We start from the raw sequence: 121896 nt of genomic DNA, 5'->3' as shown, positions 1-121896 counted from the left end.
AACGTCTGGACATCATCGAAGAGTCACGGATCGCAGCGTTCGTCGAGGCAGAGCCTGGAGACGACAACGAAGATTTTCATCGAGCATCGAACGCTTTGAAAATCATTTGATCGGTTCTCGTAACGAACGAGGAGATTAGGAGACCCAACGAACAAAGAAGAACACACGCAACCCTTTAGCAAACGTCGAGAGTTTAAGAAACACACAATTTTGCTGCTCCTTTTGTTCCTTTCCTCTTCGTATAGAATTTAATAAATGATTATTTACAGCCCGTGATCATTGTCGATTTATTTTTTACACGATGTGCGTTGGTAATTTGTGTCACAGTTTGTCTGTTCTTTGTAAGAGTCCACGAATATGTTGTCTGTATCTAGTTAATGCGCACATATCGTAGAAAAGCATTGCTAGGGGAGAATACGTTTTATTATAAATCCGAGTCACCACGGAAGAACACGAAAAACTTGCCACATTGCGAAAGTAAGTCACCGCTTTTTGATTTGTCCATGTAGGGATTACGATTACAGAAACGTACACGTTCGATCGATGAAAATTATTGTTAGTTTCGCGATACTTGTTCCCAATTGATCCGACACTGGCAATTAATTTGGGAAACCACGCGATCGAAAGTTTCCACCCGAGGACGGGGCACACTCGTGACAGACACGTTCAAAAGAATCATCGGTTAGAAAAGCATCACAAATCAGAAAAGAAAAGAAATGAAATATTGCCTCGATATATCGATACATCGTCTCTTTCATTCCGTTCGATTGACCTGTTATCTGACAATGGGGTTTTGTTTTCGTTCGACAGGTTTCGCGAGGTCCCGGTTCACGTGTCAGAAGTGCGGCCGTGGGTACACGATGCTGTGCAATCTGAGGAGGCACATGAAATGGGAATGCGGAGGAAAACGTCAGTTTCCTTGTTACTACTGCAGCTACAGTTTTACTCAGAAGACAAGTCTGCAACGTCATCTGACTGCGATCCATAAAATCGACTTTGCCAACGGAATGGAGTCTAGTCTCATGTTATAGACTCGTTCGAGTCCCCTCCGATTCCTAACCCTTAGACGAGAGTTTTCGATCCAAACGACCACGCGTCGACGAATTCGAGACCAATCCTCTCCGCTAACGTCAGGTCATCTCTATTCCGTGCAAGGTCACTTGTCTCGCTTAGCTTCTCCTGGTAACGTCCCGTAATCGTGTATTGCTTTTGTAAATCCACCCCCTTGTCCCCCAGAATCCCCGACGATCTTGTACGTTCTCGATCTCCACGCAGTCTAACTTCCAGAATTACGTTTGTAGCAGGTTTATCGACGCCGATGGAGTGGAAAAGGTTGTGGTAACCTTGTAAAACAGGGGGGTCCGAAGAGCCCCGTCGAGAATCGATTCAAATTAATCTGCGAACCGATTGGGGGGAGGGGCGGGAGATATGAGGGAGTCAATCGGTCAGATATCGTTCGAATTCGTGATTAACGCGACTGTGGTGTTGATGTTCTTTTAGGTCTCGACGAGCTGGCCATTCGTCGATCCGTGCATCGCAAATCGAGACACGCGAATTACTTGAGGGACGAAGACCTAGCGCTGAGATGCCCGCAGTGCGGACGAAGGTACAAGGTCCAGCATAGTCTCAACAAGCATCTCAAGTTCGAGTGCGGTGGCCGTAGGAACTTCGCCTGCAACTTCTGCGGGAACAGTTACACCCAAAACGTCAACCTCCGCCGTCACTTGATGCGGATCCACAATGTTTATTGCCCCCCGAGGAAGCAGTGCGTCCGGAAGATTCTCTGATCGGGTCTTCACGGAAGACAACGTCCACGTTTTTCCCCGAAGATCGCGTCCACGAAGATGCAAACTCTCTTCCCACCACCCGAAGATCGTCCATCGGACAGGCGTCGCGACGCTGCATCGCGAAGAACGTCCAGCAAGATTCTGCGTCCGAAGAATTAGTTTGAACGCGCAATGGACATAGGAAAACAAAAAAAAAAAAAAACAAAAGTGCATGAACTTTTATTAATTCGAGTTCCTCGGTCTTATACGGAGATTATTGTAGATAGCTATTTAACTTTCACACGTTGTAAAGTCTTTGTCCCGGCGGAATGCGTAAAACGTAGCCGCTTCCGATCATTAATAGTAATGTTATCGAAGTCTATCCTAAACTTGCCTCTTAGAACATCGACACGTAGTTAGATGTTTAAACTTCGACTGTGCCACTTAGCGTCTAGCGAGAGTAATAAATATAATAATAAAGTTTTAAACTATTGACATCTAACGATACGGCGAAACCTGACAATCATCGCGTACCTTTCATACAAAACGATCGCTCGTCTTCCGTTGAGATGATCAATTATATATATATATATATATAAATACGCACAAACACGTACAAGCACAGAACTCTTATACGATATATTTTTTTTCTTTTTTTTATAAATCGCTCATTTTCGAACTTGAGTCCGGATAAATATATTTTCATTTTCGTTATACGGATTATCGGATACTCTTATTGCGACGCATTACTACGACGTCAGCTCATGTCGAAGATACTCATCCTGCGTATTGTTCCTATGTACACGTACGTATACAATAATTATTACTGACCGGATCCCCTTCCCCGCGAAAATAATCATTTCTCAACCTTCGCGACGAGAATTAAACGAAACCATCGAGCTTCTGTTCTGCTCTATTTTTTTTTCTCTCGTTTCTTTCGAAATCATTTCGAGTATTTCCAACTGCTCGGTGATAACGTGTTCAAACGAAATATTTCTCTTTATTTTTCTTTACCTTTGATTTCCGCAAGTATACTATATCGCCTCTCTGTCTATCACGTCTCTTTCTCTATTCGATCGATCTCCAACGCGGTTTTCTCTAGCCGTAGACTCTCGAGCCTCGAACACTCTTTTCTCTTCCGCTCCCCCACCCCCCTCTGGACTCACGGTCCCTCCCTCCCTCCCCCCTAACATATGAAATTTGTCTGCTTTATTTTGCAGACAACAAATCAGATTATCGGGCCATGTTTCTGAAGCCGTGCCTGCCGCCCACCGGTGTCCCCAACAACGCCACCGCCACGTTCGATCCTGGCTTGGGCTGTTCCGCCGACCCGAGGCTGCTGTTTCAAGGCTCATCTGCCTGGGTACCGGAAACCGACAAGCCCTACATGTGCTCTAGCTGTGGCAAAGGTTACACCCACATATTCACCCTGAACCGTCACCGTCGCACCGTATGCGGTAAAATCAGGAACACCAACGGCAAGTGGAAGTGTCCCCGTTGCACCAGGTCCTACGTCACCGAGGGTAATCTCGTGCGTCACGTAAGGTTCGAATGCGGCGTCAGGCGAAAGTTCTGCTGCATTTTCTGCAACCGAAAGTTCACCCAACGTTGCAGCCTGATACGACACTTGAGGAACTTCCACAACGAGAGCTTCGACAGCACCAACGGCGCCGGCGTTCCCCCGGAGTTCCAACCGATGGACACCTGTCACGTGGAAGGAAAGAGCTCGGACGACTCCAGAGTATAAGCATTGAAAACTCGTCTCGAGTGAGAATAGGACGCAGAGACGCTTGTTTCAAAGATATCGTACATCGTTCCTCCGAGACGCGATTTTTTTGGTATTTCTCGCGCGACGGTAACAAACGTTCGCCGGGAGATCGTAGAACGGGTTCCTCAAACAAACAAACAAAAACAAACAAAAACAAACAAACAAAAAGAAAAAAAAAAGAGAGAGAAATTCTTTCGGACGTAAAAGATTCAAGTTTCAAGTGTCACTTATGCGTATAAGAATTCACGTTGTATTAAGTAGCGTTAGTTAAGGGAAATGATCGAAGGAATCGGTGGCCCCCGAGACCCGTACTGTAATTGATCCTAGAACGATATATACGGGATGGACGCCTGCCTCGCGAAAAGATTCGTCAATTGTCTCTTGTTCGCGACCGTGCAGATGGCTCGATAACGACTGGAATTACGTATGGCCTTTTAAATCGATAAGTTTTTTTGGCTGTCAGAAAATTCATACATATGTATATAGGTTACATTTGGTACGTGTAAGATAAGAATTATAAACGGCACCGAGAAGCACGTGGAAGCATTTGATCGCGGCTTCGCCGAACGAACGATCCGTCGAGAATCAATTAGATAAGCGATTAAACGAAATTTCGCGACGATTATGTGCCCTTTTCTTGAAAAAGTGTCTTATAGTTGGAATCTTTGTACGTACATCGTCGTCGGTGTATTCGAGTACACGAAGGATATATACGCTTTGTTGTTCGTTTTTCAAAATGGTTTTTAAACCGAGGCTGATTATTCGATAGCGTATTGAATTTTTGATACAAGTTTTTCCTTGTCGGATTTGTTATTAATTGCGCGCACGCTGCGCAAAAAAACAGCGCCTTAAGTGCTTTTAGACTGCTCGTACGTTCCGTGAAACGAAACGCGAATGATCGAGTCCCTTTAAACAGAGTGTATCATCGAGCTTGATACACTTCGATGGGTGCTGCATATTTCTCAGCTATTCTCTATTTTTTTTTTTTTTTTTTTTTTTTATTTTATTATCGTTTCCTTCTCTTTCTTTTTAATCGTTTTAATTTTTTAAGACTGTGTTTATTAAAGGGATTAGGATTAAATATCTGCAATGGTGTACTTACGGATTTTTACGACGACCCTTGTAGTATCGTTTCGATGAAGTCAGGATAAGAGTTGTATCGCTGTAGTCAAAATCTAACGACGACCGATTTTTCTCGTTAACTTGCGACTGATACTGTTGTTTGAACTGTGAGAATCATTCGTCTCTCGTTCGTGTTCTTTCCTTTCTCGTTGGTGATGGCGTAAGGTTAGCGTCCTAAATCGAATTGTTGTTGACAAGTTGGAAAAGAAAGAGAAACAATTTTACTAAACCGCGTCGCGCGGCGCGAATCTCCATCGATGTCCATTCTATATTTTTTTTTTCGTTCTCTCTTTTTTCTTTTTCGCTCATCTTGACTCGCGATACCGAACAGATACCGCCTAAGTGAAAAACTTTGTTGTTGTGCAAGGTGTTACATAAAAAAAAAGGAAAAAAAAAACAATAAATGCATACGGTTTACGTATGTCGTGTGATGCTTTTCCTCGAAACTTCGAGCCGCGGAGTTTCGTGCGAACTCTTCCTTTTCATTTGTCCTTTTCGTACCGCACTCCAACGTCGATTTCTGTTTCTTTCGTTCCCGGAAGATCTTCTTTTGCCGTTTCAGCGACGCCGGATCGACAATTACACGTCCAAGAAAACACACGCTGTTTAGAACGTCCCCGATATCAGGCCTCCCCTGTTTGTTTGTACGTTCGTTTCTTCGTTACACGCGTCGAAATGCCCTGCCACTCACGCAACATTCCGCTCCTGTTTCAGTCAAAGGTCAACTATTTTGCGACCAACTGCCGCGCGACATTTGGAGACGTTGCAAGGACGAGCTTCTCTGTTTGAAGTGCGCCAAGAGGTACAGCGACTGGAGGAGCTTGCGCAAGCACATGAATTTTTTCTGTCAGATGGAGCCGCTCTATCCATGCCCGTATTGCACGCACAGAGCCAGGATACCAACGTTGCTCAAGTATCACGTCGTACGCGAACACACGGCCTTCACGTCCACCGAGGAGATCTATTGATCGCGCGCCAAAATGTACGGATATCGCTTTTTTTGTTAATCCTTGGTTGCGTCGGCGGACGAAATCCTTTCGTTTGTTCCGTCGGGACGACGCGCGCCGTTGTTCCCAGTGGACCAAATTTCTGTGCGTTTTGTCAGTAAGTTGTAGTCGGTAATATGAGTTGCAATAAATATCGTTCGCAAAAAAACTCTTCCTCTGATTACGATGTCCTTGTGAATGGTATCCTCGATAAATGTTCCTGTCATTGTTCTTCTAGTTAACATAGATCGATAACTATAAGGAAGGAACAAAAACTGACAGAGTGAGCAGTCGCGAACGGATACACGACTTCAATTTTTTAGTCGTTCGAAGTCGTAACTATTTTCTCTCTTTGCTTATTCCGAATAGATTTTGTTTCCCATTTTTTTTTATATATCGTTATCGATCGGTATGCGTTTCTACCAAACTAATATTTCGAATATTGTCGATGAGTAGGTACGACGAACATGTTTGCTTTTCTTTTTCAGAGGTATTTTGAACCCGTTCCGATGCACCGACTGGATTCGAGTTTGGATCGTCGAGGACTCTTTTTTTCTAACGCGTGCGCTTCTGATTTTTAGGGATCAGCTTGTCAGGCCACCAATTGGACGACACGATCTCGCCGGACCAATTCGGGAAACCGATCTTTGTCTGCCCGAAATGCGGCAAGGGTTACACATGGAAGGCGAGCCTTCAGCGTCACCTGAGCACGGGCTGCGGACTTCCACCCATGTTCTGCTGCAACCTGTGCGACTACAGGACCAGCAGAAAGGACATTCTGTTCAGGCACATGAGACACGTGCACTCGCGACACCCAGCTTAGCATAACCTTTATTCCGTCGGTGACGTTCTTTTAAAGTTGGCCGACCGACGACGCGTTTCCCGTCGAAAGGACGCCGTACAAGCTTCAAAGAGACCTCGACGGAAAAGGATTTTCAAAACACGACGACGCTAGATCCCGGTGCGTCGGACCACGACCACGCTTTCGTTTCGTTGGATCGTTGTACGTGAAGAGAAATTTTCGATGTAACTTTTCTAAAATAGATAAACCGCGAGACGCATAGTTCCTTTTGCTTTCGAGGATCCGAAGGCGATAGAGAAATCGTGTAGAAACGAGATAAACATAGATAGAAGTAAGGTTTAAGAATAATACATGTTTCTGGTTTCAGGAGACTCGAATTTCCAGACAAAATTCAAATATTCGAACGCACGAATCGGGACGATTTATTCGAAATTTCTTCCATTTTCGCTTCGTCGTTGTATTAACACATACTTCTATGCCTATTTAATTTTAAGGCTTCTAGCACTTCTCGCGCATAGTCATTGTTTTCGAGACCAGACAATATCCACGTTATTTCTTCATTTTTCGTCGAAATAATCGTCTTTCCGTGCCCCTCCCTCGAAAATGGCGCTCGAGCTCGAGTACCCTCGTTAAGAATGCTCGTCTACGAAAATTTATATGTGCTTCCTGCGAGTTCTCGATTGTTCCCGAACAATAAAATGTACGTTACGTAAACCATATACGATTGCATTTGATATTGCGACGGCATACGTGTGTTTCGACTCCCTCCGAGTATCGTCGCGTAGGTTTTCGTTCGACCCGAAGGCGAACGAAGTGTCATGTCTTGTTTCGTATCCGCGAACTCCGCTTCATCGGTGTCTGTTTCGATTTGTTTCAGGTGTGTGGAACGTACAGGGTTACGTGGACGGCTACAGCCCCGTCGACGGTCTTCTGCACCCGGAACTCGACAAGTTCAAGATCCCCGACGCGGCTACCACGGCGGATCAGTCCATTCCCAACTATCAGATCGTGCACAAACGTCACATGTGCGGCTTCTGCAAGAAAGTCTTCCCTTTGAAGAACCTGCTCAGGCGGCACGTGCAGTTCGGCTGCAAGATGAACCCTAGAAACTCTCAGTTCGCGTGCTCGTTTTGCCCTTACAAGAGCACCTACAAGGCGAACATGGAGAGGCACGTTCGAAACGTTCACGAAACCGGCACGCTAAAGTTCCGGTGCGACCTTTGCAACTTCCGCAGCAATTATTCCTTTTGCGTACGGAGGCACATGAAGACTTTCCATCGCGCTCCGGACGCGAGCGAAGCGAAACAGTAGGCCAACGTCTTCTCAAAGGGGTTGCGTTAGGACGACAGACCGGAAAATAAGATAGACTTTGGACGTTTTCCCATTTCTCCAGCAGTATAATACGGATGCATCCGTCTCAAGACAATAACATCGACGAAATATAATCATTGTTTTCCTCTTCCAATGCCTGCAGCTTCGAACGCGCGACGTGAAACGTTCGAGGTGGTCGCTAATGTACATAGTTATAAAAGATAAGTCCAAAATCTATTTTATTTTTCGTCCAAATTTCCCTGGCGCAACTTCGACGTTCTGCTGTGATCTAATAACGAGTGTTTCTGTACAATAAAACGGCCGCAGTGTTACTCGCGACGAGAAGTGTAATCCCAACGGCGAGAACTGAACAAAAAAACCCATCAGAGATTATATACGTGTAGCGTAGAATTTATTCGTAAAATATCGAAGAAGACGGAAAGGTATAGGTGTCCTTACAATGTATGTACGTGTATCTTCCGCAGAGTTTTGTGATTCCGTGACGAATTCAGTATTATATTCGGAACACGCTTTTATCCACGCAGGCATTATTTTTCTAGCTTCTTATTCAGTTTACACCGTGATCGAAAGCCCCCGAAATTAACGAATCGTTACCGTTTGTTCGTTACTATTTTTTTTTTTTTATAACGGTTGCGATCGATGATTGAATGTGCTTCGTCTCGCGACGAAGGAATAAAACGACGAGAAAAAGTGGAATATTAGAATTAGGTACCCCGATAGAGCGAACATTTAATTAACCGCGAGACAATTTGTATGTATTTTATAACAATTACTTCGCAGTGTATACTCGTTGGTAGTAAACGAATATTGTAGACACCATTTTATCGAAATGAATTAAAGCACTCAGGTTGTTTGTAAATTGTTCGTGAATGTAATAAAACATTCGATACGTTTGACTAGGACACTACGAGCGTGTGTGTTTGACCGATAACGTCGATCAAAGCGCGGGTCCATCCGATTCGTCCCTTTTCCCACGACACGCAAAAATCGAACAGTTTTCTTTCCAGGTAACGTCCGTCACGGGAGCGTCCACGTCGAAAAGAAAGGTAATTTCTCGAAAAACGTCCTCTCCCCACCACAAGCTCCGCCAAAACGAATATGTTACTTGTGCCCATGTGTGTGTTCATCGAAGATACCGTTACCCGTATAATATCTCGCAGCGTTTGTTGTTTGATCGTCGCTCGCATTAATCAGCCTCCCGTTATTGTTTCAGAATTGTTATGGCCCTCCAAAATCTTCTATGCGTTCGAGTCGACGAACAGAATCGCTCGAAGAAACGATCAGCGACTACAGATTCGCCAAGAACGCGGCATTGTGGACACGCGCGAAAGGAGATTCGTTTGCGTCCACTGCGGCAAGGCGTACACGGTTCACAGGTCGCTATGGCGGCACCGGAAGTTCGAGTGTATCAACGCCAAGCCCAAATTCACGTGCGACCTATGCCCCTATAAAAGCCCACACAAATGGTGCATGGAGAACCACAAGAAGAGACACCACGCCAATTGATCTCGTTCGTCGAAGCGTCCTCGACGATAAAATCTTATTCAAGGACGATGAGGCACCGGGGGTGACTCGCCAGGATAACGGACTGAAACGCAAAGTAGTCTTTGGAATTGTTGCTATTCTTTTTTAGGAAGGTTGCGTAATCGTATCGAACGTTTATCTGTTAAAAGGTTCTCTGTTTGGCCCTGTTTCTGAATTACTACCCTAAAAATATTTCTCTGTACGACACCCCGACCTGCTCAGGCAGAAAAGGTAGGTGAAATTTGATCGCTCGAATTTCTAAGAGTGACTTAGAAACTTTGAGAAACTGTTTATTTCAGAGTTACGAAGTTCTGATTTTTAATAAATGACAATAATAATAGCGAACGAAGGATTTGTACTTGCAGGTAACAGATAAACGTTTGATAAAATGATATACCCACCTAAAAGAAAAAGTGCCCACAGTCTACCTGATTTTGCAGTCCATCGTCCTGGCACGACTGCTTAGACGTTAGGGAAAGTATTACGAAAACTACCTATTGTCTTATAATCCATAAATTAAATGTATCTCCTCTACGGTTATGGACGTCGTTTTACACGACGATTAATGAAACGTGCGTCGCGAGCAGCGAAGCATTCGATGTAAAGAAACGATGGACGATGGTCGAACGGAGAAGATCCTCCTCCCATATTACTAGCAATGTTTTTATTCGCGATACGTAGAAAAGGATCAAGATATATGAGGTATGTGTAATAGAATAACTTTGATGTGACATCGTATTGGATCCACGTTTCAAGCTGCCGCGAAAGCCCGTGACAAAACCAACCAGTTAACTTCTCTGCATTAAAAATTTTTATACACGTTTATTTTTATCAATGTACTTTTACCGTTTCCCACGCGTTTCGTACCTTCTAACAACGGTCTACAGATACAGTTACATAAGCGAACGAAAACATTCCCTCGGGAGTATTTATGGTTTCCTTATTAAAAGTATTGAGTTTACGCGCAGACTGACTGTTAGTATTAACGATAAATGTATAATATTCCAGTCGAAATAAAGGATATTTATAGTGATAGTTTTGTCTCTCGCCCGTTGCTCGACGTTCAAAGCCTGGCAACGTGTAAATAGAGAAAATCGAGACTCTGCATCGAAGGGATCTGATTCGTATTTTTAATTGTTTATACGCAATCGACACGTCTGGTTATCAGAACTGTCCGATATCGAATGTTTTATTATCTGGTATCAGTTTCAACCCGCTCAAACTTCAACGACTATTATTATTTTATTTAATAAACGAATTTCGCAGGACTGCGTTCTAAGTTCACGTATCACCGAACCTCTCGTCCTCCCCCAGTGTTCCCAATGTGAACTCGCCGCATTCAAAATGCTTTCTTTTTCTCTCTCGAACGCGTTCACTGTCGCAAACGAACACCGATGCTTGCAGACTTCCGAGCAATCGTTAATACCGTAAGATGAGAAGCGGATCGTCCAGTGTACGTAGATTTTCCGTGACAAATAGTATCGATAACGCTGTAATGTCTCTTCTGTGTTCATGGAATCAGCGCTCGATCGGCACTTAACGCGCTCGATCGAGATCCCGAAACGCGAAAGCGCCTTTCTCCTCTCGATCGTTCGCAGCACGCGCTTCGTTTCTAACTTGGTCCCTCTGTTTTCAGCTTACCGGAAGATGTACATGGGCGACCAGGTTCTGGGCTACACGTGCACTATGTGCAGCAAATTCTACAAGATGTGGAGCAACTATTTGAAGCACAAATGCGAACCGCCGCAGTTCAAATGCCCGCTCTGCCCTTTCGCGGCGTTCAAGGCCTTCATACTTCACGCCCACCAGGCGGAGCAACACTTCAAGGTCACCTCGCCGAACACGTGAACCGATCGCTTCGAAAAACTATAGGAGAATCCCGCGGTGGACGCGCCAATCGAGTTGCCTTAAATCCGCGTCCCAGCTTCTTCGTGCCTATTCTACCCGGTCGCGGTACGTTACTCGCTAAGTAAACGAAGAAAGGGAGAGGAAAGCGATGCTCGCGGAACCTAAACCTTTTGTGTATGTACTTGTTCCCTCGCGCGAGAAACTGGCGACGGCGATAACCGTAACCTTATCACGCGGTGGCCATTGTCTGCAGGATGGATATCAAACGTTATTTGCTTGCGACCAAAGTCCCGAAAAAATTAAATTTCCTGGTATTGGAATTTGATTTATATTTTGAATTATTAAATCATTCTGATACGTCCATCCCTGCAGCGGGCAGAACGTTTTTTTAAACTACCGACGAATCGTAAGGTGTATGTAAACTACGGACTGACATCGCGTAACGTTTAAGAATCATTTCCTAACTGCCGTAATCGTCCGAGCAACGATTTTTCGTTTAGCGGAATTGTCGACGATGCGCTCGACAACATAGTTCGCCCCAACTATGCAGGGTGCTCAGCTACCTCTGGGAAAAATTTTAATGGGTGATTCTAGAGGCCAAAATAAGATGAAAATCAAGAGTATCAATTTGTTGATTGAGGCTTCGTTAAAAAGTTAAATTAAAAAATTTCAAATTGTTCTAAAAAAATTATTTCTAGTTTTTGGGGTCAATTACAATCATTTTTGGTCATTAGACATACCCTCGAAATCCTACCCACTTTCGAGAAAAAAATTCGAGTAGGTGGACAAATTTTTCGGCGAAATTAAAATTTTTCAAATCGTTCTAAAAAAATTATTTTCAGTTGCAGGGGTCGATTACAATCATTTTTGGTCATTACACATACCCCCGAAATCCTATGCATTTTAGAGAAAAAAATTCCTTACCGAAAATTTAATGTCTGACCATACCGTCGATATGTTTCACTGAATTTTCATGCGAATCTTTAAAACGTCATAACTTCTGAACGGATTGGACGATTTTAATGTTTAAAAAAGCAAACTACGCGTATCTTCATGGAGAATATGTAGAAATTCTAAGAATACTGGAAAAGTTGTTCCTTGACCCCATAAAATTAGAAAAACCCCATGAATATGCCCCAATCTTCAAACGTCCATAACTTCTACAATAGTGAACGTATCTCAATGAAATTTAGTATGGAAGTAGAACTCATTTATACCTACAAAAAAGTACTAAACAAAATTTCCGTAGGACATCAAACAAGTTTATTAAAAATGAAAAGAAATTTTTAAGAAAAATCGACAGGAGGTAAGTGCTGAAATTTTTCACTCTGTGGCCGGAAATGTTTCTATAACTTTTTAACTGAGCCGCAATCAACAAATTAGTATCCTTGATTTTCGTCTTATTTTGGTCTCTAGAATCTCCCATTAAAATTTTTCCCGTGGGTGGCCAAACATCCTGTATAGATCACATAGAACGCAAAGTTTCTCGACTGATTAATTAGCTGTAAACATTATCCATTAGCAGATCTTTATCGCGCCGTTGGTCTCGAAACACGTACGTCTCGCCCCCGATGCTTTGTCCTTTCGTTCCTTCGTTCGTTCGTCGCGAAATGATTGTAATCGCGTAACGGAGTCTCGATCGTTTTCGACCCGATTCCAAGGACGGATGAGGACGATGGAGGAGAGCGCCGCCTATCGCTTAAGCGCGCGAACATAACACGTAATCTCTAGTAATCTCGTAAATGCATGTATTTTCGTAAAGCCAAAAATAAAGAATCACTGCAAGAGTTATTTGCAAACGAAACGAAGGTGCTGTAAATTTTCCTTCCGGCGAGAAGGAAGCTTTCGTTTCAGCGACCACCTTCTTCTCCTATCAGAGACAGAATCGTCTCTGTTTCAGGATGGAACCGGAAACGCCCTACGAATAGCGGAAGGAAAACGGAGAACACGGTTTGCTCGTTGGGAATTCCTAATAACGAACGATTAATTTTCTGTGTTTCAGCCATGGTCTATCCTTGCAGTTCCTGCGGCAAGGCGTTCAAGTGGAGGAAGAGCCTGGTCCGTCACGAGCGCGAGGAGTGTGGCAAAAAACCGTATCATTGTCCTCACTGTCCCCGCGAGATGAGCCTGAAAAACAGCCTGATCCGCCATTTGCTGGTCAAGCACGGCCAGGATTGCCGCGCCAGGACGCGTGTCGTTCGTCGACCGAGTTCGCGAAGGGTCGAGAATTGTCTGGGCGTCGCCATGGACGGCGAGATCATTCGACTGCCGAGAAAACGCGTGAAAAATCTGCCATTTCGATATTAACCGGTCTTTCCAATTCGCGTTCGCGGAACAATGATATTTGTAAGATCCCATCGACCGTAGCTTTGCGCGTTGCTCGAGCTTTTTGTACATTTTCGCACGAATAAAGAACGAATTTCCATCGAATCTTGTACATACCCCGAGTGAACACTGAGCGACGATTTATTATCGAAGGTACGAATTGTCTGTGTGTGTATTGTTTCAGAGGATCTCGCGAATTTTAGTCGAAAGAAGGACGAAGCCCCGAAAACGTAAAGGGGAAGGAAATAGTATGCTTTTGCTGATGCTTTTTCTAGGGCGAAAGCTTCTTGTTCCCGAACCGTAACATTCGACGTGTCGTCGTGCTTAATGGTACCTTTTTTCTTTCCTTTCAGGTTTCCACGAGTGCTGCGAGTGCAAGAGAATGTACAGGTCGAGAATGGCCCTGAATCGACACGTGCGAGAGGAATGCGGCAGGGTGTTGTACACGTGTCCCTTCTGTCACAGTATCATGCCTATGAAGTTCAACCTGTTGAAACACCTGAAGAAGGAACACGGTTGCACCGCCAAGATGTAACTCCTCGTCGAGAGATTTATCGAGATCGGAACATTGTGTTCAAGTTTTTTGTAACGGTTGTTCGATCGCGCACGAATCGCTGTCTTCTGGATAACTGGTCGCGAAATGGAGAAATAGACTTTATTTTTATAAGCTACGGTTGTGTAATTGGGATCTATCGTAAAACGAGTCGAGCTACGATTGTCTTTGGTGCATTGACGTGTTTCGCTGTTTCTATTAAATCTAGCTCTAAAGTAACGACAAGGAAAGTATATCGTAATTGTGTATCGTGTATCATAGACGCGTCGTTTTAAGTCAACGGCATCAATAAAGTGACATCGAAGCAACGTTACTAGTCGAAGACGTGTCTGTCTTGTCCTCTGTTTTTCTTTTTCGTTCAAGCAAGATGTAAAGTAGAATACGACGTACTAACGTGTGCATGGGAATCCGAATTTAATTAATAACAAATTTGTACCTTGCTTTATTTTTTTACGGGCTTGAACTGTCGTCCTTCGATATTTCTAGCTGATGTCGCAACGACAGGAAATAGACGACGAAGACACAGAAGAGGTTACGGGTGGGGCTGGCAGACCGACGAATATGTATAGGCGGAAGCTTGAAAGATCTGTCTTCATCATAAAAATATTTTTAAAGTTCTATCAAAGACAGACTCCTTTTAGGACAGAACACTTGTGCTCCCACCTATACACGACAATGCTTTTCGTACTCTTTTCTCTCCGTTGCCAGCTCGATTAATAAACACGGATTCGCGTTGCTTCACTGATCGTTGATATTCCGCTTTGTTGTACGAATTTCCGTCTATGATCCTTGAAATTTTGTACCACCGGGCCTGCTACATGTTCTATTCTATTCTCATAATAACAACGTCGTAATCTAGGAAAAGAGTTCTCCAAGCAAGTCGGGACGAGAATCGAGGACACGTTGACGAGCAGTCGACGAACAGGTATCAGTGATCAGCGAAGCAAACGATCGGCCCCAGTGGTTCGCGTCTCACTAACCGAGAATTGTGATTTCTTTTTGCAGGTTGTCCGATCGGGAATCAGATGCAGCAGTTGCACCACTGCAGGGCCTGCGGGAACGAGTACATGTGTTTCAGTTCGTTAAAGAGGCACGTTAGGGAGGAGTGCGGCCAGCCACCCAAGTATCAGTGCCCGTATTGTCCGAAGAGGACCAAGTTACGGTGCAATTTGTTGAAACACATGCGCAAAAAGCACGCTTGATTCGAAGATTTCGCAAAATACTGGCGAGGAGTACCATTTTCCCGAGGGATGCGGAATTAGGCAACGATTATACCTCAACCAAGCGAGAACCTACTCCCTGGCTCCACAAAATTGCCAGGGACGATTGCAAGGAATTATTAACCCCCCCAATGACATCGCTTCATTGGGGTGGCGTACCTGCCGAGTCTTCTAGACTCTAAGCCGTCGTTGCAATATAAAAAATTTGCTCTAGAGTCACATTAAGATGTCAAGTGTGATTTGCAACAACGACTCACATAGCCAGAGCCCCGTTTGCCGGCATCGCCGTTGCCCAGCGTCCACCGCGAGGAGGAGGGGTTGGCACTTGCTGTGGGTTGGACCTAGGATGTAGTGTCTCATCCCACAGCTTTGAACGCCGTCTACTGGTACCATGGAATGATTAAGAGGACGCGAAGAAACGTAGAAAACGATGAAATTAATTACACACGCGATGCACAACATTTTGCATCGACACGGATTTCTTCAGCGTCGCAGAAGGGCAAAATTTGTTGTACAGCCGAGGAAACAGCGATTGGTTGTACCAAAACGAATCGAAAATGTATGATAGAATTTTTTCCTGGGAGGCTTCGTTCACGAGAAAATCGATTCCAAAGTTGGCTGGTATGTCTGACCAGTATTGGGCATTTCTACTTGCAGCGATGTTAGGGAATATTAATCGTGGAATCTACTGTATAGATCTCTATATTCGGGCATGAACTATCTAAATATTTTACTGTGTGACCTCTCTACGAATATTCGGATAATTTCTATCGTACTATATCTTCTAAAAAGAATCAACTCAAACGAATAATAACAGACCACCATAAACGTTTGCAAACATCAGTGCAAGTAGTAATGTCGATACATAGTCAGACGCGTATACCTTGAACGAAGCTCCGTACGAAAAATTGTTATTCCACATTTTCTACTCGCTTTTACACAAACAATCGCTCTCTGTCGCGTTCGTGTCACGAATTTCGCCGTACTCTGTGTCATTTCTCTCGAAGAGAATCATTTGTAAAATAGTGTACATTCCTTTCGAAAGCATGCCCTTCTCATCTTTGTAAATAAATCACTAAGAAGCTACCGATCTGTCTTGAGCAACGATCATCAATCTAATAAGAGGAGTTGGATACTGTAGATAACCAAGTATTTTTTTCAGCTGTTTTCGACGAAACACCCGGAGAAGCGTAGGGACATTTAGACCATAACGTAATACCTTCGTCGTGTTCCAAGAAGACAAAATCGCACTTCGAATGATCGACGAAGGACGTTGACCACGATTTGAAACGGGCGATCAGTTCTATCGATGACGGACGATTTTGCATAAAAATATTTGCACTGTTACCGTTCAGTCTCGATGGAAGTCCAAGAATGCTTCGATATTTCCCGTTCCTGATCGAAATCGACATCCTTCGCGATCTCTCGAAACGTCACCTCTATATCCACGACCACCTTTTGCACTCGAAACATACACAAACAACGCAGTCGCGCGAATAGTGATAAGGTACAGGTTGAAGAGCGACAGTAACATTACTTACGTCCACGTGTTTCCCGGTGGTCGAGCAAGCTATTGACGATACGAACGCGTTACTTTTTCAGAGTGGAACACCTGCTTGGCCTGTTCGAAGTCGTACAAATGGAGGAAGTCCTTGCATCGGCACGTGCGGGAGAACCCGGAATGTTGGCCCGTTCTCCTAACGTCCGGGAACGACGAATTCATCCGACAGATTCACTACAAAATGCTCTACAACGTTAACAATTGATTCGTTTTCGCTAACCGTGCGATACGAGAAAATCCAAGAGGCAGCGCGCGCGCCGTTATTGCGTAATCTTTGTTGTTATTTCAGATACTTTTTTATAGAAATAAATGTTATTCTATTCTGATACAAGAGACTAATATATGTATATATATGTGAGCATCGAAACATGTTCCTTGGAAGAGGAACGTGGGAGGGCGTAGATAGAACCATCGAAGATGTTTCATTGTTTTCTTTTCAGGCTGCATTTTTTATGCTTGAAGTATCTGTTCCAAAGTCTCACTGTACGATTCGTTGAAACGATTACCCAGGGCGCTTCTTTTACGGCCACGGTTTAATTTGCAGCGTCCCGTCCGAACGATCTCGATTCGATTTATTTGCATCTCGTCGTTTTTATTTTTTTTTTCTTCCCGAACCAGCTCCCCGCCTAAGATTAAGTCGAAACGTTGCTCTCTTGAATGTCGCGCTCCGCAGCATTTTTACGCCCTTAAGCTGTGCCGCTTTTAGCTGACGCTACGATTTTTCGCAGATTTCGGGCTGCTCCATTGGGTCAGGACACCGAGTATGCCACGGAGAGTGTACCCCTGCGGCAAGTGTCAGAAGATCTACGCGAACGCATCCTCCCTCTACCGCCATTTGAAGCTCGAGTGCGGCATTCTCCCGCAGTTTCACTGTCCCTACTGTCGCTTCAGCTCAAAGAGGAAATTCAATTTGGACTCTCACGTGGCGCACAAGCATCGAAAATTGTTACAGTGTTACGTAAACGAATAGACTTGGACTGTCGACGCACCGTCGCGGTATCGGTTTCCAAAACAAAAAATCCTCGAAGCCCTTCGCGAGTTCGCTGACGAGACAATGGTGCACGGAGACGTACCAGAATATTGTAATCGATGCGAATAAAGATTCGCGTCCCGCCCTCGCTATAACCTTATAATTCTGAAATTATAAGAATAAATTGTTCCGGCAATTACGCACGCCTTGTCTTATGGTCCTCGAGTCGTTCGAACTAGAGATCTTATGTTATTTTAATTCGTTTGTTGTCGTAATATCGAAACGTCGACATTAATTTATCGAGACTGTGGTTTTATGAATTTCAAGTTACCCCTTATTCTAACGAAATCACAGTCGCGATCTATAAGGCGATGTCGATGTTTTAAAAAATACACGAATTGAAATGGGAAACCTTCAAAGTTGACAATCTCTAGTTCAAGCGTTTACTAATTCCTGGTTTATTCCGCAGGGGAATCGCGCTGATTTTCAAAGTAAGGGAACTTTAACGTTGAAAGTCCTTTTGTCCGTCGCATTAACGATTGTTTTCGTCCTTTCCTAGAATACCTGTGCCCGTCGTTTCACCGAACACGCATTGAACTTGATCCCGTGCATTTTTGTTTCAGGGAATCGTATGTCGCGAGTCCAGGCCTCCCCGAAGAAACCGTACCCCTGTAAGCACTGCGATCGTAGTTATATGTACAAAAGCACCCTGAAGCGTCACATCCAGTACGAGTGTGGCAAGGAGAAGCAATTCGTTTGTCCCGTTTGCCATAAAAAGCTCACCTTGAGCGGGCTGCAGAAACACAGGATCGGCGTTCACTGAAACAGGAACCCGGTACAAATTGTTCTTGCGAGAACGTTCGCCTGTTTTTTATTTACGCAATGCCCCAGACACGCGATCCCCGAAACAAAAATGAGACTCGTCGTCTCGAAACTGTACAGAACGTCGGTCGAATCGTGCGACGATTGCACGATTACTCGAGCAAAAAAGAGAATATTTCTTGTACATTCGTTCATTTCTCTGAATGTTCACGAAGCGAGATCATCCGACGATCATCGACGGAAGCATCCTATATTTGGTTACTTTGTTTGGAGGGTTGGAATTTGGCATCTTTTCATCTAAGACAGGGCTCGGTGGAGAATGGAGAGACGAGGATCGCGCATGGATAATTAAACAAATACGCGAAGAAATATGGTTTGGACGCATGCACGCTCGGCGTCTCTCCATCTCGTCTCGCAACCTTAAGAACCTCACGCCTCTTCACGTAAAACACGGCAAAATTTTACCCTGGGCGCACCTATCTCTCGGGGCTATTGGCTGATACGTTATGTGTTGGGTTGGTTACGGTTTTAATCTCACTGATCTCTCTTGCCAGTCGCATAACAACCATCATCCGTGCATCGGTCAAGAAACACCGCCTTTCTGTTCTCGATCCCGATCCCGATCCCGATTTCCGGGTTTCCCTCACACTTATCTCCGTCAGATTTTCTTTTCATTCGATGAAAATAACCTCTTACCTCGCTCTCGCGTCTCGCTTGGCGCCGGGACCTGTTGCAGGAATGGTTGCGTTGCTGTCGTTGTTGCGGTCCGATTACAAGCAGGAGCAGCAACAGCAGCCGCCGTCAAGCAAGAAGAGTCGCACGTCGACGTCCGCCACGTCGACGGCGGCCGCCACTAGAAGCAACGTCGTTCTGGCGAGCAGACGCGTAAGCAGCAACGCAGGTGACAGCAACAGTTACGACAGCGGGACGTTCAACAGCAACGCGCGAACCTCGTCGACTCGCGAGGTGGTGTTCCCCGACTCGTTCGAGGTGCTGCCGCAACCGCGCGACCTCAGCGTCGTCTACATGGGCGTGCCCCACGAGCAGCAACGGAAGTTCAGGTGTCGTTTCTGCGGCAAGGGATACCGATGGAAAAGCACGATGCGTCGCCACGAGACGGTCGAATGCGGTGGCAAACCGCCTGCCTTTCAATGCCCCGAGTGCCCGTACAAAGCCAGGCAACGCGGCAACCTGACCGTGCACTACAAACGACATCATCAGAAAATCGGTTACGACGAAGGTGCCTAAAACGCACTGTACGCGAAGAGGTTCGCGGGATCGTTCGTCGATTTCGTATTGGGGTACTTCTCGCGAGCCTTTTTCGAGAGGAGCATCCCCAACGATACGCGAATGAACCTCGAGGGGGTACTCGGTTTTTTCTTTTTTTTAAGATCAATTGGTTCGATGGTATTTAACAAAATTCACTAATATTCAGTATATAGACTGCCAAGGTATGTATATTATCTTAATTCCAGTTATAGACACTCTTCCAAAGACAAAGTTAGAGGTATTCTTTTTTGAGCTGGCTCAAAAATAAATTTCTTTTGTAACCACCGAATACGGCACTTGTGAATCGATATTCACTGTATAAGTTGCTGATATGTATAGTATCTTAATTCCAGTTGTAGACACCCTTCGAACCAGCGATTGCATCGGTTCACAAATTTTTGTTTACCGATTGCCCCCTCGAACCTCGACCGTGTACGTGCCGTTTCAGAGACTTCGAGTCTCTCCGATTGGCACGATCGTCCTGGAAATGTCTTTGTCCGGCTTTCTTTCCCTTTCTTCCACGGAAATCGAGCAATTAGTGGACCGCGGGAGTGTAATATAAATCAGGAATAATTGTAAATAACAAAACGTGAGAGTCGCGCGAGAGTTATTTTTCGAAGTCTTTGAGTGATTACGTCAGGGGGTTGAGCTGACAAGTAAAGTAGTATCCGGAATTTTCTTACAAAGATCGTCTTAGTTTTCTAAAAACTCAAAGTATAAATTGATTTAAATTTCACGAGAAAAATATTATTTCTGTAAAAGATACGGCCAAAAGGTATCTTCGCTGATCTTCGTAAAAGATTTCCGGAATCTGCCCCCGCTTTTCAAGCTCTCGCGCTGACGTAGACGCTTAAAAATCTTTAGTTGTATCTGTTCCCCGGACTTAGAAGCATAAGCGTTCGTATTAGGGGTCGTGAATCACGAGCTATCGTAGGAAAGTTATAAGATTTATTTTTCTGTTTTCTCAAGTTATTACCTCAACGTAAGAATTTATCGTGGTATTTCGGTTCTATTTGTACATAATCTCAGTCTCTTTACTTTTATTTAAAGGGTATTTTCTTTGCATTCTATAGGAGTTGTTTATCGATTGATCTATTCTTTTAGTTTCTAGACGAACCGGAATTCGGTGTTTGCATTTATCGTTTAAAACGATCGCGACTCGTTTCGATTCCGGGCCGTTCGACGACATTTGATTTCTATGGCGATCGTACCACGAATAAACGCAGTTTATTTCTCAGAACTTTTACAAAACATTCCAACGATGCGCGATATCTATTATATTTTTTGAGTCTCAGGATTTTTATCGACTTAAAGCAGCGGTGTAATGAAAGAATTTATTGTACGTACTTGTTCTTATTGTATTAACGTCGAGACAAAATTGACGATCGTGTTACCACTATCTGAAACTTCTTACTAAAGAATTTCATATATCTTCTAGTAGTTTCGTACCGTAGGTATTTTCATCGCTAGACGTTACTCTGCTTCGATATCGAAACGTTGCAAATTTATATAAGGTAAATTGAACTGAAGGGGCAGTAGTAGGTACGAAATTATATCGATCATTCCGAGCGTGATAAAGATAAGGGTAATAAAAGTGCCTTGTTTTGATAGAAACGAAACGTTTAAGTAAATCTAAGATGCGAATCGATCGTGCGCCTTGCACGATTGTCGTGTATCACTGGTGATTTTTGTCAAATAATCTCCAGAAAATCGGTTACCTGAGAGCACCTTATAGACTTACGATAGACAATAATAATTATACGATCTTCCATTTTCGCCTTACAATCGAGAAACAAACGCGAGGAACTTATAATTCCTCGGTCCGTTGTTCCTCGTACGTTCACGAACAATGAAAAATCTGTACTTCAGCGATGTGCATTTATCGGGTAGGAAAATGGCGACGAAAAGACGAAAAGAAAAAAAAATATTCGAAATGTTCGACTCTTCTTGCATTTTAAATAAGAGGCGACCGACAATAACGGATTAGAGGTTTCTAAATATGTAGTATTCTATTTTTTTAAAGGCCACTAAGCGCCTCTATTAATCGCGATCGTATTTGTGGCACACGGTTCTCGATCGTCGCGGTTGCCCAGTATCGTCGAAATACCAACTTTTATACTCGATAACGGTATAGCTCGATGACTTTGTAATCTTATTGTTAGATATTCGACTTGGTACTGAGCAAGTCCGATACGATCGACAAAACCACGCTCGACAATCGACGTTAGACGTTAGAATTTTTAAGGACCACTGTACCTTTAAGCGAATTTATCGTTGCGGAGAAACTTACCCCTATTTTATTCCAACAGAAGGATCTAACAAATCCGTTCGAGCGGACAAAGGAGCCGATCTTCGATTCGATACTTTTTTTCCAGATGCGAGACAAGTTCGCGAACATTCCCACGATTTTATCGAGATCGACTCGTTTGTCGTTGCACGCGGAACTCATTCTTAGTGTATTAAGGAAGCAACGTGTATTTTTCCATTTTTTATATGAGCATTTATACGCGCGCGCGCGAAGAGAAATAGCGTGTATATGCGAGAGAAAAAAAAAGAGAAGAGAACGGACCACGTCGAGAGACTTTTGTCTCTGGATCGTGGTCCAGTATTTTTGATATCAGTATTTGCGGATACTCGCGTCGACCTGCCTGCAAACTAACGTAGGATATACTCGTTACACCGTCTCCCTGATACCTCAACGTTGTCAATCTTGCGCGATAAGTTCGTGACAACATTGCGTCCAGCGTTTTACAGACGCTACGAACGAATCGATCAAGCGTAATTAATTCCGTATTGCCGACCTTTGTTACCGAAACCTTTATCGTTTAATATTTAAGCAACACACTTTTTCAGTTTTCTTTCCATTTTTTTTTTTACTTTTTGTTTGTTTTCCAAACGCCTTTCGTCTCTCTTGATTCATCTTCGTTAAAACGATCGGCGTATCGGCGAGGAGAGAATGGAAATTGCCCCTCCATAAATACTCGTTCCGGTATTTAGCACTTTGAACTATTTTTTCTTCTTTTTTTTTTTTTTTTTTTTTGGAAAGGTTTACCAAGCGACCTATGGAATATCTATCACGATTATTATCAGCAATTAATATTATTATTAACATTATTATCATTACTATTATTATTATTATTAATATTATTATTATTATTAATAAAAAGACAATCTTTGTTGCGGGTTATTTTCTAAAGATCGTACGTGTCATTCTATTTTTCCCACACATCCACGTCTCGATCGCTCGCAAATACTATCGAAAATCAACCGTATGGACCGATGTTACGAGGCAGAGTTGTCTGATGGTATCGATGCCTCGGTGATAGAGTTTTTGAAAACACGGACCTACTCGCTAATCGAATCTTTCTGTTTTCAGTGCGTTTGCGCCAGCTACCCGTCAATTTCAAGATGTATCCGTGCGACGCCTGCGACAGACAATACCGGAGGATAATATCGTTGCAACGTCACAAGAGGCTCGAGTGCGGGAAACCGGCTAAATTCGAATGCGTCATGTGCCATGCCAAGTTTAAGCACAAGCACAGTTTACAGAGGCACCACAACATTCACGTGGCCAATATAAAGAAAATGAACTCGCTCGAGTGGGACGAGAGACAGGCTTGACAGGCGAGACTGGTGACTTCAATGCCAACACAGAGAAGTTCGAGGCACTACGATACTCGGAACGGTCGCCATGCTCGAATCTTGCGAACTTTGATACAATTGATTCCGTTTCAGGTCATCGTGAAACATTTGCATACCTACTGGTTCCCCCAAAATCATGTTTCCAAATTTTACCTTATTTATTACTTCGTTATAGTGGTTATAGTTAACCTTGTTGCGCTAATAAAACACATTACACGTTATTGTGAGAATTGTAATTCGGCGTAATATAAGGGAGTATCGAATATCGACAGTATTGGGAGACTTTCTTTAAGCTCGAACAATGTTGTAAAGCGTGTTTCGTACCTACGATGAATTTTAGTGAATGATTGACAAATAAAAATTACATTTTTCGATGTACCTTTTATTTATTACACGCCATTCGATTTATATGATTCGAACTGTTGCAACTGCGTGTACTCCACAAGAATCTAAGAACACATCCCTCCATTTATGTTTAATTAAATTAAAACACCGATCATTATCGTTCCCATAGTATTTCTGTCAGCGAAGAAAGGTCACAATCTATTATTATAGAACTAAATGTTGACGAGAATATTTTATCCGCCCCGTGTGTTGTCAATGTTCGGACGGAACATCCTCTTGAACGTTTCTTCTCGTTTCAGATTACTGGCCGCCGCATCCGCCGCCTCCTCCGCATACTCCGCCGGAAGTTATGAGACCGACGTACGCGCCACAACCGGAACCGGCGCCTGCTCCATGGACGAATCGTTTTCACGGCGAATCGGGACGAAATCCACGCGGAGAAGCGACCTACAAGTGCCCGGATTGCGGCCGTTTCTACATGCGGCATTCCTGTTTGACGTTCCATTTGCGCACTGAGTGCGGCAAACCGCCGATGTTCCAATGCAAAATTTGCCTGGGCTACTTCACCTACAAACACAACTTGGTGTCGCACATGAGGATCCACACGGGATCCACGCAGTACAAATGCGATCTCTGTCAGAAGAAGTTCTTCAGACAGGACAAACTGGTGGAGCACAAGAAGAAGTTGCACAACGTCTTCCCGTGACGCGATCCATAATGATTTTGCCTAAAACGTTCCTGCCGTGTCGTTTACTAATTTCCGACGAACGTTTCAAGGGATTAGGAAGGGATAATCGGCCGAGAATGAGGGCTTTTTGTTGGGTTAATTTCACCTCGAATCGATCACCTTTTAGTGGCACTGTTCAAGTCACCATATTGTTTGAATTTGTTTGATATAGGATTCAGGATACGACGTAGAATTGACCCTTTTTCTTCTAAAATGAATATATCGTTATATCAAATATTTGTCTATTAATCATAAGTATTAAAAGATGTAGAAGTTAAGGCTAACCACGTAGATTCTCGAATCGAGAAATCATTCGAAGTCGGTGAACAAGTTCTATGATTTAAATGCATTTTTCTTTTTAAACGTTCTATTGATGCAAAGAATTCAACATTTTAATTGTGTTAATTTTTATTATAAACCATCCTTGTCTTACGATTTCGGATGATTCGATCGTTAGATATATAGAATTGGTTTCGGGTGATCCGGTATATAAGTTTGAAATAAAAAGAAGAAAATATGAGATACAACTCCATCGTGTACATACTGTTGCGCAACGCCTCCGAGCCTTTTCAACTTCCGAAAAGCGTCCCGGCCGCCATCGATCGCTAATCGGTCGATTTTCTTGTATAATTTCAGACCACTTTTGTCAAGTAAAGCAACGTTCCTACTACTTAATCAACGCGCGGCAGAAATTCGCCTGCAACAATTGTCCACGTACGTACACTACGTTTCCCGCTCTTCAATTCCATCAGAAGAACGAGTGCAACCGGGAGCCAATGTGGAACTGCAACTATTGCGCTTACAGATCTCTCAGGCAGACGAACCTGAGGAGGCATATGCTGCGACACAAACATGTTCCGCTGAAACGATAAACGAATCGATCTGTCGAGTTTCTAGTACGTTTACAGCGAGCCTGGTGGCCGGAAGTTCGCGTTGTTGTTCAGTTTGTGTTCGAGCGCGACTTCCAATTAACGTTTACTCGCCTTCGAATGTTATCTTAGGGCGTATCGTTGTCGAGAAAAATATAGACGATTGTTAAAACGCGCGTTTGATACGAAAAGTTATGCCACGTTCACCCTGCTGTTACAAACAGCTTGCAAACTGTTTTCTCCGACGTGGACGCGGCATTAAGTCTCACCTTCTGCGACAGTATATTGTACTATATTCTATTTTGAATAAATAACGGAGCATATATCGAAATTCTCCCATTTCAACGGACCCAGATACAAATTGTCGAATATATTGTTTTTGAACGGTGTAATTTCATGGCTTCACAATTTTCCAGGTTGCTGGGCATTGTTCGAGAAGAGGGCGCGAACGAATAGCATTCCTAGCTAATATTCGAGTACGAGAAGATCTCGAATGAACAGTAGTTCATCAGTGTCTGACTTTTTCAGGTGGTTCGTTTCGCTGGGACTGCGCCATGGCCTCTGTGCTGCCGTATCAGTGTCCGAAATGCTTCAGATTTTTAAAATCCTCGAAAACCTGGTGGAGCCATCGGAGAACATGCGGCACGGACAAGAAATATCGTTGCACTGACTGCGATTATCGTTCTCATCGGAGGGGAGACCTGCTCAGGCACTTTGCTACCCAGCACTCCGAAGCGGACACGAAGAAACGAATCGACCTGATTCCGAGCAAAACGCGAACGAAACGATGTGAACAGTAAACTTAAAAACTGATGAAAGAACAGCAACAAAAAAGGAGTGTTACGTTTATTGAACCCGAAACGATCTTTGCATTTCTTTCTATCTACTACTCTAATCGTTAGCCACGTGTTTTCTCAGCCGCTAATTACAGATACGGATGACAGGTACGTGCACTGATTTCTCAGGAACTCAGACTCGACCCTAACTTTAACTAAATAAAAAGTTGGTCCGATATAACCGACTCTAGAAGCGATTTCTGTGCCCCTCTTGTTTGATAAAATAAGAGTGAGAGAGATTAACAACGAGCGAGTTTCGACCCCTAAGAAAATTAATTATAGTAATCGGGATTATTTATAATTACACTTCGGGTGTGAGTCGCGTTCTGTAGGAAAGACATTCCAACAAGCTAGTTTCACAGCGATACTAATGCGTGGTCTATAATTTTTATCTATGTTTCCACCGATGTTTACATCACGGATCATCGATCTCAGATCTTCTCGATCGTTCACCCGACCGATTAGAAAGCTTCGTGACTAATGATCCGTCCGCGAACATTGTTCATTGGCCTCCGATCAACTTGTAACTATGGTCTTCCGATCCATTTATTCGTTTTTCGGGAGGACAGCGATCGTTTCGAATAGACAAGAACTACACGCCACGCATTTGTATCGAACCGTCGGAACGTCTTTTCTCTGGACACCGCTCGAAATGCCTGGAGCAACGTGTCAAGGGTCGCGATAGCCTAAAGAATCAGTCGCGGCGATTTATGGCGTCGCCTCGACTGTACAAGTGTGTAAAACCAAAGTGTGTGCTCAGTCACGGTGCTACAGAGGCGTGACGCGAACGCGGGACAAGCCTAAAGCTGTTGTTTTTTCCGGATTGCAGATGACGCGATGGAGAACAACGCGGTGGCCGAGGAGAACGCCGATCTGCCGGTTCAAGCGTGGAAGATTCAGGAACAGGGTCTGCCTTTCGCCGAGCTGAAGATACCGAAGGCGTACAACTACGTTGGGAAGAAACCACCGGGACAGTTTGGTTGCAGCAGATGCGGAAGATCGTACATGAGGAAGGACTCGTTGCAGCGGCACATGCACTGGGAGTGCGGCAAGGAGCCACAGTTTCAATGCCCGTTCTGTCCCCAGCGCTGCAAACGGAAAGCCCACTGGTTGAGACACATCCGCCGCCAGCACTTCGACAAGATTGGAGACATGGAGGCCTATTTGCTGGCTTACACGCCGAAACACGAGATCGACTGAGCGGAACGGTCGCTCGTGCGAGTGCCTTTTTCTCGATTCGACGCTATCGGGAGGGCTTCCGCCCGCGAAGTCGAACGAACAACTTTTCGCTTCAAAGTTAATGGATTTCAGATATTTACGACCCGACTGTCGGCGACCGATTTCCGATACGTCGTTCGTCCCGGTCAATTTGTAACGTTTGTGATTACAGAGTACAGGGAGGTGAGGTAACCACCAGCTTCCAGAGCGTGCGAGTGCTCGCTACTCGCGTACTTTGACTTTACACGCGCGTACGGAGCGTTCCGCCCAACGTTTTTCACGATTTTTCGAGCAAAGTTTCACGGGAAATGTTTTTCGAACGAATGCTTTCATTTCCGTTGGAATAAAACAAATTTTACCAAGCGGGCAACTTCGTTTCCTTAAACGACGCTTTATATTATTGACGTAATAGCATTGCAAATTTTATTTATAGCCAACGGAAAGCTGATCAACGTTTGTTTAAAACATTCTGTCTCATCGAACATACTCGAATTATCGCGAAAAGTCTCGCGTGGAACGCCTTGTATATTTTTGCTATATTTTGAGAGTTTAGATTAAACGAAAGAAAAGTAATACGGAGACGCGTACGTATTGCGAAGGAAATCTATTTTCATCGAGATCATCGAATAATCGATAATCCTGAGGTACCGAAAGGATCGATATCATTTTTCTTCTTTTTTTTCTATACGTGCGTGTATTTTTTTAATTTTTTTTCTCTTGATTGTATATATATATTTATCGAACACGATTTTGCGAAGTACTCATTCCAAGTTAGCACGACACGAGGTTAACGTACAAAAAAGAAAAAAAAAAAAGGAGGAACGACGAACGTTTTTTTTTTTTAATTGTTTTTTTTAGAATCGTGTATCGAGTAATTGTAATCTTGAGTTTTGTTTTTCGAAATCAAGAACCACCGACTGATATTTATTACTGTACATCGAACTTACGATTAGTTTTGCTGTAATATTGTTTGCGTATTTCCTTACCGAATAAGTTTCTTTTCTATTAATTTTTTTTTTCTTTTGTTTCTTTGTAACACTCGGAGATCTTGAGATTCCTTTCGGAAGTTTTACTTTTGTCGACGCTTGTTTCCTTCGATCGCATCGTGTGCCCGACCAAGTGCCTTAACGAATGCGCGTAGGTGTAACCGATCGCTGAGACAATAAAGCGCAAATACTCCGAAAGCCACGAGGAAAACAAAGTACACAAAAAAGACTAGCCTTAAATCTTAGACTATAGAGACAACTCGAGTAAGAATATTTTCTATAAAACCTAGGAACATAGGTTCGCGAGCGAATTCTCGTTAAGACTGATCATGTTCGAGCGCGACAATTACGATTCGCAGTGCTGCATCACGATCTTGCGATTACTATTAACGTTATATGCGACTTCTATCGTATTTCGTACGTTTGATTGAATAAATGTGTCAGAAGACGAAAAGTACCAGAATGACACCCAAACATATATCCACCTTACCGTTGATCTCGCGTCGATGATGACAAATATTTTTTTTTTTTTCTCTCTCTCGCTGTTCTCACGATCGTGTGTCGCAACGGAACTCTTTCCTCTGTCCGTCGATTACAGTCATTCGTGTCTATTTTTCAGCTACGTCGACGAAACAACGATTTCACACAATACCACACTGTCACGACGATTTTTTTCTCCCCCCCGCCAAATGACAATTTTCTATCTTTGTTTCTTACTCTCTGTATCTTTCACTCTCTTACCTTTGAAACAAGATATACTGTACATTGAAACCGGCGATCGCATCGGTGTTTTCGCGTTTCATCGAATTGTGGGAGATAGAGTCGGAAACCGTGGACAAAAAGAAAATGAAAAGCACAGCGATGGGAAAAAAGAAACTCGTTGCTCGCGCCACGGGGACGATCGACGACGACGTTTCCACTGTATTTGCCACAGCTCGACGAACGACGATCGCGCATCGGTCGCGATCCTCGTCGATCGGATCGATTGCATTTTCACTCTTGAATTTTTGACCTCTCTATCTTCTCGTCGACATTAGGGGAAGTAGCATGCGCACTAACTCTTCTCGAAACTTGTACATAGAAACACAGACTTTTATCGCTTGTGCGTCGAAAGGAACAGACCGCTCGAACCGGAAGGGGGAGGGGGACGATGGAAACCTGGTCGAAACAGGAAGCGAGAGTAAAACGAGAACGTTCTGTTTCTTTCGTCACGCACAGATACCGCTCCTTCTTTGTATGCGAAATTCATAGCTAGCTGCTTGGGGCTCAAAAGTAGGGATTACGAAGAACGTGCATTATTCTTTTCTTTCTTGACAAATAATCTACGCATTTTGATCGCGTCGGTGCCGAGCTCGAGAACGAATCGGCGACGATTCCTTCTCGACATCCGAGCAAGGCGCGGCCATTTTTCAGGACACTCGCGAAAGTTACCCTCTGCTTTAAAATCGTAGATAAATAAAATCTTTTTTTAAAAATGTTCGATATGGTTTGTAGGGGACGGCAGCGGGTAGCTTTCGCTCGATTCAGGCGACTTCTCGAGGAAGTGGCGACAAAAAGCAACAGGAATCGTTCGCGGTCTGATTCGCCGCGTAGCATCTAAGTCTGTAAATCCGTATAAGTTTCGCCTGCGTAGATTGACAAAGAGAGATCGGGGGATCGGTACCGTCGAACCGCGTCCTCCAGAAAATAGACGAACGAACGAACGAACGAACGAACGAACAGACGAGATCACGTCCCAAGGATCTAACGACCGTCCGATCCTCACCCGGTGACGTGAACAGCATACTAATAAAGCCGTGAATCCTGTGTTCCAGCCGAGGACCTGAGCATCACCGGGCTGAAATGGGCAGCGGCCTGGCAGAGATGGAGCGTGCCGTCGATCATGTGGCGGTCAGGCGGCGGATTGGGCAAGGGTATCGGTTCCGGGTCCTCGAATCCCGAGGGCTTCAACTGTCCCGCCTGCGGCAGGGTCTACAAGCTGAAGAGCAGCCTGAGGAACCATCAGAAGTGGGAGTGCGGCAAGGAGCCACAGTTCCAGTGCCCACACTGCGTCTACAGGGCGAAGCAGAAGATGCACATCGCGCGGCATATGGAACGAATGCACAAAGAAAAGATCTACAAGCAGGAGCTCGTCTAAGATGGCTGCGGTGAGACTCGAGAGGACCGTCGGCGTCGTCGTCCGGGCGCGAAAGGGCCTAGTCGCGCCGTGCGCGACACAACGGAAGAGGATCCAACGTTCGTCGGCTGATACTTTCGCGCTCGGTTGACGTCCATCAACGATCACCAAGATACAGAGGGGGTGGGAGCGAGAAATTTCGGGTGGGAGTACGGAAAGAGAAACGCGTAAGCGAGATTAGAACACGGAGAGAGAGAGAGAGAGAGAGAGAGGAGGGGAGGGGGAAAGGGGGAGATGAAGAAGATATCGAGAAGGGCGAACAACGACGTTGACGATCGAAACCGATCCGGGGTAAGACGCGAAGACGACGCGGCTAGGTGGAACAGAACAACTGCCAATCCTCCTTACTCGATTTTGGATTCTATTTTTTTAACGTTTTTTAAGGTTTATTATTATTAATATTATTATTATTATTATTATTAAGTAACTATTAATTATTATTATTATTATTTTTATTATTTGCGTAACGAGATGTACCGCGTATGAACGAGGGAACGCGTCGATCTCCCGCTCGGGGCGATGTCTTCGTAATCAAACGCGTTCGCTCGAGTTCATGGACGCTTCGCGAAGCGAATCGCGTCTTTTCGTTCCTTTTTTTTTCACGACGATCGTGTGTATGGAGCCCGTTTGCGAAACAGCGTCCACGGCGCTCGGTTCCGCTCTGGAGATTCTGGGTAGAAGCGGTCACGGACGAAACGATTTAAAATACGATGTTGGATCCAACGCTTGCAATCGCAGAGCGGAGATACGAAACATTTTATTCGAGTCGATATCACCGAAGGAACAAATATTCACCAAGATTACAGGAACCTTGTCACAGAAAAATTCGAATCTACTTAAAATTTTGACGTTCAGATTCCTCGATACCTCAGCTCTGCTACGATCGTAGGATAATTCGTCGCGTCCGTGGCTAGTACTGGGCCGGTCTACGTTTAATCGTGATGGCGGCCGAGCGTCGGGACGCTGTGGAACACGGTCGCCGCGCGGATGGTCGTGCAACAAACATTTCCAATGTGTTCGATGAATCCTAGAGAAGCTAGCCAAGCGATTTGAAAGCAGCGCATAAGAGGCCCGAACCCAATACGTATCCCTGGATAGAGTCGTTTTTTTAAAAACGCGGCCCGCCCCGAGTCGGATTAAGACCGTCCGGTAAACCGGAGCTCTTCCATAGCAACCATTCTGGTCACACTGGTTCCATATTTTTAAACGGGCCTAGCCGTGCGCGTGTGGCTCACTGGGGACACCAAAATCGCGAGAGGAAAGCAATTGTCATATTCCAGAGAACACTGCTCTATCGTAGCCCGGGGCGTTCCTCGGATCCGGTCCCCGTGCTTCCCGTCGCTGAACATACACGTACACACACGCGCATACACGAGTACACCGAATTCGTTTCCGATTCGCAAAGTCGAACACCCCCCTCCCCCCTCCCCCCGGAAACTCTGTCTCATCTCCCTTTGTTTTTTTTTTGTTTTTTTTTTCAGCCTTTATCGAGAAAGGCAGCCATTTATTATATTCCTTGTCGCTGCGTGATCAGCAGCGAACCAGAGAGGGTACAGTATTAAACACACCCGATTCGGTCGTTCACTCTCTGATCGAATCGCGCGTCTTTTGCTTCTCGCTAATGCTTCCTTCCACTCGCGAAACGACTAAGTAACACGCGCGCGTAACAGTCAGTTATACGTACATATTTATACATGTACATACATATATACGTACACGAATACACATACTTTAAATACTGCGGGGTATTCCTATAGCATTGTGATCGTCAGACTGCCAGATACACGAACCTAGTAGATTCCTATATGATGCATTTAAGTATATATATTTATATTATATGATACGTACGATTAATGCTTTTTAATTAAGCGCCCTCGAGTTAAGAACCCTCGCGTTTTCTTTATACGGTACTTTCCTCACTGCCGATGATCCTACGAAGCACGACGACCGGTCTCCGGGGGGAAAACGTTCGCGGCCTAGCATCCTGTGCCGAGCGCGGGTCGCGTCGCCACTTTTTCTTTTTTTTTTTTTTGCCGTGCACACGTATTTCCCAAAACAAAATAGTCTTCTATACAAAGCTCTTCCACTTTGGGGAAACTGCCGCGCGCAGTCTTTCGATCGCAACAAATTTTTCTACTCACATCGCTCATATCGAATCTCCGTTTTTTTCTTTCCGTTTTCAAACAAAAGAAGTACACCGACGAACAAAGAGACGCCCGTGCTCGGCAAAGTACCTGGCATCAGGTCCCGTATTCCTACGCCAAATACGCGCGCCACGGCTGCCCGACTTTCCATACTGTAGACAATATTTATGAGACAAGCTAAACTAAACTAAACTAAACTACTCGTAACTCATATTATACAGTGTAAGTGTGCGCAACGTCTGACGCAAGAAGAAGAAAAAAAACGAACAGCGGCGTAGATTTAATTTACATTCGCGCGTGCATCGAGCGTCTCCTCGATCGGCCTACCTCGCGAATCTCTCGATCCCCGGGCGAAACGATCGAGATCGTTCCCCCATGAACGATTCCCGACGCTTCGTTAAAAATAGTCTCGACGTCGCGACGCCGGTCGCGAATACCTCGGCGATGGGACGTGGCCTCGCCAAAGAGAACAAAGTATTACGATCGACGCGAGAGAAACGCTTTCGAGCGAAGCAGGCCAGGATCGATGTCTCCTCCGTACGAGTGCAATAATAACCCACACACCCACACACACACCTGTTTTACACTTTGCTCCCACGAGCCGTTCTTTTCTTTCGAATACCGTTTTCACGTTCGTCGCGAGGCGCCCCCTTTATTTTTGCAGGCCGATCGAGGATCCGTTCGTCGACGCGCGTCTCGTGTGTCGTGTTAACGAGCGAACGAATGTGGCTACTGTTCGCGGTGTGGGTGTAAACGAGAGCGCAAGATCTCGTAGTATTTGATACTACGAGGATGATAGCAAGATGGACACGCTATCGGTAACGATATCGACTCGAGAGTAGGCAAGAGAGACGGCACGAAGAAGACAGTTGGGCGATAGCGTTTACGATAAAAATACGTTTATGGATCGACTTGATACATAGTTACTGAATAATATTATTTGATAAATACTACTGCCTCACGAGGCCTTGATGCGTGGCGGCGGTCCGTAACGAACTTTGGGGGGGGGGGGGCGGTTGAGAATTGGTTTTCGAAACGTTCGCGATTAGAGTCGGGATACACGCAGGGGGTGATTTACGGACGCCGACGAACCGACCGACCGCCGCCATCGACGGAGATTATTAGATTATTAGGTACGTAAGAAGTACTATTAGGTAGGTCGTAGGTTTTAATGACTCCTTTTTTTCCCTTGTAATGTAAGTGGAACAGAAAAAGAAACGAAGCGTCTTGTTGGTCGGCCAAGCCGGACGGATATTAAAAGAGACGTTTGGAGCGAAATTTCGGAAAGCTGTCTATAGAAACGAATACGACGAGAGAAAGAGGGTGGAGCGAAAGACAGGGGGCACGTGCGTGTCCGCGTTAAAAAAAAAGGAAATTTATCGAGATTCCATGGTGGGAAAGGACCGTGTCGTGATAGACAAAAGTGATATAATAACAGTCGTGATAAAACGTTAGGCCGTTCGGCGAGGGTTAACAGAGGCGGGGAGGGGATAGGGGATGAAGGATGAAACTCATTTAAGCATTTTTCCGATGGAGGCTCGCTCGTCAGATCCCGACGATTCTCTCGCGAACATTGTCCCGGAATCGAGTCCGCCGAGAGGCACTTAGGGGAATTGAAACCTTTGCAGTTTTCGTGTCTCTTTCTCTGATTTGTTTGATCGGTTTGCATCGGCCGTTGCTCGTATCGCTGTGCCAAGTTCTAACGATCGGTTCCTCTTTGCGAGCCTCGTCCTTTCATCGACGATCGAGGAACCGGCGGCCAGGCTCGATCGCTAAAAGTCACGCGATCCGTTCGCTTCCGGCGTCCGCGGCGCGAACCGTATTTTATAGCAAGAGATAATATAGAGAGCAATATTTTTTTCCAACGGATCGAAAAAAATTATTTTTCACACGTTGACCGACGGCTGGACGCCGTTCTTCGATCGCCGCGGAGAGGATCTCTAATGATCGCGGTGCAGGATCGTCAATATATATGTATATGTATATTTCTGCTCGCGGATTCAGTTTTATCGAACCGAGAGTTTGCACGTATCGCGGTCGATCGATCTTACGTTTGTTTGTTTTTTTTTTTAAATTTTTTTGTTACCATTCTTTTACTGTTTTTCTTTTCCGGTGACTCGTTTCCTTTACGATCGGTAGTTTCAGGACACGTATCGACGGCTTGCACGCTCTCGCTTTACTCTTTTTCGAAAATCGATCAACGACGACGACGACGGCGAATAGAATTCGATAGAAAACGCTGGTGGACGAGCGTGAGACGTATGTAAATTCGTTCTTAATACATGTGCCTTCGAAAAACGTTCGAGAAAGAACACAAGGAACACGATCCTTACCGATTATGTCGGATTGATTCGCGCGGCGATACATAATTTCGTGGCTGGAATTTGCGGGAATCGAAGGGAAAGTAAACTATAGCGCGTGGGCGTAAATGTCGCGTGCACCGCAAGAATTTCCGCTCGCCGTCAGTTTCAAAATCTCTTTCTTTTTATTCGAAAAAAGTACACGTACATATATAAATATATATATACACACGTATGTATAAGATCGCGTGCCGGCGAAGGGAGGGAAAACAAATGAGTAAAATTTTTGAGATAGGCGAGCAAAAATATTGCATGTATACATATACATATATATATACATACATATATATATATTTATTCATATATATATATGCATGTATATATGTACATATAGAGATATATACATATATTATATACACACGCGAGTACACAAGGAATCACCGTAATGAGGGTAGCTTTTTTACGGGTTCGTTTACGTACTAATTGTTACGGCTTTTAATCAGGTCTAACTCGAGTCTTGCGCGTTATGATTGGGCTTATTAATCATTTTCTTATATTTTTCTTTTCGTTTTTCTAATTAGGTTTTTATTACGTTTACGATTTATGGGCCGTCGCGACGAGTCTGCGACGCGTCGCGGCGAGCGAACGTTGGAATTCCACGAATTTTCTTTATATTGGGTGTCGGTTTGGGATTGGGAACACTCTAACCGAAAGCAAACGAAAAAAAAAAAAGGACAAACCGTTGCAAAAAATCGATGCATTCGAAATATTCGGGGCAGCTCGAGGGGCGGCGAGGCGAAACGCGACGACGACAATTTCAATCCTGTTATTTTTTTTTGTTCCGTTTTACTTTGCTCTTTTTTCCACGCACGAACATTACGTTTTTTACCTTTCGGGGAAGAGAAACTGCTGCTCGATCGCGATAGAATCGTGCGGGGGAGCATCGACTCGATTTGTCGCGGCTGTTGGAATTGAAAAATATTTTTATACGGTCGATTAAACGCGAATCGGTATTTTCCAAGCATTTTAGAGAACAGTTTTTTGCCAATTTTTGTTTCACGTTTTCACCATTTTTCCTTTTGGCACGGCGTGTCCAGGGCAGAGTAATCGATATTATTGGATCGTCGTGTCATCGTCTGGACAGTTTGTCGTTCGACTCGTGCAGGGAACCTCGTCCGTAATTACGTAGCTCGCGAACGATTAGAGAATGCGCGCATAGTGTGATATTTAGACGCTAAATTTAAAATGTTAAGGGTCCCACGAGAAACTTCACGTGCTCGCGTTGAACGTTTTTTTTTTTTTTTTATTAAAATTTAATGAGATTTCGGTACGATCGATACCGCGAAATTTATAAATGATTTTGTTTGCCGAGAGAGAGAGAATTCTATTTATTAGGCCATTGTTTGCGGCTTCGATGCAGAGATATCTTTTTTAATTAAACGTATATCTATATAGGAGAGGATTATTCGAAATGTATGTTATTAACAAAACGAGAAAAAAAAAACCGAAAAAAGGGGAAAAGTGAAAAAATATTATGTTGCTTCGCAGTTTAGATCGAAATTTATTGCGATATTATATATCGTTCTTTTTTTTTAATATTATTCGTTAAGGGTGTTAAGATTTAGGCTCGTGTGGTTTCTCAGATGGCCGATTTTTCTTTGTTTCGCGGCACCTATCGAGAAGTGGTCTATGGAAATGAACGTTTCTGGCACGCCTAGATCGGGAAGGATACACGTATTGTAGCGTAGGATATTTAGAGCAATTTGCGGACAGCGCGACAGACATGCCATCCAAGAATTTAGAAAGTACAGTGCTTTATTTTTTGTATGACATAGTATATTTCCACGATCGTGTTGGAAAAATTTCGGAAAGGGAAGATTTTCTCGCAGATATAGGCGGACTTTCCGCGTGCTGGGCCGTGAAAATGAAAGAAAAATAAAGCGTTGGTGAAAATTCGCGCTCTTAGGTACGTCAGAACCTCGATGCTTGCAGGAAAACCGATTTTTTTTGGCTAATGAAAAAACTTCAGCGTATGGGGTACAGTAATCTTCGGATAACTGAAACGAAATTTTCCCTAGTACGATTTATATTATCCATGGATTGGTGAAGTTCCTCCAAAATTGATAATCTTAAAAAGATGATAATTCTTCTTCTGAAAATCTGGTCGATGCATCGATTATTTTGTTACGAAAATACTAAACATATTGCATCGAACAAAACGTCATGCAGTTATCGAGGTTCTACCGTAATCGTAGAAACAGGGAGGGTCTAACACTTTGCCTTTTCTCAACTTTCGTTTCCACTTGATCGAATCTGTCCGTCGAAATTCGATGTGCTATGACATTTTAGGCGAATCTATTGCGTTTGTTAATGCTCGACTTGTACGAATGCGATGAAGAACAGTCGACGTAGAACAGTCGACTGAAGGGAAAAGAAAGAGGAACACTTTTCAACAGAGAAAGCGAGAAAACGGTTAGGGAACGAAGATCAAGGAGAGGCGTTCGAAGTATTCAATGTCCCATTGGCGAACCGTGTCAGAAAACATCGCACGATGGATGTTTAGCTATTAAGGATATAGAAAAGAAATTATACGAAAGAAAAAATACTTATAGACAGGCAACGTCGAAAACTTGCATCGACTCGAAACACGAGTTGGAAAATTATCTTTAAATTTAAGATTTACTCGCATCGCAATGATGATTCGTACTTTTATCGTTAATCGCCCGGTGTTTTCTGAGTCCAATGGGACGCGTCGATCGACACTCGCGGCGAAAAGAACTATGGCCCGTACTATCGGAGGGAAACCAAGAAGAGAGCATATGATATTCTTATTATTTTTTTTTTTTATATAGAAACGTCGTACTATATACCGTACTATAATCGTCGTACTATGAACGAAATTTCTAAACGCGCGAGAGAAGCCGCAGTCAGGCACTGCGATACGTTTATCGAAATTCGTTGACGTTGTTGAAAACACTTATCGTTCGCGAAAACGTTCCATTTCCAAACATTTTTCCGCGAATGCGAGGCACAGATGATTTCTTGTTGGACCACGTTCTCGCGACAAAGGCGACCATCGATGAGAGAGGGGGAAACATAAATTCCGATTCGAAATTACGGTAGTTTAAAAGGGAATCGAAGAAAGGCGTGGGTACGAGAAAAAGTCGCGAATCAATCGTGAAACCGAGCAACGACAAAACCCGTGGACAGTTTTCTTAGCTCTTCGCGGCGAACATTGGGGAATAAACGTCTAAAAGTAAAAAAAAAAGAAAAAAAAGAAGGGGAGGAAGTAGCTTTTGAACCGAGAGAGCCTTGTGTTAAGTGCCTTCAAGTACGACTTAGATTTTAGGATAGATGAAAAGAAAAAAGAAATAACAAGAGGCGCTGGGCGCATCCAGCTGTGAACGAATTTTTACGGTATTATTGGCCGAGTGTCATACACAGGAAAGACAAACCTCCGCGAGCGTTTCCGGCGAGCGTTCTTCCCGTCGTATTCCAGAATTCAAAAACGCAAACGAGAAAGAAAGAGAAAAAAAGAAAACGATGAAAATTTGAAACGAACGAATTAAAAAACGACACGGAAAGAGAATCTTTTTCAACGATGGCGGGTGGACGCGTCCGCCGGAAACGCATCGCGCGAAACCATACCGCTTTATACGTGACACTCGGCGAACATCTTGAGACCAGTGATATTTTTTTAGAAATTATTTATTTACGCCGAAAGAAGCAGAATTTAATCTCGATCACTCGCCTTTATACTGCCAATATATCCGCTAAGACGTACTCATCTTCGTTGTCGATCCATAATTACATACGTAGTGACACCACCATATCCCTTACGCGTTACATTTGTTCCTTATATATTTTTTTTTTTTGTCCTTTTTTTCCCCTCGACTCCTGACAACCGCAATGTGATTCCCGCGCGTATAATTTTACTTCAGTTTCTATTTATTCCCGCGCGTCATTTATCCTTGTACTTTTGTATTTTTCCTCTTCTTCTTCGTTTTGTTTTTTTTTTTTTCTACCAACCGGGTATGGCGGTACTCGCGGTACTCCTTTACATTTCTTTCGTTCGTTCGTCTCTATTGATTAAACAGTACAATTATCTGTAATAAATAATAGTGAATTTACCGCGCCGCGAGGCCGCGTGTGTCGCGCCGCGTCTCTTGGCGCGCGAAAACGATCGGACGAGTGGCCGATCTTACAAGATCGTCGCGCGTCTGGGGACGCGCCGTAGATCATCGGGAGCGAGATTGCCCTTCGAGATCCTTGCTGGACGCTTCCGGTGACACGCGCGATTCGAACCTTCCCAAGGCACAAACGTCCATCGAGCTGAGCCCGTGTATACGCGGGACCAGCGACTAAAAGTATTAGTGCCGACAACCGAAAATTCACCACGCTCGAAGGGAGAATCTCGCGGCCGAGCTTTAAGTACGATATTCTTACAATTAGTACAAGCACAGTACTCGACTGTACAGAGAGACAGGCAGAGAGTGAGAGTGAGTGAGTGAAAAATCAAGAACGAGTGGGAGAGAGAGAAAGTTTAAGAGTGCCAGAGAGAATACAGGAGCGCGACGAGAAGGGGAAAACTGGGGAGGGAAGGAGAGGAGATAAAAAAAAGAGACAGTGTTGCGTGCGTGAGTGTGTGCGTGAACGAGATGAGAGCAAGAGAATGTGTGTGAGCGCGTGAGCGAACGATAGAGAACAGAGAGCACGTAAAAATAACGCGACTACAACTTCCGCTCAGCGCCTCGAACGCAAAACATAACTTGTAATCGTAATTTCTTTGTCGCCATGTATTTGCCAACGAACGATGATTTATTATTACTTTTTTTTTCTCTCCATTTTATATTAATATTATTTAGAGAGCAATAATTATTAACGATGATACGCTACGATGGTAACGATATTCTTTCTAGATAATTTTTTTTGCTTGTTCTCTTGCGACGAATTCGCATGCATGTAAACCCACGTATATACAGAACCACGTATGTAGCACACGAACAATCGAGCGTGCCGTTCGTGCAACGACGGCCGCGTCGCGCATCCTATTGCTCGCAGCGGCAAGACGGGGATTAAAATGAATAAAACAAAAAAAAAAAAATATGAAAAAAAAAACAGAAAAAAATACACAAGACGACGAATAATAGTGACGCGTCGCCGTTTATTGGCTTCGTTGTATCGCGCGTGAAAAGTCGCTTGTTTGTGAAATTCGTGGAACGATCGGCCGGTGGGACGAGCGCGGATACGACGCCTCCTTGCCTTCGAGTCACTCGCTAGCGCGATTTTCCGCTCGAGTCTATCGACTGGTCGGTCGTTCGCTTTCTATTTTCTACCACTGTGCTTCCTTTTCATTTTCTTTGTACACGTATCGTTTCGACTTTTCGAACATTCCAAAATGCTTGTTTCCCTCCTTTTTTGTCAATTTGTAGAGAGCCTTGTATTCGATTTAGAGCAAAATAAAGTCTAGAAAGGCAAGTAATCCGTGTCTCCTGTTCTTCTTGGGTCGCACCCAGAGTATCCCGTCGGATTTCCAGCGTACCCACGAGACATCCAAAAAGAGGACCAGCCCCTGGCACGGAAGAAGCATCGATCCGGTACGGGAAACCATTCTTCTTCCGCATACTGACCGATTTTATTTTCCACAGGTGTTCCGGCCGGTGGATCGTCGAAGGCAACCACGAAGAGGATCTCGACGGTGGAATTCTCGGGTATCGTCGACATCGTGACGGGAATTTGATCACTAATCGACGGTGTGTGTTGAGTTCTAGGTCCTCAAGCTCCCCGGAGAAGGTAATCGACCGTCGTTGCAGCGGAAACGCAAGAAGAGAACGCTAGGTACATACGAAAGAAACTTCGTCGAACGCGTTCACCCGAAAACGCGCCATTACCGATCCGCGTTCTGAGGATCTCCTCGGCGATAGAGCAGCCTGCGAGGGGATCCTCCGCGAGTAGAATCACCAAATAACGTAATCGTCCCACTGCCCCGTTGATCCTCCTCCCCTTTTGACATGCTCGTTGTTGCTAAGCTTGAGAACATGAATGTTTTTCTTTTTATCGCATGGCCCGCGCCGTTGTAAAGAGCAGTCGTGTAACCAACGAACCGCCTAGAGTATCAAGAGTGAGCGCAGCAACTAATCGACTCGTCGAAACCTCTGTTTCGATTGTTCGCAGGTTTCTTCGCGAGCCTCGGATGGAACTCGGACGGCACGAGGCGCGTCTCGCGGGCGTCCGCGAACGAGATGGTGCCGGCGCCGTTGACGCCCCAGCGTCGCGCCAGACTCCATTGTCCCTCGCGTCATGCCGCCAGAAGCAGCAGCAGCGGCAGCAACAACAACAATAACAACAACAGCAACAACAACAATAACCGGCCGATAGGCAGTATCTCCGCGTCCGGGCTCGATCGTCGACACAACTGCTCCCGCTGCGGCAAGAGCTACAAGAACGCGTACATCCTCAAGAGACACTTGCTTTACGAGTGCGGGAAGGCGCCCTCCTTCAACTGTCCCCATTGCGCGTTCAGCTCCAAGTACGAGAGGAACCTCAAGGCGCACATTAACCACCGCCACGTGGTCGCGCAACCCTCCCAGTCAGGCACCGCCGTGAACCAGAGGGCCTGAAGGAGAGCTCTGTCGAGCCCCGGGCGAAAGAGACGCACCACCGCCCGGAAGAACCGGGAATCGGAGAAACGGACGCTTCGTTAGGTCGCGGATACTTTAGGGATCTACAGAACCATGCAACCCGGTGCACGTTACGGCCAGAACTTGAATATTTCAATCCACCGATGATTTGATTGTTCGCAGTTCATATTTGCAACGCTAGAGTACTTGCAAAATATTTGGATACGCCTTTGTTCGATCGGGCCCATGTTCTCCGTGTACTGTGCAGAGATGAGAAAATAATCAGCGGGTCTGATTGGTTGTGGTACTGTGCTTACGCGAGAAGAAGGCTGTGTTGATATTCCCACTCTAGTCTTCATAATCTACTCTCCATAAACCCTGAAAGATGAGTTTAAGGGAAGTAGATTATACTATAAATGATCAGACCCGCAAATTTTTCATTCCTGAACAGTACACAAGTCAGCCGTGATGCAGCCGGTTAAATCGGTTAAATTTTTGTTTCTTTTGTCCGAGTTCGCGAGAATTTAGCGTCTCGGATACCATTGCACGCGTCTTGCAGCAATAAGTGTAATTATTCGAACGGCGCACGATGCGTGTTCCTGACTGATGCGATTCGAAACAGCCCGCATACATGTGACAATACATTTCCGTCATGCAACTCGAGTAAATTCGCTTTGCTTTAGCCTCGCGTCGAAAGCGCGCCAACCGGAAGTGAACGACAAGAGAGGTTGCTCCGGTTACCGATGCATTATCGAGCCTAACGCGTTCGAGAAGCAAGCGATTCGTCGTCGCCGTGGCACGAAGCCGTTGTTGGAACCCATGTAACCATGTATAAAGGGGGATATATAATGTAAAATGTATTGTTGAATATTTTAGGAGGCTCGAAGAGAGCGCCGGAAAAGCCTTCAAAGATCCCACGCGAAAATACCAAGGTGACGTTGTGCATATTCTACTCGCCAAAGTTGAAGAGACGCAAAAAACAGTCCAGAGTTTATTTCTCTGTTTTACAGAATTTTCAGTGTTTGATATCAGAACCCAATAATTTCCAAACTGTTAAATCATCCAGTATTCAGCAGAATCTCCGTTGTTTTGGACCAACGACGCGTTCGACACCTTTGATTCACCGTTTGTCCGAGCGTCGCGAGCAACGAGCTTTTCCGGGGCTTCCTCGAGCGTTTGGCAGATTACTAAATTGCCCAATTATTTTTGTACTAATTATAAAGGAAGCAGGAGTTTCCCTGCGAACTATCACGGATATGGAAATTTCGCGACGGTGAATTCCGTAGTCCGTTGATCGGATCGATCGAAGACCGGTCGAAGATCGATGGCTGTGGCCGCTGGACAGCATGAACGATTTGACAGCCACGGCGATCGATCAGCCGCGGATATCCTGCGACGATCGAGAGAAGGAAATCTCGATTCTTATCGTTAGTCGGGAGAGTCGAAGTTCTCGGTGCAACGAAAAATCTCCGACAATAGCGAATAGTGTGTCCCGGTCCTAGCTCTCTAGTTTAACCTAGCTTAAATAACGTTCAGAAAATCTAGTCAGGCAAACGTTAGTCCTTGTTCGTAGATGACGATTTCTCTTGCGTGGCATCGACGGGACCGATCGAACGCAAGATCGTACGGACGTGGTTGCCTTTTTACTGTTTCAGCGCGATTTAACGAACAGGCTCTCGTCGTCGTTCACGCAGGAGCGACGTTAGATTATTTTTGTCGGAGATTATACGTAGTTTGCGAACCGACCAAGTGGCCGAACGAATCAGGGAATCGAAACTGTACAGATAATTATGAGAAGGAGAAGATTCCTCGGCGATTCGTTCGACGACCAAGCTCCGGGTTCGTTGTGTCTGAATTAGAGTCGACTAGTTTAGAGAAAGGTCTAAACAGGCCGCTACCTACCATAGAATATCCCAAATAGAGAGTATATTTAAATCAAAAAAATAAAAAAAAAATATATATTATACATTATACATAGACATATACATATTGGATAGTAAGTTTACAGTGATGATGTAAATTGTAATTGTAAATCGTGTACGTTGCGATTGAAACAGAAACATGTCTTTCCACGTGGCTTGGCTGGCACACGGGATCCCATCCAATTCGAATTTTTATCGCGCGGGGATCTCTGTGATAACGTTAGTAATCGATATCGATAAACGAACCGTTGATGATCGAGATCGCGACGCCGGTCTCGAAACGCAGAGGAAACATTATTTTGAGAACGAACAACGACTTTATGATTATTTCCGTCACTATCGGGGACAATACGAAATATTTCGAATACGATCCTCGCGATTATTTCGCGCGATACCACGAGCTTCCTTCGAGACCCAACGAATTCGAGACTAATTCCTCGATCAAGGACCAAAGACTCGACAAAGAATTATACCGTGACAGGATTCTAGTCAAATCGAAGCCCGATGACGATCCGTGCGCCGGCCAAGCACGCAAATCAGCGAAGAGGCGTATCGATAATACTATAGAGGCGTTGAATCTCGTATTTATCCTCGTAGGATTAGAGAATTTTACCAAACTTTCCAATTTCACTATCTCTTCCTCTCTTTTCGCGGTCTCAGCTATATCCTCGGACGCGTCACGTGTCCATTTCGAAATACTCTAGCGAGCTTTTTGAGCGTCTCGCTTAACTCTTACCTTTTAAGCGTCTTCTATCTTAAATCTTTGAGAATTGTTCGATCGAACCTAAGCTAGATCTAGAAATGTTGGACGATCGACCGCTTCTTTCTTCGGTCATCGTCAACGGTATCTCTCGACTGTTCTCTCGCTCGATTTTACCCGTCTTTCGTGTCAGAAGATCACGATCGTCTCGACGATGAGTTTTAAACGACCCAAGGTGTCTCGAGGTTTCGAGAAGCAAAGCGTCGACGAGACCATCGCGACGAAACTGTGAACCTCTCAGCTTCTACGCGCTTTCACGAACATGTCGTGTTCGAGAGCTGCTCGTGACGAACACGGCCAGCCTCTTTCGTTTTAGTTTTTCTTCGCGAGCTTCTTTGTGCCAAAGAATTCGAAGCGGTTTTTTAAAAAGACGACTCCCGCGCGTCGTTCGAGTCGACTACCATGTGCCTAAAATGTGATCAGAATGCTACTGTTATCAGTGTGAACTGAATGTTATTGTTATCGATGTCGTGTTTTCATATACGTTTTCGTACAGAACTGCGAAACCCTTCCGAATCGTAACAGAAGTATTCCTGTGTTGTCGAACCAGCAAAATTATTTTTAGAGATGCAAACTTTAGCGACCGATCGTTGCCGAACGGTGGCCAACGTTGTTTTAACGATCCGGCGAAAACGATTTGGAGCTGAATCGTTGTTTTTACCAAGCGCTACGGGAACAGAACGTGTCTTCCAACGATGAGCAGAATGGAAAACGAAGGATAATCGTTAACGGTGAGCCAAGAGGAGCTAAATCATCAGTCGCGAGCTTGTGAGAAAGGTCCCGATTTTCTCACGCGGACGAATAAAAAGTGTAACGTAAACGGAAGCGCAAAGACTGATAAAAAAAAATCGTAAGAAGTGAGAGGTATACATTTATTAAAAGTGAAATTAGCTGTAAACGCGAGTCAGAAATTGTTGCTGATTTCCGTTTGAAACCGTAGGATATGGTGTAAACAAAAAAAAAAAAAAAAAAATGAGATCGAAGGAAACGATTAATATCGTGCCAGTGGTAAAGGTTTCTCCGAATTTATTCGACAGGATGATCGCATTTATTCAATTTCCACTATCGGTTCTTCTCATGTACAATAGCCTATTGACGCATATTAAAAATACTAAAACTTTAGGCGCGTGCAGTTCTGAAACTAATAGTGTTTTATTAATTATTAAGCCACTGTTAGAGGCGGCAAACCTTCCTCTTTAAAATGGCTTTTGGTTTTTGTCGATCCGACTTTCCGTTCTCGAGATATCGTAATGTATGTAAAGAGGTATTTTTTTAATTCCCGCTATCTCGCTGTCCCTGGCGTACGAAAGCCTATAAACGCGTATTAAAAATACTAAAACTTTAAGCGCGTGTAGTTTCGAAACTACTAGTGTTTTATTAATTATTGAACCACTGTTAGAAGCGGCAAAGCCTCCCCTTTAAAATGGCTTTTCGTTTTTGTCGATCGGACTTTCCGTTTTCGAGATATCGCAATTTATGTAAAAGGTAATTTTTCTTGATTCGACTATCGCTGTCTTCGTCTGACGCGTCGCGCCGGACCTCCTTGTCGCACGTTGACCCACTGACCGAGCGAATGAATGACGTCACGTTTACTACTTACTACGGTCACGTGCGGCCAACGGCCTTGACAAGGCCGTAGTAAACAAACTCTTCGAACCCTTCTATCTCCGGAACTAGCCACCGCATCGACGCGAAACTAAAATCGCTATATCTCCGGAACTAATTGAGCTATCGACTCGTACAAACGCTCATTTTAAAGGGCATTTCATCCTCTATCATATGATCATATCACCTACTATAATTTCTCTTGTCTTCCATGTTTATTTTTACATTTACTTTGACGCTACATACCCAAAGTAGTTTCAGCAATTCCTACTGATCGTACAATTAGCGTACGATAAAACTGGATCATAAATTGTTTATTTAATTGAAAATTAAACCAGTACTAGCCAGTACTTTTTCTTAAATAATTGTTTTCTCTAAAACTAACTAAGGTATCGACTTGTTTATTCGCGGCGATCGTTCCGTTAAATAAATCAGGCGGAAACCCTTTCTGGCACGTTTCCGTTGATTTTGCAACCTTTGTGCCAATATAAATCAGGCTAGCTATGCAATATTCGAGTCGTCGTTCGCGTCAGCGGACGGCTGATACACCAAATGCCTATAGAATTATTTTCAAGCCACGTTATACGTAAGCCAAGCGATTCGCTATGTACGCGTGTATAAATAACTGAGAATATACATATTATACATATATAGGGGGCATACATATAGGCGCGAAACAAAAGATTGTATCTATACACGCGCGCACACGCGAGAACGTACGACATCCAAGTGTGGGAGTATACTGCGACGAGATTCGCGGTTTGAAGAGTTCTTCGCGCGGAAATAAATCGAAAACGTTCAATTAATATTTTTCTTTTTCGATTGCCTCGTATGAAAAAATTTGATTCCACGATTTCGATTCATTTTTTGCACGAGGATTGCATCGCGGTCGCGCTCTGTATTTGTATGTAAATAAGAATTACGATTGTACAACGCGCTATACGACGTAGAAACAAGGGAAGCGAGAGACGGAGAACAAGAAAGCTGAAAATTGCGAAGCCCCATGGAAAGGAATACCTCTTGCTTTTAAGGAGGTCGATGATAATAATTAGCACGTAAGCGTTTGACTCTTTTTCCTCTCCCAAGCGCGGAGAGTTTTCAGAAATACGGGCAAACGATAGCGACAAGTAGAGGAGGTCGAAATATTACGGCGAGAGAGAAGAAAAACTATAATTGCATAATATTATTGTTCGTTCGAGTAACGCGCGCGAAATATACACAGCGAGCGAGAATCGCGCGTTACACACACGAGCATTACATGTACGATATATTCTTTATGGTTTACGAATTTTTCGTTTCTTTTCTGCGAATTTAAAATTACAATTACCATTGTGAGTGTATCACTGATAACCATTGTGTTAGCGAGGATACTCGGCAAATAATAAAGAATTGAATTTAATTATTCAAGCAACGGTCTGTTGTCTCTTTGGTTCTTCGTTCACCGAGTTTCCGTATGTTGCGATATACGCGAGAATATACAGGGTGTTTCCACAATTCAAAGGAAACATCCTGTTCCTTTTAGATTAAGATTCGTAGTTTATTTAAATTCACGACTACCGTGTGCATGATACTAACACGTTTTCCGTTTTTTTTCTTTTTCAGATGTTTTGTACTGCTACTGCGGGCGCCGTTTCAAGTACAAGTTCTCGTTGCTGTGCCACCAGCGGGACGAGTGCGGCGAGAAATTCCAGTGCCACTATTGCAGTTACACGACTAACAGATTGTGTAACTGGACGAACCATATCCACTCGTGCGCGCACTACATGGAACAACAATCGATGAAACCACACCTGCCAGAGTAAAACGATTCTATCGAGCTGCACATTGAGAAAAAATTGAATATTGTAGACCCTACTTCTCAAATAGCAGCTCTAATCAGACGACGTTCAATTTTTCGTGAAATTCATACAAATAATTACTATTATGTTAATGTTACGCAACGTTAGATATTTGCCTAATAACTGTTACTCCAATATAATATAAACGTATAATAATCACAATATAAAATCACTATCTGAAACGAAAGTGTAAATATGAGAAATGATTGTTCCTTATCGTAAAACACAATCGTATGATAGTATAATCGTTGACGCGAGGCTATATTTAGTTTAATTTTGAATAGTGACTAGTAGAAATATCGTTGTTCGAGTGTCTCCGTTACTATAGAATTCGAAAACTAGAACGAACTGTTTTATTATTTTTTGTACCGTGATTATCATTGCTCAACGAATTGTAAACAGCGATCGAAATACGGTCGTTGCAGTCGTTATTATCGTCGATCAATTTGCGCACAATGCATTCTTTTTTGTTCTTCCATTGTCTGTCCGTTCACGATATGTAATTACTACTTTTGTCGCACAACAATAAATAAGCTTCTCTCGAAAGACTCCATCGATTCTGAGAAAACCCGATTAGAGTTCTCCGGTCGATGTTCATTCACCGTGACTGTAACTTGTAACTGGTCTGAGAAAAAAAGAACCTTGTAAATATGCAATGCTCGTTAAAGAAGAAAGAAGATACAGCGCGTTAAAGCGAAACCGCGCGAAGCAGACGTCGTACGACGCCTCCGCGAGCGAAAAGTCTTTAACGAAGTCAACTGATTTTTGATTTCAGATGACATGGGTCTGTTCCACGCGAAAGACGCGAGGTTCGCGTTGGAGGGCTACGATCTGTCGTCCTCGCTTTCCATAACCGTGAAGAAGCACATATGCACGTGCGGCAAGATCTACAGCCAGAAGAGCTCCCTGGACCGACACCTGCGTTACGAGTGCGGAAAGATGCCCAACGTGCCCTGTCCGCAGTGCGGAAAAATGTTCAAGCACAAGCACCACGTGACCCAGCATCTGAAAAGCTGTCGTCTCAGAGATCCGCGGAGCACGGACTTCTCAAACTGTTAACGTTTATAGGGGATCTTGCTCTAGAATCCTTTACTTCGGACATTTTGTATCGTGCAAGGTTCTCGAATCTCCTCTGTCCACCGTGAAAGCGTGGAGTGTACATTATTTTTGTAATATATATCGACTGGAAGCGTCAACGTTTTTTTCAATCCTTCGACGAAATAAAAATCCGCAAGCACCCGAGGCAGAACAGTGTTTCGCGACAGTATACATCTTTCTCACGTATGAGTGTAAAAAAAAAAGTATACGTATGCTCGTCGTTGGCGAGTTTGATACTGTTCCGATCGACTCTTCAACTGTTTTCTGCTTGGACGATTTTGCAGATGCAAGGGCGCAAGGATCTGGCCATCGTCGACAACCGTCGGGATCGCGACAGGAAATCGCGGAGGACAGACTGCTCCCTGACAGAAGATTCTTCTGCGAGAGTTGCGGGAAATCGTACAAGTGGAAGGAGTCTTTGTTCAAGCACAAGCGCGTCGAATGCGGAAAATTGCCGCAGTTCTCGTGCGAAGTGTGCGGTTATCGATTCATGCACAAGCATCACCTGCTTAAGCACATGACTTCTATCCATCAATTGGCTCCTATGAACGGAACCGTGATGCTAGCCTTTCAATGAAATCGACTCGAGGTGCTCATCGATCTAACTATTTTTTCTACGATAATCGTAAAATGTGCAAGTCGTAGAATAAATCGTTAGGTCTGTGGACCTTGCCTCGACGAGGACTCCATTGGTTACCAAAAACACGCTGTAATTTTACCGAATAAAATGTCACGATCAGTTTTTCTTTTCCGAAAGTTTTCATAAATCGTGACCCTCCGGAGCGTTCGAGTGAAATATTTATACTTGTGGGGATAATTTTCGTTTCAGTTTAATTTTCCAGGATCGAGAAGAACGACTGCGATAGAACGATCTTTCTAATCTATACTTGTCTCGTTTTCAGGTTGGCCGAGGCAACAACAGCTGTACGTCGCGAAGCCCTACATCTGCAGCAACTGCAACAAACGATACGTCAGACGCGATTCGTTGTACAAGCATTTGCGATACGAATGCGGGACCGAGCCAAAGTTCGCTTGCACCGTTTGCGGACGAAGATTCAAGCGGAAACACCACCTCACCTACCATCTGACGAACATGCACAAACCGAATTGAATTCATACCTTGTCTCGGAAGAGCAATTTTGTTACGACAGATTGAATAAACGCACAGAGAACTGTATGCTTTGTACGATATACCGGTGTATTCTTCCAAACAGACGCGTTAATAATTTGGAACGATTTTTCCTAGCCGATCGTCAGCGTTGAGCCTCGCTCGAAACCGATTTCACTGACGCTGCTTCCTTTCTCGAATGTTTTTAGCTGATTGGAGACCTAAGGCCGAGAAGGCCCGTTCAGGCCGTCGGAGACCGTACAGCTGTCACGTGTGCGGAAAGAGTTACATTTGGAAGAATTCGCTGTCACGTCATCATCGCGAAGAGTGCACAGTGCCGCCGCAATTCAGTTGCGCGGAATGCGAGAAAACGTTCAGGCAACGGGTCAGCTTTCAGAGGCACATGCTCAACATACACGGACGCTGCGTGACATCCAGGCTACGCCGTAGAAGAGAACAAACTATCGAAAAGTCTGAGAAAGTACACGGAACGATAACGTTGGACGATGAGAAAGGAAAGAAAGAGTGACGGTAGTTAGTATTGCAATTAACTGCGATTGAGAATTTGAGGAACGCCAAACTATCTTGTATGCAACTTACGGACGGATCTTGCGCAATAAACGTTGTTCGATCCCCGTTAACTTTCTATAATATTTTAATCTTGAACCGATTATTCGTTCTGCTTTCGATCGTTTGGTTCACGAGTCGGTTCGAAAGGCTATGAAATGGAAAGTACGTAGGTGTAGGCGTCTCCGGTAAAACATTTTGTCCTCTGGATCATGTCCTCGTTGTTCGAACCAATTTTTGTAATTGCATGTAATGTACCTTTCGTCAGAAATTGTTTAATGTAAGAATCAGCTGGATATTTTGAAAGGTGTCCTTGATAAAGTATCCCATTTTCTCCGTTAGCCGTTGTAGCCTTGCTTCGCGTTCTCTCTGCTCGATCATTCGGTCCGACGCGATCTACTGGTATCCGAAAAATGACTGGCCGCCTTCGGGCTTTTTTTTCTATTACAGAGTACAAAAGAGAGGGGAAACTGGAGGCAGTCGACGCGCGTTCCCATCGTAAACCGTATCCTTGCCCTTCTTGCGAAAGATCTTACAGCCGCAAGGACACGTTGCGTCGTCACATGCGTGATGAGTGCGGAAAGAATCCACAGTACATCTGCTACGTCTGCAAGAAAGGCTTCAAACAGAAGTCGAACTTCCAGCGACACAGCGGGAGCGTTCACGGCTTCAAGATGTGAGGGTGCGGGAAGAGTCCATCGATAATTATACGTAATCCTCGAGACAGACTCGCCGAGCACCAAATCCGTTTCCTCTTCCGGTTCGCGCGTGCACGATGATCGATTTGGCCCGTTTCCGGCGGCCTCGCGAGTCTGTCTTGCGGTCAACGCGCGACGGGCAAACACCGTCGCGCGATTATTCTTGAAAAATAAAGCATCAAAAGTAAATACGTAGAACGTTGTCGGCGATCCTTTGTTATTCATTTTACTCCCGAAGGTGCGAACGATCCAACGAACGTCATCACTGAAGATCAGCCTGAAAGCTTAATCAACACACCTTCTTCGCGATCACGCTATCGGGAACAGTTGTGTGTTTCCCCACCGTCCTCGAAACGCATCGATCATTCTTTCGTTTCTTAGACGTCGCACTTTTCTTTCTCGCACGAAAACCGTCACGCGTGTTAAACTCGTATCCCACGCAGAAACGCGTGACGCACGTTTTATGAACGTTTGGGATTTTGGTAATTAAGCAAATAGTCATCATTGAAGAATCCGTTTAACCGGGTGCGCGTTTTTCCTTTAGCTTGGACCGTGACTAGATCGAATAATCGAAGCCTTTCGTCCTCTAAATTACAGGTAATTGCTCGAGGAGCAGGTATTCGTCGTTGCGGGGACAAGATTTGTTGCCGAAGCCGTTTCCGTGCCTCAAATGCGGTAGATCCTACAGGAACAAGGGCAGCTTGAAGCGTCACCTCCAAGACGAGTGCGGGAAACCGCCGCAGTACATCTGCAGCATCTGCGACAAGGGATTCAAGCAAAAGGCCAACTTCCAACGTCACAACTCGACTATCCACGGGCGTATTTTTCTACTCGGCCCGTGAAAACGGCCGACGACACGTACGAAGAGCAATCGTCGCCGGAAGATAACTTTTCCAACCGGGTCCCTGAAACAGCTTCTCCGTTAGAGAATCAAAATCAGAAAATCGGAAATCTTACGCGACTCGTGCACTCTTTGCTCTCTTTCTCTCTTTCTCTTTACGTATACGTGTAGCTTCACTCAACATTTAGCCTTTTCCTTTACGTACGCTCACTATTTGCTACTTCTATCGATCGATCCTCACATAGGTTACATGATAAACGATATAAGGCTTCGCACTCTGCAACATTTCTCGCGGATCCGCACCCTTTTTACCTCGGACGTTTCCTTTTTTAGTTTTGCGCGCAAAGAAGAAATTTAACGACAGTAATGAAACATGGTTTTTTCGGGGACTGCGAACGCGACGCGCGGTAAACATTTCATTAAGACACGACAATGGATCACGGTTCGATGCTCGACAAAAGGTTATTCGGTCGGGAGGAATTGCGATGTTAAATTGGTTTAAGAAATTTCATTCTGTAAGCGATGTTCTGTGATACGTTAAATGCACTGGTGGACCAAGTTACGAGACACTCCCTCGACTATCGCTAACGTAAGTGTAATAGGAGGTACTTAACGATGATGAGTGAATGGAAGAAGAATGTTCCTAAAATACCTTTAAGATGTAAACAAAATGAAAGTATGAAAATATTTCTCAGTAGTAGGATATTTCAAATTGAGGCGGGATAAAATTATGAAACACTACCGATGGTCTCGGAAATCTTTTGTTGTAGCGAATTTTTTCATACAAGTCATGAAAAAAAATTAATTTTATAATTGAAATGAAACGAATTAAGTTTAAAACATATAGAAATCCTTTGTTTAATTTATCTAATTTTATTTAATCCCAAAGATAGTGTCTTATAATCTTGTCCAAGCAAAATTCTATTGTTCCGGTTTGAATTGAAAATTTGTTGTTATATTCGTATAGTTTATGAAGATATTAAGTAAAAATAAAAGATCTTGCCGACACGTTGTCTAGCGTAAATGTTAAGCCCTGATCCCAATAACTCTGAGGGTGTCTTACAATTTTGTCCACCAGTGTAATTGTTAACTTTGAAAAGGGTAATGAAAACGATGTTCGCCGAGGCCTTGGTTATACGTAATCTAGTTTCGCTACGTATGACTGTAGTTTATTATAATTTTATTATAACTATCGAAGTATGCGATAATAAAATTGTAACTACAAAGGGCAAACCGTGTCTGACATATATTTCGTCTTAACTTCGCGGCCGTCATTGTGGTACCCTTCGACACGAAGATTCTGCCTACGAAGACGAAGAGAAGACATCAACAGGAAGAACGACGGAAGATCTATATGCGAATTGCTGTACCATTAATCGAGTAGATCTCATATTAATTTTAAATTCTTTTTCTTTCATCTTTGAATCTTACGATTCTAAATTTTCAATCGAGAAACTTTTCCAATTTTAAAGTCTCGATCGTCGCTAAAGAATGATTAATTATCACCTAGCAAGTACGCCTTACAGATATATTCTTTTCACTCGGTTTCAAGTAGTATTGTTCTTATTTAACTGTACGTTTCAGTCTCGTTGCTGCATAGCAAATTAACCCATTCTTTTTTTGCAATGCTTTTGACAATGGCGACGCACCATCCGAAACGAAGACATTCCAGAGGAATTAGATTTCCACCGAAGATATTATCGAGCGTTGTGTGTACAGTTGTAGGTGCCTGTATTCAATCAATCGTCTTTTGATTTTGATTTCAGGTCAGCCAAGGTATCTAATAAGCATCGCACGGGACGATATCCGAAAGCCGTATCCCTGTTTCAAATGCACCAGGTCCTACACCAACAAGAGCACGCTGAATCGCCATCTGAGAGAGGAGTGCGGAAAAATGCCGCAATATTTCTGCCGCTACTGCGAGAAGGCGTTCAAGCAGCGGTCCAATTTTCAGCGACACGTTTGGACGGTCCACGGATACATCATGTGACCCGATCCTTCTTAACTCTTACAGCACCGTCTTTCAACAACCTTTTCTACTCTCTGTGACCTTTTTCGCCTTGCGTGTACGGGAACGCGACGCTCGAGGTTCTCGTCGAGCAAAGGGGTCGAGTGAACGTCGCTTCGTTGTACTCATTGCAGAATAAAGGCACGATTTTCCATGCATCGTGAGTTTCTGATCTCCAAACTCCATCTTTTATCGCCCGCGCTCGATCGAATAACGAAATTATTAACTAGGCGTCGAAACTTCTTTATGAAGTTCGAGCATATCGTACACGACGAAAGGTTGTGGATCGAACTATGGTTTCAGGCTGGCGATTCGTCGTGGGATTCTGCTTACGGCACTTAAAGTACGAAAATTTATCCGTAAACAGTGTTATACTTTGCTACGATTGCTCTGTTTTTTGAGCTTTAAACGTTGCAGAATTCGTTAGGACAGTAAGCAAATAAAGAACCACGTTAATCGTCCAGCCAATGCTTCTCCCTTTTTTCCTCGTTCGATGTAAACGTTATCCCTATCTCGAGCTGATGGGTGGGGCAGTACTATAAACGTCTTCGATGAATAATTTCTCGCGTTGCCGAGAGAAAGGACGTCGACGTTACGAAACATTCCGTTTGGTCTTATTGTCGTTCTCTTTGTGATCTGTTTCAGACGCGAAGAGGGACCTGAACCGCGTCAATTACGACGCCCCCTTCATCTGTTACAAGTGCGGTCGACGTTACACGTGGACGGACTCGCTGACCAGACACCTGCGCGAAGGCTGCGGGATATTGCCCAGGCACAAATGTACCCTCTGCGGCAGGAAGTTCAAACGTAGAGACTATTTGTTGCGACACGAGATCAATGTTCACAAGATGGTGTGAACAAGGGGTTGGAAAGCTTCAGGGCGTCCTCGAGCGTGCCCCAATTTTTATATCGACATTTTCTAACGGTTTTCTGTTTTCTTTTTTTCTAAACATTCCGAGTACGGTATATGTATTCGAATTCGTACGTAAGTTCCTCCGTAACGATAAGCTCCACACGCTAGTTAAGATGCAACGACGACGATCGCACGCGTCCATGTTACTAGAAATTTTTTCGTATCCACGTAAAACAGGCATCGAGCGTTTAAGACTAGCGACTCTGTTAAACTGTACAACACCGACACGAGATTCAAAGACTTGTTCGTCTATAAGACTGATATCATCGACTCGAGAGCGGTAACGTTCGACCATACGTAGAGGTTTAGACAAATTTTTCAACGGCGTTTCGACCCGAATTTGTTAATTATTTTTTTCTTCTAGGATTATCACGTAAATATAATAAATTGAACATGTTAAATCTTCGTCCGCTTTGAGGGTTGACCGACAGGATGTCAACGTACTTGTAATTTTTAGTTTTCATCGATCCCTCGTTACCGTCGAAGACGATCCATTTAAAACGGCCAACTAGCATTCTCGTATTCCTAACGTTGTTCGACATTTTTATACGTATATAATGCGAATATGTGTTTTACATGTTACAGATCGACGTATATGAAAAGAAAAACAGAATATATTAGGTGTACATACATACTTAAACTATTCGCTGATCATAGTACCATTTTTTACTTCAGTACCGTTTGTTAAACAATGTTGTGATGTAAATAAAGCGCATATTAGCTACTTGTATCATTCTCTGTGTAAACGCGTCGCAATGGCGAATGATTGAAACGCTTATCCGATACTTATGTAGGTACGTGCTTTGGATTATATCCACGTGTTTCACCGCGCATCGAAGTCTCCAAAATAATTCAGAACTCGTGTAAAATATCGTACACGATTTCCAACGGGTCAGGAAACTATAATATATAATTTTATCTCTGTCGTTCTCCTTTCGATTCACACGACTACCAAGCTCGATGGAAAAATTGCAGTATCTATTTTCTAGTTGTTGGAAAATCGGAGCTCGTTGGATGCGGAAAAGAACCTAATAGAACTCGGTAATACTTGTGTGCTTTTGACGACTGATTCGAATGGTTTGCAACCGTAGCAAACGCCTAAGAACGAAAACGAGCTACTCGAGAACATGCAAATTCGAACGTAATTACAGAAGCTTATTGTTCTTTCAGTTTACTTCAGTCCAGACTATTACAAGAGATTCGGGAGACACTTCTGCTCGGTCTGCGGCAAGGAGTATAGATGGATGCAATCGTTGGTTAGGCACGAGAGAGAAGAGTGCGGAAAGGATCCGCAATACTGTTGCCCTGTCTGCGGAGCGAAAATCCGTCACAAATGGATGTTGAAGAAACATCTGATCAACGTTCACCACTGGAACGTACCGGACGGGAAAAACGTCTGAACTCGAAGGAAGACTAGCTTTTCGGTAGCTGCTCGACCGATTTTCCCCCACGATTATATCATTTCTTACGCGCCTACGCCATCATTGTAATTCGATGAACAAATTTTTGTACGTAACTTTTGTTTCCCGAAAGGACAGATACGAATAGTCTCGCGAATCATTCGAACGTGTACAGTTTTCGGAGAAAATTGTATGTATGTACATTATATCAAGTTTTGATAATAAACGAGATAGAACGAAGGATGCGATAAATTTTGCGCGATGGTACGATGAAAATAGAAATCACGAAGAAGGGATTTGGTAGCGACAGAGTACAGTCTAATGCCTATTTCTTTTTGCAGGATACTCAAGATCCACGTATCATATGCGTTATCGTGGAAGATATTCTTGCGACGTCTGCGGGAAACACTACACCTGGAAGCCATCTTTGACGAGACACAAACGCGAAGAGTGCGGCAAAGAGCCACGATTCGTGTGTCCCGTTTGTAATCTCAAGATCCGTCGCAGTAGTCAATTGAAGTTCCACCTAATTCACGTTCACAATTGGACATCAATGGATAACGAATATTTAACGATACCGGTGTACGGTGAAACGTGAACGTTTTTCAATTTTATGTACAGGGAGTTGAGCAACCGACAACGAAAGTTGAATGATGGTGACTCTACGCGAGAAGATGGATCTTTTCCGCCTGCATTTTACTGTTTTCGGCCTTTAAAGTTATGGAAACATTGTAAATGCTGAAATTAGGGGACACTCGGTAGATTAGGATCTTTGGTAGTCAAGCTTGGTTGTCCAGAAAATCGATTTTGATCATTATTTTCATCGATTACTGGCACCACCGAGACCGACTAACGTGTCTGACCATATCTAGTTCTTACTACTTGCATTGGTGTTTCTGTTTGTCACTGTCGATTTACACGATTATGGTGTATTATTGTTCGTTTTACATCAATGTTAGTGTCTTCCAATTAGGCATAATCGGACAATACTACATTTTACCGTCGATAAACGCCAATTTAAGTAGAAATATCGAGCAATGGTCAAACATGTTAGTAAAGTTGTACTTATATCTATTTTCAGAGTTTTTATTCCACATTTTTGATCCACTTTCTCGTGCAGAATCATTTTTTAACTTGTACCATCGGTTACACAGCATCCTGTATATATAATCACAATATGAATGCGTGTAATTACACTCGGTGTTATTTTACAAAACAAACGTTCCTTTTTAATCAAACTTTTCCTACACCCTGATATCCTCGCGTGTCCCTGCAAGTAGTCAGTAAGAAGAATGATATCTTTGAATGATATGTGTAGTCCACTAATGTATGATATTTTGTGTTGTTAATGTAAGTGAACTAACATTAATCTTGAAACACCATGACTTTGTTTATACGGTGCTATTTATTCAATATAGTACCGTTTCTTATTTCTACCATAATTCCCCTCGGATAGATTGTTAAATTGATAAAAGTTAATACGAACAAAAGATAAACATTATTTTCAGAAACATTTTACAGGACGAGAGAAAGTGTTATAAAATTTGTACGTATCGTACGAACAAATTTTATTTCACACTTTCAACTTATATTTCCATGAACCAATCCTTGTTCTCGTTTCGTTTAAAGTAAAATTTATTCGAACAGAACTACAAATGGAGACTCGAACGCAATAATAAACGTATATTCGTATTAAACGAACATCGCTGTAAATATAGTTACGAGTTGTGTTTTTGCGCTTAATTTTAACTGTACCCGTAAGATCCTTTAGAAAAATCTTCCTGGCGTTTTGTACATATTTCTTGTATCGTTGATTTTTTAGGGAACGTTAAGAAGTTCTGCTGCGACACTTGTGGGAAAGCGTACAAATGGAAAGAGTCGCTGCAGCAACACCGTCGACTGGAATGCGGAATCGAGCCGCAGTTCCGATGCATCTTCTGCGGCCGAAGATTCAAGCACAAGCATCATTTAAAAGAGCACCTGAAGAGACTTCATCAGTGCAACAGTTAAAGTTTTCGTTCGACGATCAATAAATCGACGAACTTTTATCCCTTTTTTTTCGTTCCATTTTTCCTTTTCATATTTTTTGAGTAACCAGTAAAAAACTGGAGAAAGCGAGTTGGATGAACGATTGCTTGTGGTAGGCCGGAGATTTGCAATATCCGTTCCTATCCAATTTATCCATCATTTTCGTATGCTAGCTTTAAGTGTTCTTCGATCGAATGTACAACATATTGCGATAAGAGTCAACCGTAAGATCAGATTTCGTCGGTAGATAATATCAAATAGCTTAACAAAGTATTACTAGTGAAATGCTCCTCGTTACAACACTTTTATACGCGTCTACGTTTCTGTGCTCGAATCAAACGATATTATTAAACGATCCAGCTGTACATATTTCAATGATCCAGTAATAAAAAAAAACATTGTCGAAGAAATCCACGGGTTTAGAGTATTTACGATACCATCACGGTCCTTCGTGAAATCTAGGACGTTATCCTTTTTGTTCAAAGACGAAAGGGCGATGTCGAATCGACGGCTATTCGTGTCGCGGCGCTAATACAAATCTACCTTTCTGTGATTTCAGGTCTACCGATTTTTGTGTTTCGACCGAGCTACGTGTGCAACAACTGCGGGAAAACGTACAAGTGGAAAGAGTCGTTGAATTTGCACAAGCGAATGGAGTGCGGGATCGAGCCGAGGTTCTCCTGCACGATTTGCGGACGAAAATTCAAGCACAAGCATCATCTCACGAAACATCAAAAGTCCATTCACAATTACGTCGATCAGTGGCACGACGAAACGTCCAAGGGATTCGATAGACAGTCTCGATCTTACGCGGACGCGACCGCGTTATGAGTTTCGTTGATCATTGAAAGCTGTCTATCGCGTGCACCGCGCAAATGATCTTTATTTCTTTCAAATTTTATTACCAGAAGTAGGATAATCACGAGTAGAATGTAATTCACTTTCGACGTTTTTATGTATGTTAGCATTTTACCGACAGAAACGCGTTAACAAACTTTTAATTTTTCATTTTCTCTTCTACAATTTTTATTTGAAAAATGGTACTATTTTTCTTTGCGTTATGACCATTATTTTCATTTTTTCGTTGCTTAACTGTGATCAATATTTCAATTATGATTACTATTTTATCTGTTTCAGAAACATGAATAACGGGTAAAAAAATAATTCCAACTGAAATATTTATCACCGTTATATTTTTCGATTTAACGATAACGTTAGTCGGTAAAATGTCACGCATAACGATTGATAAACCATTAGCGTCGGTACTGAAAGTAGTACGAGAAACAAATGACAAGCAATAAACGGAGAACAACATATTCTGCAAAGCACATTTATATGAATCTTTTAAACAAATACACCCGTTTAACCAGTATTTCTTTCGTATCTCTCCTCTATACCCTCCCCAAAATTTCACTCGTTCGAGCTTACGAAGCTGTAGAAAAGCACCGACCAAAGTTTGCTTTCAACCTCGTCTAACTTAAGCTAATTTATTTTTCCCCCCGTCTCTGTCGAGGTCGGTCGAAGAAAACATCTTTCGTTTTCTCTAGCGAACCGATAAAAATAATTGCGATACCACTGTTTCTTTTACATCTACGCACGATTCATAACTTGTGTTTCAGGTGATGTCGGCCAAGTAACCGCGTTCCCGTGCAGAGTGTGCGGCAAGATCTACTCGAGAAAATCTTCCATGTACACGCACCTCCGCCTCTGCGGAAAAGAACCCGCGTTCACCTGCGTTCTTTGCGGCAGGAGGTTCAAATATAAACACAGACTGCAATCGCATCTCGCGTCCAATTTGCATAACCAACGACTCCGATAATTAGAAACCGTCCAAAACGATCGGGGCATTATCGTTTTGTACGTTTAACGATATCCTTCTCGCCGACGAATCGTTTCTCGGCTGAAATTATCCGAGTAAGAGCAGAATATTCGAGTCGAGACATGCAACAAAATGCATAATAGTGGCCATTCCACGGGAAATCGATCCCTATCCGCATTCGAGATCGAGGATCTCGATGAAATTCAAGTAGCTTTAATAGTTAGAATTTTGTTGAAAGACGTCAAAGATTGGAGATAGAAATTATTTTCTGTAGCGTGACAAACTTTGGCGTCTTTCCGAACAAATTCGAAACTAGTAAAATTATAACATATTTTAATCTCATCGAGATCTCTAGCCTCGATAGATCTCGATCGAATCGACACGTAGACTAACCCAAGACAAGAAAGACTGACAGGACTCGTTCCGCATTAATTCGAACTTCCACGCAGAGATATACTATAGATGCTTATCATTTTTTCGATAATCAGAATGTAGAGAATATTTTCACGTAAGTGTATTTTAACGAGAACCCCATGCGTTCGACCGACAGATTACTGTAGAAAGTATCGTATAAATTGTTATTTTATTACACATTTTCTACAACTAGGGCTTCCAACGCATTGTACGCAATACTACTAGACAAGCAATAAAGGTTCTATGATAATAATTTAATAACGAAACGCCTACTTTCCTTCAGACGTTGTCGAGGATACTGCTTCGAGATTGTGCATGATTTTCAACATTAGCGTTGATAACCGACTTTGGTTTTCGATTAATTTGTGAACGGTTCAGTACGTTTGTACAGCTCGACAACTTGGAAAAGATTTTTTTACATTTTCTTTGTTTCTAATTTACAGGATCCGTTCAATTTTCCAAATATTAAATGTTCGAGTCCCTTCCCATAGTTTTACTTCTTCAGTCTACTCCTCGTTTATTTTTCTTTAAAAATTCTTTCCCAGTTATCGAGCCATGCATTCGTTACGAAGAGCAACGTCGACGAGTTGCTGCCGCTGTATCGCCTTTAAACGTTTTTTTTTAGCGTAGATTGCGACCGAGTTAGCGACGAAATTTAGTAAGATCGAGGATTGATCTTCGTCGCGATCAGAGCAAGTAAATCTGAAGGCGCTAACCAGCGTGAAACGCTTCTTCTTTTCCAGTTTGCTTGCAGAAGTCGTGGATCTGCTTTCAATGCGGCAAACGGTACCTGTGGCGGGGTTCCCTGAAGAATCACATCCGGGTGGAATGTGGCAAAGAGCCGGCTTTCAAGTGTCCGATTTGCGGTCGGAAGTTCAAGCACAAACATCGATGGCAGTCGCACGCTAAATGCATGCACCGTATTAACTTGTAACGAAGGATCCGCGACGTCGTCGAAATCATCCTTGCCTACGGTTTAACGATCTGTTTTATTTTTTTTTTTTTTACAAATCCACGCGACAGAAGCTACGCTACGTCAGTAAAGGCTTTGTCAGTAACTGCTTTCGAGGGGCCATTCTACTTAGAAACGCGCGAAACATCGATTTTTGTCGCTGTTAAAATAAAACTGTCGTTTTGACAATACTTGGTATAATTCAAATTTTTATTTCGCGTACTATAAATTTAAGGATTTTTGCCTAGAAGATATGGAAGAATGGACAATACACGATTGCAAAACGGGGCTTTAGAGACCGTAGAAAAAATTTTTAGTGGCAGAAACGTATTCAAAGTCGCTTTCTATTCAATTTGCATCTTAAGAAGAAGCAAGGTTGCCCAGATTTGTTAGTAGAATGGCCCCTCAAGCGTGCATGCCTCTTCCACGAAGACACGATGCATTCTTTTCCGATTCTGTGTAAAAACTGTGACACGACATATCTGAGAATATAATTTCAAGCAAAACGGAGATCGTATTTGAAAAGTACTTTCCTTTCTTCCTTATCTGATTTGCGACTCGTCCATGCGCCACGAGACCACAATCTGTGCGTGAAAATTTCCATCATACATAGCTACTAGTTGTTTTGTGCGGAACGTGGATACGTATGACACGGGTCGCCTAATAATTTCTGAATTTTTCTTTGCAGTGAACACGAAGAAGCTATGGTGGTGTTTCCAGTGCGGCAAGCAATACATGTGGAGAGACTCGCTGAAGAAACACATACGAGTCGAGTGTGGCAAGGACCCCACATTCGAGTGTCCGATTTGCGGGAGAAAATTCAAGCACAAACACCGCTGGCAATCGCACGCTAGGCTAATTCACTGTATCAGTATATGACTGTCCGGAAGAACCTAATTTAGCTAGTCATCGACGTTCCTCGCGTGCGAATTAAATAACTTGATTGATCAATCGCTAGACTGATTCGTTGTGCAATACCAAAGTTGATCGAAAAAAATTTGTATCTAGCGGTAGCTTTTCTGTTTCACGTGTGAATTTCTCTCTGAACGTTTCACAAAACCGAAAACTACCTCCCCAAGATCGTTACCGAAGGTCACTCGTACTCGCCATTTTGTTTATTTTGCGTTCTTTCTATCTTCCTCCCCGGTTCAAATTGTGATCATTGCTCTTCAAAGTTCCTTCGAAAGCGAGAATAATTGTGTCATGATTGTTACTTGTTTGGAAGACGAATAAAAGTTGCGTATTCTCAGCTTTGCGTTTTTGTATACACCGTATTATGCATATTTTCTACAGGGTTATGGGTTTCGAATTCCATGCGAATGGAGTTTCGTATGAGAGGGCACAAAAGCGAACTATAACAGGAAATTATCTGTGCTTCCAGAAAGTGGCGTGTTCTGTTGGAGGAAAGTGCTTCAAGAAAAGGCTTCAAACCGGAAGAAACGCTTTAAGAAATTCTGATTCTTTTTCACGATGAAACTATCAACAATTAAAACTTGTCCCAGCGTTGTAAATTAAGCGCAAAAATTTTCTGGAATACACTACTTGCGAAATGGACGTGCCACAATGCGTTTCTCTTTTAATTAAAATACAAGTACTTTACGTATATTATTATACAATCATATTACTGCTGGAAGTTTCAGTTACACGTGGAGAATACGAATAAAAGATTTTGTATGCACGTCTTGTCTTGTTGAGTCTGAACGTGAGATTCTTAATAATAAGTTTTCTGATCACCGATTGCGACTTGTACGCATACACGGGTGCACTCGTTTCGCTCTCACTCGTTCCTACGCTGTGCTTTCCTTTTTTTTATGATGTAAATAAAGATTTGAGGAGGATTCGACATGTGGTAACCAGAGGTCTTCTCTCGCTTCGCGTGTAACTTGTGAAATAAATGCCTTACGAAAACTCGCAACCTTACTCGTCTTTATTCTCGTATCTGTTTTTTGTGTCTTCCAGCGCCGAGGCTGACGGTGAAGAACATCGACCATCTGGGTTACAAGAGGAGACCGATAATTCACAAGTGCGTCAGGTGTGGAAAGTGCTATCAGTTGCTGACGTCGCTGAAAAGGCATCTGAGGCTTGAGTGCGGGGTAGAACCGAGACAGTGCTGTTGGATTTGCGGGAGAAAGTTCACGCACAAGTTCAGACTCACGCAGCACGTAACCTCGTGTGGGAAAAGCCGCATATAACACAGGAATAGAATAATTCTAAATGGAATTCTCATCTTGTTCGTCGACGAACAATTCTGGTTCATCCAAAGTCGAAAAATGTCTGCTCTGATTAACGAGTCGATCCCGAAACGAACGAATTACAAGACAAACGGAGTACAAGCTTACGGCAATATTTGGACGACTGTGCTATTAAATTTACAAGAGGATGTACGAGTTGCCTTAACTATTGGAAGTATTTCCACGAATGTGATAAGAGAAAAGGATGTACTACTATCCGCCACTCGAAGAATAATTACTATTTATGTTTTTATACGTAGCGTTAATTGTAACTCGACGACGATACTGAGAGCTGGCAGGGCCAACTATCAAGCAATTCGCTGCTTGTAAAAAAACGGAGAAATCTATCATCGATGCTGTACAGATTTTACACTTTTAAATAAATACACGCTCTCCTTCACCGAACCAAACGTTTACCCGACTATTCGACGAAAGAAACAATTGCTAAGAATTATTCCTCGATCTCTCGGCGATTCTTTAACAAAGGATGCCCGAAACGAAGCCTCGTCGATGCAAGTAATCGTGTATGTACTTCGTATACTACTACTTCTGCTCTGAGTAACAATTTATTCTATCGCTTGCCCGTTTGAGGCTACTTTTGCTCTACTCTGTTATCCTCTTCTCCTCTATCTAATCGTTTCCTTTCCCGCTGCACGCGTCGAAAAGAAAACGAAAGTCGATTTTTCAGGACCGCGACGCTTAAATCTCGCTTAATTCTCGTAACGAGAACGAAATGTTGTTCCTTTCCCGGTCGGTGAGGACGAAAAACGGCGATAGACGGAGAGGAGCAGGCGTCTAACGAACGAATTTCTCTCGTTTCAGGACTTCTGGCGACGATGTTGCTGTCGCAAGATATACACCAACCTCTGGACAACAGCGACGCGTTGTGGAGTCAGTTGTGTTACTCTGCCGGGTCACCTTACAAGCCGAACAGAAGTCAAAGAGGGAAGGAACCCAAGGAGACCGAGCCGAAATACGTTTGCAACAGATGCGGGAAAACCTACAAGGCGACCACGTCACTGAGTCGTCACAAACGACTCGAGTGCGGCGTCGTGCCTTGCGAAGTCTGTCCCATTTGCGACCGAAGATTCAAGCACAGATTTGTCCTCAATTCGCATATCGTCGGATGCCAGAGGAAGCTACGACACATCATGGAGAAGAGCGACGACACGTCCGTCTACACCGAAAAACGAGACTAGCGTTCTTCGTCTCGATAGTCGTCCGCGCGTTCGATCCCCGACAGTCATTCTACCACTTCAACGATCGAGGGTAGACCGACAATATCTACGTTAACTATCTTTTAACGTAATCTTGCTCGTTGCAATGTCCTCATCTTAATGTAAGTTTTTTTTTAACTTTGGGAATAAATGGGAATTTTGGTGGATCCTGATCCGATGAATAGGGAGGGTAGTTTTAACATACGGAGGCCATAAACTGTATTCCAAATATTTTATTCGCTTCTTTTTTATAGATTTAGAGTAGAGTATCCGGATCGAGATCCATTTTTGAGAAATAAATATTTTTTTAATTGGACCGTATTTCGAATTTCCGTATCATTGACTGCAATAGCAATTTTACAAGTATTATCCTGCTATGCGTAATAGTTATACCCTTAGGACAATAATCTCATCGCATCGGCCAGAAACCGATATCTGGGGATGGTGAAATTTTTCATGATTTTATTGTTTGCTATACTTTATTCTTCCATTTGTTTTTTTTTTGTGATAAATCTTAATGTTTCGATTAGGGTATGAAGCTACCCTGCTTGGTATACTTCCTCTATGTATGTTTGATTTATTTGGTGACTTTAATGTTCTTTTTATTGTGAAACTATATGAGCCAATGAGAAAAAATAATAATAAAATTTTGTGTAATTGTTTATGATTGTTAGTTCAAGCAATATTCTGTACACAAACCATAATTTCTTTTTAAATATGAACAAAATGTTCCTAGAGTAGACAAACTTTCTATCCTCGCGTATCGATAATACTCCAATCATCGGATTCTGTCTAAATCTGTCCATACATCTCGTTTCATTCTTCCCTATTTTTTAGAGTAATTTCCGTCGTTTTTCTTGCCCTTGACAGAATCCTTCCATGTACATTATGTTTAAGTTAGATCATAAGTTAGGATTAAGTTGGGTCGGGTTGTAAAAAAATCACCCTCGAGCGTTTGTACAAATGTGACGAACAATTACACAAAATTCTATCATTAATTCGTCCCGCTGTCTGATATTTTATATTTTAAATAGTATTTTATAGAATCGATTGTGTATAGAGAAGAGTATTTTAATGAAGAAAGGACGAACAGAAAAATAAATGGGAGAATAAGAAGATAGAGTCAAAGATGTGGGGATTCGAATTAGATCCACAAATTATTGTTATGCTACCCATTAACATCGTTCAGGTGGTAGAACGGCCATGATTTCCTTTTCTACGTATTCGTAACACTGCATGCGACACTTTTTTACAGCTTTGCCCAAGAAAGAAAGAAAAGACAATTGCTCTATAAAGTTTGCTAATTGCCGTTTCTTTGAACGTCTGTCGAAAGAAAGGAATTGACTTAAGACAACCGATGGAAAGGTGTTTATTAAAGGAGTATTAAACGAATCTTCCTTTCTCTTCAACGTTCCGTGAAGCCCGAAATTCACGATACTTTTAATCGTAGACGATATTTTCAGGCGGTCTCGTCGCGTATCTTTCGAACTCGATTAATTTGTAACATTATAGATCGAAGACATTTACGTAACGATTTTGTAGCGTCGAAAAAAAAAAACATTTTTTTTTTACTTTTAAGATGCATTTACGATCATGTAATTGTTTTGTAACGTATACAACCTTTTTTTAATACGTATCGAGAGAATCTAAGTGCACGCAACTGTGTCGTTTCGGCGTCTCGTCGATCACAGTTCGCGTGGTGTTTACTTCAAACGAAACGCGTACCAAAAGACATTTTTGGACCGTTCTGTTTTATATGTATTGGTAAATAAACGAATTTGAACGAGCGATGTAACGAAATTAAATTGTCTGAAACCGGATGCAGTTCGATCGACTGCGTCCACACCGAGGTTATTATTTCCCGTCTTGTCGACACCTTGATTAACAAATCCATTCTTAATGCTCGTGTCGTGCAACCCTTCGAGGCATATCACCGCGTAGACCCGTCTAAACTTGTCGAACCCTAATCGTTACCGTACCCCGTGAAACGATTCTTGTCCCGAGGTACTTTCATTCTTATTTGTTGCTGTTCGTTCACGTATGTATTAATTCGACAGGTTATCTAATGAAGAATGTCTGGAGCACGTCGAACAATTACCAAACCACCCCGATGGATGATCTCCTCCTGAAAGAGAGAAACTACAACGGGGTGTACTATTACCCGAGCCCCGTGAACGATCCAAACGAGAAGCAGCCTCAACAGCTGTTTACCTGCTCGCTCTGCGGCAGGGAATACACCTGGATGTACAGTCTTCGTCGACATCAGTTGCAGTGCGGCAACAAGGAGGCGAGGAACAAGTGCCAGTTCTGCTCGAGGAAGTTCTACAGACGCGACAGACTCAAAGAGCATATACTGGCCCATCATCCGGACTTGATTTAGAGAACGAATTAATCCGATTAACGCTCGATTGTCCGCCCCCGCGTTTGATAAAACTTTTGCACGATGTAGAACCGCATTGAAATAACAAAAACGACTCTCGAATCTCGGAGGAAATATCTGGTTCGATCGTAATATTGTGTATATTGTTTGCGTCGTAAAATTTGTATTTTAAAAATATAATATTTCTAATTTTCCCAGCATAACCGGTAACAGGACGGACGTTCAAACGTTGATCGCTCTTCTTGCGCATAATGCTTTATCGAACGCGGGAGGAAACGTTTCGTGTTCGTTTCTCACTGATCAAAATATTATTTACCATTAACGTCAACTTTCCTTTTGTATTATCTGCGTGTGTCGTTCGTATAGACTCTATGACCCAATCCACTGAACTGTATTTTTCCCAAAACTCGTCGATTTAAAAATAAAGTTATCGTCAATGAACATCATTGTGAATCGAAAACGAAAGCTGCTTTCTCGTCTGTAGATACATACTGTATTCCCACCTGCACCGATAGAAACCGATCGTGTATTTAGTCACTAGAGTCGATTGTCTCTCAATAAGACTAACAATAGGATTCAGAAGAGCATCCATCTGAGAGAAAACGTAACAACGTTCTATTCTGTTCAGCATCGAAACCCGATAAGCCAGGCTACTCGAGTACAGTCTTCGCGCCTACACTTCTCGCGAATCCAGGTTTCTCTGGGTCCTTTAACTCGCGCGATTCGTTAGCCACGATCGACCCGGGGTAACCGATTTGATTTGCGTTCCAGATGGCTCAATTCTGATGGACGAGCTAGCAGCTTTGGAGTTCGCAGACACCAAGAGCTTCGAACCGGTACCGATAGCCTACAAGCCCCATATTCCTCGCGCTCCTCGCGGGCTGCAAGCGCAACATTACATGTGTGGAGAGTGTGGAAAGGGGTACAAATGGATGGCGAACCTGCGCAGACACCAAAGACTCGAATGCGGAAAGCTACCAAAGTATCACTGTCGAATGTGCAGGAAAGACTTTTACCGGAGATACGAATTGACCAATCATTTTAACACCAAACACACCGTGAGCAACAGCCTCTACGGGAACGAAAACACGACGCAGAAGGATTCGACGACCACCTGGCCAATGTAATCGATCGAAACTTAGTCCGATCGACGATCGCGATTCCCGAACGCTGTGTTCGTTTTAATCTCTGCACATTCCACGACAACTTCGAATAGAGGCACTTCTTTATTTACCTTCTTAACCGATAAATTGTTTCGCCTGTATGTTTGACTCTGGGAGATACTTTTTTTTTTATTTTTATTCAAACAATATTAACCGATATCTGTGTGACTTATTTATATAACGCATGAATTGTATGGTGACGTTGTAACGTGGCGTTCATTGAAAGAATCGCATTCATTAAACGCACATGCTTCTTTATACATATAACCGCATCTTTCACTATCTCTCTGCGAAACTGCTTTCGCGTCTGCGGCGAGTAACATTAATTAATAAATACTAATTCATTGTCCTAACGTAGTATTCTTCTTTGCGACTCGACTACAATTTCCATCGCTGAGTGAACAAGCGGACCCCTATTTTTATTTAAATCGTAGGACCTCGCGAGTTTGAGGGCGTCAGGTAAACACGTAATAAATTCGTACACGAGATACAAACGTAGTCAAACCTTTCGTTTGTATCGTGTGCAGTAGATAACAGGATCGAACAAGATGTGATCCGATTAACGATTGTCGCGTACTCGGTGATCCAGAATGATCACCGGAACACGACAAACTCGTTAATCATTAATCGATAAGTTAACGTATCAGATGATTAACATTTAGATAAAATTGTTGTTCCGTTTAATGCATGTTCATCCAAGTTCTACTCGAATTCTCCCAGCCATTTTGCCCAGTAAGTGTTTGTTAACGCGAATCGTTCGTTTTTCGCAGGCAATCAGGCGGATCGGTTGAACGAGTGGTTCGTGAAGGAAGAGATCAAGTACGAGATGCCGCAATCTCTGTACCAGTACGTAGCCAGCAATTACGAAATGCCGAAAGTACAAGAACGGAAAAAGCCGACGAAGAACGTCGTCTGCGAGGAATGCGGCAAAAGTTTTTCCCGGCCCGATAGTCTTCGAAGACACGAGAAAAGCTATTGCAAAGTGAAGGGTGATAGAATATATTGCCGTTATTGCGGCAAAAAGTTTACGAAACAGCATTTCTTAAATACTCACATGAGAACGGCGCACTCGAAATCCACGCATTAAACGACGACACATCGAAACTGTTAGATCCTTTCTTTCGTTTTTCGTGTCACTTGTTCGAGATAGTTACTTTAATCGCGTTCCACGGCGAACGTTTTGTTTTCTCGTTGTTAAGTTAATTGTATATACGTTGTTTCGTTCGGGGCCCCTTACTTCTTGCGTTATGTTTATACGTTATCGACTTGTTATTTGTTCAAATTCACCATTTGTAACAAATTGTTCTCGGGAATTCTTTCTATTTATTTCTTATGTAATTCTATGCTATACGACGAATGTAAATTAAAACACAGAAATATATCGATGGTAGACGAATAACAGTGCAATTGTCCGTGCTTTCGTGTCATGCGAAACAAGGCCCACTACCCGTTGCTCGTTTTTCTTTTTTATAATTATCACGGATGTACGCGAACGCGTGTATTTTAATACGCGTAACAGAGTCGTAGGCTCTATAAATTTGTTACGACTAATTACCGCGCGAACAATCTTCTTGCTACTTTGTAAGTCGAGATATTTGTATCGAGGAATCGAACGCGCACACGGTGTAACGTTGCCAACATGTTAATTGTAATAAACAACTTTGTAACGTGCATTTTAGTTTCTTTATTATCTTCGGTTTCTTCGTAGTTCTCATCCAGAAATACGGAACCGTGTATCAGTGAAGATTGAACCACTTTCGAAGCGATCCTCTTCGATCAAACAAATCCAAAATCTTGATTTCGAGATTTACGAAACATCGAGACCTCGTACGATCCGACGAGCCTTTTTCGTTCATTGATACATCGACGGTTTATGTGATAAATTCAGATAACATGGACTTTAAGGAGATTTAATAAATTTTTAAACGCTATTAAAAGGCTCGCCAGAGGGTGCAAAGTTTCCGGATTTCTCTGCTTATCCGTTCCCCAAAAACGATCGTGATCGTAACCACTAACAAGACTCCCTTTCGTCCGGGCAATAACCAATCGCGAGCCTCGAGTTTACGAAGAAGATGGACGGCAAGGTAACCTTTGGCTACGTCGAAAGATGCATGCTTCTCGCTGTTGGCTGAGCTTCGTAACGCGTAATATTGCATGCGGCGTACCGGCTGCGTTTCTGTGTAATTTTAACGGCGAAACGCGTCTTTGCAGGCGAGAGTATGGAGGTAATCGCGGAGAAGGGCCAAGAGGACGACGCGGACGTTTGCGAGGTCTCGTTTCACGGGCAGCTGCCAATGAGCTACTTGCTGTGCGACTCGTCCATACTGAGCACCGCGGAGACGAGCGTGGCGCAGAAAAACGTCAAGTCCCACCAGCAGTTCCGTTGCGACGGTTGCGGCAGAACTTACACGCGAATGGACAGCCTGAAACGGCACCAGGGCAAGTGCGACGCTTCCTTGGAGAAGCTACAAGAGGAAGTCGAGTGGCTTCATCGGCAGAAGTTTTATTGCAACCAGTGTGGCAAGGGTTACAAGAGGTTGGACACCCTGAGGAGGCACCAGAGGCTCGTCTGCGTAGATAAAGACAGCGCCTCCGGCGGCTCGTAAATCTTTGTTGGAAGACTTTGAGCGTGTTCCTTCGACCGTTCGCGATCGCACGTCGACGCTAATCGAAGCTACACGTCATAGTACGCGTGAAAATTAATATTATATAGCTGTCGATATCGAACGTCCGATCAATGTACAGCGCTTGTTCAAATTGTTAAATGTTTGTGCCTGAGTGTACGTCCATTAAATCTGAAGGAACGAAACTGTTGGATGTTGAACTGTATCGAGATTGTCTCGTGCATTTTTCACCGTCCCCGTAGAATATCTCGCGACACTTTCCGTGGACATTGATCGTTACCGCTTTGCGCTTTTCCCGCAGGTGCCGAGGAGGCCCGTGTGTACGACGCGTTGTGGATGATGGAGAAGAAGGCACGATACATAGGAGAACATAGACAGTTCGATGGGAAATCGTACGCGTCGAAAGACGCGGGTGAATCGACGGAAACATCGAGCATGGGTCGACGTTACGGAACACATTTTTATGGTGACGTTCTCCAAGCCGAACACGTCTGCACGGCTTGCGGGAAGAGGTACAAATGGTTGGACAGCCTGAAGAGGCACACCAGGGTCGACTGCGGCAACAAGGAAAAGAAATTCTCGTGTCACATGTGCGACAGGAAGTTCAAATATCGATACGAGATGCGAAATCACATCGTCGCGCACCACGGCGCCTGAACGAATTTCCGAAAGATGTTGCCAAATTTTTGACCCACCATGTGTTTCGAAATTGCTTCGTATTTCCAGCAGAACGCGCGATAGAACAACTATATTAAAAGAAAATATTTTATTTGGGTTGTTGCAAGTTTGCATCTTTTTGATTATCTTTGGGCGACGAAGTCCGGAAATGTTATTACTGCTGGATTTACGCATTTCAAACATTTAAGAAAATTAATTAGTTGCAATGGCATTGCGAAAAATTAAAAATTTTCGACGAACGAATAACCAATGATTAACGGATGAAAGTAACAATGCGTACCTCAATTTCACAAGCACACGCGAAATAGGAGGCTCTAATTTCGAAATTTACTTAACTCGGATTATTGCAACCTAGTGATGGTTATTAGAAGATTTAAGATAATCGTTTAACACGTTATTACCTTCTGACTTATGTAATCCATGATAACACAACATGGTACACGACACATGTTTAAAATTATGAAATAAAATATTACTGCCATCTATGTATTCTGTATAAATGCTGGTATGTTTCCACACATTTAAAAATTTCTCAGTCAACTAAGGTGCGTCATCTTCGATTTCTTAGATACGATTCCTAATCAGTGATAAGAGTTACTACAAATATTATAAAGTCTTGTAAAATTACGACGGTTCTTCTAACATTTCAAATATATCAAATGAAGTTAACAATGTCATGTTTTCACGAACTTGTAAATTTTGCACAGAGATCCACGAAATTAAGGCTAAACTAACAGCACGAAATCAATTTACGTTTCCATGTAAGATCGTCGTCAATCGATTGTTTCCTTAGTCATGAGACTTCGTTTTTCAGGAGAACAATGGTACATACTGGATGGTCACGTCGCGTCGCGAATCTTGTCGAGTCTTCAAACGACGAACGTCCATCGATGCGAGTGCGGAAAGGGTTACAAGCACAGTAGGAATTTAAGAAGACACCAGTCCATGGAGTGCGGCCAAAACAAGAAACGACATTCGTGCGTTCAGTGCGGAAAACGTTATAATCGACGTTACGAATTAATTCGTCATTACGTCGTTGATCACAAAAAACGATGATTATCAATTTTTTCTTCCTTTGGCGTAACGCTGGATGCTTTTTCCTTTTTTCATTCACGAAACGAAAAGAGCAAAAAGACCGCAACTGTACGCTCGATGAAATTCTACTTATTCGGCCTTCGTTTATCGTTTTTCCAATTAATAAAGTCGTTTCAATGTTTTATTACGCATTATTGTTACCCGTTCGTCTAATCGTCGACTGTAAAATTCCTACAAGAAATAAAAATTTATATTTCGAGCGGTATTGGATTTCTGTGTCGCGTTTTTGTCGACGCATCGTCGTCGGAGTGTTTGCACGATCGAGAGAAAACTTGGACCTCGACGAATAATGTTCAGACTCTGTTAAAAAAATCTCTTCGCCACCTATTTCCATTCACTCGCAGAGAGTTTCGTGAATAGCTCCTAAACGGTGTGTTTGTTTCTTTATATTTCAGATACGTTCTCCATGTTGCAGCTGCCGTATAGCATATCGACGGGACTTCAACCCTACGGTTCCGGAGCCAATCATCCACAGCTCGATATGAAATCGACACGTTGCGACGGAAACACCATGAACATTTGTTTCGGTTGTGGAAAGAGATACAAATGGAGGGACAGCTTGCTGAGGCACCAAAGGGTCGAGTGTGGTAACAAGGAAAAGAAATTTTGTTGCACACTGTGCCCGAAAAAGTTCTACCACCAGTACAAATTGAACGAACATTACCAGGGTCGGCACAAACTACCCAAGCTTCGTTGAACGCGAAGACTTTTGCAACATTTTTTATCGCTACGATCCTTAGAAAATTGTCTCCTCCGTTTCTCGAGAACTACAGAAATGTTCCTTGAGAATAGACTCGTAAAATACAATTTTTCGATCGTTCTTTTCTCAAAGCGTTACGTAACGACAAAGTTGGACAGATTTTGTTTGCGAACAACGAATTAAAATTTTTAATTCGTTGACTAGTTTGTGTCCACGGAAGTTAGTTTACGAATTAATCGAAAAATTTTATTCGTTGTTCGAGATTTTATCCAATTTCTATTTAAACAGCTGCGTGTAATTTTATCGAAATACGTTAAACTATGAAATTTAATATAGTAAATGTAAATAGCTTCACTTGTCGATACGTCTGAAGTTTCTCACCAAAATGATTTGACTATAGTAAAACAAATATATCGTTGTTTCCTTAAGGGTTGACACCGTCTAAAAGTAGGTAAAATATGGAAATTTTTGTCATAAGTAATTACTATATGAAACGTTTAGATTCGATTAGAAGATATATACAAATAACTTTCAACTTTATTTTTCCAATTTTTTAAAAATATTCGAAACGATCCCTGAAGCTCCTCGTGCTAAATCATCGATTGTATATTTAAAACAATAGAAGAAAATATATTCCTACGATCGTTAAACTCTGACTAGCGATATACTAAGTAATTCACACTTTTCTACCGGAGCACGGTCAAACGAAACTTATTAATGCAAAATTTATAATCGATTTGTACGTATGTCTAAGTACCGATACCTGACTTTAACACTCGCAAACCCGCGGAGAGAATAATTGTAAATCGTGACTATCGTTATATTTTCTAACGATATTCAATCTATTTTCACTAGTTCCTGTTACTAGATAATTAATAAATCACGACTTGCCATCATGACGTTTCATTCCTATCGAATCATTGTTATCGATATTCTTACCGAACATTGTATCCGTACCGACGACCTCGCTGTCCTTTTTATGAAAATAAAATGGAATTCATCTAAAAATTCCCGATTTCATAATTGAACGTTGCGATCGAAACGGCTAATGCGTCACGAAGCATGCGTTAAATAAAAGAACCCTCGTCCAGTCAATCCTCTGGGAACAGATTACACGTTTGGGCGAGGATCGTAGCTCCACCCTGTCGATTCCATCCAGAAATCTAACATAAATCGAGGGCTACTGTACAGGGCGATTCTCCCGCAGATAAACTTCCTTTCGAGTTCACTTGCGAGAGAATCGCCCTGTATCTGGACGGCAGAGGTTGACGCATGCATCCTCGTTGGTTCACGTACACTATCGTTCGCCTGGATGTCAGGAATGCTCACCGCGAAAGCCTGAAAAGACGGACAACGAGCGATTGCTTTGATGGTAAACGGTTAAGTGTACCCTGATTTGTGCTTTGTGTAAGTCCACGTTCTTGTCATCAACATACTCCCTTCGAGCGGCTAACACCGTGTGCGTAATCATCGTCACAGACACAGACTCATTGGAAGCGAGGAGGGGACCCCGCGGAACGATACTGATCCTCTTATCTGTTTTCTAGACCGGAACTACTCGCCAGGTGCAGCGATCGACTGGTACTATCAATACCAGACACTGTACTTGCGGATGATGGCGGAGAATCAAATGGCGGAAAACGTGGCAGCCACGGAGAACAACGAGTGTCCTGGCAAGGAGCAAGACTCCGAGAGTTGCGCCAACGAGCCGATCGTCCTCGAGAAAACGTCGGAGAAGAGATTCAACGAGGGTTCGAGAAATCACGCGACGTTCGGGGCGCGGGATTCGTCGGAATATTCGTGTCCGCGGTGCGGAAACGCTTACGTAAGACTTCATTCGTTGAACAGGCATATCAAGTTCGAGTGCGGCGTAGAGCCGAGATTCGAGTGCCCCGTGTGCCACAAGAAATCCAAGCACAAGCATAACTTAATACTGCACATGAGAACGCATCAGAAATCTTGAGTTGGCGCGGACACGGCGATCTAAACGCCGTCCATCGGGTTTCGACGACTGATATCCTACTGTCGATCGAAAGTTGGGGATCCTTGATCGACCAAACTAAATTAGGACACCGAGAACGATCGAATTTATAATGACAAACACGATCCCCGACTTTTGAATGACTGTGCGAATATCCAGATGTCGATGTGTTTGTGCATCGGTGATATTTTTGACTCGACGCACGCGTGCTTGTAAATAGTACAAATACAACGATCATCTCGATATTTATTCCCGATAGGTATGCTGTGTCTTATCCGTAGATATTTTAGAACTCGCGAGCAACATTGAATCCAGTTGCTTTCACTGTGCAATTAAAGGAAATTTATTTAAGTATTATCCGTTGCTGTGAACATTCGTAGGTTCTACGATTTGTTCGATAGTTTTAGTTTCTTTCTAATTTTCGCGCGATGCCTTCCAAAGAAATAACGTAAACAATTTCCATCGTTGCTGCTACGACACCCTCGTTTCGTGTCGCATGATTCCAAGAAACCGTCAATTAATGGTAAGTGTTTAGGACTTTTAGTACGATAAGCTTGTCTGTAAAAGGTTCAACGTTCATGAACATGTTTTGTTATTACCGTCGACTTCATCGTTTGATTAAGTTTTTGTTTTTCATCGTCGCACATTCCGTATACACTCGAAGTGTAAGTTATATTTTCACGCGAGAGTGAAATGTTAAAGTTACAGAATTCGTAATTATTATTTATTAGAAATTTATGTTAAATTTCATATACTTTCTAATTAAAAGATCAACGCGAAGAATTTCGATAAAAATATGTGCAATCAATTTCCGTAAGTCTAGCGTTAAAAGGAGAGCGTTTTACGTTTTACAAATCTCCTTCTGTACTATATACTGCGAACAGAGATCTCGAAAGTAGTTAATTATTTTGTTACCGTGCATAGACTGACTCGCTGCCATTGTTATTACGTGTTCAGTAAGATCGTGGAAAAGAATAACCGATATACGATTATGTTTTTATATTTTACGCTCAAGATTACGTTAATAGACTTCCATAGCATTGTAGAATAAAATTAGATCGTTGGATGCTCGTTTTGCGTTACAATTGTTTGTTGAAGTTCGCGCTCACGTTCAGAACTCATGGCGAACACATTGTGGAATGTGTATAGTGTCGGCGAAAAAGAGAGTCTGAGAAGAAACTGTTAAGAGAAGAAGCAAATATACATATACATATGTTTATAAATCGAGAAAAATACGCGCGCATGTAAATTTATATTAAGTATAAACAGGTATATGCGATTGTAAGACATTGGAAATAAATATTTTCTAATTTACGAAACTCCGTGGTACCCGAAGTAATTTTTTATAATATAGTACAGATATTCTCCGTATAACGCGATGGTCAGGCCCCGAAAACGTGCTTTGTTATACGAAACAAAGGACTATTTCACAATTGTAAATGTTTCTATAATAATTCATAACTGTATGTTAGACGCGTCTCGCGATTTATTGGGTGATCGTTCAACGACGATTTGATTTTTCAGGCAGAGAAATAAAGTTTTTGTTTCTACAAACAGCATGGCTCGATGCAAGTTCCTCGAGATCATTGTCCCAGTTTATCGTTTCTAATTGTTATGTTGCCACAACAAAAACAAAAAAATGACTATCACACGCTTCTTCCACTTACGCAGTTCTTTTTTTCGTTCGCGATCGCGGGAGGAAACGGATGCTGTACTGATCGTTTGAAACAATGTTGCAGTTTTGAAGGCGCTGAAGGCTTTGGAAGACGGACCGCCGTTTTTGTGCCCGAAATGCGGTCGTACTTACACCCACAAGTGCAACTTGACGAGGCACTTGCGCCTCGAGTGCGGCGTTGGTCCGAGATTTCAATGCGCGTGGTGCAAGAAACGATTCAAGCATCGACATCACCTGGGGGACCATCAGAGAATCCATCTTTACGCAAACTGCGCTTTCAAGCCGCGAAACTAAAACGTTCATTAACTTCCTCTCTCCATTGTTTCGCGACTCCGTCTATTTATTTATTTATTTATTTATTTGCAAACGACCGGACGTTTATCGAAAGAAAATGTTTCGTACTTGTAGGCACGCACAGAAACATGTTACTTTTGACAGGTTTTGATTAAAATTTTCTAATGTTATTCTTTCGACGTCGTGCGACAAATCTCGCTGTGCTACTTTAATTTTTACGTTAAGTTGCGAGTACTTTCGGAGGTAAAAGGGTAGTACTATAAAGCTACAAAGTACATGTATAGGGCATTTAGTCGAAAAGAACGAAAATATAGACAGCGACGAATATCCATCGACGCGATTTTCGAATCAAATATCTTCGTTTAAATGAAATTCCATGTAATTACTGTTTCGTCGATGAAATCGTAAGCGAGATTCGTACTTAAATCACCGATTTGGATATTTAGCGGTGTCCGAGATATAAGATTCGAAGCTAAGGTATTTTCGATGTTTGTGGTCAGTGTGATTGTCGAGTCTGCGCCAAAGACAAGGTATTAATAAAGTATCTATTAGCATGTAAGTTGTAATTGTACACCGAGCATAGACGGTATTAGGTATATTTGCGAATCTGTAGAGACTGGAATGACACGAGTGTACAGAGAAGTAGCCAGTTGGCCGTAAACGAATCCGTCTCAATTTTTTGTAATCCGGTGCTCTAAGTACATAATAAGAAATGCCACGGCGAAACGAACGGTTTCGTGGCTCGAACGATCGAGATGTTCCGGAAGATAGAAGTGCAAATACCTCTTAATTGTGCCAAAGATACGATCTAAGTTTTACGGTTCGAGAGATCGATGCAATAAACGCATTCGCGACGCATCTCGTCGACGACGAGAAATTCAAACCTTCCTATGCGGATAATAGTGCAATATAAGCTAGCTTGTATGTACGTCTTAAATACGCTTCGAGGTTTTCCTAGTTTACAGAGAGTCGGTGCTCCGAACCCGATCAAATTCGATCGTAACGCGTGAAAAGTCAACGAAGCGTATTCGCTAACAGACGCTTCTCTCGCGAAAGATCAACAATTTTATCGTAGCTTGCGTGTTCCAGAGATGGGCAACTTTAGTGGAACAATTAAATTTTTATTCTTCTGTTCTATAATTGAGATTTTTATTTTTATTTGTCATTCACTGGTTACGAAATTTGTATCTAGATAAGAATGTTGCCTATCTCTGGCGTGTTCCTTAGAAAACAGAGATTCGTTTCAGATACCAAGAGTGTCCAAGAGTCTGCTCACGGTAATACAATCGCAAGTACAAGTTTATAAGAATCGCCTGTGAGTTCTAATCGCTCGAGATTTATAAATTGCGACATCGATTTGAAGAATCATCGAATTTTGTCGAGCGTCACTTACGCTTAGAAATATTTAAGCAAAATACTAGAAAGCTGCGCGTTGTTTAGATAGTTGGACGATTAAGTTAACGCTAAGCCAGGCTTTACAGTTCCTTTGATGTCCGTAGCACGAACGAGATGATAGAGCAATGGTATCTTTTATAGACAGAGCGAAAACTACAGGGTTTCCGACTATGTTAACAACCAGTAATTTATTTCGACTACTCGGCTGGGTCGCCAAGCGAGCGACGCGAGTAGCGAGTTGCGTTTACTTAACAAAAAGACATGTACCTTCGCAAAACAGAATAAATTTACTTTTTACGAAATCTGATGTGTTCATTCTACCCTTGCAAGTCATTTATTCGATAGATAAAATTAATTTTAGTCATGCATCTCGATCATAAATGGTATTTTTCAAACTCTCAATCTCGTTTCGTCGTTAAAAATACGAAATAAATCACTATTTTGAAAACTCCCACGATAACTTACCGGCTTTGTTATTATTATTCAATTTATCGATCGTCGGTGCATTTCCGATCGTCGGCAAAGAGAATTTCTCGTATCGTCTACAGGTAAAGTAGCGACGGAAGATAATTGCTGGGCGTTGGCGGGCAATTCCGAACCGATTCGAAACTACCAATTATTTTTCATTCGCAACGATGCGTGCTAAAGCAGATATTTCACGCGAAAAGTATCGTTTACAGACTCGTAAAGTGTTATCAGAAATCCAACGGAATGATCGTTCGCGTCACGATGAGGAATGCGTTTATCCTAACCGATTTCTCGTTATTCGTGAGTCGTACGACCCCAGGGCTAACTGAACCCATTCTCCAGGACGATTGTTCGCAGTTTCTATGCATCTACCCTTGCACGAGCGAATGCGTGCAGCTGCCCCGGGGTATCCGCGTTTCGTTGGTTCGCAATTTACCGGGCGACCTTGAGCCGATCGCGGCGCATTTTTGCGACGACGCGATCAAAGGGTCGAGGACAGGTCGCGGTGGATCAGGAAGGAGTTACGCACCGACGGCGATCCTTTTCGGAGGATGCAGTGTGGCGCGAACGCGGATGTACCGCACGGTGTTACGTACGTACACGCGCGATCCAGCAGGAACCGCCGCCAGAAAATCAATCCGGGACGTCATGCCGTCGTGTGTATCAACATTGGAAAATCAATGGTAACCCGTGACGTAGGAGTCCCGCCTCAGGACGGACCAATAGGCTGGTCCTCCCGTCCCCACCGTGGCAAGCTTTACACCTAACCACACGGCCGCCGGCGTGCTCATTCCGTAGCAGACAGCTGCCCAGACCGGACGCGCGTGTATTCGAACAACGTTGAAAAGGCAACGCACGCCGGAGATCTACCCGTGAAACCAACACGACGTGTATGCAGTTTTCCAGTCGACGCAGCAGCGAGAACAACCAACGGAGACCGACCCCGCTCAGCGACAACCGAAAACAGAACATAAACGCGAACGCGCCAAAACGATCGATCAGATTCCGAGCGGACGCGCGATCGAACGGACCAAGATTTTTCTCGAATTTCCGACCGCTGTCGCGACCAGTCGCAACATCGTGCGCTTTTATCGCTAAAGTCGGATCGTCGTGTCCAGTGAAGCGCAGAGTGCCGATCGACCCGTTGGGATAAACCTTCTGGACAGGTCTGTCGAGGGTTTTAGCACGGGACCGTGACCAGTTCGAACTTTCCGGAGAAACAGTGGGAGAAAGACGGCGGCTACAGGCGTACGGCGTGAGAAACGAGACGGTCCTTCGAGAGGGATAGAGAGGAAGAGAGTGCGCGCTCACGAGTGCCGGCTACCGAGATGGCGTTTATGATGCCCGTGGTGAAAAACGAGTGGGACATTTACAAGACAAATCGCAACCGACGGTCCTCGGAGTGTTCCAATCCCCAGGCCTGTCGCAGTAGAAAGGTGAGTTCCTCGAAACTCTCTGACAGCCTCGGGATTAGAGTAGATCTAATTTCTCCAAAATGTCCTTTCAAGTTGCCATAATAAACACCATGATGGTATGCGAAACTGTCAATCACTGTGCTAGGAATGAACAGTTCCTATTGTTTATAAATTGCATATTTACGAATCTAAAGTAAACAATGGGTCGATATGGAAGGGTTAACGGATTCTGCGTCCAGTCCACTCGCGTCGTAGTCACGTTTCGTTTAGTCTCGTGAGGCGCAGTTGCACAGTTTTTTAAAGAGCGAGTTCACTGCGTTTCGCCGGTCAACTTTATCGTTCCGGTGATAAAAGAACCCGGAAAACGGTCGCGCTCGGTCGACCAATGTTTCCTGTTCCTCGCAGAGCGTCCCGGCGCTCCTGTGATCTCCGGTTCGTGAAACGCGCCGAGGGATCCTAGAGCTGCGAACCGGTTTCCAACGTCGTGAGACGTCGACGTGTGTCCGAGGCTCTGAATCAGAAGCGTCGAAGGGTGTTTGGTATTCGGACAGGCGCGCGCGGTCCTCGTCGAGCAAATTTAAACATCGAATATTTCGAGACGCGCATCGCGGGGCCCAAGAATGTCGCATAGACATAATTTTACGCTTAGTCGGTGGCTGATTACAGCCGACGAAAGGCGGCACTCGACCACGGATGACAAAAGAGCGTTTATTTCGTTCGCGTCGTGTGAGGTAACCGTTGTTGACAGTCTTATTTTGCCGACGAAGAACAACAGAGCCAAAAAGCGCGGTTACGCTTCTTTCGGACTGAGACTGTCGCCAGCGTTCGATGGTTTCAGAAACGTTGAATTTAATCCGCCGTTGTTGATACGAGGCGAGGAATAGAAGGTATTGACTTAGGCCAGTTTTTAATCGCCGGTATATATCATTCGAACGATATCTAAGGTACCTCTTCGCAGCGTGACGCACAATTGCGCAACTTCGATCCTCGATTTCGTAATGCGTCGTGCAGTAATATCTCGTCTCGCGTGAAATCTCGCTCGGGGCGCCCTTATCGGATGTCTTATTCGTACCATAATCTGATACGGCATCGATAACGGTGACACCAGTTTACCGAGTCCGGATCCGAGCCGTTTCGTATCGGTGTGCATTGTTCGATGTAAATCTCGGTAACCATTAGAGCGAATAAAAAGGCTTTGTCGTGCGCAGGAGATGATAACAACGACCACCAAGATAAGCCTTATCGGATCTTTCGTCGGATTATTATGGCTTCTAACGGGTATGCAAAACACTGTCCCGCGTATCGAATCGAAAGAATTCGATCGATTTTATGGATCCATCATGGATCACATTTCGTCACTTTCGCGATTTCAATGTCTTTCGTTCGTTATTCTCGTCCAGATAAGATATTTGCTTCGACCCACAAGTACCGATCCGAGACGATCCTTGATTTCTTTACGCATTCCAAGCACTCCAACTTTTTCATCGATCGATCGAGCATCGTCTCGTTCGGTCACGCTCGCCCTCGCGATCACGTTCGCTGGCAACGAAGGTGAAAGAGCGGGTTCGTGATCGCTGAAGGTGTCTTCGACTCGCGGATCATACGTACACGTACCTAGCGAGACAGAGAGGAACTGTAAATCGCGTTAATCCATAACCACCGACTCGAGAGAGATAGTTATCGCCGCGAAAATTGTCGGTTTGGCTCTGTTCTGGCATTGCACCTTCGATCGCGCGTGTCGGGTCGCACGCGAGCTGCTTGTGCAGCGATTCATGCATCCAACCATTGCATCCAAACGCGACGTGAGACAGCAAACAAGAGCAAACAAGATTCATTCCATATCTTCGTATAATGATCATACCAAAATGATCCATTTGTTCCAGAGCAGGCAATAATTGCCAGGTGTTAGAATATTATTGTCATTCGATGCAAGGCCACGTGTCGCGATTCGACTGGATTATGCAATTGCGCGTAACCAGAGGACAGGAATCTGCGGCGAGAAATTCGCTGTGCCCGCGGTCATGGCGCACGTGCACACGTGTGGCTTTGATTATTCGATGCGACGCGTCGTTTGCCAACCGCTGGTTCGATTCTAGCGTTACCTCAAGGATCTGGTCTTGCACCGCTAGATTCGCACGCGAGAATAAATCTTGCTTCGCTGATCCTTTGCGACAACATCCAAACATCCTACAGCACATCCAGTATTGCAGCGTTTGGAGATCGTCGCAAAGTTATCCTCATAATTTTCTACAACTGCTTGCATCGTGTCAATTGTATCTCGTTCGTGAAACAACCCTATTCGCTAAACTTTGCCACACCCAACGAGTTTATCAAATAAAATGCTGATCGTTTCGTTGAGAGTAAAATCTACCGCCATCGGCGATTTCAAATAGTAAACATAACTAGAATAAATAGATTACGTTAACAACGCCGATCTATTATTGCACTGTATCGTTTATATAACATCGTTTATATAATATTTTTTTCTGTCGTTTGCACTGTCGCGACGCAAGACGCTTGGCGACCGCTAATTATATTTTAATACCTTTGGATTTCGTTCGATCGATAAGGGTTTACGACTTGGAATAATTAGCAGTTTTTTCACTTTTGCCAATTACGTCCAAGTCGCGTAAGCTCGAGTTTCCCATTCAAATATATTAACGAGTCTTCAGGTTGGCCTCTCGTTGACCCCTTGCAACCCTTCTGACGCCCTTTAGAAACCAGTACAGTATAGGAATTACTATCCGTATAATTACGATTTGTCCACTAACAACGAATACAAATAAACGTGTAAAATACACGATTAAAATTGAGTTCCCTCGTAATGATTCTCGTACGAATGAAATACACCGACACAGTTTAAACTTTGGAGCACCTTGTATAGAAAGACAATAGCGATTAAATTTCACCTACTTCTCTCAAGTCGTCGCTCTGAGTTTGCGATAACTTCTCTGACGCGCTGTATGCGATAGTGTTCCGTTTGCCGTCAGACGCGAAAAGAATTCGAGAGCTATCGAAATCGTTCGTTCGATCCTCGCAGCCGAGTCGAATATGAAGTATGGAATCGTAGTGAAAGTAGTCGGGGTCTTTGCGAGTTTTGAAAGGAGGCGTCTGCGTCCGCGAAACGCTCGAGACGAAACGAAGAAGCGTTTCGAAAGCGCCTGGCGAACAAACTTTGGATTTCTATCGCGTTTGACATCGGTGAGTCAGACTATTGCCGAGTAGCCTCACGTTTTACCGATGCTCCAACTATTACCGTCGATCGTAAATCACGGTCTCGTTAAATAACAGGTTTATAAATCTCTATATTTAAGTTATGATTCCAACGCGAGGGAGTCACGAAGAAATCATAATAGTTTCCATTTATAGAACAAGTTTCTATCACGAAGCAAACACAATTTTGCGACAGTTTGAGCCTCCTGGTGGCAATTCTCGTTGAATCGAGCATAGTATTAAGCAATGCATCGCGTAACAGGCATTATATGCTAAAGATGGAATCGTTTGTTTTCCTGTTCGCAGGTGTCGGAATGCTCAAAGTCGGAGGGACCGTCGTTGTCGACGTCGCCGGGTTCCGACTTCCTGACGTCGCCGGCTCACCGTTCGGTGCCCCTGACGTCCCGACATTTCTCGAGAACGTCGTCGAGAGCTTCGCAAAGCTCGTTGCAGAGCCCGAGCAAAAGCACCGGTTCGTCGCCGCCGAAGACCGGTAGCTCCAACTCCCTGAACAAGTTCCACAATCGGCTGGTGGACAAGCTGAAGAGATCGCTGAGGAAGGCCGAGGAGTGCGGGGATGACCAGCGAAACTTGTCGTGAAACAGCCAGGGGGTTTTGGGCCGGCCACCGATCCCCGGCTCGAAACCGATCGAGATCCGACGCACCTCCGCACCGGTTACCGCGTCTGAGACGAGCAGCGACGCGGTGGCACGATCGTGCCCGGATCCGCCGCCTTCGGCATGGTAGACGACAGCTGACGAACCGGAAGACGAAGGGAGAGTCCCGTGAATCCCGGTCGCGGCCAACGACGATCGACTCTGTGACGAGTCACTGGGCACGGCCGATCCAGAGGATCGCGGCCGTCGCGAATCGATCGGAGGCTCGCGAAACACCAACAACGGGAAGATACAGAAAGAAGTCAGGGACCCTGAGAGAAGAAGTTCGAAGTGGACGATCGCGTTGGAAGAGTTCCATGGATTCGTCGAAGGGTACCTCCGATCTCCTCGACCCGGAGGAGGGCGATTCCAACAGCCGAATAAACCAGTGACCAGTAGGTTGCCGCGTGCTTGTTCTCTTCTACGTTTCTCCTTCGCCGAAATCGCAGAGGCATCGTTAGATACGCAACCCCGAGTTTCCCTCTTTCGTTCGATGAGATACCGTTTCGGATCGTTGTCACGGGGGACGGCCGACGAACGACGCACGGAGGATGGTCGGAAGAAAACCGTTTACGTGTTTAATTTATGATTCGATGCACGCCGCGCGCTTCCCTTCCCATCCGTCTGATCTTGGCCAGAATAAATCGCGATCGTCGCGTCATTCTTTTGGATAACTGTGAGAATCTGTTTAGGATGACGATAAGAAGACAGATTTAGTGTGAGAGAGATAGAAATGGGCGAGGAATCTCTGCGAAGAAGCGGTCGACGAACGGGAACGGGAACGGGAATGGAAACGGAAACGGAAACGGGTCTCTCTATTGCCCGAGACCAAGGGAGAGCTCCTTCGCGAGCGAAGAACGCAAGGACGAGCACCGCCGGGTATGGAGACGCCGAACCATCGTCCAGGAAGAACCCAGGTACATAATTGCCGACGGAATATTCGACCTCGATGTCCGGGGTGCACGTTCAGAGCTGTATATATACGTATATCGCGTTGATTTGGCACGCGGCAGTCGCAACGGTTCGTAACCGCACGGGATCGATCACAGGATCTCAGCGTCCGGACCTAAAAGTTCCTTCGTTGTACATTATCGCGCGTATATAGAATTTTAGCACTGTGACGGCCGCAACACCCATTCTCAACACATACTCGACAATCTCTTCAAACCAGATTTACGGAAACCATTAATTTTCTTGAATATTATTTCTATCGATCGTATCGAGTTCTATTTGAATTTGCACGCTTTGAAAACTTCTCGATAAAGAACGCCCCGACCCACTTTCTGGACTGACCGACGTTCCTAGACCAAAATATTGTACGAAGTCGAGGAAAGATGACGGTCGAAATAGTTGGGGATCGCGTGTGTACGCGACGCACAGCGGCCGTCAAAGTGTTATCGAAGACTTATGTAAGTGTTGCCACGCGACTTTTGCTTTTCGCTGTTTTGAAAACTTACGATTAGTCGGGAGCGCGTGAATCAGATCGTCCCGGAAAGATCGTGCGAATCCTAATATTAATATTTACGTTTCGATGCGATATATCTCTCGCTGCCGGTAGTAGTGGATCCCTCCCTCTCGTTCCGAGTTCTCTCGTTAATAACATTTTCCCCGATCGTTATCGAAAATGTCTCGCCTTTTAATCGTTTATCACGCAATTGGTAATCATGATGAATATGTTTTTGAAACATTAGGACACGCAGAAAAGAAAGAGCGACTAAACGGGGGCGTGACTCGCGTCGAAGCGAAGGGGGTTCCGGTAAGAGCTTCTCGCATACGGACGCAACCGGAAACGCTCGTTTTCATCGTTAAGATTACTTGCTGCCTCCGAAGGGGATGCGCGAGCGTGTGCGCAAAAAACTGCGAAGGAATGCACAGAGTCGCGATTATTGCGTACCACACTTACACACTCGCGTTCCAGAGTTGGGCAGTAATTCGTAACAATAGACTCCCTTATAACGCGAACGAAACAACATCTTTCGAACGATCATTATCGTGCCAACTTTTATTTTCAACAATGTAACAAAAAAAAAAAAAATAAAGTTTGCCAAGAATTCGCGTAATACGAGAGTCTACTGTACGCTGTGATTCACCTTTGTAATCGATTAATAAGAACAACAGGACGACGATAATAATGATCGATCGATCATCGCTAACGCGAAATAGATTAATCGTTCGATTAATAGAATTCAACGAAAAATTGCTTTAACTTTTCTTATTGTTAACTTATCGATTCGATCGTGTTTAAAAGTGTAAACGTCTCGTGATCGATGATTAACGCGTTAATTGCGTCCGACGATCGCATTCCTTCCGATTATTCGCGTTAATCATATATCGTTAATCGGATAACATTTTGCCCAACACTGTCGCGTACATATACATACACAGAATATATGAAGCTAGTGAGAGAACGGAAGCCTAAGAAAAGATATACTTTTAACCATGTACCGTTCAAGCGAGATTAGTTGTACTTGCGCTCGTGAATATTTATTCGAAACTTTTGTTACTTTTTCTCGCGTCCATTGTGCAAAGTGTCCCGAAATACGCGGTCCGGAAACGTAGAATGAAATTTCTTTTGAAAATTCTGTTTCTGCTGTCCACGATCGAAAGTTTTGCGAATTACGAGACACTTTGTACAATCGGGAAACGAACGAGCATACGCATCGCGTCGAAACGATACGCGGCTATCTTCCGGATTCATTTCAGCGCACTGCGATTCTTCAAGTTGCGTTATTTTGTCGGTGTTCGATTTTAAAAAACTTTGCCGGCGATTTCCATCGTGTCGTGTCGACGCGAGTTCGTAAGTGTTCGCGAGAAACGCTTAGCGGATAAAGTGTTTACGTCGTGAAAGAGATATTTTTCTTAATACGATCCTCGCAATGTATCGAGATGCATCGTAGCGCTTTCCCTCTGTCCCGCGCCCGAGGTATATATTCGATTTTACTGTTTCGATTAGCCGTTACGAAGCATTTGTTAACTTCTTGTATAGTATAATGTATTAACTTCCGTCGAAACGAGCGGTCAAGTCTGTTATTCGTTGTATGCCGAGCAATCTTTTTAAACGAGGACGCAGGGGGGTTACGAAGATGGAAGTGTTCTCGAAATACGAACGCGGAACGACGTCTTTCGATGGCATCGAATGAAAATCACAGAGATACCTTACGTGCAATTACGGGAAACGAACGAGAAAAGAAACGCGTTTCATTTTTCGTCCACAATCTGTTCGCGCACGACGAAGAAATTCGAAACCAAAGAGAGTCTCTGGTTCCGTACAGATGTTTCTTTTAACGTTTAAATGTTCCGTTCTTTTCTTTATCCGAGCTTTGGAAGATTTCATTCCCTATCTACTTCAGGGCTGTTAGTATAGAAGATGTCGTTAACCACCCTATCTAAGGGTAACTAGCCTATAGGCAGTGAGTTTTCCAAACCATCTAATACTGCCATCATCTTCCTACGCGTGGCAGGTCCGAGGTTTTCTGACGTTTTACCCTTTTAACGTCATCAAATCCTGACAAATATTTGGCAATAGCCGGAATTGTTCTTCCACTAAGGTCGGCTTTTGTGGAGGAACCATTCTCTACCCTACATCCGGTTGTTTTGGCGGTCTCGTCTTGCCTTGACCCTCGGGTTCAGGCTGATCATGGTGCAAGAAATGCAACTGCATTCGTGCCACCCCGCTGTAGAAGCTGTAGCTTCCGTTCATTAAAATTTTCACTCTTATCTAATCCTCACTGTTTAATATAATTTAAAACTCGTTCTTAAAATCGAGGCTGTTATTTTTTGCATCGTCAATCGAGGTTTTCTTTGGACACTGCCTCGCTAGACGTCCCTTCTCTTCTTACAAACGAAACAAACGTCTCGCGACATCTTCTGCGTCCACTCGAATCGTTTATAATTTTTTCGAACGCGAAATAAATTTTAGTTCGTGCTTGTCGTTTACGAAATTACGAAGTTGGGAGCAATTTAAACGATACCGCGTGTAACTCTGTGATACCGTAAGCTATAAGGTAGAATTATTTTGCAACGATCAAAGAAAACAAACGAAAACGGAAAAAAAAGAAAAAATAGAAACGAGGGAGATAGTTGGGGGAGAGATGTTATTATTGTTACGACGAAAATTCGTACGAACGCTTCGATTCTCCGTTAAAGTTGACGCATAATTTTTTTAAACGAAGCAAGGATTCTTTTTTGTTAAATTTCGATGAGAGACAAAAAATTGAATATACGAAAGAATATATTTTCAGTCCTGTTTAGAAAATTCGATTCGATTTCGGTACGCGGGCATCGAAGACGATTCAACATGTTTTCCTCGAAGCAATCGAAAGTTTAACGCGAGACAATGATTCAACGACGACAGATTTCGGACATCCTGCGTATTTTTTGAGCTACAGACGGAGCGAACGAAGCGGGAAAGGAGAAAAAGAGGATCGGCTAAGAACGAGAAGGAGACAGAGCTTAAACGAAAACTGCTAAAATGTCGCGCGATGGACTTTAATAACGCAAACGTTGCCGTTATATGTAAGACTGCTTTAGAGAAACAAAAGAAACAAATAGAATTATCGATCGGATGTTACATTGTGGTGCTGGACGAAAACGTTTGGGACTCGCGAAGGGTCCTGGAAGTTCGCGGCGACTCTTCGCGAGGATTCCCAAAAATTTCGTCGGATGATTTGTACTGATGAAAACAAAAAAATGGTGTTACTAGAGTTTAGAGATTGACGAGATAATACGATCTATTTATTACGGCGGCCTCGGACCGCGGAGTAAACGTGGATTGGGACTCTTAATTTCCTGGCTTTTTGTACGCAGTGTTTTGTTACTTGTAAAAGTTCGCTAGATTCAAATCGTATTGTAAAAAGCTAAAAGACAAATGATTTATAGCTGGTCTTTTCAGCTCGATCCACTTTCATTCTACGGTCGCAACGTTCGCGCGATTACAAAGCTATACAAAAAAAATATATATATATATACATACATACATACACACTTAAACACACATACGTATATGTATATTTATTATTCGACGACTTGACTATTTTTTGTATTACTGTTTTCAAGTACTTTATAATTATTCGTTATACCTCACACGGGACATTTTGAGCTGATTTTTAGCGCGTGGTTGAGGAGACAAGGCACGTGTGTTCATCAATTTTTAAACCGGCTAATTTTCATCGAATTACACGCGCTGGAACAGTGTTTTAAAACTGATTTTAACGTCAACGTTTCGCGTGTTGACGTTCGAAACTCGAGTTCACTTTATATTTACCGTACCGTATTCTTTTTTCACGTAGAACATTTTACAAACGAGAATAATGTCGCTTAACGCGCGTCGTGTTGCCAAACTGATATTAATAACTAATATCTTTCATCGTTAATTGATCAGCGTATCGCCGATTGCTTTAGACTTTAGGCCTTTCTTCTCATCCACGACGATTGAATGTCACTGCCAAAATCCCCCTGAATTACGTGAAAATGTAGCGTGCGTGGTCAAAAGACTCGAAAACCGGCTGTTATCGCCTTTTTCCCAACAGTCTGTTCTTATTCTGCCGCCACGGGCCTCTGGTATCCCCCCCTACCCATTGTATTTCGATCTTACATTGTGTATTTATTTTTTTTTACGAATAGCGGCTTTCGTTGTCGAGAAAGGAAAACCCGTGCCGCTCGCTTTTCTTCGTCGATATATTCGCAAACACCGAAGCGAAAAACGATTCGAAAGGAGCTGGAATAAAGAAACGTTCACTTGCGTTGAAAATTTTATGTTGGAAATTTTGTAGCAATCGGACGATGAAAACTGTAAGAAAAAAGCGAGACGGCGGGTGCACATTCCATAAATCTAACTATACATACTTGTCTAAAATAGTAAATCTGTTAGCGTTTGATAAGACATTCACGTAAGATATTACACGCGTCGATGATAATAAATGAATAATATATCTAAAGTTTGAAAGCTTACAATAGACTTGGTTTACCATTATTATGTATCGTGATTTTTATGTCATGTTCAATAAATGAGTTTTAACATACGTTCGGTCTCTCTTCGTTTGTTTTCCCGTCAAACACGATCCCGTTACACAGAAACGTTACTTTTGGTGTTCCGGTAATCGAGCAGGTGTTTCAAGGATTTCGTTGCAGCCCCGACGGAAGATTGGAATAATTCTTTCGTAATGAGTCACGCAACGACTTTAAAATTACGACGCACGATCGCTTAAACCGACGATGACACGCGAAAAAGAGCATCTGAAACTCGAGTGACGCGGAGAATCACTATGATTCATGATTAACGGATTCTTTGAATATGATTCGTCGATATTGTCGTCAATTTAAATTGCAACTGCAATAAAATATCAGTACGATATGAAATTATTATGGCACAAGTATCTCAACGAACACTGTTCGGTTATGATTAAAAACTTGTCAATTCCGATAAGTATTACTTTCCGAGCACTACGTTGAGGTATTGCACAGGTAACGTAACGAGTTGTCATTGGTATTAATAAAACGTGCTCGTTGACATTTCTCTTAAGAGCGATACGATTCGAGTAGTAAATATTAGTGTTGTTGATTATTCGAATAAATCTTTATCTAGAGTGTTCTTTAAATATTCTTATTTATCTCGAGAACCAATCCCTTTTGCTATCCTTTGAAACATGACCAAGTTATATCTTACGAGTTGGAGGTTGCGGGGGAAGAGAAAACTCTAAAATAATAAGTTGCTAATTATGTTTACCGTAATTAAACGGGTATCGAAGTTGCCGTAATTTACGGAGCGTAAAGTTTGAAGTAAGTTTGGTAAGTTTGAAGTCGTTCGAAGAAGTTTCTTAGCGTGGTTCGATACGAGAATGCGAATCGATGGTCTCGAACCCTTCGCTGCTCGCGACACTCGCAACCTCTGGGAAGTTGCTAAGCTAATCGATATCACCTCGACTACATGAAACATAGAACAGCGTCGCCAAGAGTTCGTTAATCCACGACTACGATGTATAACCACCTGGTGTCCCTATAAAAAGTTCTCGCGAACTCGATCGCGTGATCCGAGCGTAAGTTCATCCGGTTTTTGTCCGGTAACGAGCACGGAAAAGCATCGTGTTTATGTTTATGAGCACCGCGCGTTGCATTTATCTCCACAAACTGTTGCATAAACGTGTCGCACCGCGACGGTCGGTTACCATTAACCATTTAACGCCCGGCGTCGGCTCCGACACGTGCACGCGTTACCTGCAGAATTTTGCATCGACTAGACGCACTAATTATAAGACACAAAGTAGTGCGCGAACGCATGAAATACGAACCTGCATAAATATTCAAAGACCATTCATTAATCGTCTATAATATGTTATTTCTATCGGTACTTGTTTACTCTGCATTGTTTAAATTTTATTTATAGTACCTCGGTACGCAGCGAGCCTTTATCTCACATCGAATTCGTAATTAGTTATTTGTTACCATCGACGAGTTCTTAAAAATGTTTTCAAGACAAATAGCTCGACGTATAACTACCAGACAATTTATGGTTGCGTCCGACGATGTAAAAAGTTAAAGAAAGAAACTGAATAGTATCGTGGTTCTTGCGACGTTGGATTCCGCGCAGAATCTTCAAGATATACGACACTAAATCGAACTTTCAGTGTCACGTTCTTCTTAAAATTTAATCGAAAACCAAGTTAAAAAACAATTGCGCCTTGAATAATTGAATTCAACGTATCGATCTTTGTTTACTTAAAAAATTTAAACGTAGAAACATTATTTTCTCTAACCACGTTAGATTGCTGTGCCGGTACTATGAAGTACGGTGTAAAATTCCATTAAGACTCCTTTCGAGGCCCATAGAAATCAACCCTTTTCGACCGTCTTAATGGGATTTTGCGCAGCGTCTTGCAATAATGGGACGGCAGCCTTAGAAATCGTTTTGCAGAAGTGCCGCGTTGCACGTGAATTGCCATAATTCTCCGACCGTGGCAGAACGAAACCGCGTTCTAGAAATACCGCGTTATACAGGGGGTTCCCTGTCCGAGCGTAAAAATCGGCCTTCGAGACAACTATGATTGGGGATTTTTGCTGAACGTTATCGGAAACATTGGAACGTGACATCGCGTCGCGTCTGACGTCCGAGCGAAACAGATTACATCAAACGAGAAAGAATTTCATAATTTATCGCCACGTGATTTAATTGTTACCGCCGGCGAGAGAATTGCTACACGTATCAGCAACGATTACAGAGACCAGGCGTGTTTATAAATAAACAGCGCGTATTGCATTATCGTTAAAACCGTTTTTATTTCAGATAAGCAGCTTCGATAGAACGCGAATTCCAGTGTTTTGTTGCGACACATATTCGGGATATTGAAACAGACGATATACGTCTTTAACGTTCTTAAAATATTATATACAAGATATTGTATTGTGTTTGGAATGTTTGGAAATGGCGTCTTTTGACAGTAGAAATAGCGTCGAATAACTTGCGATGGAATGTTCGATTGGATGTTTAGAATCGTCTTATAGGATAACGGATGAATTTAGATACGAGAAGTCGCGATAAAAAAAGTTACGAAAACGGATCGTGGATTTTTAGATACCGGAATTCGCGACCAGTTACGCCAATGGTTTTCGCGAATGGAAATTTCCACGGCGCCTGGAGGCCTCGACTGCTTACGATGGTGTGTCACTGGCTGACTTATTAGCGCGAAAATTGCACTGGCAAAAATACTCGATGCGAACGCTGGAAACAAGGAAAATAAGATCGCGTGTACAAACCGCCACCGATGCTCGTGATTCATCTGCGGTTACGGTTTGCCACGTGATTGTCCTTTTCGAGACGATATCGATATCATTCTCGACTCAACGAGCTGATGTCGCTTTTGCGCGGAATTAATTTGACTTCCTAAAACCAGCCGGATCTTTAAAGTTGGTGAAAATTTTTGTAGCTAAATATTGTCCTTTTTTTTATCGAGAGTTTCCAATCGTTTCCTAGTCCCGGGGCCCGGAATCCTTAATTCTGCACTGCACGCACTTTACAATTATCATTCAAACAGTCGTATTAAAGACAGTTGTACAAACTATTGAACGGACAATTGTTACGTTCGTAACTCCTATAAGACGTAGACAGACGTCAATAGAGACCGAGCCACTGGCATGTCACGGTATTCTTAGAATGTTTCAACTCCATCCTGTGTCTGTCTTTATATCTTTTTACTCGGAAAAGTACTGCGTATAGCTTTGGAGTTTCTGGGCTAAGCATCGTGCAGTTTCTCACAGTCTTCTTTTTCCGCCCCGTGGTCAGATCCTTTAAGAGTCTCGTTCTTTAACAAGGCGACACCGAGTTGCCTGCCATCCTTTTAAATTCGCGTTTGCCAGACTTGCAGTCGCTGGCCATCGTTCGGTGCTCGTCCACGAGGGTGCATGGCGTCAAGGACCTACTCGATCCTTGACCCAGTCTGTAAATCTGTAGAGAGCAAAATAGCGTATTTACCTTCGAAATATCTTTAAGACACGCTAATGCTCATCCTCATTCGCCGTTAAGGAGATAAGACACGAACTTGGGTCGGAACTTTTATATTTAGCGTTCTATGTGAACAATTCTTCCGAATTAGGAAGAAGAACGAGTGTGTTAGAGACCTTTTTCATACATGGATTTCAGACCATTGATCTAGGACGCCCAGCTTTGTGCAGATTTCCATCCGATTACTCCAAAGTTCGTGGCAGTCGCGATTAATTGAATTTCCTAGCGAGATTGCGTTCGACGGAAGCGACAGGAAGGAAGGAAGTCGAGCGCAGTGTTGTTGCAGAACGACACCCACCCACGACGCTTTATCGTATCTTGCTCCGAAATATGCGTTTTCATTGAGCCAGTAGCCTCGCATCTGGCATATGTCGGCTAGGCTCGCGCAGACTGCCTACGCTCAGCTGCGTTTCATTGCACTCCTCTCCCTCTCTTTCTCCGATCTCGCTTCACCGGGTGCCTTCCTCGTTCCTCTGTCACGGCGTGCCATTCGTACAGTCCGGCTAACGATTTCTCGCGACCTCCAAAGTACGCCACGCTTTAGAATGGACAGGGTCGACCTTGAGACGGAGAGCACCCTGCCCTTGGCCGGTGAAAATGCCAGTTGATCCGCGACATCCACCGATGCAATCGCGATCGAAAAGGGGCTGGTTTCAACCCCCTCGATTCGACCAAACCTTACAGTGAATCTTTTCGATTGTGATATAAATAATTTCGAGATATTCAAGAAAGTGGTATTTTTTTGGCGGAAGTTCTGGGGAACAAGATGGATGCGACAGGGGACCTTCAATCCCAATTATCGTGCCGATTATTTTCAATTGTCTTCAAGAATTCGCTTTTCATCGCATGTCAATCAATTTATCCGATTTCTTTATCTTCCCGATCGTACTTAGGTGGTTGTCGATGATCGATCTGTTTACATACAGCATTTCTGCGATTTCGATTGAATCTTTTAATTAGTCGTTATCCATTGTCCATTATCAAACATTGACCTGTTTGAGGTTTCTCACAATTTCAAGAAGTCGTTTAAGAAAATCGTACGACGTCTTCAAGAAAACGATGAACCATCCGTCCAACTCTAAGGTTTTAATTTCAGGCTTTGACGCCTTGCGAATGGGTGTCAGGATCATTGGTCGACGTGTAATCTAATTACATTTGCCACGATACTTAGCTGCGATGTGTTTGTTGAGTTCGCCATTACTCCTCGAAAGACCTTGTACGTTATTTGTTGGTCTAAGGCGTTCGAAGAAAGAGGAACGTCGATTACCAAAGGAATCGTGGAAGCCAGCAAAGTAAGCAGCGAAAATACAGGTATCGTGGACAGAACACGGCCCGGAAAAGAATTCAGGTCGATGGACTTTCTGGCTGATGCAGAATAGGGCCGACGATCAATACGTTCGCGCGACGATACTATTTCTAACTTGCAGCGAATTATTCTTAGAACGTAACTCTCCTCCGGTTGGTTCGATTAAGATGCAACGTGCCTGGGAAACTTATGAATTGCGACCGGTACTTGTGTTTACACTCGAGACGTCTCACGAGATCGAGAAGAGTCGTCGGGTCAAGAACATCATTTGCAAAGTGCACCCACGAGGACGAGATCGTTTTTGCGTCGCGCATCGGTGTAATCGCCTTTCTGGACGAATCTAGGAAGAAACGCACGACGACCGCTAGAGAAATAACAAATGAATTTGCGACGCATTTTTAAACAAACGATACGCGACGGAAGTTTTGCATTTTTCCTTTTTTATTTTTCGAACAAAAAGTTTAACACTCGCGACTGCTTAACATAATTGTTCGACGAACAAAGGCGAGATAACGTCCGTCAGATAAGCGATTACAAAGACTTTGCACGCTCGCGATTAATACAATCACGCTGTATTATCTTCGAGACGAGTTCGCGGGAGGAAAAATCGAATTTCGCGAAATCACAGCATGCGATCGATCACGGAAGGCTCCCGGTGATTAATCGGCCGAACGTACTCGAGATAAGTAACTTGTATCGCTCGAACATTGTTTCAGAAAATGCATTAATAGGCAACGTCGCGAGGCCGCGTTACATTTGCAAATTCTGTGGTTTAAGGAAATCCTTCGTCCTTGCCGAGCAAAGAAACCTTGAGTTTAACGGATGCAGATCGAAGCCGTTGCGGAGAAACCTTTAATAAATTTTCTATGCCAAAGCACCGCGCCACGCGAAGGCCTACCGATCGTTAAAATTTGTTTAACGCGCGTGTTAATTTTCTACAATATTTGGAACACCGTGCAAAGACCATTCTATTGATCACTTTTCTGTCTAAAACTCAAGAGTTTGGACGTTGCAGTGTTCGCGAATTTTTACGAAAACTACGGCACTATTTAACGACCAATGATCCAGCGACAGAAACAGATCCGCATCGAAGAAGAAGATCAGACGCGAAACAATTGTCACGAGTTTTTCCATCGATTTTTGTGTCGCCCTGAAGCGTCAACAGCTGTCATCGTATTTTAATTCGTAACGTTATTAGAGTAAATTATATATACGATGGCCTCCGGGTTATCGCGCAGTTTTATTGTCCCTTCTTCGCTATTTATTGCGACAAGGAAACGTCGTGCGTGTCTGCAACGCGACACGACTTATTTCTGTTCTTATCTACGCGATTGTTAATAATACCATGCGGCTATTGGCGCGCATCACCGAACGATAATATAAGGCTATGTGTTGGAGAGAAAATTTGCAACTTGGAATAACATGTTTGTCACCGCGGTTCGTCAGTATTGGCGCCTAGTTTAGCGCGCCGGTATTCATTTCTACGAGATTCCGATCGTACTATTTTTGTGCACTCGTAACGCGTAACGTCCTATGCATGATCTTTGCAATAGACTTCGTAAACGAATTCTATTCCGATCGGCGAACAGGCGATCGCAAGCTGGCAAGTTCGTTCACGCTTTCGTTTTTGCATTCGCGATTATGAAATCAACGATCCTTTAACCCAACAGGCTGATTGGTTTATTGATTTTGATTGAGGTATTCAAAGTCGTCTAACGACAGAGTAGAGAATCACGGAGAATAGAGAGATCCGAGTAAAAGGAAAGCTCGCATACTCTGAATTTTTATCTAAAGAATACTTCGAGTTTTTAGAAAAGAAACGTTGCGTTCCAAAAGTTTTGCAAACCGCGCACGCGGCCTTTTAAGGTGTAACCTCGATGCATAGCTTATTAATTCGCTGAAAATTCTGCACGATCTCGATTTAAAACTAGTTCAACGCTATGCAGAAAAAGGATCTCACGAGACGTTCTAAAATTCCTTCGTGATGATATCTTGTTTATACTTGGAAAGTAGGAAGTAGCAAAAGATGATCGTGATCCAATACAAACACTAGCCAAAGTTGCAATAAGTGTTATTTATATCCACTCGAGGGACCAGAAATTGGAAATTGCATATAAATGTTCCGACTGTGTTTGTCCAGAACCTCCAGTTGATATTTTTCTTGAAGGTTCTCCCTGTTTAGGGTCAATTTATATTTAGGTCAGTATTTCTGCTTAATTTTAGCACGACTGACTGCACACGAAGTGTACGGCCTTATGAGAAATCTGTGAAGTGGTATATAACTATGCAATGCTAAAAGGTTTCCCATTCCTGTTTGAGAGCAATCGCGATACGGCTTCGCACAATTCTCATAAGCATAAAGCATCCTTTTCGAGGGCCGGATCCTTTAGGACCAATATTTACAGCTCTTCTGCATTCTTTTATCGTCTAAAGTATATAACAGAAAGGAAATACAATGTCTCGAAATACAACACCGTTTTTGCAAAATAATTGTCAGCAAATTAAAAGATATGCTAATTACTAAAGCCTGGTGCACGCGTCCCTAAGTCGAAAAGAACACTGACACTGCGTGTAAGTAGATTGTTGAGCGTTCAGCGAACAGAGCAAAAGGCCTATTCACGAGTGCTTTTTTACTGACAGTTAGGTGACCTTGCTTATTCTTCTGTCATCCTCCTTTCGCAAACATTTATACGTATTATGTATCGCGTGCTTGTCATCGCTCGTCTGCACGGTTTTATATTTACTTCCAGTTCAACAAACGGCACGATATTATGCGTATAGTGATGGTATCTATCCGGAAGTTTTAGTTTTTTTCCAGATTTGAGACGTCCCAAATTATTATTCTTCTCTGCTTCTCGAGATCCAAGAATTTTACATAATAATTCTATTGTTTTTTAGCTGAATACAAATTATGAACAAACATCGAGCGAAACCTGGTAAATAGATAATTTCCTCGAGCTTTATCGGTTTTTTTTAATTAAAATGTTTGCATGTGAATTCTAAAAATTTGTTATTAACCTTCAGGCAAAAGGTTATGTAAATGTTATGTAAATAAAGTTAATAACCCAACAGAAATGTACAAAACCTTTTGAGTCTAATACTATTCGCTCTCTTGTGCGTATACACCCACGTTATTTTATTTTATTTCACTAATACGTATCTCGATATATTTAAAAAAAATTATATTCACGAGAAATTGCAGGGAAATTCTCAAGATGGGATTTCTAAGTACAATCGCTAGTTGCATAGCTCGTCTTCGTCGGATACAAGTATAATAATCGTTCTTCCTGTTAGCTGTGTCATGTCTTCCATCTCTTTGACACATCCGACAACAAGTTTCAGATTGTAACCGGCAAGACAGATCTCCTGTACGGGATCTGCTCCTGCTCTGGCGAGTTTATTCGGAGAAAACCGGAAACGATTAGCGATGGAAGTGTAAATACCACGCGTGCGGAGGTTGAAAGTTAGCGGGCTATCTTTGGAGTGTTTGCAGAAAATGCAGAGTGACGTATGAAAGAGATCGTAGCATTTAGCGGTGTGTAGTGCTCGTGCAAATAGAGCAAAAATGTCCAGTTAACGTAGGGGTGCAAATGAAATTTGACGCACAGGAGACGTGACAAAGTCAAAGCGTTATTTCGGGCGTTCAGTCATGACTTTCCACGGATGTTCAACGATCTACATTCCACTTCAACGCAAGATTGAGCTCTTTGTACCGTACAAGTAGAATTCATGAAACAAATAAAGGTTACGTGTTCACTTGTGCGCCATGATTTATACTCTGAGAGCTTTTTGCAATATTTTACTGCGCCATAAATGCTACTTTATTTTCGTCTTCTGTCAAGAAAATGGAATTTCTTAGATCACAAGGCAACAGGTAGGTTATCGTTATATAACTGTACATACTCGATATAGTGATTCGAAGGTACGATACAAAGATTATGTTATGCACGTTTAGATAGCGAATCTCACGTTTAACATTTAACTTTGGAAAGTTAACATTTTAGCGACATCAGAAGTTCCGCCAAAAATTTTCCTTTATCGAGACGGTCGCGGAAAGGTGAAGTTCGAGAGACTACGTCCTTGACAGACAACATATGAACGCATACTTCGCTGGCTTACGATATGCTAATGCGAATACATTAGCTCTGTGTACAATAATATTTCCATTTATAGCGAACGTACTAATCTGCGTTAATTTTGTACGGCGATCTCGTCCGTCTAATAATAAAACTGCTGGTGTTTTAAGTTCGAAGAATACGTAAACAAGTCCTAAGATAATCTTGCGTTCGACGGGTAAGAGAACATTGTTGACGCAAATAAACGTTTGGCATACGGTGTAAAACGCATAGCAAAGATTCTAGAAAACCGGAGCATCTTTCCAAGAATTACCTGCAGTTTCTCGGGTGCAATTAACGCGGAAAATTTGACGTCGCTGAGCCGGCTGACTCGGCGATCCTCGCGTCGGAGGATCCGTTGGATAATCGATGCCAAGACCTTTCGCGATGTCACGCATGAAGAACGTGTACGTGTCCGATCGACATACGCGTCTGTACTTATAAGTATACCAGTCTACTCTGTTATTTTTGGCGTAATAGCGACGCAGGCCGTCGCAGATCGCGGCGCCTACGGCGTCGTGACGCGCCGTCTCGCCACCCACGTAAACATTTTTGAAGGCGCGTAGTGTCACGATCGGTGCCAAATCGTTCAGTTCATCGGCAGTTAGGCCCGGGGCAACGAGGGACCCGATCACCAGGAGTTAACGGATGCGTTTTAGAGAGCCGCTCCTCGCAAGGCCGAGTCACGTTCGGTACAGACGCAACGTGCTCGATCGTCGACCAGTATTTCCGTCGTAGCGCGCCGTTCGACCGCCATTTTCGTACTGAATTTAAAAACGGACGCGTGCAACCACCATGAATTTTACTTGACGCGACATTGGCGTATTCTTAGACGCACGCGAGGACCGGGTATAAAACAATCTCGAAATACAGTGTCGCTTGAAATCGTACACTGCTGCACGAGAAACATCAACGCAATTCGGAAATAAATATTTGATCGAACGTACTGGAATCGTATTAGCCCAGTTCCTAATCGTTTCTACGTTTTATCATCAAAATGCGCGTTGCAAGGGCGCGACGAATATTGTCTAGGGTCCTGAAGGCTAACGTGCAACTGGATACGACGTTCGACTGTTGCGCCAAGGGCGTAGGACGTCCTTGTGGAATAATTCCACTGACCACGTTAACGAGGGTGTGTTCGGATGGAATATCCCGTCGTGATTAGATTACATGCCAGACGCATGGAAGTAACTATCGCGTCGGTGGAAATGTAATTTCGTTTTCTAATTTAAAAATTTCTTAACGCGCCAATACACGAAAGTTGTTGCATAGACGCGTAAAATGCGATAACGTCTAACCCCTAAATTACCTTCTCGTTAACTATCGGTGCAAAATGTGTATCTGCGCGTAAAATCGAAAAGTGTCGCAATCACGAATCCATAAGAATGCCTTCGAGCCATCACCGACGTGTTAAAACGATCGTAGCCCATTATTGCGCCGTGGAATAATATTAATGGCGGCTGTTGAGGGGATAAACTTGGGAATAAGATAAAGTCCCATAATCCTGCGACGAGGAAACGGTATTACGTCTTCGCTTCGTCCATTATGATCTTCGACAATGACCCTGCCGTCACGTTGGAATAAAATTACATAATCGATGACGTCGTGCTTAGTATTTTCGGTTGTTACGCGGTACGAGGTAATAATAGAGTATGTTCCGTGATAAGTTAATGACGATACGTGATGCTATTACGCGAATTAGCCTGTACTCTTGACGTACGTTGCCTGCTTGGACAGCTGTGCGCGTCTTTCCTGGATCGTATAATTTACACGTTCGTTTGCACTGACCTATCCTAGTCCCAACTTTATCCGTATGCACGGCGTGAATCATACAACCGTTTGATTTAAAAAGCGACGCTAAAAGAAAGTCCACCTAGGACTGTAATAATTAAGAACATAAAAGATACAAAACAACAAATTTTAAGAAACTTTACGCAAGAGTATCGAGGGAAGAACGAAACTATGGAGAAAGCGGAGAGGATAATTAAATACAAAACACTTAAAAACAACTATAAAACACGGTGACGGTTTCGTAATGGCGTGTGTATATCTCCTTTTGAAGTGGAGAAATATAAATAGTCTTTGTTATCATTCTTGACATAGATATTTTAAAGAAGAATCTAGAAAAGTGTCAATGTGGCGTAAGACTCTAATTTTACGAGGATACCGAACGCAAAAAGGTGGATTGTGGTAAAAATATTTACTATATCATTGGAAAAATGTTCGAGAAACCTCCTCCACGATTCTCTGACTCTACTTCTCTAGAGATTATAAATATCGAAACTATATAAATAGTATATTTAAGAACAGGAAAGATTTCATTCCAGAAACTTGTTTCACGGGCCTTTAATTTCTCCGGGTGACGTGTCAAACTTGCGTGCGTCAATCAGTACCACCGACGCAGTGCGCATACGCAAGCCAGGTATGAACGGAACGGTTACCTCAATGGGAAGTCCTCGTACGGACAAATGTGCTACACACGTTCAAGTTTATGAATCGGAACGTCCGTTGTTAACTCATACTTGCAAGAAAAAAATCGACAATCTTATCGACGAAGCATTTAAAAAGTTCGTCAATTTTTAACTTTCCTTCGCTCTTCGATACGACGACAAAACGATAAAGAAAACGTCTTAATTATATGCGTGGGGCCGAACATTAATGGTATAACATTTTCGTTCAGTGAACTTGTACTTGTTTTCCGTTACATCGATCCTCTGCGTATAAAAATATTACATAAATTACTGATAAGTTACGAGATATTTCATATTTTATGTTAGGATATTTCTTGATCCCAACAGCTGTTCAAACGTTCCCCCATAACGTTTAAACATTTTATTGCTTGCTTTCTCTACATTTTTCATTATATTCTCGTGTTTGTAATTAGACTCGCACAGTAATTAATGAATACAATTTCAACGCGAAGATCGAGCCAGGGAATACAAATATAAGGTACGAAATATCTCGTCGGGCGAATCTAAAATTTTGCACAGTATTTTTTTTACTCATTTTCACTATATGTCAGTCGCTCTTATCATTCCCACTCTTGTTTTCAATGTATACAAAAAGAATCACACGTCGAGAGTAGATAAGGAGCGATACTTTATTTCCTGTCCATTCGAGTCGGAGACGCAGTAAAAGGACGCGGGAAAATCAAGAAATTCAAACGACACAGGTTTATTCCAGTACCATCCAGCTCGATAAATGTGCGTAAACCTTTCGCACGCTTACGAGAAGTCGATAATCATCGAGATGTACGCAGTTGGCGCAAACAATTCCGTCTGCTCCGCATTAACGTTCCCCAATTGGATTCGCGCGTACGCGAGAAGTTGGCATCTGACACCTCGGATCGGCGTGCACGCGATACGCCGGTCGGCTGAATTGTTCCTAACATCTTCATAATTGATTCATGCTTCTAATCGCGTACAGCAAATAACTTTGATGTTACGAACGTTAATAGACGAGTAGATCCGTTTCGATCATTGAATTATACAAGGAAATATCGATCGATTCCGACGCGAGTCTCGCACGTGCTCGAGAAACGCTTCAAACGTCATCTGCGTGAACATTTCAATATAAAGATAAAATTTACCAACAAGTTCTTGTCGAAAATAAGTACTTTTTATTACGCGACTTCCTTCTCTCTATGTTTTCAGTTTGTTTAATGTTTAATGTTTGTTTTAATGTTTTATTTAAACAATAATGCATTATGATTATTTTGAAATATGCGCGCAAATTCCGTTGGAGTTTCGTTTGGAGCAAATGCTCGGATGTTGGCATTTAGCGTTCGAATTATATACTATATTCTTAGATCGCGTTGCGGCGCAAAAATATCGACTCGACCATCGATCGCGACGTAAATAGTCAATATCCTATTTGTCTCGGCAATGACAAATTTCTTCGCATCACGCACGCGGCACGCTGCGCTTCGCGATCGCGCGTAAATTGGTCCCTGAAGATTAGCACGGTCGTCGATTGTGAACAGTCTGGCACGATTCAAACGTGATAAATAGTTGACTCGAGCTATACTTATTGCCAAATATCTGGCCGTGTACGCGCAGGCGTGCGTGCATTTTTAAAGTAAATTATCTTGGCCAGTGGTAACAAGCCCGCTTTTACGATCCTCGATGATCTCGTTAACAACGACGTACTTTGCTTCACGGCCGATATGGATCGTCGAAACCACGGTCTCCCGTTCAAGGTTTCCTTCTATCGATGGTTTCGGCTGCTTTATCTGAAGGCGCTAAACGGCTGAGGCGGCGACGCGCTATGCATACTATAACGATCCTAAAGGCAGAGTGGAATTTGGCGATCTTTCAAGAAGAAAGGAATAAAGAACACTTTTAAATTGAATCTCGTCTCAGCGGGGCCACGAAGCAAACAAATCGTGTTACGTAAGAGAAATATATCCAACTCAGAAACAAGACACCTAATCTGACAAGTATGTACCTTGTTTGAACCTTGCGTGATCTTTCAACCGAGCGATCACACGTCGGTTCGGTGTTGATAAATCATCATTGTAGGATATTGCATGAAAGGACGCGGTTTCCGGGGTCCTTGACGAGAAAATAGTGCTATTTACTTTCGATTCGTTGTTGAAAATCGTTATCCAGATAATAATTTAGCCCGTTTCTGGTTCTCTGCCTGTAGGATAACGCGACAGGGGACAACGGGGAACACCGTGACACCCGCAGAATCGTCAAAGTGTCATCGCGCCTTTGATCGTGATAGCAGAAAGTTCTGACGGGCTGATAATCGGATCAGACGGTTCGTCAACGAAGCGACCAGGAGGCAACGTAATCGGGCGAGGTAGAATCGACCTTGGTACGAGATCTTGTTGATTCTCAACAAGGACGATATCATCTGGCTGGAAATTCTCCGCTGCCGTCTACCGCGGCCGATTCGCTTTTTTCAAGGGAAACCAGTCTTAGCCGGGTTTCTGCATCGGTTTTCTGCCCTCCGTACAGATGTCGGTGTAAGGTTCTGCCATCAACCGGTTACCGACCAGTTATGCAGCAGTTTAAAAGTCTGAGGTCGCAGCACGAGCCAGCGTTTTGTTCGCGAGGCATCTTTCAACCGGTTTCGTTACGAATGTCGCATCAGGAAGCACGCGTTCATGGCGACTCTTTAGATAATTTACGGAGAACGGAGTGCTGCCCGTACGAATCAATCGAAACGTTTTCAACACCAAAGATCGATTGCCAACAAGTCGCTAAAAATCGACGATCGCTCTCTAAATGTCCAAACTATATTTCATCTTTCGGAACTCTCGACAAAGACCAGATTCCTGATTAACAGCGAATCGCTAGAATTGACGCACGTTCTTCTCGCGTTTCAAAGAAATTCCTCGACGCGAATTCTCTTCACTCGTACCGCCTCGTAGGCAGATTGCAGTGCCGTGCAAGCATAAACAGCGAATTCGCGGTAAGCAAAGATCACGATGCGCGCTCGATGCAAATATTTGACTTATCCGTTGCGGTTCTCGGTTTCGTATCTTTCTTTTTCGAACGGTGGATTTCGTCCGCCGCCAAAGACGTCTACGCATAGCCTCAATTTTATCGTTCGATTCCGTAACCGTCGATACAATCCGTTCTGATTCGATGCGCCGACGCGGACAGATCTACCAGACGGTTCCTGGGATAACGAGACGCGTCGCGTTTGCCAAAACGCTGATCCGGGCCAATCTTGTTCCCCAAAATTTCAATCGGTTTCGACCTTTATCTCGTTAACGCCTTCGACCGTATAGCGTCCATAATTAATCCGTGATGCAACGCCGCGTTTCAAAATAGACGCATTCGTCGTCCCCCGGAACGAATCGCGAGAATGGAAAGAAACGTTCGTTTCGCGACTCGACGACGGTCCAGCGTTCGTGTTTTTTGTCTTTTTTTTTTCTACAATTTTTATTTGAATATGCAGAACGGAGTTTTCCTGAATGAGAGCGCCGTTCTGGCTCCCCACCAATCGCCTTTCTACCGTATCTACGTCGTACTCAAATGACACTGAAAGCGCGGATGCAGAGAGCTCCGACCGACCGAAATCAATACCACGTTGGCCTACTATGCCGTGGCCTTCTTTTCATCTAAATCTGTTTCCCGTGGAAGACAATAACGGACAACCGAAACGGTCATCCGTACTGATTTCGTTCGAGATTCCACCTTGCCATCGAAATTCTTGAAAAATTACCCGACGCAAAAGGGGAAACGCATTAAGCATCGCGATAACTCAAAGGCGAACGAGTTCAAATTTTAGATATTTATATTATTAGCGATCTAACAATTTGATTCCTTCAAAGATTCAGACTTAATACGGTCTGTTTACGTATTTGAAGCGATCAAATTGGGCTTATCCTCGGCTTTGAGCGTCGATGATTCGTCGATCGAGCGATTTGTGTAACCGGAAATCGAGTCATTTAGAGATGTGGACGATACGATGCAACTGTAAGCAGATTGAAAGCTTCGGATCATTAACGTAAGGTTTCTTTAGGGAAGCACGCTCGAGAGCTTGCAGGAGGTCCGATCGAAGAGTCGAAGCGTAAGAAGTTTAATTTCCAAATAGAGAATACGGATAATTTTTCGCTCGAATTTGCAAATAAATATTGACGAAGACAAGTAGTACGGTTTACATATTTATTTATGTAAATTGAGTTAAAATCACGATATGATTTGTGGACAAATTTAATCGTATACCGGTTTCCAATGTAAGATTGTCGATCGAGAAGTTCCTGGGGAAGGTTAAGGAAGTAAATACATGGAAATAACACGTTCACGAGCGGTTATTATCCTTTTCCGCGCCATCGATCTTGGTCAAAGAGCCAGATAGGGCTGGAACGACGCAATAGCAGGACCGTCGTCGCGACGCTCTGGCGCCCGCGACAATGTCATCGAACCGTTTTACGTGATCCAATTAACGTCGATTAGCGTTATCCTTGGCAAAATTAATTTTTTTGTCTCACGAATGGCGTGCAATTTAGAAGCCAAGGCAATTTCTAATTTGTTTACCGCATAAACAAACTACGACGCTCCTTTGAATATTGATCCTGACGTTTTGACGACGAACAAAACGTCCCTGAGAATTAGGATCGCGTTATATTTATCCTCCCTTATCCTTGCAATTAATTATTTTTATTTGCTACGTCCAAACCAAGTGTTAATTTGCGGGTTCGCTTTCCCCAAGCATCCTAAAAAAAAGCAACGACGGAAAATTCTAATTTGCTGATAATCTAGAGTAGGGGCACTTTTACGCGAATACGTAATGATCTTCGATCGTCCAAAGAAGTCCTTATTGCGCTAGAATTGCGTACAAATGGAAGTACTGTTTAATTAGTCACGAAACGATTATGTGGAAGTAAAGATAAGTGTATAGGAAAAGATGCATCTTAATACGAATTATGAGAATAAATATACCTAGTAGAATGGAGCAGTTTCTAGGGAAGAGAAGAATCTAAAAATAATTCTTGCGTACACAGACGAACAATTTAAATATTGCAACGAGAGAAGAAAGAAAAAATTTGCATATCCTGGGAGTGTTTTCTTATTTAAACGCTTCTTGGTACAAATAACTCATCGAATAAACAGCAGCATTCTTGTTTTACCGTAGTTTACCTAATTTGTTAGGAATACGGCATGTAAGACTACTGGATGGAGGTCTAAAAATGTACGTGTAAAATATTTTATTGAAACCTGTAAAAATAATGGAGCTATAAAAGTTTTACCGCGCAGATGTTAAGTATATTACGTACATTGGTGGCGACGATAAGACTTTGCAAACTTTGTTGAGACTGAAACCATATGGCGAATATGTTAGCGTTACGGGCAAACAATTTCGGGACTAAGTTTAAAAAACTGATGGTTCGTGGCTCTAAAAAATGATATTCGTTTTATAATATTCCGAATATGTCCTACTTTTTCCGCAGCCAGAATGCTCCTTAAGCACTTTTTGCGTCGAGTATTATTCCATGCTACTACAGCGTATATTATTAGACCATCCTGAATAATTACTTTAGTTATAAATGTACATGTTCATTATCTGTTAATTGTCAGATTCCGTTGAATTTATAGTTACGTATTAACGCTCTACAGGCACAATGGAAACACGTATGTATATGTTTAGCAATATTAATAAGATTAAGTTATTAGCCAAGCAATCAAGATGCGTTAATTACAAATTAGATGACATTCGAGGAATAGCAATTGCACAATAGTCTGTAATAGAATAACTCACATTTGTTATACGTCTACTTCCATTTTAGCAACCTAACGAACAATCTGAATATCAAAAAATACCTTAATTATCTCGCGTTGACCAAGTTTATCAAAATTTTCGAACATTGAATATCCAAAACATCCCTACGAATAGTTTGCTCTTAGTACCACTTCGAAAGCTTAATACTTCGTGTCTGTTCAATTTTCAAAATGAAATTTTGCACCAAATTGTTCTCGAAACTTTATAGCCGTCTATCGTACACGTTGGACTATCATTAAATCGATACATCGTTCTCGTATCGTAGTTATTATAATACCGTAAAATTTACGTGTCGTTGACGCTTAAGAATTTGCCAAGAAATTTTGATTGCTCGTAGTTTATCTAGAAAGTAGTGTCGGTGAACTTATTGTCGCTTGAAAGCAATTAGTTTGATGACATCTGTGGATGATTTCGAGCTCTTCGAGAAATTTGAAGTATACCGTGATTACCGACCGAGGCAAGAGCCAGGGTGTCGCTCGAACGATAAAACGCCAGTGGTCGCAGTGCTGGAAAGAAGCCCTTATGCACGTTTTATCGTGCAGACTCGCACTTTCGAGTTCTTCCGGCGCTCGTTCACGATAGTCGTGCGATCACATGGGCCGTTGACAGGTCGTACACAAAAGCCACGTGACAAAAACGACACCGAAACGACCAATCAGCCGACCACACACGATGGAAGCTCGAAACATTCGAAAAGGTGCCATTTCCTACCGCCTACACTTCCGATCAATTAGTCTAACGTAAGAACTACAGTTCGTGAAACAGTTCAAAACGTACAGGTAACGCTAATTGTTCCAACTCTTTTCATTATCATTCAATGACGTTTCTAGTCTATGCTCGGTACTCCATATGTTCGAATAAGAATCGAGACATTTTTTCTCTTCGCGTCTGACATTAAAAGTTGGCGCGTCAACGCTATTCATTTGCATTTATATAATTCCTGTGAAATAGGTAATAGACGTAAGATACCAGGAATTAGTATTCCGTCCAAAGAGGTATCATTTACGTAACGCTTTTCTTTGTTGAAAATTTTTAGACCTGAATGGTACTTCAGTTTTGGTCATTCCAAGCAATAAATGTATAGAGAAATAAACGAAATGGCAGCGAACGTCTCGAGGAATGGCACGTGACGAAAACAAGGCGTATTCGGCGCGTTATAATAGCATGGAACGCCGCGTCTCGTGAATTTACAAATAATTTTTTCCAGATTATACGAATAATAACCAACAGACGAGGTCGCTTATATCCGATCGTTCGTATCGCGTGTCTTTACGCGGAAATACCGATAAGCAGAACGTCTACGTACACGCACATTCGTATCCATAAACGTACGGACAAGTATGTATCGATACGTCGACTGTATAAGAGACAATGGCGTAGTTTGCATACATTTCAAGATGCATTTTATTTTTGCGTAATTAGTCTTTTTATGCAATCCTATCATTACGAACAATTATAGCATTCTTACCGTAATTGCGAGCCGTAATTGCTTAATGTAAGAACAGAAATTAATTGGACAGTTGACGTGCGCAAAGAATACGTCAATTTTGGGGGATACACGTGCGGTGCAACGAGCGCAATTTTTGAAACGATTATCTAAATCGATGCAACCGAACTATCCTTATACGCGGTGGTTATGTAAATGGACATGGATAAGATTAGCAAATATCTCTTTGTTACCGTACTGTCATAATACAAATCGGCGTAACACGCGAAACACGATAAATTCAATTTTATAAGATTCGTCAAGATTAGTTTCGTAATTAGTGGCGCAGATGTCTGTACGTTCGTGACTGTAATTATCGTTTCGTACATGCAATTCCTAACAACGATATGGTATCAAAAACGATTTTCTACGTGCCTGCATGACATACGAAGAGCACATATTATTTCATTTACGTAAGTGCAAGCCGAAACGTCGCGCGTCACGCGGGTTAATAATTTTTATGGACCGCGATTGTCTATAATAATTGTAGCAAACGTTCGTGGGACGAGTACGTGGTATCTGTTGCCGTGACTATCTAGCTTGGTAACAGTGGGAAGGATGGTATCCTCCCTGTCACATTCCACCGGGACGTTGGAGACAGGCTGGAAAGAAGCAAGTATTTGCGCACAGACAGTTATTTAAAGATTCTCACTGCATTCAAATTGTGTCACGTGATTGTTGGCTAGCTGCCGGTTCTTTGCCGCGGGTACCTCAACGTCTACACGCAGAATACTGTGCCGTGGAGAAAAAGAGAAATCCCGTGACTACAGGTCACTTCATGCGAGTAGAACCTACATCGTTCGTCGTATCTTTCGACTTCTTCGATCTCTACCGGCTGAGACTCGTCCAAGTTTCCAGGCGAACGTTTCGCGACGATCAAACCACGCCATATTTGATTCGTTTTCCGTTGCAAACGATTTTCTAAGCGCGCCTCGAAAATTCTACGTACGCCAGAGAACCGTTCTCGACGACCGGTCGCCCAAATAGCTTATTTGCGGATGTACGATAGGTTTATCTCAGTGTACGTACGAGTGATCACGCTGATTAGGAGATCGACAGTAGCTGGCGCCTGCCTAGCCCGTTTGTTAACCCGTGACCTTTATGCCGCAATTAACAACGTGGCATTTTCCATTCAGCAAAGTTTTGCATGCATTTTCGACCCTTCTCGCGAATCAATGCAGAGGCAATTGTTAAAGCGATACACGTTGGTATTTACAGCGCGGTGATCTCCCAGAGGCGTGCACGATATATTTTACAAACGCAAAGGGTACGAGTGTTGGAACTTTAAATCACCTGCAAGGGTGTGTAAGTGGAAGTGTCTTATATTTGAAATTTAAATACCGACCTTTTCCACGGAGGAAGAACGTTAAAGGGAGTATTTGGCACATCGATCGACGGCGCTTCTTTTATCGGCTGCCAAAATTCATATCTTGGCTGGGCAACGTTGCTATCGAAAAAAAGAACGCCCATTTATATCGAAAGGATTCGTAGCGAACAATTCGCCGATGACTCGTCAAATTTACCGATCCCGGTCTGCCTACGATTCGAGAAGTTTCGTCGAGATGGTGCTACCGTCCACTGGAAATTCGTATCTAGCAAGAGTTCTGTATTGACGATGCAAAGTAATGGTAGCTGACACGGAAGGCAATAGAACGACTGTCGCACATCTAATGTACCGGACATATTTTCCTTCGATATTTTACCGAAAAGGTGCGCGATTCGTATTCTCGTTAAACCGTTTAATCCACGTAACGTGTCCGTCGAACTCTCTGTTTCCATCTTAACGTGCAAAACGGGAGTCCTGGAATTCTGTTTCAAATTCCAAATGCGTTTACTTCGGTTAAACTCTTAGTCAAAGATGCGTTTTCGCTTTGTAGAGAAACGCCGTTCTACACTTGCGATTCGTGCACATTCTAGCCAAAGTATCTATCAGCTTTTGTTGAAACGTAAACCAGTGCTCTTTGTTCGAGTGCATTATGCGTGAACCGGGTGCAGCGAATATATTTCGGTAGAACTAGAAGCTCTTATATTTGCGGTAAACGTGTATTCGGAGCAAACGATACAGCCGCGTTCACGTTTAACGATCGTTAACGTTTCCAAGTTTAACCGTATCTAAAATTGCGTGGCACGCGAGTTTATTTAAACGGAACTAGATCGAACGGTTGGCCAGTGGCTACCTTTTGTACGTTAGCTATCGTTGACAGGCTTAGGGAGGACGTAGACGCGTGCACGTACGGTTTTTCGCTCTTCTCAATTGAAACTCCCTGTAATCCGGGTGGTCCTCGTGTGCCGCACGTTACGGCACGGAGAGAGTATTGACCGTCTCAGCGGGCACAGTGGAAATTTCCACTGCCCTACCCCAAGACTCTTGGCGGCTACTACATACACTTTCTGGTCGCGGTTGTGTGATGTACATGTAACCGAGCCCTAAAGTCTACCATCCAATGTTAAAGACCGTCTTTCAAGCTGCGGTGCTTTTAGTAAAAAGCTTTTTACGTATCTCTGTTAGACGGCAATTTGATATGCCGTCGTAAAAATCAATAGCGACACCGAGTATAAACTTTGTAGACCGAAAGCGTTATTCCGCGTTCCGAGCTTCGTGTATCGACGTTCGAAGAATCAGAATCGGTAATTTATACCAATCTAACCAGTTGCTTGCAAAGTACTCGGTAGTAAGTTAGAAAAAACTGAACTTAAAATGTTCACAACCGCCTATTCGAGCGCGTTTCTTGCACGTAGACGCGTAAAAGTTTCCGTTATCTATATTTGCAGTATCGTTCATCGACGATCCATATTTCTACATACAATGGGCGTATATAATAATACGCCTCGATATCGTCTGCGTATCGATTTATTGACATTCCGTGGGCCATGAGAGCCACTGGCAGGTATGCAGGAATTCCCCAGTTAGAAAAGGTATCGAAGACTTGGGTAGAATTTGTGATGGGTCGGTTGACCTTGAATAAAATACTGCACAAACGCAATACAGAAGAGTTTCGTGTTTCTTTCGTATTTTTCGAGGCCCGTCGTGGCGAAGAAAAGGGAAATTGAAGACTGGCGCTGATTCAGCGAGCTTGGCGAGAGAAACACGAGATAGCGGTTCGTGCTCACCTATTTTTAGCTAGACGCCGTCCTTCGTCTTTACGCAACTACATAAAAAGAATGCATTTGTCGCACTCTGCTGCATTGTCGAGTACTGATTGCAACACGTTATGTAAAATTATAGCTACAATATTGCTAATCGAAAGCCTACGCGCTTATTGAAACGGTATAATTTTGATAGTACCGAGCCGGCGATGGATTTTCCGTTAGCTAGCATTATTAAAATATGGACATGCAGCAAGAAAGAAATCACTAGACTCCGTTTTTACCGATTTAAGACATATACACCATCTGTAGTAAAAGAATAATTATAAACTACTGTATTTCAAATTTAGAATATTACTTACTACCGATAATATAGAGTTCTATACGATCTACGATTAATATCACTGCCACCATAGACTACATGCAGTATAGATCTACCATTCAATGAGATTTCGTATCACACGAACTGAAATACCGACTTGGTAAAGAACCAGTGGGTTTGAGCGACATCTTTGTTTAAAGAATGATGTTCTTGGGAATTATAGCGAATTGAACCACAGACAATGTATACGAGTAAACCATACACTACGGATTTTCGAGGCCCAATCTGCCATACTGACCTGAGGCGCCTAAATTTTTCGGCGAAAAAAAAATTTCGAATCGTTCTGAAAAAATTATTTATAGCTACGGGGGGCAATTACAATCATTTTTGGTCAACAGACATACCCTCGAAATACTACACAGTTTCGAGAAAAAAATTCTTTACCGAAAATATAATGTCTGACCATACCATTGATATGTTTCACTGAAATTTCATGCATATCTTTAAAATGTCATAACTTCTGAACGGATTGGAGGATTTTAATGTTTAAAAAAGCAAACGACGCGTATTTTGGTCAAGAATATGTAGAAATTCTAACAATACTGAAAAAGTTGTTCCTTGACCCCGTAAAGTGAGAAAAACCCCATGGATATACCCCAATCTTCAAACAGCCATAACCCCTATAATAGTCAATCTCTCATTGAAATTTAGTATGGAAGTAGAGCTCTTAGATATCTACAAAAAAGTATTAAACAACTTTTCTGTACAGCGTCAAACAAATTTATTAAAAATGAAAAATGAATTTTTAAGAAAAATCGACAGGGGGTAGGTGCCTAAATTTTTCAGCGAAAAAAATTTTTTCAAATCTTTCTCAAAAGATTATTTTTGGTTGCATGGGTCAATTACAGTCATTTTTGATGAATAGATGTACCCCCGAAATCCTACTCAGTTTCGAGAAAAAAAATTCTTACTGAATTTTATATTCAACTAGAAGAATTCAAACTAAATGTGGGTAGAGTTACGATTTGATAAACAATTTTGGATTTGATGAAGAAGCTATGTTTACACTAAACTACGCGCGGAAGATCGCAGCCATTAGCTCATATTATTTACTATGTAATTAATTATTAAATAATTATATTATACAGTAACAAGCGATGAAATTAATTACATAGTAAATAATAGTCCCCAGGTCTCACCGCGAGGAGGTTGCTGCGAATGGAGACCCACCCTAGCCTCGCCCCAACCACCCTTCCTTTGGCGAGGAATTCGAATACCTATCTAAGAGAGAAGCTATCGAACAGTTGGAAATGAGCTACAAAAAGAGAGTTCTTAAAAGAACTGCTCAATGAAGAGATGAAAAACCTAACAAAATATCAATACATGTGAGATGATACACATGTTTTCTAGAAGCGAAATTGAAATGTGCAACTGCACGTATGTACTCTAACTAATGAATAGATCAAACCCCTAACAAAATATTGATACATGTGAGATGATACACATGTTTTCTAGAAACGAAATTGGAATGTGCAACCGCACGTACGAATCCTGACTATTAAAGTACCAATATGTACTTTATTATTAATTATTCCTTCTTAAATGAAAGCTTTCATTATGACTGCCTAATAAGACACTGAAGATCCAACCAGAAATGTGCAACTGCACGTATGGATCTTGCATATTAGAACACTAATATATACCTTAATATTAATCATTCCTACTTAAATTTACGCACACGTTTCGCACACACGTTTCACACACACGTTACGCACAGTATTTAATAAAACGCAGGAGAACGCTACTATCTATATACATTTGTACTTATATTCTAACGCAATCTGTAGAAACGAAGATGCACGAGGAAATATTTTCTTCTTGGTGTCTTCATCAATTCCACGATGTTTTTCTAAAACATATACTCATTATACAATAAACATAACCGATATAAAACGAAGAAATAAGACAAGATATTTTCTTCTTGGTGTCTTCGTCAATCCCACGATGTTTCCCTAAAACATAAAATTAAACAATAAATAGAATTGTATGAAATATATCTCTAAGAACGATCAAGATGGAATCCGTGTACCATTTCCAATTCCATTCTTCAATGATTATATATTCTGTAACAAGAACTTGTTCAAAGGATTAATAGCTGAAATGAAAGTGTATTAATGGACACAGAAAAAAATAATTATGTACGAATGAATGAAAAATATGAAATTAATATTTGAATTAAAGCTTTCACGAGTAAAAATTAATATTAAAAAGTTTAAAAACATAAATCTTACGTAATTGAAATTGAATGAAATGTTAAATTCGTCTCAGTGTTAAGATAAATATCGAATAGATTGAAAATTGTATTCATTTGTTATCGTAGATTTTATTTTTCGTTTCTTTTATATAAATAAACAAATTTTCCAGACGTATACATTGCAATAATTATATTTTACTGTATTGAAAACTAAATTATGTTCGTACAGAAAAAGCAATAACGAACGAAAATGTCGATTCTATGCGGAAATGAACTCTCAATATGAAATATGGAATTGCAATTTGCATATCCTTTTGATTCAAGCATTTTATTTTCCATCAATTAAAACAATGATCGCGAGCAAACTTTAATTTATGCAAAAAATACAGAATATTAATAAAAAAATTCACTATTTATAAATAACAATTGGGTTGCAAAGGTTATTATCTCCCGTAAAAATTACCAACTCTAATAATGAATAATTAGTGGTATAGATATATATATATATTGGAATCATAAATTCAATCTACAATAAAATTAATCATAATATAACATTTTTAGATGCATCACAAATCTGTGATAAAAATGTACACATAAAAGTTATAAATTTGTACACGTTATGGAGAATGAAATAATTGGTCTATTTACAACAGTACTTTCAAGCAGTATTTCTTTTGAGAAATATATAAAGAAAATATATATTTCAGATAGCTGAAATAAACGTCCACTCGTCTTAAATTCAAACAACCCGTGAGTGGACCATTCTTTCTTTCGCAACGCTAATTTATAAAATAAAAAACTATACACGAGTGGTGCTTGTTATTCGTAAAATTAACCACACAGGGTTCCTTTATTAATTAAATCGCGTGCACCCATATTCAATTATGCGCAACACTAATTTTAATAATAAAGTTGAGCCATTCAAGGCTTTGTAGAATCCCCAGCTTCATCGTGATGATCTTGGAGCAGTTGCCAGTGTCAAATTTTGGGCATTAGATCGCAACACTACATAATAAAAAACGCGATAAATCAAGATCGCAACGCTAATTTATAATAGGAAAATTCCAAACGCGATTTATAACAATGAAAGCAATCGCGAATAGTGATTATTCGCAACACTACCCTGAAAAGCAAACGCGAAAAATAGTAATTCGCAACGCTAAGAGCAAACCGATTGGTGCATTCGCAACACTATTCTTAAATAACAATAAAAGCAACCGCGTATGGAATTCGCAACGCTACTCTGAAAAGGAAACGCGAAAAATAGGAATTCGCAACTCTACAAGCAAACGCGATTATTGTATATTCGCAACTCTATCTTTAATGGAAATATATTTATGTTTCGCAACGCTAATGCAAATCGCGTTGCCCAAAAATGCTGGATCAGGTACTGCCGTCTTCAGTTGTAGCTGCAACATACATGCACGAAATAAACTAACTACTTCAAGCTACTTCAAACTACAATAGTGTGGCACATATGGGGATGAAGTTAGACGTTTTAATATCGCAACACTACGGGACAAGCAACGCGATAAATCAACAATCGCAACGCTAATTTATAATTGAAAAATTCCAAACGCGACTTGTAACAAAGAAAGCAATCGCGAATGGTAATTATTCGCAACACTACCCTGAAAAGCAAACGCGAAAAATAGTAATTCGCAACTCTAATTCGCAATCGCGTTTCTTAATAATTCGCAACACTATTTTTAAAGCAAACTCCCGGTTCCTAGGTTTGCATAAAATCAATCGCGAATCGTATTTAGTCGCAACATTGACATATCAACGCGATAAATATTTATTCGCAACTCTACGAGCAAACGCGAACATTATATTATTCGCAACTCTAACTTTAATCACGGGCTAATTGTACATGTACATACACATGTACTGGCCACAAACTAACTACTTCTAATACTACAGTTGGGGTTGAATTTGGGTATTGAAAATATCGCAAAGCTAATAAAAAAATCGCACGATAAATCAAGATCGCAACTCTAATTTATAATATGAAAATAGCAAACGCGGTTGATATTCATTATATGTATAAGAGAGTAAAAAAGCAATGCGAATTATGACTGTTCGCAACACTACCCTGAAAAGTAAACGCGAAAAACAGTAATTCGCAACTCTACGAGCAATCGCGTTTATCAATAATTCGCAACGCTATTTTAAAAGCAAACATTCAGTACCTAAGTTTGCATAAAATCAATCGCGTATCGTGTCAAGTCGCAACACTACCCTGAAAAGGCAACGCGAAGAATAACAGTTCGCAACTCTAAGAACAAACGCGATTATTGCACATTCGCAACTCTATGTATATTAAAACCGCGAGTTGCTCTGATGGCTGACATGTATGGTGCAATCATGTACCAGGTACATGCATACGTGAGCCAGCCAACAGAACACAGGGGAGGGATAGCTGGCATGTATGGTGCAATCATGTACAAAGTACATGCATACGTGAGCCAGCCAAAAAAATAAACTAACTACAAAACTACAGGCAAGTAAAGTGACATGGTAATAACTGGAATGACTCTCCATCCTCATCCGAAGATGAAGATGAAGAGCCATTTGTTGCAGCCCGCTCTTGAGACAGTTTGTCTGGGCCTCTTCAGCTCATATTAGAGCCTTTTCTTTCTTCGGCGGTCCTGCCGAAGCCTGAAACTTACATAAGACTGGGCTCGAGATTTTGTGCAATACGTAGTCTTCCAACAATATACGAATTGTTGGTCGAGCATACGTGGTGAATCTCGAGGGGGACGAGCGTTTCGTAAGGGACCTGACCACGACCGCGAGCGCGAGAGAGCGACTTTAAGAGTCGCGCGATTCGAAGAGTCGAAAATAAAGCTAAAACAAACAGCGTAGACTGTTTGTATCAGCAAGATTTCTACCCTCGAAATCGTAACTACAGGAACAGAACTGCCACGCGAAACGCGCCTACCCGAAAGACTAATGTGACAGTCCTGCCCTGACCCTACCTACTTAGATTTAGCACACATACCAGAAAGTAAAGTTACCTGCCTACCTAACCCTATATTTAAAAAATTGCAAAACTCATTCTCGCAAACAAACACTCCACGGTTCTCATTCTCAATGTCCGGGCGCGACCTAAACTAGAGAGGACTCCCCGGGGTTCCTCCGACACCCGGACATAACACTACATTCATACTCTAAATGTACGTACCAATTTCTGAAATCGTCTGACAAAGGCTAGCGACCATTGCGTATTTATATTATAGATAATATTTTGATATAATATAAAATCTTTATATAATTTAATATAATACAAAGTCATTCATCGAGTATATTGTATTTATTATTTTATTCTAGTATGAATTACTAGAATTATCGTGTATGGAAACGAATACATAAACAGCAAAATCAATAATTAATTTGATAAATTGGTAAATAAAAATTGAATGTTGCAGTTAATAGAAATATAGAGAATTGTAGTGAATTGTTTAAACGACGCAATTCCACATCCTAACCACAGACACACACATGTGGAAATTACGTCGTGCACGATGCACTAGCGCAATGTCAGACGCACACATATGGATTATTATTGTAAATTGTTATAAACAAAGTCATCGTGCCCGTTGCATTCGCTCATGCAAATAACACCTGGGCATGTGCATGAACTTAGGCAACGAACACGGAAAAGTATCCTGAAAATCCTGACTAGAAAAGTTAATTGAATGTAACTAAACGGTATTTCTTGTTTAATTCTTAGTTAAAACGACTCGATTTCATATATTTAATATATCAAGAATAAAATACATTAATATTGAAAAATATTATTATACAGGAAAATTATTATGAATTTAATTTAATTATTTGAAGCGAAAGACTTTAATTAAGATTTTGTAATAAAATAATTTACTTTAAAAATTGGAAATACATTATTGAAATGAATTTATTAAACTGGTATTTAAAATATTTAGTTATCCTTGGTCGACTCTGTCGTCAAAGTAAATTTTTCAAAAGATGAAATTAATATACAATACAAGTTACTTTGACTCAAAAATCGACCAGTTGCGAAATGCCTTCTTGCACGTAAAATACATCGTATGATGTATTAATTGAGGAAACGTTCGATATTTAATTATTATATTAATGTGGAAAAATTAGGGTATAATGTCATAGTAATTGATATTTATATTTTACTCAATTATATAATTAAAATAATGTTTTCATTATATCAATTCATATTCTATTCTGGCATACAATTAATATAAAGTTAATAGAAATATTTCATATATTTTCTAAAAAATATTTATTATATTGTAAAACATTTAATTGTTACATTAAAAAACGCGAGTGCAAGAAGACCCTACCTAGCCTACGCTAAAGAAATATAATACATGTTACCAGGCACGGGTATGGAAAATACCCGCGGTCACTAAACTTGCCAAAAATACTAAGTATACAACTGGTCACCCGTGTTGATTCGGATCTTTCATCCTACAACATGGTTGGGGACCAGAGGAAACAAAATAGCATGCGACTCACCAATGATGAACTGCATGAGATGTGTCTTTGGGATGCTGCTGCCTAGTGGAAGTCATCAGTCATCAGTCACCAGTCATCAGTCATCAGTCATCAGTCAGCCTGGTCCTGCTGGTGTTCAGGATCAGGCCCAGGAACTGTAACAAGCCAGCAAGAAAACAATTATAATCTATTGTTAAAATTATAAAGATTTTTAATCAAAAATTGAAAGTATAAATTGATACTTACGTTCTTCGCTCGTGGTCCACCGCCCGATACCCCCTGGGTACTGCTGCTGGTTTTCAAGATCACGTTCAGAAACTGTAAGAAAACTGTAAGAAAACAATTAGAATCTATCGTTAAAACTACAGAGATATTTAGTTAAAAATTTCAAAGTATAAATTTATACTTACATTGGTTGCTCGTGGAGCACCGCCTAATAATCCTCTTCAGCGATGCATTGACTCTAATTCCGGTAACGGGGAGTTTAAATTTCAAATTGAAAAAATAATTAATGTAATTAAGAAGTACTAAATTAGATTACCGCGACCGAAGATTGAAATCGGCGAACAAATGACTCTATTTTCGCGATTCAGAAAACAAGAAGAGCCACGATGCTCTGGAAATAATTTAATACTGCGTAGGAAACACTGCTTCTATCCTCGCGTTTGCCTAACTATGTTGTACGACAACTTACTCAGGGTCACTTTACCCTGAAAAACAAACTGTTGCTACGCACAATCACTGAATCTACCGGCCGCATTGCGCGCGGCCAACAAATTTCCTGGAAACAGAAGCTGAATAGAAAGGGACAGGAGATAAGAAATACAACAAGCACACCAGTGCTTTTCCTATCAGTTTTTCTTTTTTCTCTCCTTAATCAATGTTCGTCAACAGAAATACTGCTTTACTTAGTACTGTTATACATGTAATGTTAATGGAATTTTAACGCTAAAATATTATCCTAGAAAATTATTACTTGAAAGCAATTATTCAATTTATAAAAATAATATCACCAACTTTCACAGTTAGAGTTGTAGAAATGATTATATTTACTTTATCGAACGTTTGAATATATCATAATTTTTATAAATATTTAGAAATTTGCAAAAATTAAAGTTCATTAATCATTTATGCTTCAATAGCATATTTCAACTACGTAGTTTCTACGTTTTCTTAAACCTGTATCAAAATATGTATGCAAATTGGAATTACAACAATTCATATAGACAGAATTTCAAATAATCAACTTAATAAATAACATTCGCGATCAGAATACAGTTAAATATAAATCATTTCAATTTACCCTTAATGTCAAAAATAGATAAAAATATATAAATAATATTGATATTTATATGATCATAATTTAAAAATTTAATTTAATTTAATTTGCCACTTAATCGAAATCGATTATAAAGCGAATTAATAAATTATTTACTATTTCATCTCAACACTGATATATCTTGCTTTTGATAAATAATTGTTCGATAAAATGATAAAGATACATAAAAAATGCATAAATGTATATTAAATTTTACTACTCCTAATAGACCATTTGAAGTTGGCGCGGTTGAATGTTTCCAAGAATAATGGCGTCGGTTGTCTGCCGGGGTAGCTTGCCTTGTCTTCGAATTCCAATTAGAGACTGCAACAGTAATAAAATACAAATTAAAGTCGAATATATTAGAGGAAACGTATCTAATCATGATTAAACGATAATTGAAGTAATTTCGTTTAGAGAAATAGAGTGAATCGACGCAGGTTAGATGCCAAAGAGAACGTACGAAATACGATTCAGTTTTTGTCACAATTTCGACTCAATTTGTAATAGAAATGTACTAATTCCAAACGAAAACAGCGTTAGAGAGTAATGAAGAGTAATAATGGTGATTAGAAGCATTAAATATCGATATGTAAAACGTATATGTATACCTTATTAATCGAGAAACCGGGAACACGTCTGATCGCGCTAATTCGTACGAAAAGAATGACGTCACGGTACCACTAGCAGCGACATCGCGAACTAGGCAGTGGAGTGGGGATAGTCCAATGGCTTCGGTGCTCGCTGTTCTTCCGAAGGAAATCCGAACCTCGTGTCTCGAATAATATTGGTGATACTTGTGCTCGAGGACGCCTCGGGTAGAAATTACGTTTGTAAAAGGTAAAGATCAAAATTTACATAGTAAATGATTTATTATCGTCACATTCGTCGTCTGT

At 42.5% G+C, this 121896-nt stretch overlaps 16 protein-coding genes across 21 annotated transcripts; all 16 read left to right on the top strand.

The window, feature by feature from the left end:
* Positions 1-341: 341 nt before the first annotated feature.
* LOC143341886 (zinc finger protein 711-like) lies at positions 342-1787 on the top strand. The gene is made up of 3 exons (XM_076765265.1): positions 342-477; positions 811-909; positions 1501-1787. Exons 1-3 carry the CDS (start codon positions 378-380, stop codon positions 1785-1787), a joined length of 486 nt encoding a protein of 161 aa, XP_076621380.1. The 5' UTR covers positions 342-377.
* Positions 1788-2429: 642 nt separating this feature from the next.
* On the top strand, positions 2430-7208 carry LOC143341885 (zinc finger protein lsy-27-like). 3 transcript variants are annotated; one of them, XM_076765263.1, is made up of 3 exons: positions 2430-2571; positions 2987-3223; positions 6224-7208. In XM_076765263.1, the coding sequence occupies exons 2-3, from the start codon at positions 3010-3012 to the stop codon at positions 6463-6465; spliced, it is 456 nt and encodes a 151-aa protein (XP_076621378.1). In that variant the 5' UTR covers positions 2430-2571; positions 2987-3009; the 3' UTR covers positions 6466-7208. The 3 variants fall into 3 exon arrangements, with proteins under 3 accessions (XP_076621378.1, XP_076621377.1, XP_076621376.1); XM_076765262.1 differs by lacking the exon at positions 6224-7208 and adding an exon at positions 3381-5376 and having other exon boundaries at positions 2987-3311; XM_076765261.1 differs by lacking the exon at positions 6224-7208 and adding an exon at positions 3568-5376 and having other exon boundaries at positions 2987-3526.
* Positions 6546-8678, top strand: LOC143342090 (uncharacterized; the record flags this gene model as incomplete). The annotated part of the gene is made up of 2 exons (XM_076765573.1): positions 6546-6645; positions 7322-8678. Coding segments are annotated over 2 exons (534 nt in total), but the record flags the coding sequence as incomplete, so codon positions are not given.
* A 600-nt stretch (positions 8679-9278) lies between these two features.
* On the top strand, positions 9279-23057 carry LOC143341882 (uncharacterized). Of its 3 annotated transcripts, none has more exons than XM_076765258.1 (3): positions 9279-11253; positions 13151-16753; positions 16849-23057. In XM_076765258.1, exon 3 carries the CDS (start codon positions 19278-19280, stop codon positions 19845-19847), a length of 570 nt encoding a protein of 189 aa, XP_076621373.1. In that variant the 5' UTR covers positions 9279-11253; positions 13151-16753; positions 16849-19277; the 3' UTR covers positions 19848-23057. The 3 variants fall into 3 exon arrangements, with proteins under 3 accessions (XP_076621373.1, XP_076621374.1, XP_076621372.1); XM_076765259.1 differs by having other exon boundaries at positions 13151-18612; positions 19336-23057; XM_076765257.1 differs by having other exon boundaries at positions 13151-23057.
* Positions 10948-18600, top strand: LOC143342089 (zinc finger Y-chromosomal protein 1-like). Its single transcript, XM_076765572.1, has 8 exons — positions 10948-11144; positions 13170-13399; positions 13827-13988; positions 14886-14951; positions 15032-15211; positions 17536-17765; positions 18247-18268; positions 18401-18600. Exons 1-8 carry the CDS (start codon positions 10948-10950, stop codon positions 18598-18600), a joined length of 1287 nt encoding a protein of 428 aa, XP_076621687.1.
* Positions 23058-24071: 1014 nt separating the features above from the next.
* Positions 24072-25097, top strand: LOC143342087 (PR domain zinc finger protein 13-like). The gene is made up of 2 exons (XM_076765571.1): positions 24072-24099; positions 24155-25097. Exons 1-2 carry the CDS (start codon positions 24072-24074, stop codon positions 24559-24561), a joined length of 435 nt encoding a protein of 144 aa, XP_076621686.1. The 3' UTR covers positions 24562-25097.
* Positions 25098-25466: 369 nt separating this feature from the next.
* On the top strand, positions 25467-29868 carry LOC143341889 (longitudinals lacking protein-like). The gene is made up of 2 exons (XM_076765269.1): positions 25467-26395; positions 27117-29868. The coding sequence occupies exons 1-2, from the start codon at positions 26389-26391 to the stop codon at positions 27485-27487; spliced, it is 378 nt and encodes a 125-aa protein (XP_076621384.1). The 5' UTR covers positions 25467-26388; the 3' UTR covers positions 27488-29868.
* A 144-nt stretch (positions 29869-30012) lies between these two features.
* LOC143341895 (longitudinals lacking protein, isoforms A/B/D/L-like) lies at positions 30013-30779 on the top strand. Its single transcript, XM_076765274.1, has one exon. It carries the CDS (start codon positions 30374-30376, stop codon positions 30626-30628), a length of 255 nt encoding a protein of 84 aa, XP_076621389.1. The 5' UTR covers positions 30013-30373; the 3' UTR covers positions 30629-30779.
* A 132-nt stretch (positions 30780-30911) lies between these two features.
* Positions 30912-49348, top strand: LOC143341888 (longitudinals lacking protein-like). 2 transcript variants are annotated; one of them, XM_076765268.1, is made up of 3 exons: positions 30912-40949; positions 41286-49137; positions 49239-49348. In XM_076765268.1, exon 2 carries the CDS (start codon positions 41354-41356, stop codon positions 41729-41731), a length of 378 nt encoding a protein of 125 aa, XP_076621383.1. In that variant the 5' UTR covers positions 30912-40949; positions 41286-41353; the 3' UTR covers positions 41732-49137; positions 49239-49348. The 2 variants fall into 2 exon arrangements, with proteins under 2 accessions (XP_076621383.1, XP_076621382.1); XM_076765267.1 differs by having other exon boundaries at positions 30912-49137.
* A 726-nt stretch (positions 49349-50074) lies between these two features.
* LOC143341890 (zinc finger and BTB domain-containing protein 41-like) lies at positions 50075-54000 on the top strand. The gene is made up of 3 exons (XM_076765270.1): positions 50075-50596; positions 51080-51311; positions 51925-54000. The coding sequence occupies exons 2-3, from the start codon at positions 51200-51202 to the stop codon at positions 52167-52169; spliced, it is 357 nt and encodes a 118-aa protein (XP_076621385.1). The 5' UTR covers positions 50075-50596; positions 51080-51199; the 3' UTR covers positions 52170-54000.
* A 154-nt stretch (positions 54001-54154) lies between these two features.
* LOC143341897 (putative zinc finger protein B0310.2) lies at positions 54155-58297 on the top strand. Its single transcript, XM_076765277.1, has 3 exons — positions 54155-54336; positions 54822-56513; positions 56831-58297. The coding sequence occupies exons 1-2, from the start codon at positions 54330-54332 to the stop codon at positions 55031-55033; spliced, it is 219 nt and encodes a 72-aa protein (XP_076621392.1). The 5' UTR covers positions 54155-54329; the 3' UTR covers positions 55034-56513; positions 56831-58297.
* Positions 58251-59886, top strand: LOC143341899 (longitudinals lacking protein, isoforms N/O/W/X/Y-like; the record flags this gene model as incomplete). The annotated part of the gene is made up of 2 exons (XM_076765279.1): positions 58251-58494; positions 59077-59886. Coding segments are annotated over 2 exons (516 nt in total), but the record flags the coding sequence as incomplete, so codon positions are not given.
* A 3762-nt stretch (positions 59887-63648) lies between these two features.
* On the top strand, positions 63649-65146 carry LOC143342086 (vascular endothelial zinc finger 1; the record flags this gene model as incomplete). Its single annotated transcript, XM_076765570.1, has 2 exons — positions 63649-63886; positions 64693-65146. Coding segments are annotated over 2 exons (678 nt in total), but the record flags the coding sequence as incomplete, so codon positions are not given.
* Positions 65147-67531: 2385 nt separating this feature from the next.
* Positions 67532-70426, top strand: LOC143341884 (uncharacterized). Its single transcript, XM_076765260.1, has 2 exons — positions 67532-68653; positions 69464-70426. The coding sequence occupies exons 1-2, from the start codon at positions 68316-68318 to the stop codon at positions 69642-69644; spliced, it is 519 nt and encodes a 172-aa protein (XP_076621375.1). The 5' UTR covers positions 67532-68315; the 3' UTR covers positions 69645-70426.
* An 818-nt stretch (positions 70427-71244) lies between these two features.
* Positions 71245-72381, top strand: LOC143341893 (longitudinals lacking protein-like). Its single transcript, XM_076765272.1, has 2 exons — positions 71245-71379; positions 71619-72381. The coding sequence occupies exon 2, from the start codon at positions 71654-71656 to the stop codon at positions 71972-71974; it is 321 nt and encodes a 106-aa protein (XP_076621387.1). The 5' UTR covers positions 71245-71379; positions 71619-71653; the 3' UTR covers positions 71975-72381.
* Positions 72382-80381: 8000 nt separating this feature from the next.
* Positions 80382-90907, top strand: LOC143341697 (uncharacterized). Its single transcript, XM_076764730.1, has 2 exons — positions 80382-81039; positions 84538-90907. Exons 1-2 carry the CDS (start codon positions 80932-80934, stop codon positions 84829-84831), a joined length of 402 nt encoding a protein of 133 aa, XP_076620845.1. The 5' UTR covers positions 80382-80931; the 3' UTR covers positions 84832-90907.
* Positions 90908-121896: the final 30989 nt, after the last annotated feature.

The sequence above is a fragment of the Colletes latitarsis genome, chromosome 5 (assembly GCF_051014445.1).
Source record: "Colletes latitarsis isolate SP2378_abdomen chromosome 5, iyColLati1, whole genome shotgun sequence".
Classification (NCBI taxonomy): Eukaryota; Metazoa; Arthropoda; class Insecta; order Hymenoptera; family Colletidae; genus Colletes; species Colletes latitarsis.
This window is presented reverse-complemented; position numbering and strand designations above follow the sequence as displayed.

Excerpts from the sequence above, each read along its gene's own strand:
- LOC143341886 (XM_076765265.1), top strand. The coding sequence starts at position 378 with ATGCGCACATATCGTAGAAAAGCATTGCTAGGGGAGAATACGTTTTAT. Across the intron at positions 478-810 it reads AAACTTGCCACATTGCGAAA|GTTTCGCGAGGTCCCGGTTC; the intron begins GTAAGTCACCGC and ends TTCGTTCGACAG. Across the intron at positions 910-1,500 it reads ATGGGAATGCGGAGGAAAAC|GTCTCGACGAGCTGGCCATT; the intron begins GTCAGTTTCCTT and ends ATGTTCTTTTAG.
- LOC143341885 (XM_076765261.1), top strand. The coding sequence starts at position 3,010 with ATGTTTCTGAAGCCGTGCCTGCCGCCCACCGGTGTCCCCAACAACGCC.
- LOC143342089 (XM_076765572.1), top strand. The coding sequence starts at position 10,948 with ATGTACATGGGCGACCAGGTTCTGGGCTACACGTGCACTATGTGCAGC. Across the intron at positions 15,212-17,535 it reads CAATTTGTTGAAACACATGC|ATTTCGGGCTGCTCCATTGG; the intron begins GCAAAAAGCACG and ends GATTTTTCGCAG. Across the intron at positions 18,269-18,400 it reads GAATCGCGCTGATTTTCAAA|GGAATCGTATGTCGCGAGTC; the intron begins GTAAGGGAACTT and ends TTTTTGTTTCAG.
- LOC143341882 (XM_076765258.1), top strand. The coding sequence starts at position 19,278 with ATGAAAATAACCTCTTACCTCGCTCTCGCGTCTCGCTTGGCGCCGGGA.
- LOC143342087 (XM_076765571.1), top strand. The coding sequence starts at position 24,072 with ATGTTGACGAGAATATTTTATCCGCCCC. Across the intron at positions 24,100-24,154 it reads GAGAATATTTTATCCGCCCC|ATTACTGGCCGCCGCATCCG; the intron begins GTGTGTTGTCAA and ends TTCTCGTTTCAG.
- LOC143341895 (XM_076765274.1), top strand. The coding sequence starts at position 30,374 with ATGTGGCGGTCAGGCGGCGGATTGGGCAAGGGTATCGGTTCCGGGTCC.
- LOC143341888 (XM_076765268.1), top strand. The coding sequence starts at position 41,354 with ATGGTGCCGGCGCCGTTGACGCCCCAGCGTCGCGCCAGACTCCATTGT.
- LOC143341890 (XM_076765270.1), top strand. The coding sequence starts at position 51,200 with ATGAGTGCGGAAAGAATCCACAGTACATCTGCTACGTCTGCAAGAAAG. Across the intron at positions 51,312-51,924 it reads CACGGCTTCAAGATGTGAGG|GTAATTGCTCGAGGAGCAGG; the intron begins GTGCGGGAAGAG and ends TCTAAATTACAG.
- LOC143341884 (XM_076765260.1), top strand. The coding sequence starts at position 68,316 with ATGGACGAGCTAGCAGCTTTGGAGTTCGCAGACACCAAGAGCTTCGAA. Across the intron at positions 68,654-69,463 it reads TCGACGACCACCTGGCCAAT|GCAATCAGGCGGATCGGTTG; the intron begins GTAATCGATCGA and ends CGTTTTTCGCAG.
- LOC143341893 (XM_076765272.1), top strand. The coding sequence starts at position 71,654 with ATGATGGAGAAGAAGGCACGATACATAGGAGAACATAGACAGTTCGAT.
- LOC143341697 (XM_076764730.1), top strand. The coding sequence starts at position 80,932 with ATGGCGTTTATGATGCCCGTGGTGAAAAACGAGTGGGACATTTACAAG. Across the intron at positions 81,040-84,537 it reads AGGCCTGTCGCAGTAGAAAG|GTGTCGGAATGCTCAAAGTC; the intron begins GTGAGTTCCTCG and ends TCCTGTTCGCAG.